The sequence below is a fragment of the Zalophus californianus genome, chromosome 8, assembly GCF_009762305.2.
Source record: "Zalophus californianus isolate mZalCal1 chromosome 8, mZalCal1.pri.v2, whole genome shotgun sequence".
NCBI classification, from domain to species: Eukaryota; Metazoa; Chordata; class Mammalia; order Carnivora; family Otariidae; genus Zalophus; species Zalophus californianus.
The window spans coordinates 128,870,162-129,011,999 of NC_045602.1; the positions used below are offsets into that span (position 1 = coordinate 128,870,162).

The 141,838-nt window shown below is 50.5% G+C and overlaps 3 protein-coding genes and 1 long non-coding RNA gene across 5 annotated transcripts; 2 read left to right on the plus strand and 2 right to left on the minus strand.

Annotated features, from left to right (window-relative positions):
- Nucleotides 1-4,187: 4,187 nt before the first annotated feature.
- UBE2V1 (ubiquitin conjugating enzyme E2 V1) lies at nucleotides 4,188-36,254 on the minus strand. Of its 2 annotated transcripts, XM_027621508.2 has the most exons (4): nucleotides 36,180-36,254; nucleotides 17,536-17,684; nucleotides 7,249-7,374; nucleotides 4,188-6,018 (listed from the first exon to the last, which is right to left on the minus strand). In XM_027621508.2, the coding sequence occupies exons 1-4, from the start codon at nucleotides 36,199-36,201 to the stop codon at nucleotides 5,872-5,874; spliced, it is 444 nt and encodes a 147-aa protein (XP_027477309.1). In that variant the 5' UTR covers nucleotides 36,202-36,254; the 3' UTR covers nucleotides 4,188-5,871. The 2 variants fall into 2 exon arrangements, with proteins under 2 accessions (XP_027477309.1, XP_027477310.1); XM_027621509.2 differs by lacking the exon at nucleotides 7,249-7,374.
- Nucleotides 36,255-45,187: 8,933 nt separating this feature from the next.
- On the minus strand, nucleotides 45,188-67,845 carry LOC113937342 (plasmanylethanolamine desaturase). Its single transcript, XM_027621507.1, has 6 exons — nucleotides 67,619-67,845; nucleotides 59,498-59,617; nucleotides 50,975-51,066; nucleotides 49,793-49,937; nucleotides 48,234-48,446; nucleotides 45,188-46,272 (listed from the first exon to the last, which is right to left on the minus strand). The coding sequence occupies exons 1-6, from the start codon at nucleotides 67,740-67,742 to the stop codon at nucleotides 46,151-46,153; spliced, it is 816 nt and encodes a 271-aa protein (XP_027477308.1). The 5' UTR covers nucleotides 67,743-67,845; the 3' UTR covers nucleotides 45,188-46,150.
- Nucleotides 67,846-68,440: 595 nt separating this feature from the next.
- Nucleotides 68,441-88,069, plus strand: LOC113937344. The gene is made up of 4 exons (XR_003524600.1): nucleotides 68,441-68,750; nucleotides 69,199-69,315; nucleotides 69,775-69,858; nucleotides 87,936-88,069. It is a non-coding gene; the product is annotated as an uncharacterized LOC113937344 (long non-coding RNA).
- Nucleotides 88,070-91,591: 3,522 nt separating this feature from the next.
- On the plus strand, nucleotides 91,592-93,595 carry CEBPB (CCAAT enhancer binding protein beta). Its single transcript, XM_027624060.2, has one exon. The coding sequence runs from the start codon at nucleotides 91,931-91,933 to the stop codon at nucleotides 92,969-92,971; it is 1,041 nt and encodes a 346-aa protein (XP_027479861.1). The 5' UTR covers nucleotides 91,592-91,930; the 3' UTR covers nucleotides 92,972-93,595.
- Nucleotides 93,596-141,838: the final 48,243 nt, after the last annotated feature.

Here is a 141,838-nt window from a genome sequence, read left to right on the forward strand (position 1 = left end):
GCTTTTCCAAGCACCGCTGGGGGCAGGGCACATCAGAACACACAGCCCGTCACGCAGCAAGCTCTGGGTGGGGTCAGGAAGCCACTCTGAGGACCACGTGCCTGTCCCCTATTCATTTACGGGACTCAGACAGGTCTTGAGCAGGGACCGAAAAGGTCCCCAGCCGACCACAACGGAAGGGGTTTCCAATTTGAGCTACTCGTACCACAGGGCCCTTGATGGCTGGTGAGGGTGGCCACCCATCAGCCAACCCTGCCAAGTACACCAGACCTATTTATGCTTCAGATGCCCGTCTCAGACAGTGAGAACTCCTTTACGTAAAGCACTCGCACAAATCAGTAGGAAAAAGGAACAAAAACAGGACTTTTCAACTTGAGAAGACACACCCTCACGCATGAGAACGTGCACATGAAACTATGGGACAGCCGCTCAGCTCAGACTGGGGCAGGCGGGTGAGAACAGGCCCATGTCATGTAGCAGCCGAAGGCCTCACAGTACGATGAGAGAGACAGGGAGGGGGGAACCTGTCCCCCATTGTTGATGGAAAGGGGTGAGTTGATGCGTCTTTAGTAGACAGCTTGAAAATGACAGAAGGTGCCTGTGTCCATAGATGGAGAAGCCCACTCCCAGGGCTTGACTCCACAGACGTGCACCTGCACACGCGTGTGCGCGCACACACCAATGCATGCAGAACATCAGAGACCACCTCCGTGTCCATGAGGGCCGGGTCACCTGGGTGGGGGCAAGTTGTGTGCTGGGTGCTCAGCAGCTGTTCAGAACCGCACGCTGTTCCCTCGGTGCTGCTCCACGGCGACCTTGAGAGCCCGTTTGGGAGGAAAACATCTAGGGCAAGAGCGAAGTGGAGACCACCTTCCCAGTTACGCGAAACACAACGGTGGGAAGGAGAGATGGGGAGAGGGCGAGGGAGCATGGAATGGACCTGCACCTGCGTACTGGATCTCAGAGGGACCCACAGCCCGGGTGCTAGTCTGGAGAGGATGGGGTCAGAAGCGGGAGAGGACCTCACCTTCCATTCTATTCCCTTTCTACCGTGTGAAGAACTTCCTAGGTCCACGTATTCTCTTTCGTCAAGACAGAAATGGGAGCCTCCAGCTCAGGTGTGCAGATGAGTGTCTTTTGCAGGGGATGTGATGTGCTGTCCATCCTTTGCCACCAGCGTGGCCATCTCCTCTGCCCTTATCACAACTGACAATACAGTCTGCTTCTCACCAACCGGACATGTTCACATCTTATTATTTCTGGATTGGGACATTCCTTATCATCAGTAGGGTCTCTCTTTTTTAAGATTTTATTTGACAGAGAGAGAGAGAGAGAGAGAGAGGGCGCATGTGCACGCACAAGCAAGGGGAGCAGCAGAGAGAGAGGGAGAAGCAGGCTCCCTGCTGAGCAAGGAGCCCGACGCAGGACTCGATCCCAGGACCCTGGGACTATGACCTGAGCCGAAGGCAGACGCTCAGCCGACTGAGCCACCCCGGCGCCCCAATCAGTAGGGTCTTACACTTATAACTGACAGCATTTTTTCTTGGTGGTACATAAAATAGTGGTACATCTCAGTGGACTGCATCTGACGCAGTGGAACCTGGGTCTGTCTCCCGTGGGTCCTGCAGTGACTCTGGTTTCTTAGAACCTTCCTCCGGAGTGCCACAGGTGGTGCTGCTCCTGCTCTGACCCATGGTATGTCCTGGGGGGCAAAGGCCACCATGATCACCATCTTGGGAGGGTCAAGGTGCAGCTGGTGACAGGGCCTTAGGGCCGAACAGCTCTCCCGTGGCCTGCCGGCTGTATCGGCACTTTGTTCTACGCACGGAATGAAAAGTTGGTCAGTTGACACACTAGTGTTGGGAGATCTCACATAAAAATCTGCATTGTCTGTCTTGCAATCAAAGAGCTGGCATTCACTGAGCCCACATCTCTAGCCCACATACCCATCCCGCGCCCCCCCCCACCCCACGCCTGCGCGGCATCAGGTACACGCCCAAACTCCGTGTTCCGGTTCACAGTGAGACCGTGAACACACTCTGTGCTGTCTCGCGGCAGCTAGACCTTAGGCTCTCGCACTAAGACCTCCCCTCCTCCAAGGTCACCTCCAGGCAACGTGAGGCGGCTTGGACCAAAAGCAAAAGCAGGTAAAACTTCATGTTATCCCAAGAAAGCCTCCAAGGTACATCCAGTCACCACGTGTACAGGTCAGAGCTACGCAGTCTGTACAGCCTCCAGCCTGGCAGAGGGTGACTCGCAAGCTGGAAAGACGACCTGCTTTCACAAGCTGCCCTTCCTTCGAATTTCCTCCTCTGCTGAGTAAGGAAGGGGAATTCCCTAATGCTGTGCCCCGAGGCGGGTTCTGATGATGGACTAATACGGAGTAGGCACAAGCAAGGAAGGGGAACGTGTCCACTAGCTCCCTGGGAGCAGGGAGGGAGCACAAAAAGGCAAGGGGCCGAGCAGGGCACCCGGACAGCCAGGGTGGGCAGGGCCGCGGCACGTAGAGTCTGTGCCATGGACTCAACACCATCACAAGGCACCAGTGCCAGTGCCGCCCCCACCCAGAAGGCTCTGGGAACCTTCCCAGCAGAGCTGAGACGAAGCTCAAGAGCCCTCATCTCGATATCAAAATCCAAGGTCATGGGGTAGTGGAGACCCAGCACGGTTTGCTGTTGGTGTATCAGAAGGGGTGCTTCCTCGCCCACTCAGATTACCCTGGAGACCTCCGTGCACCCCCACACCCTGCAGGTCTACACAGTGAGAAAGAACACAAGTATCTTCTCTCAAGAGCAAGGACCTGGCAGGCGCTGGGGACTGGAGGCGTGTGAGCTGAGGCTACCTGGTGAAGCAGTGCGCTTAGCCCCCGGATGAGCGCTTCTTCTGTACCCTAAATTGAGGCCCGACGACAGACATACCTGTAAACCCATCAGCGACAATGAGGGGCAAATCACATGACTGTGGGACATAAGCACAAATCAGACTCCATTATCACATGTCGCGCACTAAGAAGGTGAAAGGTGCACTCTAGCAGTTCAGATGGCTCTTCTCTCCGGAGGTCACGCAGCCCATGAGAGCTGCCACCTTTAGATTTAGCCCTGAATTTGCCTTGGGGTTTTCCAGGAGCATTTTGAAATAATTTTAGAACCTCCCCTGTCCCTTCCCTCCCTTGGGGGAGCTAAGGACTAAGGGCAAAGAACCCACAGCAGAAAGGCAGTAATTCACTCTGGAGGCCTCCTAGGGACCCATATGGCAGAAATTTGGGCAGTGCTTTCTGGAGGGTGGCCTGGTAGGAACAATCTGGCTCTACCCAGGCACCAGGTTCTGACATCTGAGCTGGCCCCAACAGCCACAAAAGAATGGGCCTGGCTCCTGCCACAGGACACCAAGGTCATGCCTGCTGGCGGTTGGGACCACAGCAGGAAGTTCAAATCCTGGATAAAAACAACCACAGACACGTTTCCACTCCATACACGGTAGGTAGCAAACTGTCAATTGTCAGGCAAAACTCTTGTCTCCAACACCAGAAATCCATGTGAAAGTCCTATATTTCCCTTCCCAACAGACTACTAAATCCAGCTGGTAAGCAGGTACTAGAGGGGACTTAATAGCTGGAGTCCCACAAAGCTACTTAAAGGAAAGACTCCCCCCCGCCCCTCGGACCTTTTCACCATAACCTTGTCAGACAGGGGTTGGCAAACTGTGGTCCATGGGCCAAATCTGGCCCACTGCCTGTTTGATGAAGAATGATTTCTACAGATGAACATTTACAACGGACTTGATAAATCATACAATGGATTTGATAAATCATACAACGGATTTGATAAATCAGGAATACTAACTTTAAATTCCAGTAAGCAAAATGTTATCCTCTAAAAAAAAAGAATTCCATTTCTCTCATTAGTTGACCTGTAACATTAGAAAAGAACTATACTCAATTACTAGATTTTGAATTCCATCAATAAACAATTTTGTGGACATCTGTTTTCTCTCACTATGTAAGTATTTACACAGTACCTTTAATTTTGCCTCTTGGCTCACAAAGCCCAAGTATTTATTGACTTAGGCCCTTGGTGGAAGGAGGTTTGCCGACCCCTGATTTAGGACATCAATTTGAATCCCAAAGCATCTAAAACATCAAATTCTGTTCCTAAATTACATGCCAAGAGGAAGAAGGGCACAGCTTCTTAAATATTAACGCACACTTTTTTTTTTTATTATATTAAAATCAGGCAATGGTCTGACAATAAAAAGGCTGCTTATGGAATACTGTTATGTTCAACTTTACTTACAGGATGTTAAATCCTTAGAACTAAGGTATCCCCCACAAAAAGATTAATGGAAACATCGATTGTTTTCAGACTTGATAGTTGCTGCTTCAAAAGGTGGTTTTATACAAACACTAAATTAAAAAAAAAAAAAAAACTTTAGAACACAATGAATCGCTTTTATTTCGGTATGCATCCACATCTCAGCATTTAGTGGTCCTGAACAGAAAAGTGGAAAAATGCAGCAATTTGCCAGGAAGTCAAGCCCGCCAATTTCGGGGATCTGCTGTGCACACCGAGTTCTTTCTTAATCCCTGCTGAGGACCGTGGGAAGCAGCAGCACCAAAACCAAAGTATGCACCGAATTCAAGGTTCTTTTTTGTTCCAGTTGTCAGATTCCAAACTAGACCCAAATGGATTAAGATGACCACATGAGAACCCTGTTTAAAACTTCTTCAATTTTTAAAAGCCAAAGCAATTATAGGAAAAGAAAACAATTCATTCAGAGGGATCATGTGTGCTTACAAGTGTCTTCTGTGGCCTTTCTCCAAGTTTAACCACCAAGCACTTTGAGAGCTGGCAGGTCTGAGTACCCCTGGTGACTGTTCTTTTCACTTATCAAAACCTGAGCTAAAAAACCGCTTCAGCTGACGATGACAGCAGAAGGTGGCAGGGCTGAGGACCCAATATTCATTCCCAGGCTGGTGGAGAGTGAGTAAATGTGGTTCCAAAACTAAATGAGGGAAGTCAGAGACTCTTTCCAACCTTACCTGATGGCTTCTGGCCAAAGCAAGGAAGTGTCGTGGACAGTGTTGGGTGGTAATGGTGCAAAAAGGGTCTTGAGGAGGAGGAAGGAAAAAGCAGCACCCCTCGATTAAGGTGGGGGAGAAGATATAGGAAAGCCCTGAATTCCTCACCAAAGGCCAATTTCAGAGGGGAGCAGAGGGGGTTACAATCTATGCTTCGGCCAAGGGTGGTCATGGGAAGTGGAGAAAGGATGATGGCTTGGAGTGGGGAGGGCATCATTTAAGACTTAAAAAAAAGAAACCAGGGGTGCAGCTGGAGCACCCCCGCACACCCAGCAGTAGTCCCACAGGCTGCGACCTGAAACCTTCACACTACTCTAGCAAGCCACCCCAAGCTGGAGGGCTGTTGCAGGGATAGAGGGAGGGAGGGAGCGGGCAGGGAATGAGGGGAGGAGGCAGGGAGGCAGGGGGAGGAGAAGGGGAGAAGGCAGAGACCCCAGGCCATGTAATCAGCAGCAAGGTGATTGTGTGATGTGTCTTTTCACAGTTGAGTTAGATGTGCCCCACCAGTTATGATGGGAATCAATTTAAATATACTTTCCTGATCCCAGAAGTTCAACTATGTGGACAGTGGTTACACTTGACAGGATGATTTGTTATAGCACAACTTATATATTTCAAATGGACAAAAAATTAGTATCGTTTACAGTATCTTAAGATAAATTGCCTTTGAATGGGAGCTTCCTTTCCAGTACTTTGAGGTCTACAAGACGTATCTAGAAAATGTACTACTGTGGAAAATGACTGCTTAAATCGAATGGGGGGGAGGGGGGAGGGCCTGTGGTTTCTCTTTTTGATTAATTGCTGTAACACTGTCCTTCAGGCGGCTGAGGGAGTTTCATGTTTTCTTTAGACATCATTAGGCGCCGGAGCTCTTGCAGGACAACTTTGATGCTATATGAATTCTGCCATTTTGCTAGCACTGATATGGCTCTTGGGTCCACCTACAAAAAGGCAAACAAAAAACTGTCAGGCTCTCAAACAAATGAATTGCTATGTGCTGGAGTAAAGCTGCAGATAGGAGTAAAATGCATTTTTCCAGTTGAACATGCCCATCACACAATGGTATCTGACATGCAGAAAATACCTGCGTGATCCCTCCCTCTGGTTAGTCTGTGTTTCCTGGTTTGTGTCCCAAACCCTCACCGTTTGGGAGAAGGAAACTATGGATAAGTAAAGCCACCCTTAGAGAAATGGTCCTGGCACTTGGCAAGAGTCCAGCTGGCTCTAGAACAGTGACCTGCTCTCCTGGACAGGCTGCTATGGCTCAGGGTCCTTTCTCGACGCCACACCCAGGTGGTGGATGCTAACGGCACCCAGGGCAGTAAGGAGCAAAGGCGAGCAGTGGCCCAGACCCACGCTCTCGTGACAAGGACTTGCCTCTGAGTCACACTCTCTCAAGTTTGTGCAGCAATTACCAAAAGAAATCTCCCAAAGTGTGGGTCGAGTTCTGGGTTCAGGACTTTTGGTGGAACTCAGATGCAACATGAAACACTGAACACACAGCAACAAGGCTCATCTCTTTTTCGCTTTTCTTTCAAGTCTTCTGAATATCTCAAAACAAAGGCTTAGCTCACATGATGCTTAACGTGTAAAACCCTTCAACGCTCGCTGATCTCCCCTTTGAACAAGAAAGCAGGTCTCAAAGGCTCAAAGCCTTTGGCAAGAAACCTATGGAGGAAGAATTTATTAACATCACTTTGATTTTGTAGTATTTATTACTGCCACTACTGCCTTCTTATGACAAGTGAGATTGGTTTTCCATTTATGGTAATAAAAATAAATTTAAAAAGCAAGGCCATTAAAGGGGAAAAAACAGCATGTATCATAAGTAAGGCTCGGGAAGTACGAGTATGACCCTGGACAGGACTTTGCACCTCTGTGCCGCAGGCTCCTCATCTCTGCCTCATGAGGGTGCATCATGAAGACAGAATGAGCTCCTATCTCAAGAGAGCCGCACAGTGTTGGCCCGGGGTGAGTGTGGCACGAACAATGATTTAAATATAGCTGGGGAACAGGCCCTCACCCCGAGTCTGCGTATGTTCATACTGTGGTATATTTCAGCATCAAGCAACCAAGAAATATATGGACTTAGGGCCACAGCGCCCCTGATGTTTAAGTACAAAGCATTTCTCAACCCAAAGGAACAAGTATGGGCAGGAAAAACAACTTACCACTCCATTAGAACTATTAACTCCATTCATATTAATTTTTGTTACAAATCTTACAAAGGGGGGTGCTTCTGGGTATTTAGGTCCACATTCTATTTTAAGGCTGTATATTCGGTTTTCATAAATTGTCTGGAAAAAAAGGTACAGAGATGTCAGGCAATTACAAACTATGAATTCAAAAAGGCAGATCTTTTGAAACCCCATTTATTCCTGCCTGCAGAACTGGTGCACGTGCTTCCTTTATACAGAGTCTACCTGTTACCTGTGAAGTCAGTAGTAACTAGTCCCCACACTAGTGTCTATGAACTCTTATCTCGGGGGAATACAAAGAAAATTTACAACAGTATCACTGAAGTTTCAAGTTAGTATTATTTAAGTCCAATCAGATGGGCTTGTTTGTACACTAATTTCTCTACTTTGCAGACCCCATCCTGTGCTCTGGGCAATGCTGCGTAAGAGGCATTCTTTACTCTGGGAAGCCACACTAAACGTTTACTCACACCAGGGTCATCAGCCAATGCATTCACTACCACCATGTGCAAAGCACAGAACAGGAGGCTCTTTGGAAGAACTTCAAAATGAAACACAAGTTAGGGGGTGCGGGTGCAGATGCGAGAGCCGCTTTCCCACTACCTCATTACTCTGTGGCTGTGTGCCGCACCCTCTCTCCCTGCAGGCTTTACATCGACCTGAGAGATTACAGGCATGTAGTGGGTGAGGTGGGCAGCCACGGATGCCAGGCCCGCAGAGGAAAAGACTGCCCTTCTTCAAACGTCAACCACGGCTCTGTAGAAAAAACTGGAAAGTCCAATTCCCCATGGCAGTGAACTTTTCCCTGTTAACTTCCACCCGATGAGCAGCAAAATGTGCTGTCAGTAGCAGGCTGTTCCATCTGCCTAGAGCGCCCTGCCTGCCCCCCCCCTCCCGAACTACCGCACATTCATCAAGACCCAGTTCAAACATCACCTGCTCAAACGTCACCCAGTTCAGTCATCATACAGGTTAGTCCATAGCTTTCTGTCCTACATGAAGTGGCAATGTTATCATTTACATGTCTAAAGACCACCCTGAAAGGTGACGTGTCCCCATTAGGTTGGCCCCCTCGAAGGCAGAGGCCACTCCCCCTCCAATGGGTCCCCGTCCAGGGCACCAGTGCTCCTGCCTTCCTCAGTGCTGCCTGCACAAGTAACCGCTCCTGTGTAAACAGCAACATCTAGCTGTCTTTGGGGGGAATCAATTACAGAAGATGTGATTTAAATCCTAGAAAACATTCCGTCTAAACGGTGGTCTAGCCCTAAGAAAAAAACTGGAACATATTTTAAGATTCAGAAGGCATTCATAATATACCCATAGAAACCTTTCACATCCACTTAACAGGTACTCCAAACTGTGACAAACCTAAACTCAGTTCTGGATTTCCACCCGCCCTCAAGCCGCTCTTCCTCTCTTCCTTTATAAATGGCACCGCCACCTGGCAGTTAGTTAAAGCAAAACCTAGCAGCCAGCCACAATTCCCTTTTCTCTCACCCCCTCCCTTCTAATCAAAAGGTCTTAGCTTCCACCTCCAAGAGCGATCCCACACCCACCCACTTCCCTCTACCACACCCTTCGTCTCAATCACCTGTCTCTGCTCTTTCTTGCTTCCCCTGCAATCTGTTCTCCAAACAGCAGCCTGGCTGCTCTTTCAAAACCAAGAACTTGACCCCTCCAATGGCAGCTAGTGACCCGAGAAGGAAGCCCGTGTTCTTGGATCGGACCCTGCGCACCCCCGCCTTCCTCTTTTTCTTCTTCCTCTCCATCTAGCCCCAACTTCTCTCTACCTTGGGGCCCCGACACCAGCTGCTGTTCTGGGTACATCCTGCAGCTCTTTGGCTCAACAGCACCTTCTTCTCAGAAGTCCTCCTGACTCCCCATCTGAAGTCTTCTGTCAGACCTCCCTTGATAAACTAAGAACAAGGAGGGTGAGGGCCTCAACAGAACTGGTACTCAAATGTTCCTTGACTCGAATATTGCTCTTTGTAAGTTTATAAAATGAATAGCTTGCTGCAACTAAGGTGCTCCCTCAGAAGACAAAAATTCACTGCGTCAACATGACAAGAAGGAAGCAAACAGGGATTTATGGAAAATAGGATAAAAGGTCTACACTCAGCGCCTAGCACAGTTTCCATCAGCAACTATGCACTCGGCAGTATCTGTTGACTGCCTGGATCCCAAGTTCATCTCTGGATGTCTGTCCTACATTCATACTCAATGGTTTTGTCACACAATTCAGATAGAGTTTCTTATATAAAATAGTCCCTGGGGGCATGGGCTTGTGGTATCAAAATCAGTTAGGTCTTTTAAAAAATATTCGATATCACATTTTGGAGGTTCTGATGCACCAATGTATTCACCTGCCAGTATGTTTTGTGGCTTATCAGTCTCGAAAAAATTTCACTAATCATTCTATCTATTAACAACAGCATCAAAATGGCTAAGAAGGTGAGCAGCTTGGTAACAGGATTCTGATTATTACATATTTTAAATCTTATTACTTTCGACACTATGAAGTCTAATTTAAAAATGTGCATCCTATGACTAACTTCTTAGAAGGCAAAAAATACCAAACTTCTGACCATTGATGTTCAACTGGCAACTTCACTGGAACACAGTAAAAAATGCCTCAAGTCAAGTGAACATAGAGACACCTGAAGGATCATTAAAAAGTATAAAGCAAGACTTCTGTAGAAAACAGGTTCTGGTTTTCTTTTGTTTTGTTTACTAGTGTTCCAAGACCTGCTTTGTAAAAAGGTTTCACTGAAGAAAGGAATTATGCCTGGAGAAGAACTGTTAGAACATTCTGTCTATGAGGAACACTTCTCAAGATTCATTATCTGATCATGAAACACTTTCCACTTTATCGACATGGCTTGAGCTTCATGGGGCAATTTGGCAGTGCCTATCAAAATGTGGAACAGGCATGCTTAAACCAGCAAGACTATTTCTAGGAACTTCCTACAGGCAGACTTGTACTTATACACAAAAATGTGAAGCATTAAAAAAAAAAAGTGAAGCATCGTCTGCAATAGCAAAAATAACTATGAACAATCTAAATGTCCACCTGCAAGGGACTGGCTGAACAAATACAGCATATTCCTAAAATTGGATACTTTGTAGCCTTTTCAAAGGCTGAGGCCCAGACACACACATGGAAAGACTGCCAAGACATGCATGGGTCTTGGTACAGCCAGCCAGTTGGAGAATATGTGTAAGATATAAAAGCAGACAGACACCCCCCTCCAACTGAGGCTATGTTAATGTGCACACACGTTTCATCCACTAGACACTACAGGCCCGCAGCGTAAAGATGACAAACTTTTCCTGGGCCTAAAATATATATATGAGAATCCCAGCCGAATCATGATGAAAAATGTCAGATAAATTCCAATACAGACATTCTACAAAATACCTAACCAGTATGCCTCAAAATTGTCAAGGGCAACAAAACCAAGAAAAACCTGAAACTGTCACAGCCACGAGAAGCCCAGGATATGATAATAAAAATATAATGTAGTATCTCGGATAGGATTCTGGAATAGAAAATAGACACAAGGTAAAAACTAAGAACACCTGAATAAGACATGGACTTTAGTTAATAGTAATGCATCAGTATGGGGCCACTGGTGGTAACAAATGTACTATCCCAATATAAGATGCTAACAACAGGGGAAACTGGGGGAGGGGTACACATGGAACTTTCCATACTATCCTTTTACTTTTTCTGTTAAGTCTAAAAGTATTGTGAAATAAATGATTCTTTAAAATGTAGGAGATATGAGAAAAGGAAAAGGTACTGGTTGCAAAAATGAGAAAATCACAAACTGTCAGTATATAAAAAGTTGACTCGGGTCAACCAGATGACCACTACTCAAGTGAAATCTTGAGCAGGCGTACTCAACTTATGTGCGCTGTCCAGGGTGGGCTTGTGCTGTGTGAGAACAAGGTGTGGGCCCTTCAAAGTGAGAAAGTCTACATGGCTCTGGATGAAGACAGGGAGGAAAATGCACAGGAAGAGGTGTGGAAGGAGATGGACTGGATGCTGCTCACAGTTCACCTGGAGAGCAGGGATATGGCAGTTAGGGATAAGCCAGGAAACAAGACACAGCACTAGGCATTTTAACACAGAATTTAACATAGGGAATTGGTTAAACAGGTGTCACTGGACTGAAAACACAAAAAGGGAACCTGAGCTAACACAGAGGTAACCTGCAGAAAACAGGTGGCACCCCTTGAGGCTGGGGGAACCAAGGGAATTAAGCCAGTTTTTCAGACCTAGAGGCTCAGGGCCAGAGGTCTCTAGAGTTGAACTCAGACCTCTGAGGAGGGGGCGCCACAGGCCAGTTCTGGGAGTGCCCCCAAGAGCTGGAGGCTGCTACCCACTACTGATGCCGGGATGAAGGGCCATTACCAGAGTGGCGCAGAAAGAACAGGCAAACAAGCAGAAGCAAGTCCCTTCTCCTTGCCTCTCAGGCGCTCTCCTGTGTCTCTGACTGGAGGAACCTAACAGGGTGCCAGCTGGCAAAGGAAACCTGTAGTTTGCAGAGTCCCAGCCCTAGTATCCAAAAGCAGAGCTGAGGAAGTTGGGCTTGGAGCTTAAGTGGGCATCTGTGCACCCCTCCAGACAGTGACAAGACACAATTTTCCTCTGTACAGAGCCTCTCCCTCTTGCCACCACTCAGGGTATCCTGCTGAGTGAGCCATCAGACCAGTCTTCAGGCAACATTAACTATTCATTTCTCCAAGTCAATGCTAGTGCCACTTAGCATTCTAGGTTCTAGAATATTCTAGAACCTAAAGACTAAATTGTCCAGCTAACCACACAAACCCAATATAAAATATGCAGGAGAAAGGAAGCACTTATTCCTTCCTTCCCATTCGCTTTCTGTTCCTGTCACGTCAGCCTGCAAGTGCCCCTCATCTAGGCCATGAGAGCTGCTCTGGTTTCCAGCGTCTTTCAGTGTCCCCAACATTGTCACTGCCTCCTGGGACCACTCCTCCCGGTGCTCGGTTCTGATGGCTGTGCCCCCCAAGTCCTCCCAGCCCCAGGGCTAAGCTGTTGTTCCCTGCAGTGTTATCTCTGTGGTCCCACAGTGTGCCTTCTCTACTTTTTCAGGCCAACACTAATTTGATCAACTTCCTGTATTAAATTCTCTCTGTTGAAATACCTAGCATGGTTTCTCTTTTCCTGACTAACACAAAGAGTTAAGGGGAACAAAGTGAACTTCTTACTTTACATACTCTGTATTGTTTGAGAATTTTTATGAGGATATATTCATGTATCAGACATGCCACATAAAGCTGTTTAAAAAGAGATCAATATGCACTGATATGGAAAGACATCCACCATCTGTTAACCATCTGTTAAGTGAAAAAAATGAAGTTGCAAAACATTATGCATAGCAAGGTCTCATTTTTATTAAAAAGGATATGTACTTATGTTTGTGTACCCAAAGCAAAAGCCGGTAGAAACACACTCATTCTGTGGGGAGTATAATGAAATGGGAGAAGGATTACCTTCCTTTTACCTCACACATTCCTGTAACTATGTTCTGTTCTTAAGCATGCATACAGTATTTTTAGATAAGTACGTGTATAAACACACACCCACGTTCTAACCCGCACCTAAAAACATTATCTTGGACAACCCCAGAGACACAGTGTTTCTCAACCACAGCAATTTCTGCCCACCCCCCTCTGGGTGGGGTGGGAATTAGGCAACATCTGGAGACATTAATGGCTGTCACAACTGGGGGAGGGAGGTGCTACTGGTATCTGGTGAGCAGAGACCAGGGATGCTGCTAATCCCACAATGCACAGCACAGCCCCACAACAAAGAATGATCCAGCTCGAGCTGTCCATAGCGCTGAAGCTGAGAAAATGCTCTGTAACCTGGCTATTCTTAGCGCCTCTGGGGTCAGAGTAGAAATAATCCACATCTAATGCTGTGGACAACTGGACATTTGCCAGAATTCTGCAAAGGGCACTTGGATGAGAAACTTCCTTTCAGGTTTGGAGAACTTGCTTTCTTAAAAAAAAAAAAAAATCAAATAGCTAACACACATATAATTAAAGCAACTCAGAGTACAAAAAGGTATGTGGTAAAAAAAATCAATCTCCTTTCCACCCTGGTCCCAGCTAGCTAGATCCCTTTTTAAGAAGGCAACCACTGTCACCAACTTCTTTCATGTTCCCCACAAAGTACTGTAAACACAAAGAAGCACAAGTATATGTATGACTTCTTCCGCTGCCCCCCACTCCTCCCCACCCCAGTGGCAGCATATCCTATACTGCTTTGTACCTTTTTTCACTTAAATATCATGGAAATCATTCCATTTCAGGACACATTATATCTGTCTCTCTTTTCAACAGCTAAACAGTACATACTATGGTCTACTGGAAGACTCTGCGGTGGTTTCCAATATTCTGCGACTACTGAAAACACTGCATTCAGTAACTGTACATACAGGCCTTTGGGTAACACATTAAAAAAAGCTGAGTAAATTCCTAGAATTGCTGGATCACTTTTTTTATTAATAATTTTTTATTGTTATGTTAATCACCATACATTACATCATTAGTTTTTGATGTAGTGTTCCATGATTCATTGTTTGTGCATAACACCCAGTGCTCCACGCAGAACGTGCCCTCTTTAATACCCATCACCAGGCTAACCCATCCCCCCACCCCCCTCCCCTCTAGAACCCTCAGTTTGTTTTTCAGAGTCCATCGTCTCTCATGGTTCGTCTCCCCCTCCGACTTACTCCCCTTCATTCTTCCCCTCCTGCTATCTTCTTCTTTTTTTTTCTTAACATATGTTGCATTATTTGTTTCAGAAGTACAGATCCGTGATTCATCAGTCTTGTACAATTCACAGTGCTCACCATAGCACATACCCTCCCCAATGTCTATCACCCAGCCACCCCATCCCTCCCACCCCCCACCACTCCAGCAACCCTCAGTTTGTTTCCTGAGATTAAGAATTCCTCATATCAGTGGGGTCATATGATACATGTCTTTCTCTGACTGACTTATTTCACTCAGCATAACACCCTCCAGTTCCATCCACGTCGTTGCAAATGGCAAGATCTCATCCCTTTTGATGGCTGCATAATATTCCATTGTGATATATACCACATCTTCTTTACCAATTCATCTGCCGATGGACATCTTGGCTCTTTCCAGTTTGGCTATTGTGGACACTGCTGCTATAAACATTGGGGTGCACATACCCCTTCAGATCCCTACATTTGTATCTTTGTGGTAAATACCCAGTAGCGCAATTGCTGGATCGTACGGTAGCTCTATTTTCAACTGTTTGAGGAACCTCCATACTGTTTTCCAGAGTGGTTGCACCAGCTTGCATTCCCACCAACAGTGTAGGAGGGTTCCCCTTTCTCCAAATCCCCGCCAACATCTGTCGTTTCCTGACTTGTTAATTTTAGCCATTCTGACGGGTGTGAGGTGGTATCTCATTGAGGTTTTGATTTGGATTTCCCTGGCTGGATCACTTTTGATGGAGGATTTTGAGTTATACAGTCACAAAGATACAACAGGCAGATGGGTTACTTAAGTGCTCTATTTAGATACTTTAATAATTACACTGATATTCCAGAGGCCCAGCATATGCCTTGTATGTTAGTCATAAAGCAGACTGGTCACAGGAAGCACCTAGAAGCAGACAGTTTTCTTCTTTGCTTTTAACCTTGGGGAGCCAGGGCAAGCATAACTATAGGGGTAAAAAAAAACAGTCAGTGACAAGCATTGGCGAGGGTGTGGAGAAGCAGAAACCCTCATGTACTGCTGGTGGAAACATAAACTGGTGTAGCCGCTTGGGAAAACAGTCTGACTGTTATTTAAAATGTTAAACATAAAGTTACCATATGATCCAGACGGTTCAACTCCTAGGTATACACCTAAGAGAAATGAAAACTTATGTCCATACAAAAACCTGTACACAAATATTCATAGCAGCATTATTCATAATAGGCAAAAAAAATGGAAAAAATCCAAATGTCTATCAGCTAGTTAATGGATAAAGAAAATATGGTCTATCTACACAACGGAGTATTATTCAGCCATAAAAAGGAATGAACTACTGGTAAGTGCTAGAACATGTATGAACCTTGAAAACAGTAAAAGCCACTACAAAAGACCGCATGCTGTGTGATTCCATTTATATGAAATGTCCAGAACAGACAAATTCATAGGGACAGAGTAAATGAGTGGTTGTCAAAGGTGAGGGAGGGAGGTGGGGAACAGATTGGGAGCGAATGCCAATGGGGAAGAAAGTTTCTCTCTGGGGTAATGAAAATGTTCTGAAATTGGTGACAGTTGCACAATTCTGAATATAAAAACCACCGAACGGTACACTTTACAAGTGTATTCTACAGTAAGTGGATTCTACAATATGTGAATTACATCTCAGTAGAGCTACCATATTCATATATATATATATATATATATATGAATGTGTGGAAAGCACCTTGCATACGGTAGCCACTCATTATAAGGGAGGCCCCTGTGGAAAGAGTTAAAATGAAACCCAAGATAATCCAAGGTGTTGTAGGTAGAACAAAATATTTCCAATGGAATTTGGTGGTTCACTTTGTTTGTTCATTTGTTGAAGTGTATAATTCAGTGGTATTTAGTGTATTTGCAATGTTGTACACTAGTTCATTCTTAATTTGTTAGAACCTGAAAATCAGTCTGCTAATGAACAAATCTATTGAACAACTACCCCATGCTGAGTCATTTCCAGGTGCTCTGGTGAGTTAGGAGGAGGGAAGAATGGTTCTCATCCTCAAGAAACTGGAACCATTCTTAGGCAGAGAAGAAATGCAGTGAAGGAAGTCATCACCACACAGTGGACTTCCAGAGATGGCAAGAAATGATCTCCATGAAGAAACAAGCTTTCTAGATCAAGTTTTCCCCAGCATTTAGTAGATCCAGAAATCCTGGTTTTCAGAGTTTTTTTTTTTTAAAAGATAAATGAATAAAAACAGTAAACTGAGTATTTTTCTTTAACCCAAAAAACAAAACCATGGGATCAAAGATGACTCAAGAGGTAATGTTAAATGGCAAAGCCAGTCATTCACCAGAGTGTTTACGACGGTCCAAGATGAACAGCAGATTTTCCTAACACTTAATGAGCATGACCTTCTTCCTTGTTTCAGTCGGGGCCACATCCCACATGTCTTTCTACTTCCCACAGAGCGGGTGCAGAGCCTGTGCACGCAGTGAAAAGAATGCATGGCCACCATCATCTTCGAGCACAAGCGCACACAGGAAAGGTCCTGCTACATTCAGGCAGAATCTTCCATTGCCTGAAACAAGTGTCACATCACGGGAATCTATTTCCTTACTCCTACCTCATATTACTACTAACACTCCGGCTAATTCTGTAACGGGAACAAATGAAATCTCAAAATCTAAACAGAAGGGAGATAATGTAGCACAGGGTTAGGAGCACAGGTTCTGGAGTCAGAACCCCCTTGGGAATTATCAGCTCTGTGACTTTGGGCAAGTAACTTTACTTCTCTGAATCTGTTTCCTCACCTGTAAAATGGGATGGGACGACACAGTAGTAGCCCCTAACAACAGGTTCTTGTGAGAATTCAATGACATTTCTTGGGGGTTTTACTATGTACATATGTACTGGCATTATGAAGCCTGGGAACTCTCACAAATCACAAAGCTCTAAAAGAGAGGTCAATTTTCTCATCCCCATTGTCCTCTGTCTTCTATGCAAAAGCCTCTGGGTCTCACAGTGCCTGCAAGAGACCAGGGCCAACCAGACAGGCAATCGCCTTTGCTGAACAGCCCGATTAATTAGGATATGGGTGCATGGCAGACCCAGGAAACCGTGAATGAAAACCACAACCATGAAGGCTTTCCAAAGTTCATTTGGACGCTGTCTTCAGAACATTGCCTGTATCTGGAGACTTATTATTTGATAAGCCCAAGAGTTTGTTCTAAAGTACACATGGGGGTGCAATGACCTCACACCTCCCTGTCTACACTGCCATGTAAATTCACACTATGAGTCTAAACAGGTTTTTGCTTACCATGTAGAGGGATTAAACAGCATCAGAGGAGGTTCAAATATATAAACTGAAACTGGTCAAAAAAGAATAGCCACATTTCAGAAAATATACCATTGGTGAGTTTTTTCCGTGATAAGGCTAATATTTCTTAAAAGGAGGCACAGTGAATTTAAGACATTGACATTTATAGCCGTAGCTCGACGCTTACTCTTGGAGGCCCAATTATCATCCCTGTCCATCTTGTAAGTGTCATGTCTTCGTCATCTTCTAGACCCCAGCTAACTGTGCCATCTCCTACTCCTTTCTGGCCTTCTTCCAGTTCTTCCAACAGTCGAAAATTGCGAGGGACTTTTACTCCTAAAATAAATGGAAAGAAATTCAAGATACTAGCAACTCCAGGGGAACCTGTAAGGCTAGATCTGGCTGCTTGTTATTACTATGTGGAAATAAAGATGCTAACATGCAAAAAAATGGCTGAAAGTCGTCGTCCCTCAAACTTGCTTACAGAGCTTCCAGTACCGACCAGTGCGCCCACAAGGAAGGGCCATGTGGTTTTATTTCCGGTGAAGTGACCACTGAATCAAGTCTAGAAAGACTACTCCCCCCACCCTGGCCCCACAGCTTTGATAAACTTCATCAAGAGTTTACGTGTCAAAATGCTGATCAGTTTGGGTCCATAACAGATGAAAACCACCAATATCGGTATCATGAGTAGTAAGTGCCTTGGAAGAGAAGAGGCTACTGCTTTTGTTTCATTCTTATTACATATTTCTGAGGCTAAGGGTGCGTGCATTTGTTGGAATGACACTCAAACTGCCTCAGGAGGAGAGCCAGCCGCCATGCCACATGAAATAAAAATGGTATCCTCTTGATCAGCTAAGAGTCAACTGAAGGCGCCAAGGATAAAATTTTCAATTAGTCAAGCCACAGTTTCTCTCTTATGAAAAAGCCGAAAGAGGGCGCTCATTCTCTGATTTACTTGTTTCCAAAAAATCCCAAAGCCTGGCAAGTAGCTCATGGAAGAAATCACACAAACACATCTCACAGGTTCAAGCTACTATACCTGAGTTCAGACTGAGGCCTGAGCCATTTCTGGGTGTTTTCCAGAACAGAACCGAAGCATTGGGGCCAGGTGGGGGATGAGGCTGTGGGAGGGCAGGGAGAGCAATTTCGTCCTGTGCTTGGGCACCAAGCAACTCTCCCAGGGGTGCGCGCCCAACCAATCCCACCTGCGTCTCCCCTCCTCCACCTCCCTGCCTGGCATTTGAACAATTACCTCTGGGAAAAAAACCTCAAGTTCAGACAAATTATAAGCACTTTTTTGTCTTGAATGCTGAGCCTCCCACTGGCCAGACTCCCTGAGGCGAGCAGCACTTACCACGTAGCCGTGGAGAAAAACCCACTGGAGGGACTCCAGACTCGGAGGTGCTCCCAGTTTATCTCACTGTTTCCCAAGGTGGGACTCCTGCTACTGTATATTCAACTGGAGTAAATACCTGAGCATCTGCTATAGGTCGGGCACTTTTCTAGGCAATGAGGAATAAGCAGTGAACAAAACAAAAATGCCTGCCCTCGTAGAGCTTACATTCTAATGGGAAACATATAATCACAAAACAAAAATACAAATTATATAGGATGACAGCTGGTGGAGTTTTGGAGCAGGAGTAGGGGGAGGAGCTACATTTTTAAATGGGGGTGATCAAGGAAAGCCTTACTGCGAGTAGGTGTCATGAAGTAAAGACCTGACATGAAGGAACATGACCTATGCACAGCTGAGGGGAGAGTCTTCCAACGAAGAAACAGCAAGTGCTAAGACCCCCTAAGACTTTGCCAGGAATGTCAAAGAACAGCAAGATCCCAATTCAGCTAGAAGCGGGTCAGTGAGATGGAAGAGCAGTGGATGGTTAAGGACTCCAACTATTACTGACCTGAGAAGACACTGGAGTTGTGAACAGAGGAGTGACGGGATCTGACTTGCTTTTTTAAATAGATCCCTCTGACGGCTGTGTACAGACTCCAGTGAAGGGAGCTACGGCCTACTGTAATAACCCTGGCAAAAGAAAACATGGCTTGGACCAGTGAAGGTGGTGAAAAATAGTACAATTTCAGATATCTGGGAGGTATACACTGGTAAGATTTGCTGCCAGACTGCCTGAGAAGCACAAAAGAGTAGTAGTTAACTACTCTGGCTTCCAGGCTTTGGTCTGAGCAAGTGGAAGGGTGGAGCTGCTAGTGGTACATTAGAGAATTTTAGGTGGCAATAAGTGAACACTTCACTTTATAGTTCTGTATTCATTTTTAAGAATAATTTAAGGCAAGTAATACTATACTAACTTCCCATGTACAGTGATGGTAAAAAATTTCCTTTTACCATAAACGTAAGCAAAAGAGTCGGTTGATTGAAGATAAGAGTAAACGACAAAGACAGTACTTTAAAGGAAACAGAATAAACTGGAAAGCATACTTGAATGGCTCATTTGTAAAACACTGGCATTTTTTACAAGATTTTATTTATCTATTTGAGAGAGAGAGATCACGAGCAGGGGGAAAGGCAGAAGGAGAAGCAGACTCCCCATTGAGCAGGGAGCCCGACACGGGACTTGATCCCAGGACCCTGGGGTCATGACCTGAGCGGAAGGCAGACACTTAACCAACTGAGCCCCCCAGGCGCCCAAAGACTGGCATTTTTAATCTAAATAGTCAACTGGATTATTCAGCTATCCTGGATTGTGTTCTCTAGCAAACACAAAACTAAAGGATGTTTGTGATGTTATAAGCAAAATGCCAGACAATACAATGTCTTTTGTCCAGAGAGTTAAATCTGAATCTTAGTAATCCTAACTAATTTGCCTGGGCAGCAGAGCAGGGAGGGGGCTCACTGTGTAGAACTACTGCTGTTACTACTGCTTAATGTGTAAGCCTGCACGAACGAAAATGAATACCAAAGGAACACAGAATCATACGGAGAGGAAGACTGATAAATATCACAGATGGTGTAATACGCTGAATTGTGTCCTTGTAAATTCATATGTTGACGCCCTAACTGCTAGCACCTCAGAACACGACAGTATTTGGAAATAAGGCCTTTAAAGGCGTGATTAAATTAAAATGAGTTCATCAGGGCACCTGGCTGGCCCATAACGTAGGGCATGTGACTCTTGATCTTGGGGTTGTGATTTCAAGCTCCATGTTGGAGGTGGTTTACTTAAACACACACACACACAAATAAAATCTTTTAAAAAATATAAATAAAAGGGGCTCCTGAGTGGCTCAGTCAGTTGAGTGTCTGACTCTTGATTTTGGCTGAGGTCATGATCTTGGGAGTCGTGGGATCGAGCTCTATGTGGGGCTCCTCGCTGGGCGGGGAGCTTGCTTGGGATTCTCCCTCTACCCTCCTCCCCACCCCGCCCGTGTGCATGCTTTCTAAAAAAAACCCAACAATACACACACACACATATATAAGTGAAAAATAAAATGAGTCCATTAGGATGAGCCCTAATCCAATTTGACTGGTGTCCTTATAAGAGGAAATTTAGACACACAAAGAAACAACAGGGATGCACGAGTGCATGGAGAAAGACTGCGTAAGGACACAGGGGGAGGGCAGTCCTCTGCAAGCCAAGGAGAGAGGCTTCAGAAGAAATAAACCTGTTGACACCTTGAGCTTGGACTTCTAGCCTCCAGAGCCGTAAGCAAATAAATTCCTGTGTGTGTGTGGTACTGTTACAGCAGCCCTAGGAAACTAACACAGATGCTAGGTGACATTTTAAAAGAAGCTTAACAAAGTTGAAAAGGTTAGAGACCAAGACAGTAACAGCAGTTATCTCCAGGTGCAAGGATTATGGGTGATTCCAACCCCTTTCCTGTATTTTCTTTTTTAAATCATTTTATTTTTTTCATCATGGTAAGTGTACTCTAATCCCCATCCCCTACCTTTTCTGTATTTTTCTGATTTCTTTTACATGATCTCAGTATTTGCAAAACAGAACACTTAGGAACTATGCCAACTATACTCTAGACAAGGTCCTACGTCTGGGCTTTCACATTTGCTGTTCCCTTTGCCTGGGACACTCTTCCCCCAGATACCCATCAAGCTCCCTTACCTTCTCAGGGCCTCACTCATATGAGTAGGAATCTCACTTAATGGTTTTCCCTAAGTGACTAATTTTAAGTAAGTGATCCATGTTTTTTAATATTGTTAAAACTTGTTCAAGACAAATGCACAATGGCAAAGTACAACGGTTGCCACAGCTAAGCCCTTCATTACTGAAGGGAAGCTATGTGTGTGACCTCTATTTGAAGTTGCTCTTTTTGGAAAGATGAAAAATGTGCCTTCTTGTGTCAGGTATTTAAATCAGGCTGGATTAACTATTTCTGATATGACTATTTCTCTTGTAAATTTTAGCAAAACTTTGTGGCTGGAAATACTACCTCTTCATTAACAACCAGATCTGATTAGGGAATCCTAATCCAAAGATCACAAGCTCATTGTATTAGTTTCAAATAGTGAATTCAAGTTTTATATATGTATATATATATTTTTTAAGATTTTGTATTTATTTGACAGAGAGAGAGAGACAGCGAGAGCAGGAATACAAGCAGAGGGGGTGGGAGAGGGAGAAGCAGGCTTCCCACTGAGCAGGGAGCCCGACACAGGGCTCGATCCCAGGACCCTGGGATCATGACCTGAGCCGAAGGTAGATGCTTAACAACTGAGCCACCAAGGTGCCCCTCAAGTTATATTTTTCTGATGTTTGATTTCTACTTGTGAAATGGGGAAAAATATCCTATTATTTAATCCTATACTTCCAACAGACATTTCTATTGGATTAGACATTCAGTTAAAGCCCATGTACACAAGTGAACCCCCAAGAAATAAAGAATCAGTTCAACTTATTTTAGGTTAGCATTTGGAACAGTCAAAGAGCATCACACAGGACAAAGCAGTGTACAGTTCTTGCAGTACTGACATTATAGGATCATTCAATTTGATTCAAGTTATAAAACAGGATTCAGAAACAGTTTAAGGCGCGCCTGGGTGGCTCAGTTGGTTAAGCATCCAACTCTTGATCTCAGCTCAGGTCTTGATCTCAGGGTCGTGAGTTCAAGCCCTGTGTTGGGCCCCACGCTGGGCGTGGAGCCTGTTTAAAAAAATAAAAAACTTAGGATTGGCTAATGTCTATTAGGTAGTCAAAAAATATTCTAAGTGGGAGTTGGAACATATATATAAATATCAGAATAACTATACCATATATTGATGAATTACAATAAGCATTCATTCCATTTGAACAGCAGTTCTCAAGTTTTTTGGTCTTAAGACCCCTTTATACTCTCTTAAAAATTACTGAAGACTTCAAAGAGACTTTGTCTACGTGGGTTACAGCTATTGATATCTGCCAAATCAGAAATCAAAACTGAGAAATTTAAAAATATTTAATTCATTTAAAACTAACTACAACAAATCATCACCTGTTGAGATAAATAACATATCTTATGAGGTAACTAGTTTCCAAAGAACAAAAGAAAATTAGTGAGAAGAGTAGGATGGCTTTACAAATTTTCTTTAATGTCTGGCTTAAAATAGGGAGTGTTAAGAACTGAGGTGAGCTGGAGAAATACATGTCCTTTTCAAAGGGGACAGTCACTCCTTTGGTCTAACCAAGTATCTGTGGGTCAAGTTCTGCTTATGGACCACCACTGTACATGTGGGGACAACTAACTGTTCTCAAGAATCTCTTTGATCCCTAACATCCTAGATTCACCTCAGAAAGTATTTAAAACCCTTTGTTCTGTCAAAAGGGTAAGTAAAGACTGATAAACACTGTGCTAATCTGGCATTGGGTGGTTAAGTACTCTGTTAACCTTTATTTAGCTAAACATTGAAGAGTTTAAGTCCACAAACTCAATAGCTTTAAAAGGGAACCGTCACTTGGAATTCATATTTACTAAGACATAAACTTTTATTTTTACTCAAAAACTGACTAAAAGCAGAGTCTGGAGAATAATAACAGCTAGCAGAGGTCAGGGAATTATAAAATTATAGCGTGATTCATTTAGTTTTTTTTCTGATATTTACACAAAAGTGGCTAGTTAGCACCTAGTTAACTGGTTTACTGAACTCTCTTTGGTAAGGCACCATTCTGGGGTACACCATGTTTAATGTGTGTAAAACTCTCACTCCACACTTCCAAGCAAAAAATCCACATATTTCAGGACTGCAATTTAAAAAAGTTTGCTAGGAGGGATGCCTGGGTAGTGAGTCGGTTAAGCGTCTGCCTTTGGCTCAGGTTGTAATCCCAGGATCCTGGGATTGAGTCCCCGCTTCCTTCCTTCCGGCGCCCTGCTCAGCGGGGAGCCTGCTTCTCTCTCTCCCTCTGCTTGTTCTCTCTTTGAAATAAATAAGTAAAATCTTTGAAAGAAAAAAAAAGTTTGCTAGGCTTTTTACCTGCTTGTCAAAATTTCCCTACACATAAATTTGTCAGTAACATATACGTACACAACTTCTTTCTGTGCAATAATACCCAACACTTATCCAATACCATGCTAGACCTTTGAGGGGCTGTGAAAGAAAAACAGGAGTCTCCCAACTGGAGTATAAAGTCTCACTATGAAAACAAGATACAGGGGCGCCTGGGGGGCTTAGGAGTTAAGCATCTGCCTTCGGCTCAGGTCATGATCCTAGGGTCCTGGGATCGAGCCCCGCATCGGGCTCCCTGCTCGGCGGGAAGCCTGCTTCTCCCTCTCCCACTCCCCCTGCTTGTGTTCCCTCTCTTGCTGTGTCTCTGTCAAATAAATAAATAAGATCTTAAAAAAAAAAAAAAAAAAAGAAAAGAAAAGATACACACACACAACGCTCAAGAGAACAGAACAGTATCAAAACTGGATGAGAGAAACATAACCTATCACAGGACAATGTTTCTTAACCTTTGTGAGGGTCCTAGACCCCTCTGAATTTGATGAAAGCTAAAGAGGTGGAGCCATGCTACCAAGAGGAACAGGACTTTATCCCCAGGGTCAGTAGGCAGGAGCCGCAGAAGGCTCCAAGTAGGATGAGAGATAAGGTGACTCTCCTGAATAATGTTCAGGGTGGGCTGGGAAGGATGAGAGGCCAGGTTAGGGATATGCAACCATCAATGTCTCAGGATGCAAAGCCAGAAGCATTTGCTTAGAGCAAGTATTGTGGCAGAACATCTTATCAAGGGGCCAAGGGATGGGAAACCGAAGGAATGTTAAGAGGGGCGCCTGGGTGGCTCAGTCAGTTAAGCGTCTGCCTTCAGCTCAGGTCATGATCCCAGGGCCCTGGATCGAGCCCCACATAAGGCTCCCTGCTCTGCGGGGAGCCTGCTTCTCCCTCTTCCTCTGCCTGACCTTCCCCTGCTTGTGTGTGCTTGTGCTCTGTCAAATTAAAAAAAAAATCTTAAATGGGAATGTTAAGAGATTTAAGGCAGCACATATTAATTTGCATGACTGCGGCAGTGGTTCCCATTCTTACAATGTGACATAAAAACAACTGGCCTGTACACAGCAGACTTTACATAAGTATTTGTTGAAAAATCCAAAACTGGAGGTGGGGGAAGAGGATAAAAAGGCATGCAAACCCCATTTTATAAAGATAAGCACACAGGTGCCTGGGTAGCTCAATCAGTTAAGCGCCTGATTCTTGATTTCAGCTCAGGTCATGATCTCAGGGTCTTGAGATCTAGCCCTGTGTCTGGCTCTGCATTGTGCACGTGAAGCCTGCTTAAGATTCTCTCTCTCTCTCTCTCTCTCTCTCTCTCTCTCTCTCTCTCCTGTGTGCTCACTCTGCCCCTCCCAGCCCAAAGAAAAGCACAAGGCCACCCATGCTTCCTTGTATGGTATAATGATCCTTAGATGTCACAAACATACAATCATGAGGATACCTGGTCTACCATTCTGTTATTTATTTTTTTAGGATTCTAGTTTTATTTATTTATTTTTAAAAAATTTTATTTATTTGACAGAAAGAGACACAGCGTGAGAGGGAACACAAGCAGGGGGAGTGGGAGAGGGAGAAGCAGGCTTCCCGCGGAGCAGGGAGCCCGACGTGGGGCTCGATCCCAGGACCCTGGGACCATGGCCTGACCCGAAGGCAGACGCTTAACGACTAAGCCACCCAGGCGCCCCAAGATTCTATTTTTAAATAATCTCTACACCCAACGTAGGGCTTGAACTTGCAACTGTAAGATCAAGAGTTGCATGCTGTACCTGAGCCAGCCAGGCGCCCCATTCCATTTATTTTTTTTTAAAGATTTTATTTATTTTTTTATTTGAGAGAGAGAGAGAGAGAGAGAGAGGGAGAGAGAGAGAGAGAGAGAAACAGCATGAGAGGGGAGAGGGTCAGAGGGAGAAGCAGGGTCCCCTCTGAGCCGGGAGCCTGATGTGGGACTCGATCCCAGGACTCCGGGATCATGACCTGAGCGGAAGGCAGTCGCTTAACCAACTGAGCCACCCAGGCGCCCCCATTCCATTTTTTAAATGCTCATCAGAGCAGTGGCTAAGTTATCTCCCACAAAAAAGAATCAGAGTGCACTCTAGAGAAAATTCTATAATCTCTCCACAGAGGATTAAGAGCAAGATCTGGGATCAAGTCCTGGCTCCGCAGTCTCCTAGCAATCTAGCTGTGTGACTGTACCAGCTACCTTGAGCCTTGAGACAGAGATACCATCACTCCCTGACACTATGGAGGGCAAAGAAGAATCGATGAGATAAAACCTGTAAAGCACTGTGTGTAATACCTGGCAGAGTAATGTTTCTATCGAATCACTTTCATTAGCACATTGTATCACCCACCATAAAATAAAAACCCAAACCCCTCACCTGATCCCATACCCCTTCCAGCTACCATCTCATTTCTTTGTTCCTTCTTAGCAAAAAACCCTCCGAGGGGTCGTCTAGACTCCTTGTCTGTCATTCCCCACCTTACCTGCACCTATCCTCATCAGCCTTTCTGTCTAGTCACTCACCAGAACAGCTCTGGCCAGGGGCACCAGGGGCACCCTCTAGCCAAATCCTGAGGCAGATTTCAGCCCCCACCCCAGGGCTCCAGTGGCAACTCCAGGGGCTTCCCTGAGCCTCAGGTTCTCTTCGTACCTCACTGGCTCCTTGGCCTCCCCTCCCTGACCTCCAAATATCGACTGCCTGGCCTCAGGGCAGTCCCCACACCTTCCCTTTTCTGTCTATTCTACTCCCCATCCCCAAGCGATTTTACCGAGACCTAGGAGGCTGGTAGTGACTTTACAATTTACATTTCCAATTAACTGTCTCCGTGACATCTCAGTTTAGAGGCTTATGAGGCCTCTCCAACTTAAAACACTTCCAAACAGAACTCCTTTGTATTCCTAAAAAAAAAAAAAAAAAAAAAAAAAAAACAAACAACCAAAAACACCCACACCCCAATCTAAGTATATGGCACAAACATTTACCAGATTGCTCTGGCCAAATATCTTGGAGTCAAGATGAGAAATCTTTCCCTTACACCCCATACTCAGTCCATTTCCAAACATATTCCAAATATGGTCATTTTTGCCATGTCCACTGTGATCCCTGTCGTCCATGCTCCCTCAGCATCCCCACAGGTTGCTCAGCCTACTGGCCTACACCTACAGTCTAGTCTCCAGGGTGAGCTTTTTAAAGTAAGTTCGCTCCTGTCACTCTCTCAGCCCTCTCCTGGCCCAGCACACACCTGACTCAGGAGGCTCAGCGTGCCTCCTGAGCACCATCTGTGTCTCCAGCATTCCCTGCCACCCACTCCTTTGCTCCCTGTCCTCCCTCAGCCATACCCACCTTCTTTCAGTTCCTGAAGGAACTGGCAACTTCACTTTCTGCCTCACCCTGGGATTCTCTGAATGGCTGGTAGGCTGACTCTCTTATTCCTCACTAAGGTTGAACTTCCCATTCCCTTATCTTGCTTTGTTTTTCTTCACGGCATTGGTTACCACTTGACATTTTAAATATATTCATTTCTAATTCATTAGCTGTTTACTGTCTCTCCCATCTGACCATAAATAAGCTCTGTGAGAGTAAAACTTCATCTCTTTTGTTCACTGCTAAATCTTCAACCCCTCAAGGAGTGCTTTGCCAGAGTATGTGCTCAAATGCTTGTTGACTGAATGGGTGCCTGGGTGTTAGCGAGGGATCTTATTTCAGAACGAATAATGCTCCATGTCACAAAATTCTAACTCTGGTTTATTTCTGAAAATAAAGCATGGAAACATTCATAGCACTATTAAGAGAAAGCCTTAATATTAAAAAGATTATCAAAGTATGGATTTTAAGTAGCTGAAGGAAAGTTATACACTGAATTCGGAATGATCTTGAGAAGAAGTAGAAATCTTAATTTAGAAGCCACGCAGTCTACAGAGGTCTTCTCAGAGCGCTCCTTCCCGACATCCCTTTACCCTTACCCAGTGTCTGTGCTGGACCTTTTCTTTCTCTTTACATTTTATTTTCTTTCCTTTTTATCGTCTGACTCACTCTCGGAGCTTCTCGAGCTAGAGCTGTGACTCATTCAATCCTGCCTCCCCAGAATCTGGTGTGTTACCTGGCATACAATGGTGCTCAATAAATGTTTCCTGACAGGAGACACAGCACTAGCTCTTCCTTTCCTACTATAAACTCTAACATGGTCTACTGTGGCCAAAACACTGAACACTGATACCATGTAACTGAGAAACCTAATGTCTTTTATTTTGAGATCATTAAAAACTGGTAACTAGTTTTATCTTTTTAATCAAGTACGATAGAGACTTTCAGGGAAATCTACATTTTTTTAAATGATGGAAAACTGGTTTTTTACTCAAATCACACAAGCCAAAGGATTCTTCACTACAAGATGACCTTTGTTTTACGAAATATATATGAAAGCATGTTACTGATATTCTACACCATTTAGAAACTGTATACAAAGTTAATACATCAGTATTTTCTACAAAGCAAGCGCATTTAACTCCAAATAGCCTGACTACATCCTAGTGCTAGAACTTCAGGGTCTATATAGGGACACAAATCCAAATATTGGTGGAGTTCAGGGGCGCCTGGCTGGCTCAGTAGGTGGAGTGTGTGAGACTCTTGATCTCGGGGTTGTAAATTTGAGCCCCACATTGGGTGTAGAGATTACTTAAAAATAAAATCTTTAAAAAATATGTATTAGTGGAGTTCAGAGATTCTACAGACCTTGTATCAGTCACAAGTTAGGACATCATCCCACCTGAATGGAAAGCATAAGCTTAAAATCATGATACATTAATTTTAACAAAAGATTTCAGTGAATATATTTAAAACTTAAATCCACACATGCCAAAGAACAGAAACACAACAGGTCAGAAAAACTTAAGAATACTCCAATGTATGTTTAATCCCTATGGCACTTTAATCCACTGAATCAACCTCAATTTTAAGATTCCTAATATTTGTGTGTGAATCTGACACCAAAAGGCAACTGGAGAAGCAGCTTCAAGGGACAATACAGAGGATGTAAAAATGAACTCTTGCTCATCTTAATAAACTACTGAAAAGTTAACTATGAAAATGTTAAGATAACTTCACCAAGGTGCTAAAATATCACAGTAGTCCAAGATTTTTTAAAAGAAAATATTTGTCCTGTTACTTCAGAATTCTTTCCAGAAAGATTTTTCCTGGATCTGTGTTAGTATCAAAAGTCAGCCAGTTTTTCTTCTGGCTAAATATAACCTGAAAAGTCAGCAGCTGCAGGATATTACAAAAAAAAATATGGCAACCAGGTTGAAAAAGCATGAATATCTGACAGGGTCTTACACCATGTCATAGTAAAACATTCAATGCAGTAATCTGAAACACAGCAACATATTAAAGTATCTGTGGTACAAAATGGATTTGAAGCCCTTTAAAACACCTTTTGGGAAAGTCCTGGCCACAAAGCAGCAGCTACTATAGCACGCCAATCCTGGAAAACCCTGGCATGGCTGAGCCTCACAGGTTTTCTCCTGAAAAGAAAGTTGCCAATTAAAACTGGTTTGGTTGCCCATTTAAGGAAGACAGTGAACTAAATAAACTAGGAGTCTGGTGCTACTCCCGTTCTGGAAAATAAGGAGACCTGGATGGTGATGCACCAGCTTCAATGTTCCTGAAAAGCAGATATAAAGTCAGGGGCAAGTAACTTTTATTCCTGAGCAACTGGCAAGCGCAGTCTGGCTGTGTAGTTAGTGCCTGCCCAGAGGAGCAGAACTGTTCTCTCCTCTACAGCAATCATCCTCCAAGGATGGTCCCCAGATCTACAGCCTACACATCACCTGGAAACTTACTAGAAATGTAAATTCACAGGCCCCATCCCAGAATACCCCAACACACTACAGAACTACTAACTCTGGAACTCTAAGGGTGGAGACCAGCAATTGAACAAGCAATCCTGGAATTTGGACACTAGTTTAAGAGCTGCTGATCTTGGGGAAGAAACAGTGGCAATCCGTCTTTACAGCCCAGACGATGGGACAACAAGAGCTGATGACAAAATGCGAGATGTTGGGTTTCTCTGACACTAGAGTGACCAAGGACAAGGACCAGATTTACTCTGACAGGTGGAGACAAAGAATAAGATGTGGGAAGTGTATCAGGACAGTTAGGGAAGGAGAGGACAGAGTTAAGTCTAGCTAAAGTCCCTCTAGAAATACCAACCAATCAGGACAAGAGCTTTCCTTTTTGAAAAGCTGAAGAGTCACTTTTGCTTCTGCCTTATCAGACACACTGTTTCTCCAAATGTGTCAAATTTATATATTTGGCTACATCAAAAAAAAAAAAAAAGGCGAGAAAGTCAACAAATATTTACTGAGCACCTACTACGTTAGGAATTGTGCAGGGTGCTACGACATAACAGTGGAGAACGTGAAAGAATCCTGCTTTTGTGGAAAAGCACAGAAAACATGCAAGAAAGCAAGTAAGAAAACTTCAGATAAGGTGAGTGCTTTAGAAGAGAACAGAAAAGAGATGTAATAATGACAGAAGACTATACTGAATGGGGTGGTCAGGGATGTCCTTTCTGCAGAGCAGAGACCTTAAGAATGGGAGGCAGATCATTCCCAAGGGGGTTAGGGCAGGAGCAGAGGTGTGTGTGATACCATGTGAGGTTAGGGGGTGGGCAGGACCAAGACCACAGAGGGCCTTCTGGGCCCCAGAAAAGAGAATGATTTGATTCAAAGTGCAAGGAGATTTCATTCTAAGGGCTTTCTGCAGTGGAGTGGTAGTTTCTGTTTTCAGTCTGCAAAAGATCATTGTGCAAAAGATCATTGTGCTTCCTCTAGAGAACAAACTGGAAAAGGGTAAAACTGGAAGCTGGCTTCTGCAGTCTTTCAGACGAGAGATGGTTCTGGTTCGGCAGGAATGACAACAGTGGAGATGGAGAGGAGGATTTAGCATCTTTTGTTGGGTTATACCTACTGGACTTGTGATGGGTGGATGTGAGGATGAGGAAAGGACCCTACCCAAGGGCCCTGACTATCCACCTGTGAAAGAACTAATTGGCCAAGTCAGAAATGTCAACAGACCTGCCAGAGGCTGAAGAAATGTGAGATGCCTAGCTGGAGAGAAGGCAATGGGGGCTAGAAGAATGATAATGGGGCCAAGAGCACATGCCCTGGAGCAGAACTGTTCTGCACCCTAGCTCCACAAGTCACTGGACCTGCACCTCAGTTTCTCACCTTCACGACAGATGCCTGTCTTGAAGGACTGCTGTGAGGAGTGAGATCATTTAATATGACTGAATCTAATACACTGACTAGCACATAGTAGGCCCTAGAAGTGCACTTTAAAAAGAAGTCTGGGTGGCTCAGTCGGTTAAGCGGCTGCCTTCGGCTCAGGTCATGATCCCAGGGTCCTGGGATCGAGCCCCATGTCCGGCTCCCTGCTCCGTGGAGGGCCTGCTTCTCCCTCTCCCTCTGCCTGCCACTCTGCCTGCTTGTGCTGTCTGTCGAATAAATAAATAAAATCTTTAAAAAAAAAAAAAAGTCTGGGGGTGCCTGGGTGGCTCAGTCAGCTGGGTATCTGACTCTTGATTTCAGCTCATGTCATGATCTCCAGGTTGTGCGATCAAGCCCACGTCAGGCTCTGTGCTGGGTGTGGAGCCTGCTTAGGATTCTTTCTCTCCCTCTGCCCTTCCCCACCCTCTTAAAAAAAAAAAAAAAGTCTGAAGGGCTTGCATGTAAATGAAGACAAGGCCCTACTTTGTAAATGACACGAAGAGCCCCAAGCCCAGCGAATACTGAGCTTCCTTAAAAATGGACTTCACTGGGTGCCTGGGTGGCTCAGTCGTTAAGCGTCTGCCTTTGGCTCAGGTCATGATTCCAGGGTCCTGGGATCGAGCCCCGCATCAGGCTCCCTGCTCCGCAGAAGCCTGCTTCTCCCTCTCCCATTCCCCCTGCTTGTGTACCCTCTCTGTCAAATAAATAAAATCTTAAAAAAAAAAAAAAATGGACTTCACTATCACTGGACAGCAGGTTACCCAGAATGAGACAAAGAGTGGCCCAGGCTGCTATAAAAACGGTCCCTGCTACAGCTGGCAGATCCCTCTCATTAAAGCCCTTTCTCTCACCATGATTAAACACTCCAACACCTAGGAGAGCATATGCCAAAAATCCATGCCTTTCCATTTCTTTCCTAAGATACTGGAGCAGGCTGGAGAGGGAGGTGGAGTCAATCCCCCTGGGCTCTAGTCTGAGTGCCACCACTCAGCCACCCTTCTCCCTCAGTAAAACTTCCTCTGGTTAGCTCACTGGGCTGTGGAGAGTTGGAGGAGACGACATAACAGGTAAGTTAAATTAAGTCAAATTACCTGGAAAACTCCAAAGCGTTTTAGAGTGTTAAATGTTTACTTCACCAAATATACTGCTCTGTACTTCACTGGGCCTTTTGGAATTTAATAGAGGATTCCTGACTTCACATGATGTATTCCACTTTTATCAAAGTACTGTAGCTACAATTCAGGTGAGAGTGAAGGGGAGGGAGAAAGAGAATGTGGTGAAGTGAAAAGCATGGTTTGCAAGTTACCACGAAGGGGAAAATCATAATCATCAAAATTAACCTTGGGAATCCCTGAAGAGGCCAATAGGTGGTAGTGGACCAACCTCCATCACTGGAGCAGACTGCTCCCGCTGAGCACTAAGTACATGAGGCAGTTCTCTGGAACGGAGGGCCCACGTTGTACAAAAGGTAGCTGGCTACAATCAGCACAAGACACTCACACGGTTAGACACACAGGAACAAGACCAACTTCACAGACTACGGGTTCTCATCTCCCATCTCCAGCTCTCTGGGAACACCCTTGAATGGAATGGAAGACTACTTAACCTCCACTGCCCATATGGTTAAATGTGCATGTGCCGAATGTGTACAGGAGGCCACTCCAGTGAACGCAAATTTAAAATCAGGCCCAGCCAGGGCTTATGCTTCTGGCACTCAGGTCTCTGGTTAGTTGTCAGGGAAGCCTGTGGGAGGCTGGGTGAGAGGTAGGACCTGGCAACCAAGGGCTTGAGGTCCTGCAATCCCGGCCAAGACAGGAGGAAGTCACCTGTCACAGCAGCGCACCCTGAGGGATTCTCGTGGGCTTCTCACAGTCCACCCTCTAGGATCTATGCAGAATTCACGCACTGCAGAACCAAGGGAGGTAGCAAGGTGTTGCACCCAAGTGTTGAAAGCAGTGACCATTAAACAAACAAACAAAACAACAACGAAGGCCAGCCCTTTACAGGAACTCAAAGACTTCAGAGCTGTTTCCCGGCAACTAGAGGCACATGTTAATCAAGTGGCGTGTTCTAAACCTGACTAAGGAAGGCTTCAGGGCCCCTGACCAACCAAAGACTTCTCAGGGTTAGAAAGCAGGGGCTTGAACATTCATTTCGATTTAACCCATTTAAGGCCCTTCCGCTTCGACTCTCAGCAATCTGCACTCCTTCACTACATAGGGGCACAGGTCAGATCTTGTCATTCCCCTCTTTTTCTTTCTTTGTTTTTTTAAGCAGGCTCCATGCCGAACGTGGGGCTTGCACTTACAACCCTGAGTTTGAGAGCTGCATGCTCTACCAACTGAGCTAGCCAGGCACCCTGTCATTCCCGTTATTTTCAGACTCATTCATTCAATATTTACCAAATGCCTACTTCACACCAGCCACTTTGATGGCTTCCCTCCACACTGAATAAAATTCAAAGCCGTATCTCCCCAACTCATCTCCTTAACAAGCCTCTCGTGCACAGTAAGGACTTTAATCTGTTCTTTCAACATACCACGCTTGGTCCTGCCACAAGGCCTTTGCACTCACTGTCCCTACCCGCCCTGCCCATGATACACACTGCAGGCTTGGCTCCTTCCATCGTTGATATCAGTTCAAATACCACCATCTTCTCAGAGAAGCCTTCCCTGATCACCACTGCACACACTCTAACTCACATCACACAATTTCCTTCGTAGCACTAACTGCTGTCGGAAATTGGCTTAATTATTTATTCCTTTAATGGCTTTCCTCCTGACTAGAATGGAAGCTCCTCAAGGATAGGGGCTGTGTCCATCTTGTCCACTATTCACCATGGGACATAACAGGACTTCAATAAATATCTGTTGAATAAACAGACAAAGGACTTTAGGAAGCCCACTATTTGGAGCAACTTAAAGCCCGTTCTATGTTATCTGAACCATGCCAAGTGCTCTTGACACTGGACAGCAGCTGATGACGTTTTATCTGACCGCATTAGCATTTATGAAGCACTCATCAATTGGCAGGGCTTCAAGAAGTTAGAATTAAGTAGCTGTTACAACAGATTGTAGGCAGCCAATCTCAAGTGACTGCAAACAGGGTTGAGTTGCAATATGACCATAATGCTGGCTGCCACAGGCACACTGTACCCCCACTTCAAAGCAACCTGACAGGGGTGCTATTATGGGGAGAAGTTTCCCACAGCAGTCTGCCCTGACTCAGCCTCTCTCTTCTGTGGCAGTATCTTAAAAAATGAATTGACTCAGCACTATTCCAGCTAAGACCAAAACCTAGGAAAAGGATGTGTGGTCTCTTCTATCCCTCATGGGGGACCCCACTGCTTTAAGTATAAAAGGCAGCTTGTGAGAGGTCACTTTAGTCTGACCCCCGACAGCCAATTCTATTGCCACTGTAGCAGATAAGGCTGGCTTCTTGGGATATTGCAGGAGCAACATCCTGGAAAGATGGACTCCCCTCACCCTGTTCCCTTTAGTTCACCAAGCCTCTCCTAACAGTGCTGATGCTATGGCTTTAACTAGCCAGAGGATTTCAGTCCCCAGGCTGGTGGCCCTGTTTGCTTCCTTCATCAGAGGTCACCCATCATCACCCTATCCATGAGGACTTCCTTGGCCAACATCACTGCAAGGTACCTCAGGGTACAGCCTCCTCACCGTAAGGGGGACACTCAGTCTTCCCCCAAAACTTGCAGTTCCAGAATCTCTTTTGCCTTATCAACCCCTCTGGGGGACCTCCCCCAGCCAACCTTTACCCCACCCCCTCAAGAAGGCCATCTAAGTCCATCTCCTGATGCCCGTTTGTGGAATGTTAACTCTGAAACAGACCCTTCAGGATTTGATCCTCTGGCCCATCTTAGCAGTGCAGAACAAGGAATCAAGTCTCAAAATAAATGCTGCTTCCTTAACCTACAAGGGCCTGAAAGAACTCCCCTCCCGCAAAGTATAGCTCCCTTATTCCCTCTTCTGAATCCTGGAGAATGGGGGTTTGCTCAGCTTTCCTGCCCCACAGTCGTCCAGAGTTCTATTTCATTTGTTCCTCTCCCCATGCTCATCCGCGCAATGGGGAACTTCCGAGCTGAACCCACATATCTTTTACCAACATCCAAAGGAATGTTAGGGAGTGACAAGCTCCTTAAAACAGACACTTCTAGGTTATGCTTCCCTCACCCAACAGAGGAGATTTTTCTTCTCTAAAAGAAACATCTCTGAAACAGGACTTTTTCCCACTCTCACCCACTGCATGAAGCTTCCATCAGTTGACCCTCCCGCCCCAGACAGACACCTCCAGGGCTCCCAATTTACCTGTTCTTCACCTAATATCGAAAGCTTCCACCACTACCCCACTCAGAGCTTGCCTCCTAAAACCTAACATGTCTCTTCAAATAAAGCCTGATAATGACGGGCTCATTTCCCTTTGGAATACAAGAGATCGTTTTTCCCTTCTCACTTATCCCCTTCCCCCAAAAACCTGCCACCCCAAGATGCCCCCTTTCCAATCAGCGTAGAGATTTCTTCAGCTAACCCCATCCCCCAAACTAACGCTGGAACCGTCCCCTTAACCAATGGAGGATCCTCGGTCACCCCTTGAGATCCCGTTTTCTTCTCCCATCCATCCTAAGGGATTCTCTGAAGTCCCCGCCAAACGGACATCCCGAGGCTCCCCCTTGGCTCGGACTTCTAGCACTCAGTAAAGAACTCTCAACCGTTTTGGGGAGCCTTCTCATCCCCTAAAAGACCTCTTGAATTCCCCCAAGCCCCCAGCCTCGGTCTCCTCAGGAATGCCTCTAGGCTCGCCCCTCGCTAGCTCCGGCCCCTCATCAATGCCTTGAGGCCCAGTCCTTCCTCTCAGCGGGGCCCTCACACCGCCCAGGGGAGCCTGTGGGCCCCGCCGCGCCGCCCACAGGCCCCTCCGGCCCCCGCCCGTGCTTCCGGCCACCGCCTGCTCCTCCTCCCCACTCAGGCGGCCCGGGTCGCCACCGCGGAGCCAAGTGAACAGATGCAGCGCAGAGGCCCTGGTCCCGCTGCAAGGACCTTTGCGGGTCCTCGGTCCCCGGCCCAAGCCCGCGCCCCCTTGGCCGGCCGGGCCCGGCGCCCCAGCTCACCCGAGCCCGTGGTGGCTGCCATCTTGCGTCGCTGTCGCTGGAAGACCGGCCCCTTCTTCACCCCCCCAGCCGGCCCCTGGCCCTTCTGCGCAGGCGCACACGCGTGCGCAGACCCCGCCGCTGACGCCCGCTCCGCCGACCGCGCGACCCGTTGCCGGGAAGATTTTTTTCCTGCCTTTTCAGAGGAAGGAAACATGATTTGCGTGCGGGAGGGCCCAGCAACCTGCATGTCCCTCCCCAAGGTTGATGAGGCTTGGGAGGACGCGATTGTGAAGGATACAGAAGAAAAGAAAGCTTAAAAGAATCTGTTTTGCTTCGGCCATTTTCCTCTCTAGTTGGATCCTCACAATATCTCTAGCAGGTCGGGATTAATGCGAAAAATGAAACTTGGGGGGGGGGGTGTTCAGCGATTTATCTAAACTTAGCTGTTAAGTGGCTGAGTCAGAATTTGAACCCACGCCAGATGCTCCTGAGCCAGAGAAGGTTTGTTTTGGGGCATTAAGGTGTCAGGGAAAGCATTCACTCATTCATTCATTCACTCATAATCCATTTATACCTCCAAAGAAATACTAAGACCTACTCTGTGCCAGACGCTGTGCTAGGTCCTGGGAATGGATATACATCCCTGAAGTCTGCCCTTACGGGCTTACATTCCAGTTGGAGATAGAGAGCTAGTTAACAAAGAAATAGGAAAGAATATAACTATGATAGGATAGAGAGTAAAACGAGGGAAGGGGCAGCAGGGGGTGGTAAGGGAGGGCCTCCTAAAGTGGTCACATTTCAAGAGAGACTGCATGATTAGGAGGTAGAGGGAACAGCATGTGCAAAGGTCCTACAGACACATATTTACAAATATATGTTAATCCAAGAAGGAACTGATCCTTTATCATAAATGGTCGAAGAAGCCCTGATAGGGATGTAGAAACAGGCTGAGAGAGGTGAAGGGATTGCCTCAAGGTCACACAGCTAAACACCGTCAGAGGAAAGATGGGGATTTTCAGTACAGAGGAACAAGGAAATGGGAAGTCCTCATCCAGCACAACCAATGCATCACCTTGTTCTGACAGCAGTGCCTCCTAAGCATTTCTCAGCTCGATCTATTTTTCCCACTTAGGGTAGACTGCCCTTGTCTCCCACTTGGGTGATCCCAGCAGCCTTTATTCTTGCCCCCATGGTCCATTCTCTGTATGGCAGCCAAAATTTGCTCAAAACACCCTTCAGTTAAATCTTTCAGTGGCTCCCCATTTCCTTTTGATAAAATACAGACTCTACAAGTTGCATGGCCATAGAATTAACATCCAACAAAAACAATCATCAAATTGAAAGGAGACCTAGTATAATCTTGCCGGAACAACGGGACTCTTCAGGGCAAACCACGGTGGATAGCCACCCTAACCAAAGGCCATGGACCTAGGGCCATGACCAGCGAAGCCACTGAAGTGTCTAGGGCTTTCACTTAAGTCTCATTTAAGGAGGCTTTTATTCTTAGGTCTCAGCTCTGCACTTGCACAATCCTGCAAGTGAATACTTTCCTAAAATTTGCACCCTGGGTGCCTCTTTCCCCCGTCCTTGGCACAGGCTGTACCTCTGGGACTTGCCTGTACCTCTCCTGCTATACTGACCCTTTTCAAGGGTCTGCCTCCTCAGGGCTTTTGCCTGTGCTATTCCCACTCTTCAGTTCTCAGATCCAGCCTCCCCCCTCGGGGAAGCTTTCCCTGATTTCTCCAGGTCCAATTCAGCTATAATTGACTCTCCAAGTGCCACATGTCTCTCCTTCCCAGCACTGGCAACAGGGAATCATCTTGAAATCCTGTGTATCACGTGATTCAAGTTTATCTTGAAAAACACAAAATATTTGCCCTGGACTTTGGGTCATTGTAAAGCGTAGGGTGGCAAGTGGGAAGCATTTGGGCTCCTAAAGTGGACTCACCTCTGGAGCGAAATTTTCTGGATTCCAGTGCTCTTTCACCACTCCCTTTGCTGTGTGACTTCAGGCAAGAGATTTGAATCTCTCTTGGCATCAGTAACCCCCTCCTGAAAAGAGGAGTTAAGTATCAACCTCATGGGGTTGCTGGAGAGATAAAATGCTTTGATAAATCCCTTTAGTACAGAGGGAGGAGGGGACACTAGAACAGCTGATATTGACCAAGCCGTCATACCCAGTTTTTAATCCTCACAACAACTGGATGCAGCAAATTCTAGGGATATCCCCATTGTAGAGATGAGAAAACAGACTCAGAGCTAACAGGAGGAGCGGTGAGGATGAAAACACGAGCCACTTATCCATGATGCTCCTAAGCGTTTACTCGCATAGATTCCTTGGTTCTCGTAGGGAATTTCTGGCAAGCAAAATTGACAGGAGAGCAAATTCCCGTGCAGAAGACCTCACAGGAGGAGTAGGTTAAGCCTGACGGCCAGGGACATGCTGGGTATTATAGTTCAGCGGCGTCGCGGAGCCTATCGGGAGTTGTGGTCCTCCGCGCCAAAGCTCCCTCGGAGAGGCTCCGCCCCCCTCTCTCGGAAGTCTACAGCCAGTCCCCAGAGCCGGATTCCTCTGGTGCCTGCGCTTCATCTTCGCCTTGCGTTGGAGCTGGTAGCTTCAGCTGATGTGGCTAAGTTCTGTTTATTGGATTGTTGGGAAGATTAAAATGGTTAATGGAACTAAAGAATTTACAAAAGGCCTTGACACAGAGCAAGTGCTATATAAGTATTAACTACTCTTTTTCTTATTATTTCTTATTATTTAATCCTCGGTGACCCCTGCAAAGTAGCTTTTATCATCTGCTTGTCATATGAGGAGACTGAGGCTCGGAAGCGTTAGAATGCTTTCCCAAGGGCGCCTGGGTGGCTCAGTTGGTTAAGCGACTGCCTTCGGCTCAGGTCATGATCCTGGAGTCCCGGGATCGAGTCCCACATCGGGCTCCCTGCTCAGCAGGGAGTCTGCTTCTCCCTCTGACCCTCTCCCCTCTCATGCTCTCTCTCTATCTCATTCTCTCTCTCAAATAAATAAATAAATAAATAAATCTTAAAAAAAAAAAAAAAAAGAATGCTTTCCCAGGGTCACACAACCAGGAAGGAGTAGGAAGGAGTAAAATCAGGTTTGGAATTCAGTTCTCTTAACCCTGGGGCAACTTCCGTTGCCTCTAGTGGAACCTGGGAGGTTTTAAGCAAAGCGTGGAGCTGCTGAAGGAATCCTGGGGCTGTTTACCTATAGGTTTCTTTCTTTCTTTTCTTTCTGGATTTTATTATTTTTAAGTACTATCAATGCCCAACATGGGGCTCGAACGCACAACAGCAAGATCAAAAGTCGCATGCTCTTCTGCCGACCCAGCCAGACGCCCCTACTTACAGGTTTCTTAAGACCTGAGATAGTAAGTCTTTATTGCTTTAGCTGCCCTTAAAGGTGGGTTTTTGTTACCTACAGTCAAAAGCATCCCTAATAGGTACAGGAAGCTGGCACAGTGCCCCAGCGAAGAGACACAGATGTGGACTGTTCCACAGTGTTCATTCAGAGACTATTCTCAACAAGGTGGGAAAACATCTGGGCAGTTTGGGAATCTCTGTGATGTGAAAGGCATAAGTAGTATATTCAAAATGTAAAAAAATGCAATATACTTTTTATAAAACTGGTAGTATTATTTTTTAGAGCAACACTCCTCAAACTAGACTGTGCACACAAATCACTAGGAATCTTGTTAAAATGCAGATTCTGATTGTGTGTGTGTTTGGGGGGACGGGGGTTATGCTGAGATTCTGCATTTCTAACAAGTGCCTAGGGGATGCACAGACCACACTTTGAGTAGCAAGCTTGTGGATAACATTGTATAATTTTATGTTTATATTTCCAATTTATAGTTAAGAAAAAACCCCAACCTCCTGCTATAACTTTTATAATACAAACTACAGAAAGTAAAGCTGACAAATTGTTGACAGAGGCAGGGTCATGGGCACCCGGAAGACAGAGTCAAATGCCTGGGGAGGGGGTCTGTGGTTGATGGGGTGTGGGAGACACATTTGTTAATGGCATTTCATGGCACATACATGGAATTATATCCTTTTGGGGGGGGATATGCTATGTCTGAAGTTTAGCATTAATATGTTTTATCTAACATTTGATGAACTTGCTGAAGTCTGCAACCCAAAAGGGATGGGAGTGCGTGGAGTAGGGGGTAATGGTACAACATATTTACTCATTCTCCTCTTGATGGACATCTGAATTGTTTCCATTGGCTTCTTCCTATACAATTTATTTCTGTACTGTCTGAATTTTGTATCATCTGTTACTTTTATGGTCAGGGAAAAATAAATAAGAACCAGAAGTCTGGAGTGGCCGGGGTGGGGGAAACCAAAGGATGAGTTTCCCTAAATTACAAAGAATCCTTGCAACTCATCGTGAAAAAAAGATAAACACTCCAAAAGAAAGATGTTAATCATAGCAAACATTTGTGCAGGATTTACCATGTTCCAGGAGCATAGGGTTTTGCATATATATATATATATATATATATATATTTAAAGATTTTATTTGTTTATTTATTTGAGAGAGAGAATGAGAGAGAGAGAGAGAGAGAGCATGAGAGGGAGGAGGGTCAGAGGGAGAAGCAGACTCCCTGCCGAGCAGGGAGCCCGATGTGGGACTCGATCCCGGGACTCCGGGATCATGACCTGAGCCAAAGGCAGTCGCTTAACCAACTGAGCCACCCAGGTGCCCGGGTTTTGCATATATTAATTAATCTTCACAACTACCCTATACATTCAGTACCATTATTATCCCTTCTTACAGACGAGGAAACAAACACAGAGAGGTTTAGTAACTTGGCCAAAACACAATTTTGTAAGTGGCAGAGCCAGGATTTGAACCCCAAGCTCTTAACCACCACTACCCTGCTTCCCAAGAAAAATAAGAAAAGGACATGTACAGAGTAAGGAAATGAGGTAAGATACCCGATCTCACTCAACATTTTGCATTTTAGTGATTCTAAGATGCACATTTTTACATTCAAACATCTCTGGAATCAGGATGCATCTTACAATCAATGATCGCTTAGATTCAATGAAATAGAGTAAGAGAAATGTAAATTAAAACCAACTATCAGATTGGCAAAGGACAAAACACTTGATAACACACTGTGTTGGCAAGGGTGTGGGGAACCTGGCACTCTCCAAAGTTGTGAATTTAGATGGGCAGTTGGAAGGCAATTTGGTGTGAGCTATCCGAATGGAACACAGACATCCTGGGCCCAACAATTTGGTTCCTAGGACCTGACCCATCAGGTCTACTGACCCTCATGAGTGAAGACATAAGTTCTCCCATGCACACAAACAGCAGTTCGTATTACCCAAGATTGAAATGTCCAAAAAAGACGAGTTAAAACATGAAAGTCCATTCTGAAGTTGGAATGCTACACAGCTGTCAAAAAGAGGAAAGGAAGGAGTTGATGGAACACTGTCTCCATAATACACTAAGTGAAAAAAGGCAAGTGCAGAACTGTTTATGTAATATTCTACCTATCACGTGAAAAGGGGGCAGGCATGCCTCTCTGCCTGTCAGAGGGACTTGCAAGGGTCTTGTTGCAATAATGGCATCTGGGGAGGGAAACTGAGGGCTTGGAGAAACTCGAGTAGGAGCAATTTACTCTTCACTCTAGATCAGGAGTTGGTAGACTTTTTATTTTTATTTTATTTTTTAAAAGATCTTATTTATTTATTTGGCAGAGAGAGAGACACAGCGAGAGAGGGAACACAAGCGGGGGGTGGGTGGGAGAGGGAGAAGCAGGCTTCCCGCCGAGCAGGGAGCCAGATTCAGGGCTTGATCCCAGGACCCTGGGATCATGACCTAAGCCAAAGGCAGACGCTTAACAGCTGAGCCACCCAGGCACCCCCTAGGAGTTGGTAGACTTTTAAAAAATTTATTATTATTATTTTATTTTATTTTTTTGTAAAGGGCCAGATAGTATTTTAGGCTTTGAGGACCGTTTGGCTCTCAACTTTGCCTCTGTATTGGACAAAATGCAAACGAATGTGTGTGGCTATGTGCCAGTAAAACTTTACCAACACACTGAAATTTGAACTATGTGTTAGGGGATACTCTTTTTTTTAACCCCCCCCCAACCACTTAAAAAAAAATGCTCATGGGGCCATGATTTGGCTCCCTGGCGGTATCAGCTGACCCCTGATCTAGATCTTTTTGTATTGATTCTTTTATTCTTTACCTTATGCATGCATTACCTATTAAAAAAATGTTTGGGGCGCCTGGGTGGCTCAGTTGGTTAAGTGTCCAACTCTTGATTTTGGCTCAGATCACGATCTCAGGGTCATGACATCGAGCCCCGTGTTGGGCTCCACGCTCAGTATGGTCTGTTTGAGGTTCTCTCTCTCCCTCTGCTCCTCCCCCTGCTCACGCTCTCTCTCTCCCTCTCTCTTTCAAATAAATAAACAAAATAAAATAAAATAAAGAAGTGTTTAAATGGCAGCTTGAAATTTTTAGGTTTATCAAAGGGGGTGGGGTTAAAGTTCGGGATAGTTGCCCCGCCCAGACCCCTCTAGAAGAAGCCAGCACAGAGGGGAGTGCATGACATTCCCAGCCAAGTGGGGAAGGCGTCTGCCCTGCGTTGCTTGCTACCTGCCCCACTCCACCACCAGATAGCAGCACAAATCCACTGAAAAGCGGGCCATCCCCACAGAGCTGGGAAGCTGAGGGCAGAAGTCAGCCGGCACACCTGTTTTATTTTGCCTACCATCTGTTTAAAAAATGGAGCCGGCATTTAAAAAAAATCTGGATTTCTGGTTCCTCTTTAATCAGCTGAAGTGAGCAGCCGCTGCCTCTGGGCCTGAGGTCCCCAGGGCATCCCAGTCCTCAGTGTCAGCGGCTCTTTCCCATCCTGCTGTGTAGCTGTTTTTTCGCAGGGGACACAATTCTCACTTGCCACCTGCCTCCTCACCTCCATCCCTCCACTGGGGCTACAGGCTGGTGTTAAAGCATAAGGGCTTTGGGGCAGATTAGGGCTCAGGTCCCAGGCCTGCCATCTATCAGCTGTGTGACCTTGGGCCCGTTCCATGACCCCAGTGCCTCAGGGTCCTTGTGTGCAAATGGGGCTGAAAGTACTCACCTCTCAGATTCAATGCATGGAGCTCCGTGCAGTCTGGCGGGTGGTCAGTGCGCGTGGATAGGAGCGTTTTCCCCTGCCTGCCCCTCACAAGCCCTTGTTTGCAACACCCCGCCCAATCTCACAAATGACCCCAACACAGACACAAAACATAACTGAAGGTTCTGAAGGTGTTTTTCCAGCCCCTGGGATTCAGGAGCAGCGAGACAAGTCTGCATGTGAGGCCTGGCACTGATCTTACGAGTTGGGATATCTTGCGCACGTCAGTTCACCTGTGGACGCAGGCTGGTTTTTTGTTGCTGTTGTTGTTGTTTGCTCTGGGCAATTAAGACAGGTTGGTAGGCCTGGAAAATCTCTCCACTGGGGCTTGTGAACTAGAAACCAACCTCTGCGGCCCCAAGTGTGCTTATCTGACCCTTCTGAAGTTTCACTGTCTGTCCCACCCACTGTGGACTTGATAACACCTTACTTTTCCTTTTGGGAACAAATCACCTCTCCCTCCTCTCATCCTGTGGCTTGTTCTCACCCCTGTAACCCCAGGTGACATGTTTCAAACCTGGCCAACCAGAACCATTCACCACCACAAGACCCAGTCTGTCCCACTGAGAGCCTTCCCTGGGCTTTTGCTGCAACCACTGGAAAGGGAAACTTTTCCTGCTGAGATTGCTGAGCTGGTCTGATACCAAGTCTCAACCCAGAGAAAAACAGGACCAGACTGACCAAGGTCTGGTGAATCATGTGAGCCCCTCAGTCCTGCCAAACCTTAAGTCACAACCACCCCCTCTCCACTTTTCAGTTATAGTAGTTATTCAAATTATTCTAGCTATTTTTACTTAAGCTATTATCTTCTGCCATTTATGAATTGAACTCTTAATTCCCCTTCCATTTGTGGTCCCCTCGGACAGTCACAAATCATCTAGTCGTGGGCAAACTTTAAGGAAAATTAAGTTATGGGTCACATTTTTTTTTTTTAAAGATTTTATTTATTTATTTGAGAGAATGAGAGAGAGAGAGAGCACATGAGAGGGGGGAGGGTCAGAGGGAGAAGCAGACTCCCTGCTGAGCAGGGAGCCCGATGTGGGACTCGATCTTGGGACTCCAGGATCATGACCTGAGCCGAAGGCAGTCGCTTAACCAACTGAACCACCCAGGCGCCCCTGTGGGTCACATTTTTTTTAAAGAGCTTTATCTGTGACCACTCTAAACAGTATTTTATCATCTCTGTCCCCCCCTTTTTGGGGGGCTAGTATTGCAGAAACTATCTAGCCCAGATTAGATATTGATTGTAATGTCTGTATGTTCACTACCGAATCTCAGTGCCTAGCACATGGGAGGTGACTTGTAACGTCTTGCTCAGCGGATAAATGAACAAGATACTCGTTTGTCTAAAATGTCCCTCCTTGGAGAGACCCTCCTTGACCGCCCTGCAAAACTGCCCCACCTTGCTTTTCCGATGTGATACATTATTTTTGATTTTCTTCATAAATCACCATCTGAATGTACATGTGCATTTATTTATGTTTATTGTCTCTCTCCTCAGGAGGTCAACTCCACCCGGGTTTTGTTCACTGCTGTGTGCCCCGGTGTCCAGGTCAGAGCCCGGCACACACCAGGGGTCAGTAACATTTGCTGAAGGAATTCACTAATAGGGATCTGCCTTCATTGCCTTATCATCATGATCTCCTGCAGGAAGACCATTCCTCATCCAGTGGTGGGTCCCCTCCGAAAGTGTTTGGAGCAGATGGCAACATTAATTCACTGTGTCAGGTGGCGAAGCTCCCATTTTGAAGCCCAAGGGACGAGGAGGGGAGCTAGGAATGAGATAGGAGTGGGGCCTCACCCTCCAGGATCCTTAACCACCCCCCACCCACCAGCCGACCCAGAAACACGAGGCAGCCGAGGTTAAGTAGGACTCTTGCTGCTTTGTTATAAATATATTATGTACATCCAAAACATGACATTAAAATATTACTCCGTGTTACAGAAAAGATATTAAGGCTTTCTATTATTTACATTAAACAAGCAAGCACCTTTAAAAAAAAAAACAAAACAAACCAAAACAAAAAAGCCCCATTCTTCCTTCTTGGACATCCCCCTAGCCAGAGGGGACTCTGTGTCCCCTTCCAGATGGCCAAGACCCATTGCAGGGGCTGCACTCTGTGAAGACATCCTCTGATTAGAAATATCAGCTCTGGCTGGAATCCCATGGGCAGATGGGGAGGGGCGGGGGGAAGGGGGTCCAGGCTTGGGCAGGGGAATCCTGCCTCTTCTCACACCCTCGCTGCACCTGGCCAGCCTTGGGTGAACAGGCTAGGCTGAAGGTGGTGCCTGGGGCTGTCCACCCACCCAGGCTTTCAGGGTCAGTTCGAAGGGCCATGGCAGGGCAATGCTCCAGGCACAGATAGGTGTGCCTGGGGGGCTCACAGACCACTGGGGGCAAACAAAGAGAGACAGAGAAGACGACTCAGTGGCCCCCAACGCCAGCCACGCTGAAGGGCTGCCCAGTGAGGCGGGGGGTGGGTTGGGGTGGGGGGGGCTGGGGTTGTGCAGGGAGTGGGTGAGCTTCTCCTCTACCCAAGGAATGGCTAGCAGGGCAGGACTCCTTTTTCTGCAGAGTCAGGCTTGGAGACAGCGCAGCTCAGGTGGCTGGGGAGGGGCCGAGGAAAGAAAATGAAAAAAAGGAAATGAAAAATCAGTGGCTCAAGTATTCTGTGTCACGAGGGGTGGGCTGGGGGGTGCCCGGGCCCAGCCCAGGAGGCGTCCTCCCCATCTGGAGGGGCCAGCACGAGGAGGCTGGAATTTGGCAGATGGCTTCGGTTTGGGGGGCTGGGGAAGGTTGGCAATAAGGTGGCAGGCTCCGAGGAGTTATTTGATCTTCTGGGCCCATTTCATGTCGTCTGCCCGAGGCTTCTCACCGGTCAGGCCCTGGATGAGGTCCTCTAGGCGTCGCCAGAAGCCTATCTTCTCTAGAGGGTAGTTGAGCCAGCCTGCAGTGGAAACAGGGCAGGGGGGTTTGAACGGGAGAGTGGCAGTTGAGGAGATGGAAGAAAAGTGCTGGCTTTGCCTGGGGCAGGGGCACCGAGGAGTCAGTCTGGACAGGGCAGGGGACAAGGGCTGACCAAAGAATCTGGGGGTGGGGACCTCCCACCAATGGGCTTAGGGGCTGCTCACACATGCCTTCGTCCCCTCACTCATTCACTTTCTTACCCAGTGCTTATTATGTGCCAGGTACGGTGGCAGCATTTCTTATCACCAGGCTCCCCTGCCACCTCTTCCAGGGAGCCTTCCTTGACCACATCACCCTCTTTTGTTTCGTTACAGCTTTTATGATGACCTGGAACCATTCTCATTAATTCACCCCCTTCCTGTTTTGTGTTGGTTTTTCTCCGCAACTCCCAACACAGCAGAACCCCGTGTTTTTCCACTGGTGATCCCCGGGGCACATAGTAGATGCTCAATAAATATTGCTCAAGATCTTACTTCCTTTCTTTTACAGCCTCCCACCCAAATCACGAGGTAGGTACTATCTGTGCCATTTTCCGGATGCAAAGACAGGCTTGGAGGGGAGTCTCCCAGTTAGTGGGTGGCCAAACCAGGATGGATCCTAGGCCTGGCTGAGCAGTTACCTGATCTCAACAGCCTAAATTCTAACCCCTCCCCCTGCCCAAGAACATGACTTTCAGACATACAAAAACTACTTTTTGTGGTTCTCAGTTCTGCCTCCAGAAAGACAACGCACCCCGCCCCCCGCGAAAACCAGGAGCTGTAACTTATCCAGGAGCTATCACATGACAAGCACCTGGCCTCTGCCATAGTGCCATTCACAGCCTGGCCTGGGAAGGCCGTATGTAAGGAGGGCACTGCAGCCCCATTCCGGGGTGGGGGGCAAGGAGCTGATATAGTTGAGCCGAAGCCGGCCTGACTTACTGCCAGGATGCCGAGAGCACCTCAGTCCCACTGAAGTTTGATGCCAGGGGGCCCCAGCAAACCTGCTCCATTCACCTTTGGTACGGGCCCATGAACCCCCAACGGCATGTGGGTCTCCTTACTGTTCCTCAGCCACACCAGGCATGCTCCTGCCTCAGGGCCTTTGTACTTGCTATTCCCTTTGCCTGAACTGGTCTGTCCTGACTTGGCTGCAGGGGTCCCTCTCACGTTGGTTTCCGATTTCTCACCTCCTTCTATGAACAGCTACTCCTGCCTCCTCACTCCACGTGTCTCTGCCCTTTACCCTGCTCTGTCCCCCATAGCATTTCTCACATCTAGACTGGGTCATCTCCCCTCTACTCTGCCCCTAATGCCCTTCGCTCCAGCCATACTAACTACCTTGCAGTTCCTCAAACCAACCAGGCACATGTGTCCTCCTTCAGGCACTTTGCACCTGCTGTTCCTGTAGCCTGGACTGCTCTTCCTCCAGATCTGCATCATTCTCTCCATCAGTTCAAATGTCCCCTTCTCAGTGAGGCCTTCACCGACCGCCTTCTCTCAAGGGTAAGGTCCCCCAGTTCCTTCTCCTACCCTCTGCTTTGTTTTGCTCCACAGCAGTCGGCATGGTTAAATGTACTGCTTCTGTACTGTCTGGCATGTCCCCTAGGAGAACAGGAATGCCACAAAGGCAGGGATCTGTGCCTGTTCCTTTGGTGCTGTGTCCTAAGCCCAGGAGAGTGCGTGGCACACGGTAGGTGCTCAACAAGTATGAGCTGGCTGGCTGGGATCACAGCTCCATGAGGTGGGAGGTGGGAGTGGGGAAGGTCGTCCCCCTCATACTGCCGTGTCCTCCAAACCTAGGATGCTTGGCACATAGTAGGTGGGTGTGTGTTGTAAAAGCATGCTCCTGCAGGGCAAGGATTCCAGGACCTCCTCCTGTGACCCCTGCCCTACCGACCCTGAGGATGGAGCTACAGCTGGAGGTGGGGACAACCTATTCCATGCCACCCTGTAGCCGCACCTGTGGTGATGCAGAAGTAGGTCTCGTGGGGAGAGACGTGGTGGATGCGGTGGTGTTTGCGTGGCAGGATGACATGCCAGTCCTGCAGGAGGGTGACCCAGCATGGCAGCCCAAAGTACGTGTGTGACCACTTGTGGATTTGGTTGGTGAAGGTGCCGAAGAGGATCAGGCAGAAGATGAAGCACTCCCAGGGGTACAGCTGCTCCAGGGCTTCTGCAAGGCGGGGAGAGAGTGGTGCCCACAGGGCCACACAGTTGTCACCGGGCGGGGCCACCACCAGCCTGGCCCTCACCACTTGCCCCTGGGCAGCTCCCAGGCCTCCTTCCACCCTCCCCCATGGTCTCAGGCAAGTTCACACTCCCCTCTGGGCCTCAGTCCTCTCTTCTGTTCAGTGGGCAAATAACGGAGTCAGCATTAAGGAATTGTTACAGATGTAGGCTCTGGAGTCAGGCAGAGCTGGGTTCAGGTCCGTGCTCTGAGATTTCTTGGCTATATGAGTTTGGGTCATGCCTCTGCCTCTTTGAGTCTCAACTTCGTCATCAGTAAAATGGGACTAAGTCTTTGTCCAGGTTCCCTAGAAGCAGAGCTTGAGACAAGGGTTCATGTGCTCATAATTTATATGAGGAGGAATGGGGGGGGGCATCCTCTGTCCTCTGTTCAGAAAAACACCTGAGCGGGTGAGGGAAGCAGGGGGAGGGCTAAGCAATGATGGGGTTGGGGGGGGGTCTCGTCAGCCTGATCCTGGGGGCAGCTTGGGAGGGTTAATGGCTCCACAGAGTTGGTCCCACCCAGAGGTGAGAGGGCTGGTCTTCTGTAGGCTTTTCCTGTCACTTCAGGCTTAGGTTTCAGGCTTATCCCAAGGGGAGAGGTGGAACCTACTCTGGCAGTTCTCAGAAGGGACAGCTGGGAGTTGTTAGCTGCCACCTCTCAGGGCAGCCGGGGGATGGGCGCAGGCCTGTGGAAGAGCATACGGGCGGGCACTGCAGCACCCACCGCACCACAGCAACTCCTCTCATCTACCCCCAGAGGGAGCGGCTGCTCTAAGGATCCATGAGGTGTCAAGTTGTTAGAACAAGACCTGGAACAGAGGAAGTACTTATCCCCCCCGCCCCCCGCCACCTTCTGCCCACCTGGCAGATAAGGTAACTGAGGCTCACAGAGGTGAGAATGACTTGCTTGCTTCCCCAAAACAGGCAGAGCAGAGATCAGAGCTCAGAACTTCCTGAGTTCACAGCCTATATTCTTCCGACTAAGCCCGGGCAGCGAAGCCAGCAGCCCTCAGGGCCAGGCAGGTCATGCAGATGAGCAAGGTGGGCCGGGTGTAGGACAGCAGGGGGGAATGGGGCCTGTCTAAAGATGGCGACCGCAGCTCAGCTCCCACCAGTGGGAACGAGGACCCAGGATGGCCAGAGCGGATCGTCCAAGAGAAGCTGGGAACACAGATTTTTATGTCAAATATCCAATTTTATAGGACGAGAACTAAAAATCTTTTCTACGGTTGTGAGGGGACTCTGTCCCCGCAGCCCCTTGCAGCCCACCGCCAGCTGTGGCGCGCTCACCGGGGCTCTGGGTGTGGAACTTGTAGGCCATGTTCAGCAGAGGCAGCAGTGTCAGCAGGCAGTTGTCCCCGTTGGTCTCGATGAAGTCGTGTCGGGTGATGGCTGTGGGGTCGATGTGATGCTCCCGGAAGGGTCGAATGAAAGCCTGGGGTGGGGGTGCCGGTGGGAGAAGGGTTACATGGGACCAGTCAGCCTGTGGTGGCCAGCCTCTCTCCACCACCTCCTGTGCACACTGGACTCGGGCTCGTCTGCCGGCCTCCGGGATGCCAGAACATTCCACCATGCTACTGATAACAGAGCCCACATGGCCTTCAGGGTCCCGGTCTAAACAGCTCTGGCAGAAGGCAGTCGCAATGACTTGGCGGCGACCGCGGGATGGTACTGCCCCACTTGGGGCCTCAGTCTCCCCATCAGCGGTGTGCGGGGAGTTGGAGACAATCTCCACCCCTCTTCCCCACTCTAATACAGCTGAGGACGCCCCTCACAGTGGCAGGCAGGCCCCCTCTATTTCTCCCCTGCGGCCATGCCCCTCCTAGTAACAGTCTCCCCCTCTTCCTCTTGTGTTGGTACAAGCTGTTCCGATGGGGCTGACCCCTCCATCCCCTAGGTAAAAGTGAGCACGTGACCCTGGCCCGGCCAGAGCATCTCTCTGCCATAGTGACTGACAGGGATGCAGAGAGATGGAGTCATGAGAACACGGTATGACCGTCTGTCCTACTGGATCCGGCAACGCTTTACCCTGGTTCTACTCTTGAAATGTTCGGTTACATGAATCAGTCCCTTTATTTGGTTAAGCCAGCTTGTACTGGATGTTGTGTCACAAGCAAAGAAGTCTGAGAGAAGGCAAAGTTCAATTAAAATGAACAGTGAGATGCAGCAGGGCTGGCAAAGGCGAGTAAGACGTGGCCCCCAAATTCATGGGATAGTCAGAAAGAGACGTGGCCCCCAAATTCAGGGGGTTCAAAGCTTTCTGACTATCCCATGCTCATGCTTTCGCTTCCAGAAAATCCCAGGGGGATTTCTAGTCTCTTCTGGTCCCAGAGGAGGGGCATGGGGTCAGGCTGGAATGATGGTTTCCGTCTTTCAAACAGGGAAACAGAAGGCTCAGAGAAGAAGGGGGCTCACCCAAGGTCAGACAGCCCAACCCCATGCTAGGCGGCAGGGCTGGGTCAATATACGCACCTTCCCCACGATGGGCAGCTCCACGGAGCCCCAAGTGTCAGCTCCCCAGTGCACCAGGCCAGACAAGAAGTCAGCAATGAGAGCACCTGCAACTGTGGGCAAGAGGAGGGTGAGGTGGGGGGTGGGGGACCCCCAGGGGGGCAGTCCTGCCCACCCTCCACCCCACAGTAGGGAGCCCCTCGTTCATTCACTTGCCTGCTTGCTCACTCACTCATTATGGGGGGGGTGGTGTCCCTTCTCTACTTGGGATGCTTTTCTCCCTGTGAATGGAGCCTTTGGGGTAACACTCCCGTCCCTTTACTTGCTCTGCCCAGGGCATATGTGGGGACTCATATGCCTGGTGAGTCTGGAGGAAATCAACTGGGCATGCTCAGATCAACTCAATTTTCCCTATTAGGAGCTGCCGGTGCCCTTCTCTGACCCTGATCCCTCCACAGAGGGAAGCCCGCTCTACTTCGGTGTTGCCAGTGACTAGATGGAAATGTCCTCCTGGGCTCTGGTGTCGGAGACACCTGAGGTGCGGACAGGAGCCACGCCTTCCTCCCCAGCCTAGCTTTTGTCACAATAAATGTCATGATTTGGCCTCCGGAAGCCTTTTCCTTGACTTTGTTCTCCATGTGTTCGGAACTGGACCGGGGTTCCCTCAAAGAGCCCAACACCATTCACTTACTTGAGGGTTCAGGATAATACAGAGGTTAAGAGCTGTTAGATCTGGACTTAAATCCTAGCTGTCTCTCACTAGCCGTGTGATGTTGGGCATGACACTAAGCTCTCTGTGCCCCCGTTTCCTCTAGATGGATGGGCATGGTCATTATAAAAAACACAGCGGCTACCATATATTGAGCACTTTCAGGGCCTGACACAAGTGCTTTACGTGCTTGATCTCAGTGGATTCTCAGTCTGGTCCAAGCTGGTACCACCCTCATGCTCCCCTTACAGAGGTGGGTAACGGGAGGCCTAGGGAACAGAAGTGACTAGGCAGAGGCCACAAAGATGGCAAGCGGCACAGCTGGGCTCTTAACCTGCCTTGAGGTCCAAATCTATCACAGCAGGATGCACCACCACCCCTGCACATGGGGGGAAACTGAGGCAGAGTGGCCCGCTACCTGTGCAAGGGAACACCCCAGTGCTGTCCCCATCACTCTCCCTGCTCACTGCCATCTCAGCCCTCCTAGCTCATTCCCTTTCCCCATGCACACCCTTCACACACCTCTGCATCTCTCTCTCTCTCTCTCTCTCTCTCTCTGCATTTGCTGTTCCCTCTGCCTGGAATATTCCTTCCCCAGGTGTAGCAGAGCATACTCCTTCACTTCCTCCAGGTCTTTGCTCAAACATCTGCTGGGGACACCTGATCTAAAATTATAACCACCCCCATCTTCCAGCATTTCCTGTCTCCTGTCCTTCTTTCTCTCCAAGCACCTATCCTTGTGGACTTCACTCCTGTTTGCTCATGGTCTCAAGAATGTCAACTCCACAAAGGCAGGGGTTTTAGTCTTTTGTTTATGTCTTCATCCCAGTTCCTGGCACTTAGTAGGGGGTTCAGTAAATATTCCCGGAATTAATGCAGACTACTAAAGTACAGTGCTTGGCACAGAGCAAAAAGATCAATTGTTGTTGTTCTTCGGTCATTTTGCCTATCCAGCAACATTCGGTGAGGACCTACTGTGTGCCAGGCTCTCGAGCCAGAGATGTAGCAGACACCAAGCTCACTGTCCCCTGGGGCAGAGCGATGGGGTGGGGGGCGGTGGCAAGCTGTAAACCATGCAGGCCACGAATGCAGTTTCGAGTGGCAGTACGTGTAGTCCGTTGGGTCACAGGACTTCAGGCAAACCCTTTCCCTCCTCCTCTCCACGCTGGTTCTCCCTGTGAAATCTTCTGAGGCCTAGCTGGGCCATTTAAGGGTTCTTTGAGTTTTGCTAGGGTCCTCAGCTCCTTGGTGATAGGGGACCGGGGCCTTGGGACACTGTGGAGGCTGCAGAAAAACCCCTAGATGCCATCCAGGCTGGGCAGTCCTGCTCCTCAGTGACAGTGCTAGGATGGTGGACCTGGGCTAGGGGAGTGGGGAGGCTGGAGAGACAAAAGCCAACAATGGCTTCTTCTTCTTCTTCTTTTTTTTTAAGATTTTATTTAGGGGCACCTGGGTGGCTCAGGTGGTTAAGTGACTGCCTTCAACTCAGGTCCTAATCCCAGGATCTTGGTCCTTGCTCAGCGGGGAGTCTGCCTCTCCCTCCCCATCTGCCCCTGATCCCCCGCTTGTGCTCTCTTGTTCGCTCTCTCTCTCTCTCTCAAATAAATAAAATCTTTATTTATTTATTTTTTTAATTTCACCCATTTATTTGAGAGAGCAAGGTGTGGGAGTTATATTCCCCAATAATGCATTTTTAACATCATTGACACAGGGCCTGGCACACAGGAAGCACTCCGTGATGTTAACCACTATCATAAATACTGTTTTTCTAATATTTTATTATTATTTATTATTATTCTTGTCATCTGTAAGGATTAAATGCTTAGGACGATTAAGGAGATAAGATATGTAACTGGCTTAGGACAAGCCTTGGTACAGTTTAGGGATTAAGAGAGATAAAACAGTTAAGGTGCTGGTACAGGGCGTGGTACCTATAAGTGATCAATAAATAGTGAGAACAAATAAACAGCTGGCAACCTGGCCCAAAGTAGCAATGCAGGCATATGTCTGCCTACAGGCTTGTGCGTGAATGTTAAGCTTGACTCCTAGCAGCTGCACCTGGAAAGCACCCAGACATCCAACAGCTAAATTGATAAATGCACCATGGTACATCCAGACAATGGAATACTGCTCAGCAGTAAAAAGGATGTGCCATGAGAGAGATAAAGCAGGGAGATGCGACCAAGAGCACCTGCAGTTGGTTAAGCATCTGATTCTTGATTTCGGCTCAGGTCGTCTCATGGGTAGTGAGACTGAGCCCTGTGTTGTCAGGCTCCACACTCAGCGGGGAGTCTGCTTCTCTCCCTCTCCCCTCCCCTTCTCAAGTAAATAAATAAATAAAAAGAAAAACTCCAGGGGCACCTGGGTGGCTCAGTGGGTGAAGCGTCTGCCTTCGGCTCAGGTCATGATCTCAGAGTCCTGGAACGGAGCCCGGTTTCCAGCTCCCTGCTCAGCGGGGAGTCTGCTTCTCCCTCTCCCTCTGCTCCTCCCCCCTGCTTGTGCTCTCTCCCAAATAAATAAAAAAATCTTAAAAAGAAAAGAAAAACACCAGACAAATTCCCATAGAGGGGTGTCCATGAGATACCACGGCTCCTCAAAACTGTCAAGGTCACCAAAAACAAGGAAAGTCTGAGAAACTGTCACAGCCAAGAGAAGCCTAAAGGAACATGATAAATAAATGTGAGTGGGATTCCTAGATGGGAGCCTGGAACAGAAAAAGGACACGTTAGGTAGAAACTAAGGAACTCTGAATAAATTATGGACTTTAATTCATAATAATGTATCCATATTATATGGTATCTTGATTGTAACAAATGTACAGACACTAATGTAAAATGTAAGATGTTAACAATAAAGGCACCTGGGAGCAGGCGGTGTATGGGAACTCTCCGTACTACCTGCTCGTTTTCTGTAAATCTAAAACTTTTAGTAAATAAAATCTATTTTTGAAAAATTGCATCATCTTATTTCACGTCCATAGTGATGGGCCCCAACACATCCCGACTTTCCAGGGGAGAAAGGACACTCGGAGGGTAAGCGCAGTCGGGGCTGCGGGTGAATGGCCGGGGCCCATAGTGAGGGCGGTTCACAATGATGCTGAGCCTTCATGTCCGGGTCTGAGAAATGGGGACTTTAATAGCACTTACTTTCCTTAAGTACAGTAGGTTAATAAACTGGGCTAATGCACGGAAAGTCAGTCCCTGGAACATGGTAAGCGCTCCCAAGGTAGCTCCAGGGGTTACCCACCTCTCCAGGTCTCAGTCTTGTCATCTGTCGAATGACCAGCACCTGACCTTTGCAGGCTGCCAAGCAGGGAGGGATGTGTGCTTTGGACAGATGTCAGGAATTATTTTTGGAGAGAAGGAGCCCCCCCCCCCCGCCCCCGCCCCGGGCTCTCTGAGCCCCAGGCCTCTGCAAGCGGCTGTTTCTAGAGCAGTGACTCCAGGAGTCATCGGCCTGCTGCCTGAGGAGGCTGTAATGGGGGGCAGGGGTGGCCAGGGCAAACACACAGGGCATCTTTGTCCCAGTGCAGGTGGCAGCGGCTGGAGTTGGCTCATCCTGGGTGCAGCTTGGGCCTGGTCAGCACCCCATGTGCAGGACACTGGAATAGGGTACAGGATGGTGAATAACTCACTCGGGGCCATCCTGACCCACTGGGTGGGGCCTTCATCTGGCCACAGGTCACCCAGCTGTGCCTTGTTAGCCCCCTCCCATTTCAAGGCCTGAAGTGGAGACCGTGAGAGCAGCTAAGACTGATGCGATCATGCCTGGGGGGCTCAGCCGGTTGAGTGCCTGCCTTCGGCTCAGGTATGATCCCAGGGTCCTGGGATGAAGCCCTGCATCGGGCTCCTTGCTCAGCAGGGAGCCTGCTTCTCCCTCCACCTGCCGCTCCCCTGCTTGTGCTCATATGCTCTCTCTCTCTGACAAATAAATAAAATCTTAAAAAAAAAAAAAAGAAGAAAAGAAGCAATCGGCTGAAGGCAGGCTGCTCCACAGGGGCTGGGCCAAAACCTGGCTTTTTTTTTTTTTTTTTTTACCCTCTTTCAGCTTGACTCCTCACCTGACCCGAGGCCAGGTGACCTCTGACTTCACCACCAGTCTTTGCATTCACTGTGTTCCCTTGCCTGGAACACGCCTCCTCTACCCGGACACCAGAAACTTCTACTCACTCCTCAAGGGCGAACTCACAAGCGCCCAAGCTCTTCCTCCACTTTTCCCAGGCACAGCCAATAGCTCAAGGCTCCCAGGGACATTCACTTGTTCACACTTTCACTGATGACAACACTGTCCTTGTCAAGGTCACTGATGGCCTCCGCATGGCCAAATCCGGTGGTCCCCTTGCTGCCCCATCCTGCTGGTCTGCTCCACGGCCATTCCTAGTTGACCCCCAAGTCTTCTGGAAACACATTCTCCTTCTGCCCTCTGCAACCCCTCCTGCCCCCTCAGCTGGCTCTTCCTCCTTCCCCCACAGCCTGGAGGCACGGGGGCCTTGGGCCTCTTCTCTGCCTGCACTCAGCCCCTGGGGGCACTCTGCCAGCAGCTGAGCTTCAAATACCTCTTCTACTGAGAGGACTCCCAGATTTCTATCTCCGGCTGCCTTCCCGGACACCACACTTGGATTTGCAATTTCCTGCTTGGCACCTCGCCCTGGCTCTCAGGCAGGCAGCTCAAGCATCTCCCCCCAAGCTGCCTCTTCCCACCCCTGTTAATGGCCACCTCATCCCTTCCATCAAAGCCTGAGAGTTGCCACTGACAGGCCCTCTCTCACCTCCACAGCCAAGCTGACAGGACACGTTGGCCGCTCGCCTCGCACTGCTCACCAAAAATCTCACGATTTTTCGCTGCCTCCACTGCCCTACCTGGTCTGGGCCACCATGCTCGCCTCCTCTCCGGGCCTCCCTGCCCCCATCCATCTTCCCTGTAGCTCACCAATGGCCCCTCGTGGCCTGTAGAACAAAACCGTGAGTCCAGACCACGGCCCTGCCGTCTACACCCCCCCTCCTCCCACCTCTGAGCTGCCACCAACTACTTTTCCTCGGATCAACCTTCTCCAGCCACGCTGGCTTCCCGTCTGTTCTCTGGGCACACACCAAGCCTCTGGGCCTTTGTACCTGCTGTTCCCTGCTGCCCCTCCCCCAGATACCTACCTGGCCTCTTCCCTCGCCTCCTTCAGGTCTCCCTGCAAATACCACTTTTCCAGAAGGGCCTTCCCTGCCTGTTCTCTTATCTTGGTTTTGCTTCCCAGCATTGCATCATTGGTCCATGTTTATTAACTGGGCACCTTTTCATGCTTCCGCCTCCCCTGGTTTCCAGGGCCTGTCAGAGGTGCCAGAACCTCTGGGGAGCTAGTGCTGGGCTAGAGGCAGGCTCTGCAGACTGGCACGGTGCCTGGCCTCCTGCGTGTTAACACACAAATCAGGGTGGATACTTAAATCGATTAGGGACTTTGCAAGCACCACTATCAGGAGATTGTCTGCTCTTATCAGCCCAGAGGCAAAGGTGTGGGATGCGGGAGCTGGTGTCACACACTGTGACTGGACCGCCCGAGTTCCTGAGCCAGGGATCGGAAGGAAGTTCTGATCCCAACCAGGGAAGGGAGGTGGTGACCTGCCTGGGACACCCAGGCTCCTGGCTCACACAGCACACACCTGGGCTCTCCCACATGTTCTCCTCCCAGTGCTAACTGGAGGCTGTCCAGCCCCTGCTGGGAGAGGCTGTGGCTTAAGAGCTGGGCAGGTCTGGACGTATGATCCCAGACTCAGCTGCTGCCCCGGGCACGGCCAACTGGCAAGTCACCTGGCCTCTCAGAGGCTGGTGATCAGAGCCTCCTCGCTAGGTTGACACCAGGAGTTAAAAAGTGCCCAACGTGCAGCTTGGTGCACAGCAGGCACTTGGGAAATACCCGCTGCTAAACAGAGCTCTATGTCGGAGGGCCTCCTCCCCACCTCTGCTCAGTCACCGGTACCTCGGCAGCTACACACACCTGCATTTTGCCCATACAACAGCCCAAGGACGCAGGTACTGCAAGCAGCCCCAATGTACAGATGTGGAAAACAAGGCTCAGAGATGCAACAGCACCTGCCCAAGGTACCCCACAGCCACAAGGTAGGAGAGCTGGGCCAGGGCCTGCTCGTCACCACCCCAAGATGGGGTACCAGGGCTCATGCTGGCTACATTCCTGCCCTTGAATGTAGTGCCTGGAGGCCGAGAGGCTGCAGGTGAGGTCCCTCTCACCCCTGGGCAAAGGGGGCATGTGTGGCTCCTGAGGTGGGGCCCAGGCTCCCCAGCACCGGATGGGTTAACTCCTTGTCCTCCAGCTGGCCCAGCCCCCAGCACAGGCCCACCCCACCGCAGACCCAGATGGCTCAATTAGCCAGCCTGAGCACTATTGGCTTAGGCGACCAGAGTGCTTTTAATGAGATTGTGGGAGCCGAACACTTAGGGAGGACCAGGAGGGCGGACCAAGGGCACAGATGCCCCCTCTGCCTGGGAGCCTGGGGCAGGGGAGGGGATGAGTGCCTGAGTCTGAGGGCAGAGGGGAGGCTGGTGTGCGGACAGGAGGGAAAGGAGTCACCCCAGGACCTGGGAGTGGAGATGGTGAATGAAGAACTGTGTTGTGCTTCTGGCTTGAGGTGTGACGCTGGCCTGCCCTTCTCTAAGCCTCAGTTTGCTCATCTGGAAAATGATGACAAGTGTAGCATCCAACTCCCTGGCTGTGGACGGGGGAGGCCCGACCAATGGGAAACACGAGCAGGTACTGTAAGTTGCAGCTTGCTCATTCATTCATTCCCTGATTCGATAAATATTTATCAAGTACCTACTGTGTGCCAGGCCTCATGCTTGGGGCTGGGCTGCAGCAGTGAACACACAAGAATGTCTGCTCGCAGGGATCTGAGATTTGAGTGGAGGGAGACAGATACTGAGCAAATAAATACATTGTATAACAGTATGCTGAAGTGATGGTGTATGGTAGGGCTGCTATTTTTGAGGGGTAATCAGGGAGAGCCTCCCTGAGGAGGTGACCTCTGCGTAGAGACCCAGATGAGGAAGTGAATCAGGTAGGTGTCTGTGGGAAGAGAGTTCCAGGCACAGGAACAGCATGTGCAAAGGCCCTGAGATATGAGTGTGTCCAACAGTGCATGGCGGAGACACAATGAGGAGGCCCGTGTGGAGGGAGCATGCTGTCCCAGAGAAGAGTGGAGGGAGATGGTGTCTGAGGAGGAACTGAGGAGTCGGTGTTTTATTCTACGTATACAGAGAATGGGGGTGTGGCATGACCTCACTGGGGATCTAACGCGATGCTTCTGGCTACCAGTGAAGAACGGACAGTGGGGGCAAAGGGGAAGGTTGGGAACCAGGGAAGAGGCTCCCACAAAAGTCCGGGCAGGAGAGGCCAGTGGCCGGACCAGAGTGAGAACAGCGGAGGTGGAGAATAATGTTTGGATTCTGGGGCTTCTCCCTCTCCCTGCCTCCCACTCGTGCTCTCCTTCAAATAAACAAATAAAATCATTAAAAAAAAAAAAAGTAGAGCCAAGGGCATTTGCCGAGGGCTGGATATGGAACGGAAGACAAAGAGAGGAACTGAGGATGATGCCCAGGGTCTTGGCCCAAGTAAGAGGAGGAACGGAGGTGTCACTGAGACAGAGGTGGGGTTCCCACGGCACGTCCTTGATTCACATGTGCACACAGGCACGCGCGCGCACACACGTGGGCACGCACAGCCACACACCGTGACACATGTGTGCAAGTTGCCATCAGAGTGGTGCAGACAGTGGGCAGGTCCCTGACCCCTGGGGAACCCGAGGGAGGCAGAGAGCGGGGCCCCAGGCACTCACCGACACCCAGCATGACGAGGGGTGTGTGCTCCCAGCGGGCCACCAGCAGGAGGTGGACCAAGTTGTGGGCGATGAGGCTGAGGCACAGGACCACGCAGCACCACTCCTGGAAGCGCTTGCCTGCAGGGACAGGAGGCCAGAGGTGAGCGGGGGGCAGGTGGTGAAGGCTGCGGGGCTGGGACTAAAGCCAGGCAGGGCCGGACCTGTACAAGCTCTTCCACGTGTTCAGAGTCTAACGTGCGCGGCACAGGCTGAACATAGGGGCCGCCATGAAGAAAAGGCCTCAGCCTCCCCATTTCACAGATGATGTCACTGAGGCCCAGAGAAGGGAAAGAGTCGGCCCAAGGCACCGGCCCATGAAGCTGGCCTTGCACAGGCCAATTCTTTGGCAGACAGGACCAGAACTTGTCTCCTGGGCCCTTTGGGCTCTTTGGAGAAGCTCCAGGGAACTTTAATGAGCTTTTTTTTAACTGACCTCATGGCATCACTTGTCCCCTTTTGTACATAATTATTTGGAGGTGGAGGCTACTGACACCTTTTAACTCTAGAGGATCAGATCCTGTCCAACATCCATCAAGCAGGGCTCCAATGAGTCAGGGATTTAGGAGAAATGGGCCTTGGTTACCACTTCTAGGGCTCCTGCCAGGAGCAGGGGGTCTGGTAGCACGACACAGGAGATGAGGGGCCGCAAACCCCCAAAGCCTCCAGGGGCCAGGCAGGAGATGTGGAGTAAGGTGGGCTGCGTGGGGGCTGTGGGTCGCGGCACCCGTGCCCTTTGTGAAGGAGGGTCACTAACGTGCAAACTCCTGCCAGGTGGGAGGGCAGGCCCAGGGTGCCCGAGCTTCTAATTCCCAAGAGAAGCCAGAAATCAAGACATGGGTGTGAAATCTTTTTAAATCTCCTGCCACATATTTTTAAAAGGCATGTGAGCTCAGACAAGCTGATTCACTCACTGCTGCAGCTCTGTCTGAGGTGTCTTTTGGGAGGGTCTCAACACTGGAAACAATGGAAGTGTCCAGCGCCTGGGGGATCAGCCAAATTAATTTGGTCCATGGCATCCTTGCAGCCAGAAAAAAATGCCTGGGTGGCTGTTTATACGTGGACATGGAGGTGTCCAGGACAAGAACGCAAAGTGCTAACCAGCAGCCATTTATGCAAGAAAAGAAAAAGCTACCTGGTCAAGACTGGCTTTCACTTAACCCCCTTGGAATTTAGTATTTGTGAATGTACTCCTCTACCAAAAATCTTTTGTAATTTGTAAATTAAAATTTAAAAATATAAAAGGGAGGGGCGCCCGGGTGGCTCAGTTGGTTGGGCGACTGCCTTCGGCTCAGGTCATGATCCCGGGGTCCTGGGATTGAGCCCCGCACTGGGCTCCCTGCTTGGCGGGAGGCCTGCTTCTCCCTCTCCCACTCCCCCTGCTTGTGTTCCCTCTCTCGCTGTCTCTCTCTCTGTCAAATAAATAAAATCTTTAATAAAAAAAATAAAAATAAAAATACAAAAATATAAAAGGGAGGAAAAACATTGCGTGGGGGGTGCAGATTGCGCCACAGGAACCCTGGGGTACTGTTTTCCCAGGCAGCTGGTCCCAAGGGCATGGAAGACCCTTAAAGATAATAATTTTCTTATCATTAGTGTTTAACATCTACTGAGCAGTTGCTATGGGCCAGGTGCCTACTGAGGTGATGCCAATTTGCAGATCAGAGATCAGAGGGTCAGAGTGGTCCCGAGGAAGTAACCTGAGGGTGCACAGCTAGTTGGCTACAGACTAGGATCCTATGGCTGGGCAGGTCCTTGTGAGTGATGAACACCTGAAGGGGACATGGCAGAGAGAGGGGTCCTCCTGTGTCTGTCCTCTCTTAGTGCTTGCTATTCCCTTCACTCGCTTCTGACCTGGAGTGACTCTGGCAATGCCCTTGCAGACTTCCACCTCCAGGAGGCCATCCATGATGCTCCCTCTGACTCTTGGACTCCCCCCGGCATACGGCTGCCCCTATGACATCCATCTTCCCTGACCCAAATGTGAACTCAGGAGGCCCAGGACCATGGCCGGCTTGCTCACCAGGGCCCTGGCACACAGCTGGTACTCAATAAATGCCCATGGAATGAACAAATTCATGAACAGAATCTTAGAGGACAACTGCCAGGCTTTGTCTGTGGGGGCACCTCACCAGAGCACCTTCAAAGGAAGTATCAGGCATTGCACTGCTCCTGCTAGGGAAATAGGTCCAGAGAGAGAGAGAGAGAGAGAGAGAGAGAGAGAGAGAGAGAGAGAGAGAGAGAGAGAGAGAGAGAGAAGGGCCTTGGCCAGGACCTACAACAGCATGCTGAGCCCTGGGCCAGAATCAGAACAGCTGCCCTCCCTTTGCCCGTAAAAAGACCAAGGGTCAGAGGGGGAAAGGGCCACGCCCAGGGTGGCATCCCGTCAGCCCCATCTTGGACAGATGAGGACCCTGCGGTCCAGCAAGGGCGAGGACCCCGACAAGAGCCCCACAGCAGCAGATGTGGGCCTAGAACCTCTCGCATCCCACTTCTTAGTGGCTGTTTCCCTTGGGCCATGTGACCCTGTTGCTCCAGCAGCCCCTACCTGGGGTCACTGTAATCCAGCCCAGCATGGCCTTCCCCTTTCTGGTTCCTGCTTGTGGCCCAGGCCTGGACTTAGAAGCAGAAGTCTGCAGGGGGCAGGTGGAAGGGGTAAGGAAAAGGTGATTCTTCAATGCCAGCCAGCCTGCCTGCCTGGCCTGGTAACATGATGGAGTAACAGTAACAATGGCCGACGCACACTGAGGCCTATCACAGCTGGGGTGCCAGGTGCAGCCCACATTAGAAATGCCGCAGACGAGCTCCCTACAGCACATTTTGCTCTCGGCTTAAAAAAAAAAAAAAAAAAGCTACATTAAAAAAAAAAATCACCTACAATTCCTAATTTCCTGCTTCCCTTGAGAACGCAAGGCTCTGGGCACCCCAGGCCTGAGCAGCAGTAGCTGCCCGTCCCTATCAGATGGGGCAAGAGCTCCTGGTTCAGCCCAGTCTCCTCCCTTTCCTGCGGCCTCCTATTGGGTGGCTTCCTTAGGGGGCAGCAATCACCAGCATTTTGAGCTGGATACACGGTCCCTCATTCAAGTCTCAATGCTTCCAGGGATGAGCTACGTGATCTCACTTCCCAGGTGAGGAAACTGAGGCTCAGTGGGTAAAAATGAAGAGCTGGGTTTGGGTCCCGGGCTTGTCAATGGGACACGTTAGCCTGGATGCTGGGAGCTGTCCTGGTTCTAAAGAGCGCCCAGCTCTTTCGGCTTGCCTTGGAGAATGTCCCTGAAATCTGAATAGTTTCCCAACTAAACGCCATCTATCTTTGGCCTCTGGAATCTGGATCCTTTCGAGACCAAGTGCTCGAACTTTGAACCATAAAGAATACATCTATAATACTAAGTGGCCCTCACTGAGCACCTACTATATGCCAGTTACGGTGCCAGGGATGAGCTCAGCCAGCCCTTGCCATACACTGTGGGCTGGGGACCATTTGCCTTTTCCTTCAGAGGGAGAAACGAGGCCTGAGAGATGAAATGACTGGTCCAAAGTCACAGCATGGACAGTCAGCCTGGCTGGGCCTGCGAGGTCAGGCGGTCTAAGTAGTGTCACTATACAGGTGGACAGACTGAGGTCCAGGGGGGAGAGAAGGGCTTTGCTTAGGGCACGAGCGCTCAGGCCATCTCTGGCAGAGTGCTGGGCCTTGTTTTCCTGAGCCAGCCCCTGGCCTGGCCAAGGTCCATGATCTGGCCTCTGAGTTATGGCAGTAAATGCCTGTTGGCCTGGGGAGGAGATCGGGCTTGTGTGTGGTGGTTATGGAGGGCTGGGAGGAGCAGGGGAGGCCAGGTGTCAGGCCTCGGCCATCTTTGCTTTCCTGGGGGCAGGCCACGGCGGCCAAGGGCTTGGCATCAGGCCCGACTCTTCTTGTTTCAGTCAGACAAGCCCTGAATAACCTGCACTTCTGATGGCCCCTGGCGTCGGGGAGGTGAGGGCTGGAGGCTGAGACAGGAGGCTGAGAAAAGGCAGGAACCAGAGACAGACAGAGGAACAGAGAGAGGCAAACAGATGACAGAGAACAGGAAGTAGAGACACAGAGAAATGAGAAATGGAGAGACAGGAAGAGAGGAAACACAGAGACACGAAGAGATTATAGGGAGACAGAGAAAAAAAGACAAAGAGCGCCGCCAGAGAGGAGAGACAAAGAAATGGAAAAAGAACAAGACTGAGGGAGACAGAGAGAAAACTCAGCCCAGAGTGGCAGGGACCAGGCCTGGCCTGGAAAGGGGCCCCAGGTCTCTGGGTTCAGTCAGACCCATTTTGGGGGACCGAATCCTTGCCCTGACCCCAAGCTAAGAGATCCTTGTACCCCCCAGGGCCAGAGGTACCTGTAGTTAGCCAGGGTGGTTTGAACAGCTGACTCCAGTGACCCCTGAGGGTCCACCCCTGGAGCCCGGGGCACCTGAGATGTGGCGCGCACACACACACGCACACAGCCAGGTTTCAGTGGGTACCTGCTGGGAAGCCATGGGAAGCCTTACCTCCGGGCTTGCCCACGAGGCCTGCCAAGCCCACCAGGTCCTTCACAAATCCTGGCACAGGGCAGGCTGCTGCTGTGAACCCCGAACCCCGAGCGCAGCGGGCTAGGGGACCCTCCATGACTCCCAGGATCCGCAGGACCAGGCCCCAACTTCCTAGCCAGACACTAGGAGCCCACAGGAAAGGGCCGAGGCTGCCTCGCTCCTTGGCCCTTGCTGTTCCCACCACCCAGTGCTGCCCCGATCAGACTACTCACAGCTCCCTGCAGACACTAGGCCCACTTGCTCTGTCCCCGGCCCTGCACGCACGCTGCTCCACTGACCTGGAACACTGGGCCCCTCCTGCACACCCACCCCGGGCTGGCTCCCTTCCACAGTGAAGATTAAGAACATGGAACCTAGAACATTCCCCTCCTTCCACCAGTGTTCTGGCTCTGGCCCTGGTGCTAACTGTATGATTGTGGGCAAGTCCCTACTCCTTGCTAAGCCTCAAGAAATGTCTTCAAGATGGATAGGGGGACCATGAAGTGCCAGGCAAATCAAACACAAGCAGTCCCTGGCCTTGCTGACCCTGCTCTCTGGAAGGGGCGGATGCAGGCTTGATCCTAAACAGGACAAGCATTAGGAAGAACACATGTAGGGGCTGGGCTATGAGGAGGCTACAGGAGGAGGTGGTGGTGGTGGTGGTGGTGGTGGTGGTGGTGGTGGTGGTGGTGGTGGTGGTGGTGGTGGTGGTGGTGGTGGTGGGGGAAGCCTCAGTTTCCTGCCCTGAAAAATACAGTTGGTACTGAGGGGACACCTCAGACAGTTGTAGGGAGGATGAAATGAGATCATGTGAAGAAAATGTCCAGCACAAGCAGTGCTAAATAAATGTCAACTATGTTAACTGCCTTATTATTGCTGCCAACTGTCAGGGTGCCAATCCACCTCTGGCCCCAAGAATATCAAGAATTCAGTCCTGGAACCCAGAAGCTTCTCCTACTCTCTCCTTGCTCATTTTTCTCCAGTCCATGGGACTCCTCGGTGTTCCACAAACATTCTGGGCATGCTCCCACCTCAGGGCCTTTGCATTTGCTGGGTCCTTGGTCTGGACCAATCCTTCCTCAATTATCTTCAGGTCTCCCTCCCTTCATGTCTCTGATCAAATATTACTCACTCCGTGAAGCCTTAACTGCCCCCTCCCTAAATGTTACTGCCCCCAACAACATTTCACTTCCCCCTTTTCTGCTATATATTTGCTCCATAATGCTTGCCACCACTGGGCAAGGGAGCTACTTTCCTTATTTACTGGGCTTAGTAAAATACCAGCTCTATTTTTCCTGTCTTATTCACTGCTTTGCCCTCAGGGCCTAGAATGGAGACTGGGACAAAGATGCTCCATATGTATTGAGCCTGGTCCCTCATTTTATAAGTCAGGTCCAGAGAAGGTCGAAGTACTTCTACAAGGCCACACAGGAAAGGAACAGAGACAGAGGGAGAGAGACCTACGAAATTTGGAGAAACCAGTCTGTCCAGTCTCCTGCTTCTCCACTCCTCACTCATCACCTTGCCTCCTCACAGCTCCGAGTCAAGAGGAGATAAAGCCTTTACCGAAGGTTTGGGGCATCTGGAGGCTGTCTGCAGCCTCAGATCCCTGCATGGCTGTTCTTCAGAGGGTGAAGGGCATTTGGGGAAATCAGAACCAGACAAAGATGCAATCATGGGGGAATGGAGAAATGGCAGTCTCTTGGGGGAGCTCAGAATGCCTGAGTATGATTTGGTTGAAAGTGGGCAGGGTTTACCCAGGTGGGCAGAGCTGGACACCAAAGGAAGAGGCCTTTGAATCCTTACCCTCGAGTTTCAGGTGGTGAGTCTGACGACAAGAGAGGTAAAACACCTTACTCCAAGACTCACAGGAAATACCAGACTAATGGGGTAGCAATAGGGAGCGCCTACTGTATGCCAGGCACTGCATCAAAGTGGATGATCTCATTTCCTCTTCCCTCAAACACTAAGGAGCAGGTAAACTTTATGTCCATTTTAGAGGTGAGGAAACTGAGGCTCAGGGAGGGAAAGTGGCTTGGCCCAGGTCATACAGCAAGAAGCAGTGGGGATGCCAAACCCAGCCTATCCCAGGAAGTGCAGGAGGTTTTAGGTCTATAGGCTGGGTGCTTTGGGAACAAGCTAAAGAAACCATGGCATCATGCACCAGGTACCCAAGTCATAAAAAAAAAAAAAAAAAATCACACCCAGAGCATGGAATTGCAAGTCCAGAAAGGGCTTCTGGTGACCCAGGACTCAACAAGAAAGCAAATGGCCCAAGGTCACACAGCCAGTGATGGCAGAGATGGTAATGCAAACCCAGGCCAGTCGGAGTAGAAAGCCAAACGTGGTAGTGGATCCATGCCCACCCCAGGCAAGGGCTGCGCATGGTGGCTGTCCCCTGGCAAAAGGAAAGATGTCAGAATGTTTGACAAACAAAGCTTGGTGTGATGGTGACATCCAGGCGGAGAGGCCTCCTGCAGCTCCCAGTCACCTGACTCTGGAGTTCTCCATGGCATTTCCTTAACCCCTGGGGACAGAGCGCCCAGGCAATGAGATTCCTTGGGCTCTACTGGAAGTCAGAGAAGAGTGGGAGAGCCGGTGCTTGCTGGAGCATAAATAGTAGGCACAGCAGGAAGGAGCCAGAGACCACTATCTAAGGGCAGAACAGGGGGTAAGGGTCTCTAAACTGTGGTCTGGTTTGGAGAATGAAGGGGGCTGATAATACATGCAATGGGAATGGGGCAAGGGCTGGGCTTGGGATTTGCATACGGGAGGAGCTTAAACTGGAAGATTTACAGTGCCCTCACCACTCGGGATACCGGAATAGAGGAACAGAGTAAGAGCTGAGGCTCCTCTTTGCTGGGGGAGTGGGTGGTCTGTGGCCACTGAAGCTGTAACTAGAATGGGGCTTGGGGGAAGGGCGGCGCCTGGGGCACTAGGTAGCTGGGGGTCCCTGAGTTGCGGTTCCTAGAGCAGGGAGGCTGACGTGCCCAGATTTTGGGGGTGAAGTCACTGTTTGCTGCCCGGGGCCCCGGCTGGGGCACAGATGGGGCCCTCGGGTGTGAATTCCGGATCTGGGGAACCTGGGATGGGATGTGACTTTTAAGAAGCGGGGGGGGGGGGGGGGGGTGGTGGTGGTGGTGGCGGGTGGGGGGAAGTGGCAGTGCATGCAGCTGACGGGTTGCCTGGGATGGGGGTCCCTAAGTCTAGGGCGCTCTTTGCAGCCGCGGATGCTTTGAGGCTAGGATCCGGATCTGGAGGTGCGATGGAAGCTCTCTATGGGGCCCGGGGAGCTGATAGGGCAGTTCCTTGATATAGGGATTGTGCATCTAGAAAGCCCCATGGCTGGAGCTCTGGCTTGAGCTTGGAAGGGGCCCTGGGGTGGGGTCCCCGGACTTGGGGCGCTATTTGCAAGTTCAGAAGCCGAGGCTGGAGTTCTGCATCGGGGCCTGAGGCTGAGGTTCCGATCTGGGGAACCCGGGGTCGCTGTCCACAGCCCTGCTGCAGGCCCAGAGGGGGGGCCCGGAGATCTTACCTGGAGAATAGAGCGCGGCCAGTTCGCGGGCCCCGGCGTGCTGCGCGCCCCAGCGCCGGCAATACGCCGCCTCATCCTCGTCGAGTTCCGGCTGCTGACCCGGCCCATCCTCGGCGCCCGCCATGGCCACTCACCCGACCCGCCCGGTGCGCTCCGCTGGCGGCGGCAGGGCCGCGGAATCGCGGCGAGATCACGCCGCCCAATGACCGCTCAGCCCCCGGCACGGCGGAGGCGCAAGCGGGGGCCTCGCCCGGCCGCGCGTCACAGCCAATCGGGAACCGCGCCGCGGCCGCGCTGGCCAATCAGCGGCCGCCGAGCCGCAGCCAACCGCGGCGCCGGGGGGCAGGAACGCCCCTGGTTGCAGCTGGGCACGGAAGGGTGGGGCGGCGGCACGTCCCTCCCCGCAGCGATCCGCCCCCGACCCGGGCCCCCCGCCGGCCCCCCAGGAATAGCCGGCGCGGCACCGCCCACCTCGCGCTCGGTTTACCGGCCTGTGCAATGGGCCGAGGTCGTGCGCCGCCGGACCCAGAAACGCGTTTCTTCAGCACGCACTGTCAAGCGCCTCCTGTGTGCGAGGAGCGCGAGTGGAGGGCGCCGGGCCGGGGCCAGGGAGCCAGCGCTTGGTGGATACTTCGAACAGTGCTCCCTGGCTGGGGGCCCCCCCTGCCTGGGCTAGCCTCTCGAGCCCTACCGCGTGCAGAGGTTACGAGGACCGTGCGTCCGCCTACTGTGTGCCAGCTGGTGTTGAGCGCCCGCGAGCCTGAGCCCCAGGACCTCCTGTTCTCTAGAGGGAGAGGACAGTAAACTGATGAGAATGACCTTAAGCGTCACTGTAAGATTTGGTGAGCGCTTAGTATCCGTCAGACCCCGGGCCAAGAGCGAGTCAACAGCCTTTCATTGACTCCTAATAACCGGTGATGTTGCCTCCTCAAGAGTCCCCTCCTGACTTCTCTGCTCAGAGTTGCTCCCTCCTCCAGTCACTGTGACATCATCATGTTTGGTGTTCACAGCACTTGTCATGGGCAATGAACTTGCAGTTCATGTGTCACCCAGCAGAAAACCAGTTCCTGAGGGCCGGGACGTGCTTTGTTCGCAGCTGAATCCCCATGTCTGGATCAGCATAGGGCACATGGTAGAAACTCAGTAAACGCTTGCTGAAGTGAATTAAGGCTCAGCCCGATGCTTTCATTCAAATCCTTTGCGCATTTAATAATTGGATTGTTTGTCTTTTATTGTTGAATTGTAAGAGTTCTTTACGTGTTCTGGACACTGGACTCTTATCAGATATATGATTTGCAAATATTGTTTCTCATTTTGTTTTCACTTTTTGCATAATGTCCTTTGATGCACAAAAATGTTTTTTTAAAGAAATGTTTTTACTTTCGATGAAGTCCAGTTTTTGTGTTTTTTTCTTTCTTTGTGCCCTAGGTGTCATATTTCCTTGTTTTTTCTTTTCTTTTTTTTTTACAACTTCATGGTATTCCATTGTGTGTCACAGTGTTGGGGGATGGAGCCCCTGCTGGCTTTGCCTCAAGTCAGTATCATGTTGATCTGGATTGCTCCATTCATTTATTCATCAGATCTTTACTGAGAATTGCTGTGGGCCAGATACTGTGTGAAATGCTGATGGTACAGCAGCAAACAAGACATGTGAGGGCCCTGTCCTCAGAGTTGCAAGAGGGACAGACAAGAAACAGGTAAAAATAATTCATTTAGTTGCCTATTGGTTGTTTCCTGTCTTTAGATGTTGTAAACTTTTTATGTGATGTCAGTGTGGCCTGTGAAGGTAGATCAAGAGGACACACTCTTGAAGTGGGATCGCTGTGATAAAGGTTAAATGCCTTTGTCAGTTTGGTAGATATAGACAAACCATCATCAGGTAGGTGGATACCGGGATTAGAATCACATGCTAATATAGACTCCCACAGCTGTGTTCAAGAGTGCTTGCTCCCCACAGCCTTGCCAACAGAGTGTGGCTGTTTAAGTAGGATTAAAAATTCAGCCCTTCAGTTACACTAGCACATTTCAAGTCACCTGTGGCAGGGGGCAAGCGAACTGGACAGTACAGATGTAGAACATGTCCATCATCACAGAAAGTTCTGTGGGGCAGTTCTGGTAAAGAGTTGTGCAGTGACCTTGACTTTACATTTTAATAGGGTCTCTCTGGCTGTCCGCAAGGAATGAACTCAGGGGACCGTGCCGAGGCAGGACACCAGGAGGAGGTGACAGTGATGGCTCAGGTAGGAGCGGATGGAGGGTTAGACCGGGGTGATCGTGGATGTGGGGGAAGTGCTTGATTCTGGATGTGCTTTTGAAGGCAGAGTGGCGAGGCTTTGCTGGTCAATGAGATGGGGGGGTGAGGGAAATGGAAGTCGAGGATGACTTCCAGGTTCCTGGCCTGAGCCACTGGGAGGATGGGGGTGCTGTTGACTGAGCTGGGGGAGAACACAGTGGGAGCACGTTTGGGGAAGGGGGGAGACCAGCAGTTCTGTTTTGGGCATATTGCGTGTGAGATGCATGCTGGATGTTCCGAGCAGAGATGTCAAGTGGGTGTCGAGTTGTTTTTCTGGCCTTGAGAATGACATGCGCTTTTGGTCACCAAGTTAGAGCAAATCCAGAAAGGAGGGAAGAGGCAGAATCACACACCTAAGATGGGGATGGGTGGGCGGGGCAGAGGTCAAAGTCGGGGATGGGCAACGGAAGGAGCCCAGCCTTCGAAACTTGGAGTCTCACACCTCTGTTTCTGAGCCTATGTAGGTCCATTTTCCTTCGTTAAATGGAAAAAGAATGCTTCATAGGCTTTAGTAAGATTCACAGTGAACAGGTAGGCTACCTGGCAGGCAGGAGACACTGCAGAAATGTTCGTCGCCTCTCCTGTGTGTTACACTTGACTATGAAGGTGTTGGGATGAGATCCACACCCTCATCTGACCTTGAAGACCCTGCTGATCTGGGCCCTGCTGACTCTCCAGCCTTGTCTCCTGACATCTCCCACTGTCATCCTGCCACAGGGCCTTTGCACTCGCTGTACCTGCTTCCTGGTGAACGGTCTCCCTGGAGAGGCATGTGCCTGGCTCCTTCTCCTCCTTTAGGTCTCTCTTCTCTGGTTCCTCCTGGCTCTGAGACTCAGGCTGCAAAGCTGCCCATGATGGACACCCCCAAGGTGTCACAGTGTTGGGGGATGGAGCCCCTGCTGGCTTGCCTCAAGTTACGATCATGTTGATCTGGATTGCTCCATTCATTTATTCATCAGATCTTTACTGAGAATTGCTGTAGGCCAGATACTGTGCGAAATGCTGATGGTACAGCAGCAAAAAGATAATCTAATTTCAGGTAAGGACCAATGATGTGGAGAAGTGAAGCAGGCTGCAGAGATGGGTGGAGAATGACAGGGAGTGCTTTATCAGATGAGGAGCAGAGGTGTCAGGAAGGCCTCTCTGAGGCGGTGGCAATTAAGCAGGGACCTGAAGGAAGTGAGGATACCCAGAGAAGATGTGCAGAGGCCCTGAGGCAGGACCATACTTGGTGTGTGCTCAACGGACAGCAAGGAGGCTTATGTAGCTGGAGCAGAGGGTGAGAGGGAAAAAGGGGGAAGGTGGGATCAGAGAGGTATGAAGGAGCCAGATCATTATGCATTACTTAGGCCAAATAAATGTTGAGTTAATGCGTGAATGAAAGAGGCAAACAGAGAGCTATGGGAATGCATACGTAATGGCTACCTACCTCAGGGTAAGAAATCAGGGATGGCTTCCTGGAGGAGGAGATACCTGAGCTGACAACTGAAGTAAAGTAAGAACTGGCTGGGGCAAGGGAGTCAGGTGAGGTATGAGGGTCTTCCAGACACAGGGAATAGCATGCGCACAGACCCAGGGGTGAGAGATTGTTTTACTCAATTGAAGAAAAAAAAAAAAAACAACAATTGGCGAGGCTGGAGTATAGCAGGAGAGGAGAGTTGTAGAGAAAAGTAAGATCCATGGGGGCTTGGGCCATGCTTGGTGCCCTACATAGGACTCTGGACCTTTCCAAGGGCAGCACCAGGGTGCCCCGCAGAGCTGAAGATCCAATTGGTGCTTTGAGAAGCTCCCCCTAGCCGCTGAGAGGGGGTGGATTAGAACGGGGTGAACCTAGTGGGAAGGGCGATGAGTAAGAAGCGTCCACAGGGGTGATGGGTGAGGGGGCTGGAGGTCACGGGAGGCTGCGACAGGGGCTTGCGCCAGCGGGTTTCTTTCTCCCACCTCTTTATGCATCCTCTTCATCCATCTGAGTGCGCTTGTGCTGGGTGCACGTTTTCAGCGTCTGCTCCGAGCTGGCCCCGTGCTGTGGGCTGAGGGACCTGTGGGGAACAGAGTCTCCTTCCTGAGAGATGTTCCTTAGTGACACACAGCGCCCTGTGTTGAGCAGAATGTTGAAGATCCTGCCTCAGGCATATTTACGTAGGCTCCGCACAACACAGATTGACTGCAAAAAGGAGCTCCACTCTAATTTTCATTTTTACAATTCATGTATTCGCCCAGCAAATATTTATTGAATTACAGGGCAGGGCCTGCTCTAGGTACTAGAAACGTCACAGGAAAGAAAGAAGACAAAAATCTCTGCCTCCTGGAGTTGACACCTGGGGGGTGGGAAGGGAGATGGACAATAATCACTAAGGACTAAACCATGCTGACATGCTAGGGGGTGACGGCTGCTTTGGAAAAACAACAACAACAACAAAGCCGGGTAAGGAGGATTGGAAGCTGGGAGGATGGAGGGCAGGTTGAGGAGTTAACGAGGGTAGCCAGGGAATGCCTCACTGAGAAGGTGATAAACTAAAGATAGAAGGTGAGCAGACTAAAGGAGGGGATGGAGGGAGCCCTACGAGACTGTAGGGGAATAGTGTTCCAGATGGAGCCAAAAGCCAGTGCAAAAGCCCTGAGGTGGGAAGGAGCCTTACTAGCTTTAATGATTGACTGAATGTATGGGCTGTTAGGAAAAAGTAGACTTGGGGCCCACAGGGACCTTAAAAGTTCCAGGTCATAGCCTGGCGGAAGGACCAAGGGCGTCAGAGTTTCCTGGCTGTGAGAAGAGTCTCAGAGACAAGGGGGGGCTGCAGTGCGGTCAGGATGCCAGCTATCCCGCTACCCCTGGAGGCTCTGTGTGCCCAGCCGGGCTGCTTGCTCCCTAAGTCAGTCTGTGGGAACATCTCCTTCCCATTTCCCCTGTTCCCAGCAGGGCCTCCTACCCAGAAGGAAATGCCCCATGCTGTGCTCTGGCCTGCTCCAGGCTGTTTGCCAACACCCTGAAGGTACCTGCCTCCTGACCCTGCCACCACCACAGGGCATGGCTATGGACAGGAAGCCCTCCTTCCCTGGAGGGTCATGGCCAGACTACACTGACCAGTGGTGCATGCCTGTGCTATGGCACAACCATCCCCTAACTAAGCCTTCCTTTTTTTCTACATTTTAAAATGTTTTATTGTATGCGTGAGTCATGGGGATGGAGACATCTGCTTCTGGATGCCCATGCCCATTCCCCCTCCTTCGTGGAAACAATGCTCCGAATTTTTGGAGGAAATCTCTCTTGCCTGCTTTCTCAGCTTGTGGTTTGTATGGGATGGACTCCATTTCTTTAACATAAGCCAAGCGACTTTGTCCAGCCACCTGGGACATGGTGATTGGTTCGGAGATGGGTGTGTGACTTCAGATGGCCCAATCAGAGTGAATTTCAGGATCCTGCCATGGAATTTCATGGATCCAGGAATCCAAGCATCTTGGGACACAGATGCTTTCCCCCCATTGGATGTGAATGAGAAAGCAAGTCTCATCAGACTCTGCTGGCAGCATGAAGGGGTCATCTTTAGGGTGCATTCCCTGGAGCAGGCAGAGAGGAAAGACCAAGAGAAACCAGGTCCTTGGTGAGATCTTTGAGTGGCTGGATCAAGCCTTACCTGAAAGTGGTCCTCCCTTTCCAGTCAGACAGACATAGGTTTATGTCTCAGCCCTACCACTTGTGTGCTGTGTGACCATGGGCAAATTATTTATTCTCGCAGGATGTCAGTTTCCTAATGTGGAAAGTGGGGATAATAAGATTATGCCTGCTTTGCGAGGTCATTGTGAAGATAAGCTAATAAATACATTGTGGTTAGAAGAGTGCCTGGCAATACATTTTAGCTATTGTTATTGGCATTAAGTAAATACCCAGAGCAAACCTTACCTGAACTGTGTGTGATCGTCTTCTGGACTTTACAGTTATAGGAAACCAATACATCCTCTGTTTTTATTTTACATCTTTCTTACTTGCAGAGTGTAGGGATCAAGATCAGGGTGCGATTGGGGAGAAACGGTGGGGGACTGGTGTTTGAAAGTGGCTATTTCTGTGTGCTGGATCTTTTAAGTACACTTGCTCTTTGGCCTCATTTTACAGGAAAAAAACCTGAGGCTCAGAAAAGTTAACTTGCCCCAAGATGAGTAAGATTTCATCAGGGAGAAAAGGTGAGGGACGGTATGTTTGGCAGCAGGTGTGGCAAGATCAAGGGCCATGAGGTGTGAATGTACTCGGTGTACTATTCAGGGAACAGGAGTAATTTGGAGTCCAGGGAATAAAAGATTAAAGCCATGTTTTAAAAACTAGAATAAAACATAGGTGAGTATGACAAGATCCTTTTAAAATCGTAATTTCTAAGATAACTTTAATTTTACAGAGAAGTTGCAAGGAGCAGTAAGCTTCCGTATCTCCTTCCCTCAGATCTCCCAATCATCAACATTTTGTAACACTTGATTTGTCATTTTCTCTCTGTGTGTATAAATTTTCTGAACCATTTTGAGAGTCAGTTATAGATGCGATGTCCTTTTACCCTTAAATACTTCAGTGTGTGTTTCCTAAGAAGAAGGACATTCTCATACGTGGCCACAGGTTTGAAACAGGTTTCAAAATGAGGAAATTTAACGTTCGCAGAAGGTTATAATTTCTATTGTCCATATCCAAATACCACTAATTGCACCCATAATGACCTGAAATCTTTAGTGACTACCAAGGTCATTGTACCCCTTCCAAAGGGAAAAAATGTGTGCCTGCCCAAAGAGAAGAAAATCGTGAACATCCATACATCTGCTTAAAGCATCTGTGCTTAGACTTCCTACTTGTAGGCTCTGTATATCTCAAGTAGTGGTTTTCAACTGGGGATGCTTTTGACCCCTATGGGACATTTGACAATGTCTTGAGACATTTGTGGTTGTCACAACTTGGGGGTGGTAATATGCTATTGTCATCTCATGGGTAGAGAAGCTAGGGATGCTGCTAAATGTCCTACCATGCACAGGACAGAGAATTCTCCGACCAAAATGTCAATAGTGCTGAGGTTGAGAAACTCTGATCTGCAAGTAAACTGGGGAGAGACACCTCCCTTTGCTGCCATCGGAGCACCCTGTGGGCTTCCAGTTCACCCCAGCAATTCTATTTCTCTCCAGCTATCCTGGAAAACCCCCACGCCTATAGGCGTAGGGAGGCCCAGCCAAGGCTGTTTACGATCGCTCCGAACTGGAACTAACCCACGTGTCCTATTAGGAGGAGACTGATAAAATAAAACTGTGGAGTCACGCTGTGGTCACAGCTCTTCCCTCAGCTCTGTTTGCATTTCTGTAAAACGGGGGTGGGGGTGTGGGATTGGAAGGATGCCAGTTATCTTGGGTCCGGCTGCTACTTTATGACTTGTGGGCATAACTGCTTCTGACTCATGCACAATTGACGCATTGGGATTATGTGCTCACCAGTCTCTGGGCTTTTATTTACAGGAGGCTGCTCGGGAATGTCTCTCCACTGGAATCAAGGGCAGGGCCTCTGCTGAGTCACCTCTGGCCCCTAGGACCCCAGCTCAGGGTCTAGTTCATTGGAAAAGCAGCTGCCGTTCCTTTGGTGCCAACTATATGCTGGGCCCAGTGCTCTCACATGGCATGAGCATACTTCTTCTCTTATCTGCATGTTATAAATGAGGACACTAAGGCTCAGAGAGGTCATGACACACAGCTGGGAAAGGCAGAATTGCGATTCAACCCAAGATGAATCAAATTCCAAAGTCTGGGCTATTTCTAGTCTGCTGCGACTTCTCTTACACGTGGTAGGTGCTCACAAAAATATGGGTGGCAGAGGGTGGACAATATATTCATTGGTTATAAACCCCGAGTTTAGCAGATAACACAGCTGCCCAGCTATATTAGCAACAGACTGCTGTTCCAGCCTCTCTTGCAGCAGTATAGGACATGTGACTAATTCTGGCGAATCGAATAAGAGCGGAAGCGGCACAAAACATTCTGGTTTGTGCCCTTAAAGAGACTGACTTCTGCTTCCTTTTCTCCACTTCCCACTGGCAGGAATGTAGATGTGATGGCAGTGTTAGAGTAGCCACATTGGGCCATGAGATGGAAGCTGCCAGTTGAAGATGGATGAGTTATAAGATAGAAAGAGTCTGGGTCCCGGGGCGCCTGGGTGGCTCAGTTGGTTGAGCATCTGACTCTTGATTTCGGCTCAGGTCATGATCTCAGGGTTGTGAGATGGAGCCCCACGTTGGGCTCTGTGCTCAGCGTGGAGTCTGCTTGAGACCCTCCCTCTCCCTCTGCCCTTCCCCCCACTTGTGCTCTCTAAACAAACAAACAAATAAATAAAATCTTTTTTTTTAAAGATTTTATTTTATTTATTTATTTGAGAGAGAGAATGAGAGACAGAGAGCACGAGAGGGAAGAGGGTCGGAGGGAGAAGCAGACTCCCTGCTGAGCGGGGAGCCCGATGTGGGACTCGATCTCGGGACTCCAGGATCATGACCTGAGCCGAAGGCAGTCGCTTAACCAACTGAGCCACCCAGGCGCCCATAAATAAAATCTTTAAAAAAAAAAAAGAAGAAAGAAAGAGTCTGGGTCCCTGATACCATAAAGCCACCATCCAACCCTGGACTGCTTTCCTTCAGATTAATGTAAGAGAGGAAGATAAATGATTTTCTTGTCTAGGAAACACTTGTTATTTGAGCCATTCTTGAACAGTGTGGATCTGGTATCTCACCAGTGTAGTTGTTAAGTGAGTGAACAGATGATTGAATGACAGAAGGAACGGTCAGACACAGGTCCGTACACGTATAAAAGTGTACAGACTGCCCTGTGCTGAGGTGGGAGCATCTGACCAAGTGTAGTGGAAAAATATGTGGCCAGAAGAGCCAGTTTCAGACCTGGCCCTTGTACTAACTTGCCGTAGGCTCCTGGGTAACCCATGTGCCCTCTGTGGGCCCCACCCTCCTCAGCTGTAAACGAGGCTGAGCAAGTTCATGGAGTCTGTGCAATTTAAAGATTTTCCCTGATCTTTGCAACTCCATTTCTAGAAATCCATTCCCAGAGAAATTCTCACCTCAGAGCTCATGACCACAGGTGCTAGGATATAGCTGCACCTTGGTCTGTGGAGGAGAAACTTGGAACTATCCTTAAAGGTAATGAGATAAACAATGGCACATTAATGCTCTGGGGCGCTGACAGCGGACTGTGTCCACCAAGGATTCTCTGGTGACACATCCTGGCACAAAATGAAACTGCAGCCCAGCTTGGCAAGGCACTGGGAATTTCCAGAACCAGAGAGATTCAGGGTGGCTGTGAGCGTAGTGTGGGAAGCCACAGAGCAAGGAGAGATTTGGAAGGAAGGCACCAAGGGGAGGAGGCGGCCTGGGTTCGAATTCCAGCTTCACTACTTACTAGCTAGGTGAGCGTGGGCCGAGTTGGGACTTTTTCTGAGCCTCAGTTTCTTCTATAACATATGGACCCATGGGTCTACCTTATGGATGTCTCATGAGGATTTGATGAGAGAATTCATTCATTAGATTAGTTTTTTTTTTAATATTTATTTATTTGGGACAGAGAGAGAGCACGTGAGCATGTGGGGGGAGGGGCAGAGGGAGAGAATCTCAAGCAGATGCCCCTCCGAGTGTATAGGGCTCAAATGACTGAGCCACCCAGGCACCCCCAAATCTCATTCCTTTTTTATGGCTGAGCAATATACCACCATGTGTCTATAACTTGACTAATTTCATGGTTTCTCCCTTTGTATTAAGACTTTAATCCATGTGAAGAGTCTGCCTTTGTTTGCAGTTTTGTTCGGGGCCAGTTTCCCAACAGCATCTCCTGGACCATCTCTCCTTTCCCGGGCAGGCTCTGGTTCCATGCACTGAGGTTCTTAGACAACTGTGGTCGGCTCCAGCCCCCCTGCGTTCCCTCGTTGGCTTGCGTCTCTGTGGGCCAGCACCCCACTGTTTTTATTATACTGGCATGTGCCTTTTTCGGCCTGTAGGGGAAGTCTCCTCTTTACTATTCTTTCTTAAGGTTGCGGCTGTCCGTGCCACCCTATCAAGTCCTCAGAACACCCTGTATCAATGAGTGCAATCCTTTCTCCCACAGGACAGGTGAGAAAATAGGCTTCAGGGAGGGGACGTGACTTGATGAAGTTTGCAGAGCTGACAAAATGCAGAGCTAGGACAAAAGCAGCCCTGATCCCCAGCCCCCAGCTGCCTCTCCTATCTAAGCCCACCCGGTTTTAGCTTCAAGAAGGGGGAAAGGGCTGCAAAAGCCTACCATGCTGCTTACCTTCCAGTTTGCTCTCAGATCCCTTCCTTGTGGCAGGAAAGGAAACCACTGTGCATTTAAACAGAGAGACTTTCCAACGGGGAACTGGTGACAGGGATGGTGGAGGAGCCCAAAAGTCAAAAAAGAGGGTGTGAAAAAGCTCAGAAATTTGCATCAGAAGTCCTTGCCCCCTCTAAGCTGGAGGGAGCAAGGGAGGAGGAAATGTTACAGTAGCCCAGGGCTTGTGCCACTCAGCAAAACTGGAAACATATCTCTGGGATAGAACAGTGAACCACCATTAGTTGAGCATTTACTATGTGTCAGGATCTTCCACTGCTATTTTACGTGCATTCTATATACACAGGATGCCGCTCCTTCTGGCCTCTGCTCAGACCTCCTCAGAGACACCCTCTAATAATGCTGCCACCCACACAGATCCAACTTCTGCTTTATTTTCCTTTATAGTATTATCAATACCTGAAATTATCCCATACGCATGTTTGTCTGTTGTGTCCCCCCCACCTGCCCGGCCACTAGAGTGTCAGCCCCGTGAGGGCAGGACTCAGGGCTTGGTGTATTTTGGTGCCTGGATGAGATTCTCAATCAACCACATCACAGGTACTCGATGTTCCTCCAATAACTAATCTGGGGGCGCCTGGGTGGCTCCTTTGGTTAGGCATCTGACTCTTGGATTCGGTTCAGGTTGTGATCTCATGGGTCGTGGGATTGAGCCCCGCGTCAGGCTCTGTGCTTAGTGCAGAGTCTGCTTGAAATTCTCCCTCTCTCCCTCTCTCGCTCCCCCTGCATGCATGTGCACGTGCTCTCTTTCTCTCTCTCTAAATAAAATCTTAAAAAAAAAAAAAAGGGAAAGAGATTTTGACACATGCTACAAGGTGGAGAGATCCTGAAAGTGTAATGCTAAGGGAAATAAACCAGACACGGAAGAACAATGATAGGCAGATTCATATGGACAGAAAGTAGCATGGTGACTGCTAGAAGCTGGGGAGGGGGAGGACTGGGAGTTATTGTTTAATAGGGACAGAGTTTATGTTGGGAACGATGGAAAATTTTGGGTATTGACAGTGGTGATGGGTACAAGATACTGTGAATGTAATTAATACCACTGCATTGTACACTTACAAATGGTTAAAATGATAAATATTATATATATTTTACTCCAAAAAAGCACTCTCCCATTAGTAAAAGAATAGTCAGAAGGTCACTCTATGCCTAGAGGTGAGAAAGGACTTTTTAAATTAAGTCAGTTTCAAAAGCACAAGCATAAAGAACCTGATTCAGAAATGGTCAAGGAACCTGAATAGACATCTTCCCCCCCCTAAAAAAAAAAAACAAAAACCCTTCAGATGGCCAGTGTACACATGAAATGATGCTCAGTGTCATTAGGGAGACACAAGGGGATACCACTTCGCACCGCATAGGATGGCTCTCATAAAAAAACAGAATGGAAAATAACCCGTTCCGGTGAGCATGTGGGGACACTGGAAACTTGCTCAGTGCTGGTGGGAATGCAAAACAGGGCAGCTTGTGTGGAAAGCAGTTTGGCGCTTCCTGGGAAAGTGAAAACATAGAATTACCATATGATCCGCAATTCCACTTCTAGGTTTATCCCTAAAAGAATTGAAAATGAACTCAGATTCTCATACACCTGTTCCCAGCAGCATCATTCACCACAACCAGAAGGCGAAAACAAAGCAGATATCCGTTGACAGGTGGATGGATGCACAAAATGTGGTTTATCTGAATGATAGGATATTATTTAGCCTTAAAAAGAAGTGGAATTCTGACACAGGCTACAACATGGATGAACCTTGAAGGCATTATCCAGGGGAAGCAAGCCAGACACAAAAGGACAAATATTGTACGGTTCCACTTATTTGAGGTACCCAGAGCATCACGTCCATAGAGACAGAAAGTGGAATAGAGGTTTCCAGAGGCTGGGGCAGGAGGACGACAGAGTTTCCATTTGGGGAGATGAGAAAGTTCCAGAGATGGATGGTGGTGATGGTTGCACAACTCTGTGATTATAGTTAATGTCACTGAATTGTACCCTTAAAAACCACTAAAATGGTAAATTTTATGTTATCTGTATTTTACCACAACAAAAAAACCCCACAAATGTATAAAAGGCAAAAAACATTTTTTTTTGCATTACCCTGATAATATCAAAATTAAGGAATTCTGGCCAAAGGATACCACGGACAGAGTAAATAGGCAGGTGTCAAGAGTGTGAAGACATTGCAGTGTCTAAAATTGCCATGCTTAGAATATACAGGAAACTTGCAAATAGACAACAGCGGAAAAGACAGCATCCCCCAAGGAAAAGGGACAATGGATGTGGAGAGCAATTGACAGAAGAGGAAAACTACCAGCAAATGAAGCAGGCTCAAACTCATTAGTAATAGGATATGCGAATGAAAACAACCAGGAAATATCCCTTTACGCCTGTGGGGTTGGTAAAAATCAAAAAGCTGGACAGCACCCAGATTCTGGTTTCAAAATACCATTCTCCTGTAAAAGGAACCAGGGCTGGGTTAAGACAAGTAGAAATGGAGCCTGGAACATCTTGTCCCAGAAATAAGGGAATGCCCAGAGAATGATGGGGACATGGTGGAAAGACCCAGGAGCCAGTAAAAGGTGACTTAGACTGGCCGAATCTGGGTCACTTTGAGCATCAAAATAAGTAACGGTAGTGATGGATTTATTACCCCTCGGATAACATAAAATCCACGGGTCTCTCCTGATATAAATGAATAAACAAATAAAGTGGGAGTATGGTGATTTTAAGATATGCCCACCAATTCTTTGACTTACTGTCTTATCTCCATTCTTGTCAAGAGGTGGACTCTCATTCACTTTCGCTTGCGTGGGGGCTGGACTCAGTGATCCCATTCGGATGGGTAGAATATGGCAGAATCTATGCTGTGTCAGAGAACAAGGTCAGTAAAAGGCAGGTATTTCCTTTCTCCTTGCCATTCTCTGCCGTAACTCTCTCTAGGGGAAGACAGCTTCCGTGTCATGGGGACACTCAGGCATCCGGACAAACAGGGCCACGTGTTGGGGGACCGAGGAATCCCTTAACAGCCCTGTGAGTGAGTCATCTTGGAAGCAGGTGCCTCTGTGCTGAGCTGTCCCACACAAGTCACTAGCCACCCATGGCTGTTTAGTGCTGGCTATGGCCAGTCCAAATCGGAACATGCTGTGAGAAATACACACTGAAAAAGAGATGTCAGATACATCAATAATTTTTCATATTGAGAACGTGTTGAAATGCGATTTGAGTTCCATTGAATTAAATACAGTATATTACAAAAATGAATTTTGCCCCTATCTCTTTCTACTTTTTAAACTGTGCCTGCTGGAGAACTAAAAGTTAAGCATGTGGTTCTCATGTACGGCTCACATTATATTCCTCCTGGCTGCCGATGCCCCAGCACCTTTGAGCTTTCAGATAATGGCAGCCCCAGCTGACATCTTGACCTCCTGAGACACCCCAAGCCAGAACCTTCCAGTCAAACTCCAGATGAAAAAATGATTATTGCCTTAATCTGCTATGTTTTGGGGTCATTTATTACGTAGCAATAGACTGAGGCAGACATCATATGTGATGTTAAAACGTGAAAATCAGTGAGACTGTGAAAAGTTAGTGAACTTTGGAGGATTAACAAAATAGTTAGGTGGTTTAAAAATATCTCCCCACAAGCTACTTCGCATTATAAAGAGAAAATACAGTAACTTCACAGCGGTGAGACCTGGCTGACATCATCTTGACCACGTGATCAATATTGACATCACTAGTAAGGGGTCAATGGCTCTTGGGTGTCTCCCGATGGCAAGCACTGAGGAGGACAAACATACCACCACTTGGGCGGTTCCTGACAAAGGTGCAGAGCCTGAGTCTAACCATGAGTAACTTCAGACAGAGCCATAGGAGGGACATTCTGCAAAATAACCAGTCTGTCCTCTTCAAAAGTGTCAAGGTCATGAATAAGAAAGACTGAGGAATCGTTCCCAATTAAGAAAGCCAGGACAACTAAATACTGTGAGTGCAGACCCCAGCACACCTCACCCCTAAACACTTCAGCGTGCCTATCATCAGCTAGAGTTCAATCTTTGTTTCTGTCTTGAAAACATATGCAGTGAAATGCACAAATCTTAGGTGTACTTTTGATTATTTTTGGTAAGTGCATCTACCTGTGTTGCCCAAACTCTTTCCAAGATAGAGAACATTAAGTGGGTTTGAATCGAGTCCCTCAGAGAGAAATGTTCAAGTCCTGACTCTTGGTAATTGTGAATGTGACCTGATTTGGAAATAGGGTCTTGCAGATGTAACCGAGTTAAGATAAGATCATCCAGGACTAGGGTGGACCCTAAATCTAATGACTGGCGTCTTTATGAGAGAAAGGAGAAGGAGATTTGGACACGGGCACACATAGGGGGAAGAAGGCCATGCAGAGACAGACACAGAGATTGGAGGGATGCAGCGTCAAGCCCAGGAATGCCAAGAATTGCTGGTAACCACCATTAGTTGGAAGAGGCAAGGAAGGATTCTTCCCCAGAGCCTTCAGAAGGAGCGTGGCCCTGATTTCAGACTTCAGACTTGGAACATGTTGTTTTAACCCACATAGTTCGTGGTGGCGTTTTATCATGGCAGCCCTAGGAAACTAATACAGAACATTACCATCACCCCAGAAAGTACCCTCGTGTTTCCCCATTCGAGCCTGCCCATCCCCCAGTTTGAGGCAGCCACTGTTCTGCTGTTTCCTGCCATAGATGAATTTTGCCTATTTTTCTAAAGCTTCATATACAAGGAAGCATGCAGGGCATATTCTTTTGTGTCTGGTGTCTTTCACTCCGTGCACAATTTCGTAGGTGGTTCCAGCTTGTTTGCATCTACCAGTAGCTGGTTTGCCTCTGATTAAAGTCAGTTTGCTTGAGGGGGAGGCAAATTTTGAAGTTGGGGAGGGGAATGGGCAACTTATCTTCAAAGCTGGCCTTGGGGCCCCCTGTCCTGGCCTCTGTGACCTCTCAGCTTTCCAACCTGTGGGGGCTTTCCCAGCTTAGACAGGCACTGGGGAGGTTGGAGGCCGGGCTCTCCTGCCACCTGGTGGCGATTTTGGATAGTGCACCCACAGATGCCTGGCAAAGGCCTAGTTGGGTGAGGAGATTGTGGGTCAGGCAAGTGGTTGGGCCCCCAAATCACTGAGCACCTACTCAGCACCTGCATCATTTCACTGTGTGTGTGTGTGTGTACGTGACCTAGATTAGGCTGACCTTAAGGGGCTGCTGGGAGAGGCCGATTACCCGAAACTAACTCCAGTAGGGGCAGAATGAGATTCTAGAGGCACAAACTGTGGGGAGTGCAGAGGAAACAGGGAGTCATTTGCCTTGGGCGCTCAGGGCAAGTTTCTCCAGGCATCGTCTCAGCTGCAGGTGGAAGGGAAGGGTGTTGAAGTAGAGGGAACAGCACAAGCAAAAGTGTGGAGACAGGACCAGGCAATGTATGACTTTCTAAACTCAAACAGATAATAAGGTAACACATATCCGTCGTGAACGTTTTAAAGTTAGAAAAAAAAAATGTAGGTCCTCCTCCCACTTCCCACGTCAGTCCCCAGCCCTCTTCCCGTGGAAGACTCACTTTAGTGGCTCCCGCCAGTAGGATGAATGGTGGTGTCGGTTTTGGACTTAAGCCTAAAGAAGGCCTCGCATTTTTCATGTTTGCGCTCCGGGGAAGCCAGCTGCCGTACGAGAGGTGTGGTTACTGCGCTGGGAGGACCACGTGGGGAGGGAGAGACTACATAGTGGGGAACCGCAGGACCGAGGACGAAGCGGGCAGACATATGCTCCAGCTGACCATCAACCCATCGGGCCATCTGGCTGAGACGTCACACACGGGGGTAAAGGAGCCAGCTCGGACGTTCCAGCCGGCAGCCAGCACCGGGCAGAGACAAGTTGCCCAGATTTCTGATCCACAGGATTGGGAGCAAACCAAATGGCAGTTGTATTAGGCCACTAAGTTCTGGGGTGGGTCATCACACAACATATTCAGAGCACCCCGGGCCCTAGGCTGCCCCTGGTCGCCGGTTTCTTGTGGCCCTTTCATTGGGAGAAACCTTCTGAAACACACACATGAGTGAAGTCCTGCATCTCCTCTCAGTTCTGTGGGGGTTTGCACACCACACATTCTGGCCTGCACTTGGCTTTTTCCTCTTAATGATAGATCTTGGCTCCAGATGTGTGTTGTTCAGTACGGTACCCACTAAGCACAGGAGGCTATTTACATTTAACTTAAATGGAATAAAATACAAAATTCATTTCCTCCATCACACTAGCCTCAATTGCTTACTGGCCATGGGTGGCTAGTAGGTCCCATATGACACAGCACAGATGTCGAACATCGCCATCATCCCAGAAAGTTCTATGGGACGGTGTGGGTCTAGATCCTCTCCCTCAGCCTCTTCTTCATCCCTCATTCTCAGCAGCGGCATAGTATTCCCCGGTGATGGTAGCCACTGATGCTGTCCACAGGCTCCTGCTATTGCCATGTCCATTTTTCTTTGTGCAGCTGTATCTTTGTAGTATAAATGCCCAGCATTTCTGGGCTCAATGATGTTTCTGGGCCAAACTACAACTAGAGGTTCTACCACTTCACACGGCCACTAGAAGTTTGTAAGAGTGTTTGCCTTCCCGCACCATGGGCACCTCTCCGTGTTGACATAATGAAGATCTGCCTTGTCCTTTTTTTTTTCTTTTAAAGATTTTATTTATTTATTTGACAAAGAGAGAGAGAGAGAGAGAGCACAAGCAGGGGGAGTGGCAGGCAGAGGCAGAGGGAGAAACAGACTCCCCGAAGAGCAGGGGGAGCCCGATGTGGGACTTGATCCCAGGACCCTGGGATCATGACCTGAGCTGAAGGCAGTTGCTTAACCACTGAGCCACCCAGGCGCCCCCCCCCCTTTTTTAAATTGTAAAATTCAGATAACATGAAATTTACCATCTTATTTGTAAATGTACAGTTCATTACGTATATTCATACTGTACTACAGCCATCACCACCATCCGTCTCCAGAAGCTTCTCATCATCCCAGATGGAAACTCTGTCCCCATTAAACAGCTCCCCACTCCCTTCTCCCCTGGCCCCTGGCATCCACCATGTTACTTTCTGTCTTTGTGAATTTGACTGCTCTTGGGACCTCATCTAAGTGGAATCATATGGTATTTGTCCTTTTGTGCGTGGTTTATTTCACTTAGTATCGCATCCTCAAGGCTCATCCATGTTGTGGTATATCTGAATTTCCTTCCCTTTAAAGGCTGAATAATTGTCGTATGTATAGACCATATTTTGTTTATCCATTTATACATCGATGGACACTTGGGTTGCTTCCACATTTTTGGCCCTTGTGAATAATGCTGCTGTGAGCATGGGTGTGAATGTGTAACGTCAAAACCCTGCTTTCAGTTCTTTTGGGTATACAGCTAGAAGTGGAATTACCGGATCATATGGTAGTTCATATTTTTAATTTTTTGAGGAACTGCCATACTGTTTCCCAACAGTGGCTGCACCAGTTTGCATTCCCACCAACATTTTCTCTGTATCTTCACCAACACTTATTTCCTATTTTTCTTGAGAGTAGCCATCCTAGTGGGTGTGGGGTGGTCTCTCATGGTGGTTTGGATTTGTATCTCCCTAACGATCAGTGACTGAGCATCTTTTCACGTGCTTATTAGCCATTCACATACCTTCTTTGGAGAAATGTCTATTCAAGTCCTTCCCCTATTTTTAATTGTGTTGTTTCTCTGTTGTTGAGTTGTGGGAGTTCCTTACATGTTCTGGATATTAACGTATCAGATACATGATTTACAAGTATTTTCTCCCATTCCTTAGGGCTGACTTTCCACTCTCTTGATTTTTCCCTTGGCTGCACAGAAGTTTTTAATTTTGACATCACCTGATTTATCTACTTCTTTCTTTTGGGGGCTGGTGCTTCTGGTAGTCACATACCTCATCCCTTTAAATGGCTACGGAGCGGTCCATATGAAGTGTGGCTGTCTTATAACTGGATCTATCAGCAAATCCTGAAAGTTCTACTTTCAAAACAGATTCAGAATCTGACCCCTTCTCTCACCACCTCCACGGCCACCCTGCTGCTGGAGTCTCCCATCAGCTGCTTGCATGGACTGCGGTTACCTTCTCCCTGGGCTCCTCGCTTCCCCTTGGCTGCTAGTAGCGTCCACCCTCCTCGACTTGCAGCCAGAGGGATTCCGTTCGAACCCAAGTCAGATCCTGTTCCTCTTCTGCTCAGAACTCTCCATGGCTCCCAGCTAACGTGGAGTAAAAGCCAAAGTCTATTCAGTGCCCCACAAAGCCCTGGGGGATATGGCCCCGACTATTTCTTGGTTTCTTTTTTTAAAAAAATATTTATTTATTTGAGAGATAGAGACCACAAGTAGGGGGAGGGGCAGAGGGAGAGGGACAAGCAGACTTCTGCTGAGCGGGGAGCCCAATGCATGGGCTCCAAGATCATGACCCGGGACCCAAGATCATGCCCTGAACCGAAGTCAGACGCTTAACTGACTGAGCCATCCAGGCACCCCTGGCCCTCATGATTTCTGAAATAATTTCCTCCTACTGTCCACCTACTCCACCCACAGCAACTGCACGGGCCAGGCATGCTCCTACGTGAGGACCTTTGCACCTACCGTTCCCCCTTCCTCTGACCACTCTAGTCTAAAGTCAAAAATCCACGCCAGCCCCCCACGCCCTCTCCCGCATTCCTCATTCCCCTCCTCTGCTGTATTTTTCTCCAGGGTGTTTACCGGGATCTAACACAATGTATACGTTACTCATTTATCTTGTTTCTTGTTTGTCTTCTCCAAGGAGAATGTCAACAGGCATCACTCTGTCTTGTTCGTGAATATGTTTCTATAGCATGAGCCACCATAGATGCCAAAAACTATTTGATGAATGACTAAGTGAAAATGAGCACCTTTTGTCTGTAGACATTGGTTCGTTGGACATTTTTATTTCTTTCAGTAGCCTCTCCTGTCCTGTGAATATCTCTCATAGCCATAGTGCCCACCTCTGTATCCCGAAGCAAGAGGATTCACTTAAATCACTCTTGCATTCCCAGAGCCCACCACATGGTGGCAGCATATGAACAGACAAGTTTCATGAGCCAGCCCTGAGCATCTCCCAGGACTCCAAAACCCTGGATCCCAGGATATTTGGCTTGGCAGCTCTCAGGGATCTAATTTCAGCCCCAGTTGGTAGATGGGGAAAGTGAAGCTTTAAAGAGGAGGCGTAGTGGGGAAAATCTTGGAATCAGGGACCTGGCTTTTCAGTCTGGCTCTTTTACTGGTTCCCTGTGATCTAGGGGAAGGTCCTAACCCTCTCTGGACCTGTTTCCCATTAGCCTACTTTGTGAGGCTTCCATGACTTACCAGGGTCAGGCCCTCTGGGGGGACTAAGGGGATGCATTCCCATGTGTCACAGTGGGCCAGTGGGAGGGGAACTGCTGGCTCAGAATGCCCCAAGACAGAGGGGTATTATTATCCCGTTCTGTAGACCAGGGCCTGAGGTCTAGAGGACACACTGGAGTGTCCCAGCCAGGAGGGTACAGAACAGGAACCAAAGCCCGCCCCCTGCAGGCCCCCCATTCCAGATCCACTAGAGACCGGCTCCATGGACCATCTCTGATGGTTCCTCTTTCAGCCTTTTGTTTCTACCTGCAGGCTGATTTCTACCTCCTGCGAACACTTTTGACCATTCTCCATCAAAGGAGCGACATTGGGGCCCCCTTTGGGCAAGTTGCCTCGGTTTTCTGCTCCTGAAAATGGGGCCAAGGAGAAGCTGCAGAGGCTGGGAGAAGGGATTTTTTGAAAGCAGTTTGGGGGCAGAGGACGGTGTGCATCCGGGTAGGAAAGAGCCTGTTCCTCCACAGCCCCCGCCTGGTTCCTGCCCACACTTACAGCCACAGAGGCCCAGCCCACGGATTCTGGTTTTAAAAGAGAAGCTGAAAATTGGAATTTTGATGTGAAGTCTCCTGATTTTTAAATGTTGGCAATAAGTTCATTAGGGAAAAAAACCACACACACAACAAAGCAAAATGCCAGGGGGTCACACTGAACACATCTGCGGGTTGGATTTGACTCCTGGCTGCCTTGTTTGAGACCCTTCCTCACCCCAGGCTCTGACAGACACCTAGGGGGGGACGGTAGCCGGTAGGGGGCATTGTGGGTGGTGTCAGGTGGAACCCGGCTTCTGGGCTCTCCCTGGTGCAGGACCACGGGGCGTGCTGGTAGCCTCTGAGCCCTAGTCGTTGCGGGCCCATCAGACCCTCGTTGGAGGGGAGGCTGAGCGTTCATGGTGCAGCAGTAGGCAGGGCCTGTTGAGCAATGAGGCTTGTAAACACAAGGGCTTACGTCACCCAAGCACGCAGCCTCTGGGGGCACCTGGGGTGGCGGCAGATTTCTCCGTCAGGCCAGCGTGGGGAATCTTGAGCAGGGAAGCAAAAGGCTCAGTGTCTGGTGGGTGAAGTCCATCCTGGGGCCAGCAGAACAAGACCCTGATGGGGTGAGTCTGGTCCTTGGGGGCTGGTCACCAGGATCGGGTTGCCCCTCGACTCACTGTGTGACCCCGGGGCACCGTCCTCTGGAACTCAGTTCTTCCGTTCAGAAAATGGGGTTCACATAACCCAGACCCGTTATGACTTATTACCAGCCCAAAGGGGGAAGGTGAGCCTGGAAAGACTAGTCCTTTCCACCCCTTAAATGTGACCTTGGCCTCAGTTTCCTCATTTGTAAAGTGGAGATAATGGGATCTGTTTCCTACAAGTTATCAAGAGGATTAAATGAGTTAATACACGTGGAGAGCTTAAAATGTGGTTCAGAGAGGGTGGAAGACGTGCTTGAGGACACACAGCAAATCCTCTAATTCGCTTCAGACCCCCCAGGTCTCACTGCAATCTCCTCAGAACCCTGATAGGTGTGTGTGTGTGTGCATGTGCATGCTTGCATGTGGGGGGGGGGCGTGCGCACGTGCATGCTTGCATGTGGGGGGGCGCGTGCACGTGCATGCTTGCATGTGGGGGGCGCACGCGCACGTGCATGCGTGCATGTGGGGGGGCGCGTGCACGTGCATGCTTGCATGTGGTTGGGGGGCGGGCTGCTGAGGCTCAGAGAGGGATGCCATCCTGCCTGGGGTGACCTCACTTTCTCCGCCTCCTCCATACATTGAGCATCTTCCCTGTGTCAGGCACTGTTCTAGGCACTGGGGCACAGCAATGAACAAAACAAGAATCCCTGCCCTGGTGGGGGTGACATGGGGAGGGGGCAGTGGGGACAGAAAACCACATGCATAGGGGAGGTAATTTTGATTGTAAAGAGAATACGGGAATGTGAAAGAAGCGACTGAGGATCTGGGACTTCCAACGGGGAGGTTAGGGAGGGCTTCTTGGAGGTCACCTTTGGGCTGAGCCCTGAGGAGTTGCCTTGGGCAGAGCTAGGGGACCAGTGTTCTTGGTGAGAGGGAACAGCAGATGCATTCACCACTGGTAACTTTTGATCATGCCCAGCCGAGGAGGCCCAGTATTTGTGGGCCAGCCCTCGTAGAACGGGCAGTTTTTTGGGGAGGGTGGGGGGAGACTGAGGTAGACTGGACAAGTAGGGTAATGGTAGCTGGTGACAGGCTGGTAAGGAAATTCACTCGCAGGTGGGGCCAGGAGGGCCTCTTGGAGGTGGTGTGAGTGTCCCACTTTGCTGAGCTCTGAGCGTCCTACTTTGCAGCTTGGAAGGCCTGGCTGAGTGGCCCTGGGGCCTCAGATCTCTCCATGGCCCAGCGGCTGCTGGGAAGGCCCGGAAAGCCAGCAGGCCGGGTCAGTGTTTCATCCTGTTCTTCCCTGCTCCCCTCCACCCCCAAGGGCGCTTGGAGATGTCATTTCTCCAGCTCTCTGGGGCGGAGGTCACCCCAGCTCAGCAGATAACACTGAAGGTTGAGCAATGCCTCCCTGCCCGCCAGGGCCAGGGCCGGGGTCAGTGGGCCGGGGGTTATCCCCAGGCAGGCTGGGAGCTCCTGCCTGGGCGGCCTGGACCAGGAGTGGCAGAGGGGTGGGCCCAAGGATCTGCCCAAATGGCCTGGGAATGGGGCTGGAGAGGGCAAGGGGCCCCTTGAGCCTACACAGCCCACTGTTCCAATCCAGGATGGGCCATGGCCTGTTTTCCCATCTGTGTACCAGGAGTAGCAGAAACATCCTCCTGCCGGGGTGGAAAAGGGAACCCTGGGTCCAGCCCCACCCTCAATACAAAGTGGGGACTTGGTAACAATGGGGGAAGTCCCTTCTCCTCCTGCATAGCTCTCAGTGTCATCCCCACCCCAGCCTCAGAAAAAGGGTTTTGGCCTCAGGTTGGCAAATAGGTCTTAGGGTGCCCTGACAAGAACTCTTCTTTTGAGACTACTGGGGGACATGAAGCCGTGTGACCTTGGGTGTCTTATGCCCGCCGCCCCTCCCCCCCCCCCCCGGGTTCTTTGTACCCTGTGTAGGGGATGGTTTCTTTCTGTTGTGCCTCCCAGAGTGGACTTAAAAATGAAGCCTTATGTTTGGGAGTCTGGTGGAGACAGTATTACAGTTAATGATAACTGTAACGGCACCTTCATGGCTGGAGCTTGGAGAAGTAAAGTGACTCGCCCAAGGTCGCATAATGTGGTAGAGTCTAGCACCCCCGCCCCCTTCCACCTCCCTGGGCCCAGGTCAGGGTCGGGTGGGGCCAGAGAAGACCCAGGTGTGGTCTAAGGGGGCGGGCAGGTCCGGTGGGCGGGGCTAGAGGAGGAGCGCAGTCGCCGCCCCAGAGGCCCGGGTGGAGTGCTCCCTTGAACTGACCTCCATCCCTCCCCCGCCGACTGGGGTCCTTGTATTGGACGTGGCTTTACGAGCGGAGTCTCCACCAGCGTGGAATCCCCTCCTTCCGAGAGCTGGGGATGGGGGCAAGTTTGGGGGCGGAGCCGCGCCCGGAGAAGGGCCGTGGAGACCGGTCACCTCTCCAGGAGCCAGAGCCGAGGACTGGGGTCTCCGGCACGGGGAGCGCCTACTCTGTGGGGCGTCCGGGCTGGGCGCCGCCGATCCTGAAGCCACCGCCTCCTCCAGCAGGGGGCGGGCGGCGGCCGTGTTTTGGGTGGGGGAAGGCGATCGCGTTGCCCCCTCCCCGGATTCCACCCCCTTCCAGTACAGCCTCCAGCCCAGAGGGGGCGGTCCGGGGGCGGGGTCGCGCCTCCCCTTCTCGCTCCCAATCCCGGGGCCGCCGGGTGGGGGTGGGCAGGGGGCGTAAGGCCGCCCCCCGCGACCCGCGGACCCCCGAGGGCGCACTCCTGGTCTCGGGTCTGGCCGCCGTGCCCCGCCGACGCCCTCCCGGGGGTCTCGGGCCGCCACACCGCGTCCCGGCGGCGGCGGGAGGGGCCGGGGCGGCTGCCAGCGTGACGCAGCCGTTGCCATGGGCCGCCTTTATAAATAACCGGGCTCAGGAGAAACTTTAGCGAGTCAGAGCCGCGCACGGGACCGGGAAGAGGACCCACGCGAGGGTCCAGCCGTCAGCCCCCGCACTAGTAGCGGCCACCCCGGCGGCAGCGGCAGCAGCAGCAGCGACACAGCGGCGACAGTCCGGAGCCAGGAGGCCGCGCCACCTGCGGGCCGGCCGGAGCGGGCAGCCCCAGGCCCCCTCCCCGGGCACCCGCGTTCATGCAACGCCTGGTGGCCTGGGACCCAGCATGTCTGCCCCTGCCGCCGCCGCCTGCCTTTAAATCCATGGAAGTGGCCAACTTCTACTACGAGGCGGACTGCTTGGCTGCTGCGTACGCCGGCAAGGCGGCCCCCGCGGCGCCCCCCGCGGCCAGACCCGGGCCGCGCCCCCCCGCCGGCGAGCTGGGTAGCATCGGCGACCACGAGCGCGCCATCGACTTCAGCCCGTACCTGGAGCCGCTGGGCGCGCCGCAGGCCCCGGCGCCGGCCACAGCCACGGACACCTTTGAAGCGGCTCCGCCCGCGCCCGCCCCCGCGCCCGCCTCCTCCGGGCAGCACCACGACTTCCTCTCCGACCTCTTCTCCGACGACTACGGGGGCAAGAACTGCAAGAAGGCGTCGGAGTACGGCTACGTGAGCCTGGGGCGCCTGGGGGCCGCTAAGGGCGCGCTGCACCCCGGCTGCTTCGCGCCCCTGCACCCGCCGCCCCCGCCGCCGCCGCCGCAGCCCGCCGAGCTGAAGGCGGAGCCGGGCTTCGAGCCCGCGGACTGCAAGCGGAAGGAGGAGGCCGGAGCGCCGGGCGGCGGTGCCGCAGGCATGGCGGCTGGCTTCCCGTACGCGCTGCGCGCCTACCTCGGCTACCAGGCGGTGCCGAGCGGCAGCAGCGGAAGCCTGTCCACGTCCTCGTCGTCCAGCCCGCCCGGCACGCCGAGCCCCGCCGACGCCAAGGCGCCCCCGGCCGCCTGCTATGCGGGGGCGGCGCCGGCGCCCTCGCAGGTCAAGAGCAAGGCCAAGAAGACGGTGGACAAGCACAGCGACGAGTACAAGATCCGGCGCGAGCGCAACAACATCGCGGTGCGCAAGAGCCGCGACAAGGCCAAGATGCGTAACCTGGAGACGCAGCACAAGGTCCTGGAGCTCACGGCCGAGAACGAGCGGCTCCAGAAGAAGGTGGAGCAGCTGTCGCGCGAGCTCAGCACCCTGCGGAACTTGTTCAAGCAGCTGCCCGAGCCCCTGCTCGCCTCCTCCGGCCACTGCTAGCGCGGCCCCCGCGCGCGTCCCCCTGCCGGCCGGCCTCCGCGCTGCTGGGCGCGCCGCGGCCGCGGAGACTCCGGGAAGCGCCCGCGCTCCCGCCCCCGCCCCTGGTGGCGCCGGCAAAACTTTGGCACTGGGGCACTTGGCAGCGCGGGGAGCTCGTCGGTAATTTTAATATTTTATTATATATATCTATATCTATATTTTTGTCCAAACCAACCGCACATGCAAATGGGGCGCCCGCCCGTGGTGTTATTTAAAGAAGAAATGTCTATGTGTACAGATGAATGATAAACTCTCTGCGTCTCCCTCTGCCTCCTGTGCAGGCGCCGGCGGGCGGGCCGGTTTCGAAGTTGATGCAATCGGTTTAAACATGGCTGAACGCGTGTGTACACGGGACTGACGCAACCCACGTGTAACTGTCAGCCGGGCCCTGAGTAATCGCTTAAAGATGTTCCTACGGGGTTGTTGCTGTTGCTGTTGTGTTGTTGTTGTTTTTTGGTCTTTTTTTTTTTGTATTATAAAAAATTATCTATTTCTATGAGAAAAGAGGCGTCTGTATATTTGGAAATCTTTTCCGTTTCAAGCATTAAGAACACTTTTAATAAACTTTTTTTTTTTTTGAGAATGGTTAAAAGCCTTTTGGGGGCAGTAGTTGGCTTTTGATTTTTTTTCTTTATTTTTGGTTTATATGATTTTATATTGCTTTCCTGGTGTGGGGGGGTTGTTGTGTGTTGGGGGGGTTCTATTATTTTTGGCTTTTTTGGTGGTTGGGTGGGGTGTTAACAGCTGTTTCTTTCTTTTTTCCCCCCCCCCTCCTCTGCTACTCCCTCCAGGGTCTGTGCTTGGAGATGGGGGTGCCAGGCTTGTAGGGGGCAGGCAGAGGTGTGCTGGGTCAGGCTCTCAGAGTGACTCAGCGCCCCTGGGTGCTGGGGAGGAGTGACTGGGAACCCTGCTTGGGGAGAGGTGTAGGGCGGCCTGAGTGCCAGGCTTGGCTTTAGAGGGGCCTGCAGTCTGGGACCTCTGTACAGTGTTTGGGGATCGGGCCAGCAGGCCAGATTATGTAGGAGGAGGGGGTATGGGTCTTGGTCCTGCTGAGCCCAAGTTGGGGCAGATTCTTTTTGGTAAGTGTAGTTGGGCGGGCTGTTTAAAAAATGCTTTGTGTGTGTATATATTTATTTTAAGAGGAGCCTGGGTGTGTGGGCGAGCTTGTGTTTGTGTGTCCCTGGCCTGCCAGAGGGGAGAAGCTGGGCCAGGTGGAGGGAGGTGGGGGAAGGGTTCCTGCATTTCCATTCCCTTTTCTTCGCGGGGGGGGGGGGGGGGGGGGGGGTGGAGGGGTGGAGGGGTGGGAGGTTTACCACTTGTAACTCCTTAGCCCAAGTGTGGACACCAAGGTGCAGCCTCACCTGCTTGTTCGTGATGGCAGGGCCTGGTTTGAACTTGGGACTGCTGTCTCTGATACCCTGGGACAGAAGGGACCCCTGGTGAGTCTTCTGCTTCCTTGCCTCCTGATACCCTCCCGCCCCCCTGCACTGCACCCCCACGGCCATTCCAGCCCTGGACAGCATTCCTGAGAGCTGAGGATGGACACGGAGGGGTTAGCGTGGATACACGTTCGGCGTCCCGCGGTGCCTGGCACACAGGAGGTATTATATAAGCGTTTGCTCTTGTTATTATTTTTTGCTGGGAGGTTCCTGGCATTTGGCAACCAGTCTTCAGTGCAGCGAGAGTGTGGCGGGTACCTGCCAGGGGTCGGGTGTCCAGTAAGTCCTGGACCTAACCCATCTCATGTAAGCCTCCCAACAACCTTTGCACAGGTGGGTACTATTATAAGGCTGGGTTTTAGAACTGTGGAGCAGCCTTTTGTCACATCCCTAAGGGTACGAAGGTGGTTTGGAATTCAGGGGTGGGGTCAGATGGGAGCTTCATAGATTGGTTTGCCAAGGCCCTGGGGCAGCCTGGGGTCTTGGGAGCAGCTGCTGGTGTGGTGGTTTTAGAAGAGGAAAGGCTCCCCCCCCCCCTTTTCCCTCTGGAGGCCTGGGTGTGCTTTCTCTGGGAGCCCCGGGTATCGGGGACAGAGACAAACAATTCCCACATCATGGAGCTAAGCGTCAAGGCAAACTACTTCCCCAGCGCCCCCCCGCCCCCAAACCCTAGCATCTTTTGTTTGTGGCACTGGGGCTGTCTTTCCGGGGGTGGGGTGGGGGGGGAGGTCATGATTTAGGAATGAATCTTCCCAATCCCCGCTCTCCTCTTTGTCACTCAGAGTTGGCCGGGTGGCTGCCGCTACACCCAGAGGAGGTGAGAGGGAAGCAGCCTAGCCACACAGTGACCCCCAAACCTCCTTTTCTTGAGCCCTGTCTTGCAAGCCAGCGTTGAGTACAGCCCTTTACACGCTCACATCCGGATTTAATCTACGGAAGCACTCCAGGGAAGGTGTTGTACCCATTTTATAAGAGTAAACTGCGGCCCCCAAAAGTGAGGTTAGCGTTCAAGGAATGGGGTGAAGCCAGTTCCAAAGTTAGGTCTGACCCCCAGGTCTCTGGGGAAAGCTTGGGGTCGAGAACCTGTTTTGTGATCCTAGCTCCTGCCCTCAATCCTGGGCCCTCCCTGGATGACTCCTTGCCTGGCCCCAAGTTCAGGTACCCCAAATGCCAGAGTTCAGTGACTTGCACACAGTTTCACAATTTGGACGCAAGAGAAAGGGGATTTGACCCTGAGCCCATCTGAAGAAAGCTGGGAAAAAGTTAACAGGTTGAGGGCTCTGCTGGTGGTCTGGGTGGCCTGGTGTGGGAGCACTGAGGACAGAGCTGTGCCCAAACGACTCTGGGAGATGTCATAGGTGGGGGAACAGCCACCCCATGATCACAAGGCTAGGAGGGCTAAAGGCTTGCAGGGAGGAGGGAGGAAGCCATTCACAAGTCAGGAAAAAAGAGAGTAGGCTGGGGGAAGGAGCACTGGGGTGGGGGTGGGGGGCAGGAGGCCAGAGAAGAGCCTTGAGGAATAGTAACAACAGCGTGTGTGAGTTCAGTGCTTACGATGGGCAAAGCGCCACTCCGAGGCCTTGGTTCAGATGGACTTGCTGGATCCTTCTGTCTGCCCAACAAGGCTGGTCACGTTAACCACAGACCCATTTAGTGGGGTTGACCACTGAGGCTAGCTGGGAACCCCAACCAGTGTTTGCGAGAGTTGACAAAACACATTCATACCTCCTAATCTTAGGCAGTTGTCCCATGGCCTGGTGATTTCTACCAAGGAGAAAAGTGGGCGTCCAGAGTGAAAGCTGGAAACACTGCTGGGTGCTTGCCAGTTGAATCAGCCCAGCCCCCTCTTGAAGGCTGTGGCTTTTGTTAGGGGCATTTTCCTGCCAAGCAGACAGGCTCAGAGAGGGGAAGGGACCTGTCCAAGGTGGCACAACTGGGGATGGTGGGAGCTGGGGTAGGAAAGAGAAGGGAGACTTCCCCGTGGAAACACTTAAAGGTGTCCTCCAACCCCCGGAGTGCCTGGGATGGTTTTGTCCTTGTTTCTGAGACATTTATTTGTCCAGTTACTTTTCCCATTTATTTGGCAAGCATTTGCTGAGCACCTGCTAGGTGCCAGGCCCGATGCTCTGTGCTGGGGACGTGCTGACCAAGACAGAGGGGACAATTTAGGGAGAGAGGCAGACACTAAGTGCCCAATAACCAGAATGAGGTAATGACAGGTGGGGACAAGGGCTCCAAAGGAAGGGAAGTGGGGCAGGGAGGGGCTGGGAGGTCCAGGAAGGCCTCCCCTAGGAGGTGGTGTTCGAGCAGACACCTGAGCCAGGGGAGGTGTGAGGGAGACAGGCCTTGGTTTATTGGGCATGCGCACGCTGTGCTGGGTGTTACCATGTTTTATGTGGCTTTTATTATTACAATAACCCAATGACTTGAGTGCTGTTTATCTTTCCACTTCCTCAGTTGGGGAAACTGAGGCACAGAGAGACGAAGTCACTGGCCCAACAGCTGATGAGTGACTTGTGTGAGAGTTGAATTCATGTCTTACCTTTGAACCTGAGAAGCCTTCTCTTCCTGTCTCTGCCCATGGCCCCAAATTTCTCATTTGCTCTGTTTTCCTGCCCTCCTCTCCCTGCCCCTTTCCTGGCCTGGCTGACCTGCTGGGTGACCCCTGAAGGAGTCCCAGCAGCTCCAGCTGTCCATTTGGCTGCCACTCCTTGGAGGTTTTCAGCCTTGTATTGGCTGTGGCCATGGGCAGGGGGGCAGTGAGGGAGGCTGGGGGCTGCTGGGGAGACTAGAGCTTCTGGGGCCCCCACCTGTCCGAGTTCGAGCCCCTCCTGGGTGTCCTCTGAGACCAAGAGTTAGTTAGGAGTCCTGTTGTACAGAGTGGGGACCTGAGGCTCTGAGAGGGGACATTACTTACCCAGAAAACAGAATAGATATTAGAAGCCATGCCTGTGTGAGCCCCAGACTTAGCTATCTCGTCTGCTTATCACTGCACTCTGGGGGGACAGATGGGCAAACCTCGATTTTACAGCGTTTGAGGGGTAAGATGCTCGGGCCAAAAAAAAAAAAAAAAAAAAAAGCTCTGTGCTTTGTCCCTTACTTGCTGGATGACTCTGGGCAAGATACTTGACTTCTCTGGGCCTGGGTGTATATTCACGTATTTAGTCAGGATCAAGCAAGCACCTACTGTGGGCCCAGGATGGGCTCTGGGCTCCTGGAGTTGACATTCTGGCATGGGAGAAAGAGGAAAATGAAGGGGGCTGTGTGTGTGGTAGAGGGTGACAAGGGGAGGGTGTTGAGAGAGCATTCCAGGCAGAAGGAGCAGCAAATGCAAAGGCCCTGGGACAGGACAGAGCTCAGTGTTTTAGGGAAAGAGCGAGGAGCTGGCGTGGCTAAGGTTGAGGCTGCCAGGGATGACATGGCGAGAGGAGAACAGAGGGATGGCAGGGTCCTTCATGCAGAACTGTGGAGGCCAGCGTGAGGCTGACGGAGGTGGTTTTGAGGAGGAATCAGGGGGTGTCCCTGGCAGGGCCTGGCACCTGGAAAGCCCTTGACGAGTTTGTTGATGGGACAGAACAGGCCGCTTGGCCTCAGGAGGAGGCAAAGTGCAGTGGGTGAAGGGCACAGGGAGGCTGCCTGCCAGGGCCCAGGAGATCTCGTGGGTGAGCAGCCTCTGACCCAGGGCCTGGAGCCGCAGCGAGCTGTTTGCCAGGCAGGAATGAGGGGAGGGCATGCCGGGAGGGGTACCAGAGGAGCAGAGGCGGGGAGCCAAGAGGAGGAGAGTTCCTTGGGAAGCTGTGACTGCGGAGGAGAGGGCACCAGGGGGGAGGAAGGCCAGGCTGGCGAAGGAAGTAGGGCCCAGCCTCCCTGAGGCCTCGGGGGTGGGTGTGTTGGGGAGTAGGCAGGAGGCTGGACCCCAGGAGAAGTGTTTTCTTTTTATCTGATTTCCCAAGCAATGCATGATCCTGGTGGGAGGATTGGAGAATGCAGAGCATCAATGAAGGAAGGAGACGGGAAACACCTATGATTCCACTGCCCGGAAATAAACCCCACTGACACTTGCTATGTGGCCTTGGACAAGTCACTTTACCTCTCTTCGCCTCAGTTTCTGTGTTCGTAAAACGGAATGATAGTACCTGCCTCATAAGGTCGTTGTGAGGATTACACGCGTGAGTCCGTGCAACATACCTAGAGCAGTGCCAGCACCAGTGAGTATTATTATTATTAACAATCTCATTACCGTTTTGGTTAAGAGCTCCAGCGCTGGAATTTGGCTGCCTGCATTCTAGTTCTGAATCCCCCATTTCCTGGCCGTGTGATTTGGGGCAAGTGACTGCATCTTGGTGTCCCTCAGTTCCCAGCTCTGTGGTGATAAAGTTCCTCGTGGTGTTTTGTAAAGATTTGACAGGTAAATTCATGCAGGGCAATGGTAGAGTTGTGTATGCCAGTTCTTTCTTTGCAGAATTTTCACTTCATGTGTATTTTTTTCTTCATTGTAGCTAACATTGTCTATTTGATAGTTGCTTCCTTCCTTCTTCCTTAGCAATGGGACCCTCTATTGTGGGGGGCAAGTGATAAAAGACTGCATTTCCCAGAATCTCTTGCAGCTAGGGATGACTAATGAATATAAAGAGAAGTTGTAGGTGAGGTTTCCAGGAAAGCTCTTTAGGGGGTGCTGATTCAGCTATGAGGTACGTTTCCTTTTGCCTCCTTCCTCTGCACCCTCTCCACCCGCCGCCCCCAACTTCTTCCTACTTTCTGCCTGGAACTCAGATAGGATGGCTGGAGCTTCAGGGGCCATCTTGAACCATGTGGCAAACACTGAAGCATGGAAGCCACCTACTGAGGGTTATGAAACCGGAAGATAAAAGGCACTTGGGTTCTTGATGGTAGTGCAACAGCCACGACAGTCTTTGCCTGCCTTACTCTGGACTTATTTATATGATATGAAAAATAGAAATAAAAAAATCTGACAGAGGTCTCTGTGCTTCTGGCTCCTTGCTACTGGCAGCTGAAGCTACTTCTAACTGATACATTTGCCCAGGTGGAATCAACCTGTATGGAATGGACGGAATCTCCTCTGCTGACCCCAGCAAGGACAAATCGTGACCCCGCACCCTCCATATGCAAACCACCGAGGAGGTCCTCAGTTTGGAAATGGAGAGGGTCAGTCCCCGCTGCAGAGCTCACAGAGTATGTGGCAGCTGTGCTGGGAGCCGACACCCCACACCACCCTGAATAACCCTTCCGCCTCATGCTGCCACCACCACCTGCTCCCCTGAGCCCTCAGCCTGCCAGGCCTGGGAGGCACCTTTGCTAGCCTGCCTGGGGCCAGCGCAGCTGGGATCTCTATGGGGTGAGTCTGTAGGCCAGGGAGCCAGGCTGGGGGGAGCTTTTATTTTTATAGCTGTCACCAGATCCCTGCCTCACAGGCCCTAGACCTGGAGCCCTGGTGAGGACGGAGGAGGTCAGGGAGGAGGAAAGCTCCTCAGGGAAACTGGTGGGTGGGGATCAGTAGGCCCTGGAAAAGAGAACCCTGGGGCAGGAGTTGGGACTTGCCTGGACTCTTTGACTCAAGCCAGGCCTCAGTCCTCATGCTAAACGGGGCTGGTCATCGAGCATGCCTTGCTGATGCTCCTGGGGGCTGGCGAGGGACATACAGATAATGGGGACCCTTTCTTTCCTTTCGTCTTGAAACTCAGGTGCAGAGCATTAGCTTAATCCCGCCTTTCCGTTCTGAAGATGCGGTGGCTACCAGTCCTTGCAAAGCATGCATTGCATTTCTGTTTTATTTCCCCTCTGCATCTCAGCTCCCCACATCCATTTCCTGTAGCCCCCACTCCACTGTGGTTGATATCTGTCCTTATGTACGTGCATCTTATTGTTTTATGTCTCTTCACTGAAATATGCACACACAGGAGAGTGCACACAATATAGGCAGATGGCTTGGTGGGTTTTCCCTGCATAGACCCATGGGCGGAACCAGCACCGAGATCAAGAAACAGACCATTCCACCAGAATGGTGGTCCCCAGAAACCCCTTGTGCCCCTTCTAGTTAGAGGACACTCCCATCACCACCTAAGTAGAGAAAGGAGGAATCATTATCTTGATTACCAACAGCAAACATTAGTTTTGCCTGTTTCTTTTTTATAGATGGAGAGAGAGGGGGGCAGAGAGAGAATCCTAAGCAGGCTCCACACCCAGCACAGAGCTGGACGCGAGGCTCGATCCCACAACCATGAGATTATGACCTGAGCCAAAATCAAAAGTCGGACGCTTAACTGACTGAGCTACCCAGGCAGCCCTAGGGTTGCCTGTTTCTGCACTTTATATAGATGGAATCACAGGATATACATTCATTTGTGTCTGATTTCTTTTACTCAGTGTTGTAACTGTAACATTCGTCCAAATTGCACGTATCAGGATTTGTTCCTTTTTGTCACTGACTAGAATCCTACTGCATGGATGTACTACAATATGTTTACCCATTTTATTACTGAGAGACACTTAGGTTGTTTCTAGCTTTTGGCTCTTTAGAATTGGGCTGTGATGAACATTCTAGAATACATGTCTTTTGGTGAACATAGGCGCACATTTCAGTTGGGCGTATACCTAGGAATGCTTGCTGAGTCATAGGGAATGCTGTGAGGACGTATTTTAATTCCTGTTAGTGCTATTTAACCCTAGGTTTTATTCTATTTCTTACTTTTTTTTTGATTTAAAATTTTTTTCTTAGTTAGTTTGGGCCACTGTAACACAGTGCATAAACTGGGTGGCTTATAACCAACAGAATTTTATCTCTCACAGTTCTGAAGGCTGAGAAATCCAAGATCAATCGGTAGCAGATTTGGTGTCTGGTGAGGACCTGCTTTCTGATTCATAGATGCTGTGTCCTCACGTGGTGAAGGGGTGAGGGAGCTCCCTGGGGTCCCTTTTATAAGGGCACAAATCTATTCATGAACTAACCCTCACATTAGGTTATTTCAACATATGAATTTGGAGGACACAAACATTCAGTCTCTAGCATTTTTGTTTTGAAAAAGATGTCACATGTATAGAAATGTTACAAAAACAGTGCAAAGAACACTTCCCCCCCTGAATTATTTAAGAATAGTGGTGCCTGGGTGGCTCAGTAGGTTAAGCATCCAACTCTCGATTTTGACTCAGGTCATGATCTCAGGGTTGTGAGATCATGCCCCGCTCTGGGCTCTGTGCTCAGCGGGGAGTCTGCTTGGAATTCTCTCTCCCCATCTCTCCCTCTCTAAAATTAAAAAAATAAAATAATTAAAAAAATAAATTGCTGACCTGTTGCCTTATCACTCCTTAATACTTTGACATATATATATTTCCTACAAACAGGGCCATTTTCTATATAACCACAATATAAATATCAAAATCAGGAAATTAACATGGCACATTACTGCCATCTCCTTGGACCCATTCAACTTTCACCAGCTGCCCTAACCATGTTCGGTAAAAGGGTCCAGTTTAAATCACACGTTACATTTAGTTGCCATGTCTCTTTAGTCTCCTTTGATCTAGAACAGCTCCTCAGTGTTTCCTTGACGTTCGTGACCTTGACATTTTTGAGAAAGGCCAGCTATTTTGTGGCATGTCCCTCAATTGGGGTCTGTTGTTTCCTCGTGGTTAGGCTCAGGTTATGCATCCTTGGCAGGTAAATCACAGACCTGATGCTGTGCTATTCTCTTTGTCACATCATCAGTGGTGTTCTCCCCCCTCCCCCCGGTTTTATCGAAATATAATTGACGTATAACATCATATAAGTTTAAGGAGTACAACATCATGACTTGATAGGTGTATATATTATGAAATGATCACCGCAGTAAGTTTAGTAAACATCCATCACCTCATGTGGTTATGGTTTTTCCCCCTTGTGATGACAATGATGGTGTTCACTTTGATTACTTGATTGAAGAGAGATCTGCCAGACTTCACATCTGTAAAGTTACTCCCACCCTTTGCAATAATAAGTGTTGGGGGTAGGTTGGGAGCCCCTTCTAGCTGGCGTCTGTGCCCTTCTGACATGTCCCCCTCATTCTTTGAGTACTTCCTTACTTTCTGGCATGCAGTGCTGCAGGTGCTCCACCTCATCTGGTGCCTTCCCTGCCCAGCCCTGGAATCAGCATTTCTCCAAGGAGCCCTGGCTCCTTCCAGTGGGGAATGGTCTCAGCACAGAGTGTCCTCATCACTGCCAGAGTGTCACTGCTCCCAAACCCTCTCTAAGACTGTGTGTCTGTATGTACATGGACATAAACTTCTATCTGTGTCATTTCTGTATCTGGTTATCTGTCTTCTGTGTATCAACTGTGTAGAACACTATGAGCTGACATGGATAATTCTGCTTCTAATCCAGCACCACAGAGTTTATTCTAATTTTCTCCCTTTCCATGTTTGGAACTATCTTTCCCAACAGTGAGAAGAATATTAGCTTTCATTTTTCTTAATTTTTATTTATTTATTTATTTTAGAGGGAAAGCGAGCGTGTGAGAGAGAGAGAGAGAGAGCACGAACATATGCGGGGTGGGGGGAGGGGCAGAGGGAGAAGCAGACTCCCCGCTGAGCAGGGAGCCCGATGCGGGGCTCGATCCCAGGACCCTGAGATCATGACCTGAGCCGAAGGCAGACTCTTAACCAACTGAGCCACCCAGACGCCCCAGCTTACATTATTCTTAATTTATGTACTTATCTCATCAATCCCCTTATGTAACCAATTTCCTTTTTCTGCACCTCACCCCCTGCCCTGCCCACTCCCTCCCACCCCAGTGGGATGCCCTCCTCACTCTGCTCTGGCCCCCAAACGGTGCCACGTTTCTTGTGTATGATCTGAGTTCAACTACCCCATGGAATTTACGCATTTTGATTTTAATTTTTTATTTAATTTGAATATATAATACCTACTCATTGTCTGAAATTCAAAAGGTATGAAAGTGTTTACAGTGAAAAGTCAGTCTTCCTCCCCCATGGCCCTCACATTCCCTTCCCTTCCCAAGGGCTTTTCTTGTCGCCGGTGGTCTGTGCGCGCATATGCAGGTACAGACCCGCACGTGATGGTCACTACATCACACATTGTAGCACTGTCCATACTGGTCTATACTTTGCTTTTTTCATTCAACAATGTATCTTGGAGGTTGCTCATATTGGTACTGTAGAGCTGCCTCATTCTTTTTTTTTTAAGATTTTATTTATTTATTTGAGAGAGACAGAATGAGAGAGAGGGAGCAAGAGAGGGAAGAAGGTCAGAGGGAGAAGCAGACGCCGAGCCCGATGCGGGACTCGATCCCGGGACTCCAGGATCATGACCTGACCTGAAGGCAGTCACTTAACCAACTGAGCCACCCAGGTGCCCCTCTTTTTTGTTATTTTATTTTTAATTTTTTTGCCTCACTTTTATTTTGTTCAAAGATTTATTTATTTGAGAGAGAGAGAGAGAGAGAGAGCAAGCAGGGGGGGATGGGGCACAGGAAGAGGGAGAGAGAAACTCAAGCAGACTCCCCACTGAGCGCAGAGCCTGACATGGGGCTCCATGACCTGAGCCAAAACCAAGAGTTAGACACTTAACTACTTGGTGTAAAGGAAGCCCTTGATAACAAAAGGGTCCCCTCACATCAGGGTCCCCAGGCTTTTGTGGCATAAGTTTCTACCTCAGGCTTAGGTTTAGGGACACAGTCTGCTAAGTGAGAGGGAGGGGGCTGGCCCGGACAGGACCAGGGGGTCTGGGGGCTTTGGCTGGGGTTCTTAGGTCCCAAGAAGAGTTGTGACCAGGCTTTTGATTCAGTAATATTTGAAGGAAAAATGCTAATGTAGATGGGAACTGGTGTTTGGTCCTTCATCACTCATTCATTCATTCATGTTCATCTTCACAGCTTGTGACTTTAGGCAAGTAACTTCACTTTTCTGTGCTCGTGTTCCCTCTTCTGCAACATGGGGATGGTGACAACAGAACCTGTCGCCCAGGGTGTGGTGAGATTGAATGATGATGCATGCACAATGCTCGAATACTGCCTGGCACATAGTACATGCATAATAATATCAATTATCCTCACAGTTCATTTTTTTTTCAACAAATCATTTATTGAGAATCTGCTACATCCCAGGCTTTGTTATCTCTACCTGGAATTGGAAGCATGTGGAACCTCAGATTCTGTAAAACCAGAACCCAGAAAAGATGATGGGCCCGCAGCGTGTAACCACCCTCACCCAGCAATCTGGCTGCAGGGGATGGTTTAAGATCCCCCACTCCCTGCACTTTTCAGGCCAGGGATCCTGACACCCCTGTAAGCCCTGTTGCTCAGCTCCCCAGAGGTTGGGACAGCCTCAGACCTTCTCCAGCAGTGCTGATGGGAACCCTTGCGGGCTCAGAACAAAAACAGACTTGTACTTTTTACAAGAAGGACTCTCCTTTTTAAGGTGCTGCTGAAGGTCCAAGCAGCCTTTTCTCTGCTGCCAATTGAGCTCTGGGATAAAGTTGGCTTTGGGGCACCTGGGTGGCTCCGTCAGTGAAGCACCTGCCTTTGGCTCAGGTCATGATCCCAGGGTCCTGGGATCGAGTCCCGCATCGGGCTCCTTGCTCAGCAGGGAGCCTGCTTCTCTGCCTGTCTCTGCCTCCTCACCCCTGCTCATGCTTGCTCTCTCTCTCTTGCTCTCTCTCTGATAAATAAATAAATAAAATCTACGATAGTTGGCCAGGGGCTCACCACTGCCTGCTATCATTAGTGTAGTGTGAACCAGGTCTTCTCCATCTCGACACCACTGGCATTTAGGACGGGATCATTCTTTGTTTTTTTAGGATGTCTTTATATGGGGGTTGGCAGTGGAGGAAGGAGAGAGAGTCTCAAGGAGACTCTGCACTCAGCGGGGCTCAATCTCATGACCTCAAGATTATGACCTGAGCTGAAACCAAGAGTCGGATGCCTGACCGACTGTACCACTCAGGCGCCCCGGGACAGGATCAGTCTTTGTCTCGGGACACTGTTGTGCATTGCAGGTTCCCTGCCTTTATGCACCCGGCGTCAGTAGCACCCCGCAGCCCCTAGATGTGACAACCAAATATGTCTCCAGACATTGTCAAGTGTCCCCTGGGGAGGCAAAGTCACCCTCAGTTGAAAATCCCTGGTGTGGAGCATCCAACAGCTGGGCAGAGCTGAGTGGCTTGCCCTGTGACATTGGGGAAGCCCTCTGCACTCTCAGGGCCTCAGGTCCCCATCACTTACTTAGGGGATCAGGCTGAGCTAGCATCAGGGGGCCTCCAGCCTGGTCTCCCTAGAGTTCTGGCTCCTATGCATTCCTGTCTCTCTTGGCACCCTGGTTGCAAGTTCTAGGAGGCAGAGCTCATGAGGATTGGGGCCCAGGGGACAGGTCTGGATGGGGCCAGCCCCCTGTTTGTTCTTTACCCCATGCCTGGCCCTCCCTCCAGATGCAGGAGAGATAGTAAGTACAAATCCAGGCTGTGTCTCATTGAATCCTTGTAATAACAGCTTGGTGAGGTGGGAGCTTTTATTTTCCCCATTTTCCAGCAGCGGGACAAATCACAACTGTGTGCCACCTGACTTGGCACACCAGAATACAGTATCACTTCTAGGAGGTCCATGCAAAGATGCATGACCTGAAGCTAGCGATGTGGAAGCATCAGGCAAATCCAGAGTGAAGGGCAAACTACAAAGAGGCTGGCCTGTCATCCTCAAAAGTGCCAAAGACAAGAAAGTCCATGAAAGACTGAGGAGCTGTTGAAAGAGCCTAATACAACCGAAGGCAGTGAGGTGTGGTCCTGGACCAGAAAGAAATTGTAAAGACCTTTTGGGGGACAATCGTGGAATGTGGAACGTGGCATGTGGGTTTGATGGTGGTGTCATATCGATGATAAGTGTCGTGAGTTTGTGTACTGTGTGTGTGTAGTGGGGGAGGGGGGGTTGGGAGATCCATGCTGGAGGGTTCAGGGATCAAAGGACATCACGTCTACAACTGACTCTCCATCATTCAGGACAAGAGAGAAACATAAATAGAGGGAGAAATGATGAAGTGGGACAGAATGTAAATAATCTGGGCAAAGGATATCCCGGAGTTCCTTATAACTCCTGTAATTTTTCTGTAAGTTCAGAAGTTGTGCGACAGTTGAAAAGCAAATCAAAACATCTGACCTCCAATAAACCCGAGAGAAATGAAAATATATGTCCACAAAAAAGACCTGCAAGCATATTCACGGCAGTTTTATTTATAATAGCCCCAAGCTGGAAATAGCCCAAATGTCTTTCAGCACATGAGAAGATCAACAAATTGTAGGACATCTATAAATGGAATACTACTCAGCAGGGCCGTGGAGCGAGCTATGGATTCCCGCACACGATGGGCGAATTGAGAGCATTACGCCGAGGGACAGAAGCCAGACACAAAAGACCACGTACGGTGTGACTGCTCTGATAGGAAGTTCCGGGCCAGCTCAGATGAATCTAGAAGTCACAACAGTGGTTCCTTCTGTGGGTAGAGGAGTTCCACTGCTCGGGAAGGGGCATGTGGAAGAACCTTTGCTGCATGTGGCTGCTGCAAAGGTTCTGTCTTGTCCTGGGTGGTGGTGATATGGATTTATATACATGTAAGTGAATATTCATTGAGATAAAAACTGACCAAGACAGATTCCCTTTCTGTACTTGACATATGTTAAACTCAAAATCAGAGTGAAAAAAGAAAAAAAAAATGGAAGATGCACATCCAACACAGGGGAATGAGGTGGACAGGGAGGGGAAATGGGGTTGAAAGGAATAAATAAAACTGGGGAGGGGGCTGGCATGGCAATGAGGACAGCGTGTTCGGAATTGAGGCGCTGGAGGGGCACCTCGGTGGCTCAGTGTGTTAAGCGTTTGCTTTCATCTCAGGTCATGATCCCCTGAGTCCTGGGATGGAGCCCCGAGTTCGGCTCCCTGCTCAACGGGGAGGCTGCTTCTCTCTCTCCCTCTGCCCCCCCGCCTCAAATAAATAAGTAAAATCCTAAAAAAAAAAAAAAAGGAAAGGAATTGAGGATAACTCGGGCCTTCATACCTGAGGTTCTAAAGGAAACACCACAAAGGACAAAAGGGCTAAGAAAGGGGGATTACCCTGCCTGGGGTCACACAGCTGGTGGGTCGCAGAGGCAGGATGTGAACTTGGGGCTGGGTGACCCTGGGGAGTGCTCCTTACCCAGTGCTCTGGCCTGGACTGACTGGGCTGGACAGCCCTGTTTGGCTCCCAGAGGCTTCCCCGGGGCCTGGTGGGGATGGCGAAACCACCACCTGATGAAGGCCCTTCCAGCCCAGAGCTCGAGATTCCAAGTGGGGTGATCAGGCAGTGGGACAGAGGACGGCCTGGGCAGCAGATCGCATCCCCAGAGCCTTGCTCCCCGGTCCGGGGCCGCCCTGCCAACCTTGCCTGCCTCCTGTTGTCCTTTGCCTTCCTTCCTGGCCGGTGTGTGGGCTCTGGGGCTCCACACCCTTGGGTGTGAATCTTGGTTCTTCCTTCATCTGCCTATGTGACCTGGGGTGAGTGGCTCCCCACTGTGGGCCTCAGTTTCCACTTCTAGAGCCTGCCCACAAGAGCATGTGCCTAATAGCATTGGTGGACAGTGTGCTCAAAACTTGACATGATGCCTTCACGTCTTAAGTACTCAAAAAGGGCAACTGCTCTTGTTGTTTATTATTGCTATGTGTGGGAAGGGGGGAGCCTCTGTTGCCCTCAGGCCTCGCAAACACCTACATGTTAAGACAGCTAAATTTTGATTTAAAACAATGCTAGCTAGCATGGGATGGAAACTTCTGGAGAAAGGAGCTTTCAGACTTCCTGGAGGTTACTTAGAAAACACTCTTAATTTCCATTCTGGGTTTTGAAAAAGTTCTTGGTGAGCTAAGGCAGGTCTGGGGCGGGTTTCCTGGATGGTGACACACACGGCACTCATGCTCAGAAGGGGCCCGCACGTGGTTTAATGCTCTGCTGCTGAGCCTTGAAATTCTTCACGATTTCAGGGCGAGGGTCTTGGCATTTCATGTGGCTGGTCCTGGGCAGGACTGTGGCATCTGGCGAGGTTGCTCAGTACTTTCACCTTGGTTGTGTTTGGATGTTCAGGAACATTCTTTAACCTTGCGGGCCTCAGTTCTTCCATCTGGGAAGTGGGAAGAAGTGCTCTGTGCCAGGCCATAGGGAGATGAGAAGAACCCAGATCTCCTGGTACCCAGCTACCATTGTTGGCTGAGCAAAGCTGAACCTTGGGGAAATAGGGACTTGGCAGGCCTTAGCGTGTGCCCCTGGAGCACACAGTAGTTGCTTCGTAGGTACCAGCTGCTCTTTGATCCCCAGGCTGGCCTGTCTTTTTGCCTTTTGCACCGTTAAATTTTGATTTTAAAACAATGCTGGTGGGGCACCTGGGCGGCTCAGTCGGTTAAGTGTCTGCCTTCCGCTCAGGTCATGATCCCAAGGTCCTGGGATCTCCCCGCTCAGTGGAGAGCCTGCTTCTCCCTCTCCCTCTGCGTGTGCCTGTCCCCCCCACCCTCCCCCCCAACTCGTGCTCTCTCTCTCTCTATCTCAAATAAATAAATAAAATATTAAAAAAAACAACACTAGTAATACACACCGCCGTTTTCTTAAAACATTTCCAATCAGGCTGGGTTGTCTTGGACAACCCACCCTGGGGACAGCCCCTTTATTCATGGTTTTATGATTTGAGGGTGCCAACTTGCAGTAGTCACCTATGCCTTAATGCTGTCCTTTTTATTTATTTATTTTTATTGTCCTTTTATTTATTTATTTATTTATTTATACTTTTTCTTTTTTATTATTTTATGATTATTTTAAAAGATTCCATTTTAATTTTTAAGTAATCTCTATGCCTGACATGGGGCTCGAACTCACAACCCTGAGATCAGGTGCCCCTCTGTTACACTTTTTAAAATGTAAACTTTCCGTGGAAGCATAACCTGGGTCCAGAGGAGCTGCTGTGTTTTCAGCCACCCAGCCCACCCCATGCGCCCTCATGGAGCACTTCTTCTTGTGGCCTTTCACTGCTGCCTGTTTTCCGGCCCATCTCTGGCTCCTCGTTTCTGAGTCTCTGCGCATCAGTCCCGTCTGCAAGCGGGCGCCCATGATACCCCAGGATGGCCACATGCTTGGTGCCCAGGAAGGAAATGGTTCGTAAAAGAACTGATGGAAACAAGAGGAAAAAATGGCAAAAACGATGACAACAGCGCCCAGGTCTGCATCATCGAGGGGTCTGTCAAGGGGGGTTGGGGTCGATGGGAGTTTCTTGTGAAACTTGTAAAAGCACAGAGTGTTTGGTATCGGCAGGGACTAAGCCCCACGTTTTCCGGGAAGAGAACGGTGATACTGTGGATGTCCCAGGGCCCTCGGGAGGGGCCGGTGGGATGGCACTGGGGGAGCGCCCGCTGAGAGAAGGTGATACTGAAGCAGAGACGTGGAAGAGGAAAGGGAGAGGGCCTTGGGGGTATCTGGGGAAAGAGGGACTGGCGAGTGTGAGACCCTGAGGTGGGACCACGCTTCTCTGTTCAGGGAGCGGCAGGGAGGCCAGGGCGCGTGAGGGGGCTGGAGGGTGGTGTGTGGATGTGGGTCGTGGGCAGGGGGCTTCTGAGCACAGGAGGGATATGATTTGACTGCCTCTGAGGGTTCGCAGGGGGTGACAGCCAGGGAGAAGAGGGAGCACAGAGACCGAACTGGTGGAAAGTGCTGAGCCCGGGGTCTGGTGCACAGGAGATACGCAATAAACATCCTGTTACGGGAGAGAGTATGCTGAGGCTGTGGATGGAGTGACCTGCTAAGCTTTAATGGGTGATGTCTGAGGGGTCCTGTCTGGTAGACCCCGCCTCCCACTGTGGAGAGCTTGGTGCCCCTGGACGAGCTGGGGGCAGGGAAGGAGCCCCCCCCCCCACACCTCGCAGTGGGACAGGATCGGCAGGTGAGTGGGAGGAGGAGGCCGGGCCAGGGCTGGCAGGGAGCCAGGGAGCCAGCGTGCAGACTGGGAGGACAGGCTGGGGCTGGTCGTCCTGGGGAGAGAGGCAGGAAGCAGGACCCGGCCCTGAGTGGAGCTTCCTTGCTTCCCAGCCCGTCTCCAGTGTGGACTTCGCGGAAATCCACGCCCTGCCTTGGTGGTTTCTGCCCTGGGGCTTCTATCTTGGCCCCTCTGCTCCTCTCACCGCCTCCCTACCCCTCCAGAGCTGGGGCTCCAGCCAGACGTCCTCACCATGTCCAGGGTGCCCCTGCTCACACCTACAGCCCAGCCTTCTTGCCTCCCACCTGTACCTTTTCTCGGTCTCCCCCATCCCTCCAACTTGCCAGTGCACCTTTGACTCTTTCCTTTCCCTTCTTACCAGGTTCATGCCTACCCACTCCTTAATTCTCAGATGAGAGGGTCCTCGGGGGGGCCTTCCCTGATCTCCCATCTCTCCCCTCCATTCCCGTGCACAGCCAGGACCCCCGTTTGGAGTCTATATGTGTGTGATTATCTGTCTAATGTCAGTCTCTCCCAGGGGCGCTGAGCTCCTGGGGCAGGAACAGGTCTGTCGTGTTGCTAGCACTTGGAACAGCACCTGGCACCTAGGATGGAGGATGGAGGATGGGTGGTTGGCGAAACAGAGAGAGATGGATGGACAAATGGGTGGATGGACTTGGACTGGTAGGCGTGGGCTGGGTGATGGCATGAGCAAGGAACAGGTGGAGGAGGGACGAGTGGGTGGGTGCATGGGTAAGCAATGGCTAGGTGACAGGAGACTGGACTAAGGTGGGTGGAATGCAACAGAAAACTCCTGGCCTAAGAGTCAAGAGACCTGGGCTCAAGTTCAGCCTTGCTGCCCTATTAACATCAAGGCCTGTGGAGTCGTAGGCGTGTCCTGTTGCCCCTCTTTGCATCTGTTTCCCTGTCTTTCGGTTTTTCTGCTTTGTTTTTATTTATAAAATAAATAAACATCCTGTATTTTTGTGGCTTTTATTTTATTTCTTTTTTATTTTTTTAAAGATTTTATTTATTCATTTGACAGAGAGAGAGCGGAGAGTCGGGGGAAGAGAGAGAGAGAGAGAAGCAGGCTCCCCGCTGAGCAGGGAGCCCGATGCGGGGCTCGATCCCAGGACCCTGGGATCATGACCTGAGCCGAAGGCAGACGTTGAACGACTGAGCCACCCAGGCATCCCTGTTGTGGCTTTTATTTCACTGCGTAGACCCTTTCCTACCCACCCCCCCACCAAGTTTTTCTAGAGCCACACCACATGAATAGAACATAAGGGAGCAGCTGAGAGGGGGGCAGGGCATCGCCCCAAGAGTCCAATGAGCCAGGAACAGAGCATGAAAACCCAGCCGGACAGTCACAGTCCCTGGATATGTGAGTCCCTCCGCTCCAGGAGTGTTTGCTAAAAATGCAGATTGCAGGGTCCCAGCACCTAAGCTTCCACTTAAGGTGCTTTGGAGCAGACCCAGAAATCTGCAGTTTTAACAAGCCCCTCTCCAGGATTTTGAGCTCATTTCTAGGTAAGCCTCACTGCACCTTCCAGGATGACTAGATCCTACAGGTCAGCAGCCTGGTGTATACATGTGCGTGCCTGTGTGTGTGCTGTGGGGGATGGGGGCTGCTGTGACAGTTTCTTTCGTGGGGGGGGGGGGGGGGAGGGAACCAGACTGGAAACAACCGGGATGTCCATTGGTGGAGCTGGTTAAGTACGTTGCTGCTGGCCCACTCCCTGGAGGACCCAGCAGGCATTAGAAATAAGGAAGAAGAAGATCCTGATAAGGCAAAGATCTCCAAGATATGGTTCGGTGAAAAAGCAGGTGCAGAATTGTGCTTGTTGTTTCAGCCCCTGTGTTAAAACATTCATAGAAGAAGAGGACTATGGATATGCATGGACAGTTCTGGAAGGACACACAAGAACTAGGCCAGGGGTGGCCTCTGGGAAAGGACTCGGGGGACCAGGAGCAGGAAGGATACCCTTGGTTATGTCTGAATCCCTCCCTGAGGCTGGGGTTGGAATTCGGACCCTAACTAGCTGTGTGACCTGAAGCCCCTCTCTGAGCCTCAGTTTCCCCTCGTGTAGATGGGCTGTAAAGCTTTTAGCCTGGGCCTAGCCAGCACGGAGGGCCCAGGCAACTTGATCCTGCTTCGGCTTCCATTTCCTGGGACACTCCTGGTTGGGCCTCACCTTCTAGCAACCCCACTGGGCCCAGGGAGGGTGGGTCCCCGGGGAGGGGGCGGCCCAGTCCAGGGTGGGGCTGAGCTGGAAAAACCGGCAGGGTTGGAGCCGTGTGTGCCTGCACCATCCTCACTCCTCTGCCTGGAGGCTGCCCAGGGACACTCACACCCACCTGGTGCCCCCAAGGGGCTGGGACCAGAAGAGCAGCCCCCCACCCCTCCACCAAGCTTCAAGCTGGAGACCAGGGGAAAGGGGAGAATGACTGGCCCCGGGCCAGGGTTGGGGGACAAGGAGACAGAGAAACAGGGAGACACAGAGAGAGAGAGGGAGGGAGACAGAGAGAGACAGCTAGGAAGTGAAAAAGACAGGAAAGAGAGAGAGAGAAAAGAAGGAAAGACGGGGAGACAGGAAGGGAGAGGGCAGGAGAGAGTGGAAGAGGAAGACGCGTATACGCACATGCACACGCACACACGCACGGAGCCAGATTCGGGCTGAGAGAAGCAAAGAAATCAGCGAGGAGGAAGGAGGCAGCGGAGCTCCCCAGGTCTGGATCTGGGCGGGGTGGGGGCTGGGCGCACTGGCCAGGTGCCTGGGGCCGGCCAAGGTGCGGAGTGCCAGGGAGGGGGGGTGTGGGCCAGGGGCCCAGGCTGCTGAAGCCACATCCCCAGCAGGGCATTTTCCACACCTCTGGGGTGTAGCTGCAGGCCTGACCAGTCCGAGGAAGCAGCTCAGGGCCCCTTACTTCTTGGCCCTCCCGTCCTCCCTTGGGACCTTGTACCTGGAGGCTGCCTCCCCAGGGGGCCCTCTCAGAGCAGCCCTGGGAAGGCCTGAGGTGAAACCGGGCTAATTAGTGCTCAGAACTGAGATAATCGCTGTCTGGAATGTTCCCTAGGAGGTCCAGGTGGGGGCAGACAGCCAGGGGCCACAGGGTACCTGGGATTGGCCCAGCCGGGCCTCTGCCTGCTGGCTATTAGAGCCCTGTGTATTGGAAGTAAGGAGACCCAGGAGGCCTGGATCCTCAGGTTTTAGGACCTGTAGTTGCTCAGGTCCCTCCATGCTATCCTGTACAGCAGATCCACCGGACTCCAGTCTGATCACATTTGCCACAGCTCCTGCCTAAAGCCTTTTATGGCTCCCATGGCATAAGCTATAATCTGAGCTCCTCACCTTGGCCTCATCTCCTCACCACCCACCTGCCCATCTGTTCATGCTCCTGCCTCGTCACTGTGGCCCTCCCTTTCCGCTCTCTTACCCTCAACATTCCATACTTGGCCCACCTCGGGACCTTTGCACATGCTGTATCCCCTTCTAGCCTCCTCTTCCTTCACCTCTTCTCAGAGCTCTCCCTACCCATCCTTCAGGCATTAGCTCTAAGTCACCTCATTGGGGAGGCCTCCCTGGTACACTCCCAAGCAGTGCCCCACATCTCTCCTTCCAATGCTCAGCACTACCCATTCTCTTAATGGTATTCCTTACTTGATACCTGCTTCCTCCGTGCAAGTGAGGCTCCCTGAGGACAGGTGCCAGGTCTGCTTGGTCACCACTGTGTCCCACAGGACCTGACACACAGCAGGTATTCCACAAGCAAGCCACTGACCACCAAGAAGCAGCCTGGACACTTTTTTTTTTTCTTCTTTTTTTGCTGTGTGGATTCCTCCTGGAAAGGGACCCCGCTGACCCCTGGGTCTCCCTTCTCCATTCCCCGTCCCTCTTCCAGCCCCAGCCCCAACCCCAGGAAATCCTGCCTCTGAGTCTTGAGACTCCACAGGGCGGCCCTGGCCATGGTGTTGTAATGAATCACTGGCCAGAATCTGGTCTTGATTATCTCTAGGCTGGGCATGGCCTGCCTGCCTCATGGGGGCTGGGACCACAGGCCACTGTATCAGGGGCCCCAGGTATCCTGCTGGGCCTCTTGCCTCTGGCTACAGATAACAGCACAGGGCCTGGTGGCCTCACCTCAGCTGCAGGCACCTGCACCAGGGACATGCTGAGTGGCCTCAGGGAAGTTCCTGCCTCTCTCTGGGTTGTGGGGGTCACACGGGGTGGTGTCTTGCCCCATAGGAAAGAGTGAGGAACTCAGTAGAAATGGGGTCTGTGACTCAGACAATTATTACATATGGATGTAATAATTACGCCGACTTCTCAAGGAGGCTGAAATGAGAAGTGATTGGTGACATATGGCTAGATTCTCACGTGTTCCCAACCGGGGGTTGTGGCGGGGGGGGGAGTCCTGCCCCAAGGTCCCCTGGATGCCTGAGATTTACAAGTGTCCTGGGCCCATCGAGGTGGGACAGAAAGTACTGGCACATGAGGGTGTGAGCCATTTTTAGGGCATTGATCCTACCATGTTTCAGTTTCCTCATTGTGAAGCAGGGGCAATAAGAGTTTCTACTTAAAAGGGATGTGCTTAAGTCAGATCCTCTCTGTGAAGGGCTTGGAATAGCGCCTTACTCGTAGGAAGTGAAAAATAACTACCATTACTCTCACCTCCTAGAGTCTTGCCTCACCCTGTCCCCACCTCTCTGTGCTTTCTACCCCCACCACCATTCAAGCTTGGGTGATTCACCTGAGTGATTACAATAGCCTCCAAATGATCTCTTGCTCCCAGTCTCAGCCCTAGGTCTATTCTTTGCGTGCTGCCAGATGGAGCCTTAAAAAACGTAAGCTGGATCACCATCCTCCCTTGCTCAACAGTCTCCCATGACTCCTGCTGCCCTCAGAATAAGGATTAGCCTCCTCATCACCACCTGCTGTTGCTGCATAATGGCCGACCCGTGTCTCCTAATCTGTTACTCTCACTCTCATTCACTCTGCTAGAGTTACCTTGGTTTCCTTTTAGTAAATCTGGCTCCTGCCTGCCTCAGGGCCTTTGCACATGCTGCGTCCCCTACTGAAATGCTTTCCTCACTGCTCCTGACCTAGGTAGTGCCCAGACCTCAGATCAGGGACCTCCTGAAGTGGGCACTGTGATGACCCACCCAGATACCCTTACACTGGACCCTGCAGTCATCTCTCAGCTGCCATGCAATGTTGGCAGCTATGGGTGCCTAGCTAGAGCTGCTTTCTGGAGCTCTCACTGAACAGGAGATGCCCCACCTATGTGGTCCTCTTACCCCCAGACAAACAGGTGGACAGAAACAACCAATGACTGATTAAACTAGAGAAACAAAGCCCAGCCCCCTTATTTCAAGGTGGGATCCTCTCTGTAGCACTCTTCATGCTCCAGAACTCCCCATGAGATTAGGCTAAAGCTAGACTTCGGTTGAGACCATATCCTAGCTTTGTGCTTACCACATGTCCTGTTTCACTCTCTCTTTTTCTCCCCAAAGCATTCCTTAGTGAATCACATGCATTCCAGTCTCTGTTTCGGGCTCTGCTTCTGGGCATCCCGACCTACGACACCTCCTCAGGGAAGCTTTTCTTGACCCCCCCTTTCTGGTCTCATCTTCATGGATCTTTCTTGGCAGCCCTCATTATGGCCATATTTCTACACTTTCTCAGATGTTTATTCGATTGGGGTCTGTCCCCTACCCCAGAATGCAAGGCAGAGATCATATTGGCTCTGTTCTCTGCTGCATCCCCAGTGCCTGTTAACCGGGCTTGCCACATAGTAGGTGCTCAATAAATACCTGCTGAATGACTGAATGAGGAATGCCTGGGTGAGCTGGAGGTTAGGGGGCGCTGGGCATCATCGAGGCCCCAGGTGCTTCCCATCTCCTCCCAGCCCAGCTCCTCACAGCTCCATGATGGTGCCAAAGCTCCTGCCATCTCTGTCACACAGCCATGGCCCAGGCAGGAAAAGGCCCTCATGTGCTCTCTTGAGAATGAAGCAACTATTCCCAGAAGTCCCTTGGCAGACTTCCCCATCTCACTGGCCACAGACGCATTCCAGATCTCGCCTCAGCCAATCACTGCAAGGGGAGAGAGAGGGCCATATTTGACTTGAGCCAATTAGCATTCACCCCCGGGGTGGTGGGCGGAGTTTGCCCTTGCCGGCGGGGGGCGGGGGAGGAGGGGGGGGGAAGCGGGAATCCATCTGGGGCCAGGTCTGGCCGTGAGCTGCAGACCCCTGAACGGGCGGCCTCTTTCATGTGGATCCCCTACCTGCCCTGCCTCCCTGGGGAGCCCTTGGGTGGTGGTGTGAGAAGGGAGGTGGGGTTGGGTGAGTGTTCAAGCAAATTAGGTGGCCAGACACCTTCCCTCAGTAAATGTTTATGGCCAGTGAGGGAGAGGAGGTGGGCGGGCCCAGAGGGTGAGCGTGTAGGGGAGAGACAGAGACTTGCTGGAGAGATGGAGAGACACTGAGGGAGAGACAGAGACACAGCAGAGAGACAAAGGGAGCCACACTTCGAGGGTTGGTCTGAGAGACACAGGGAAGAAGAGAGACAGGGAGGTAAAGAGGGGAGAAAGAGAGAGAGAGAGAGACTTGGCCAGGAAGGCTTTTGCCATCAGCACCTTGAGTGGTTGGAGGACTTGTCCTGGCGGAAGCAACATCCTTGTCCCCTTCTCATCGGCTTGATGTCCGGGGCAATCTTGTGTCCAGCCTGAGCCTTGTGTCCTCTGCTGGACAAGATAAATGACCCTCCTTCACAGGACTGTCCTGGGGTCCCCAACACACGGGGATTATCATTGGCCAGTGGTCTTCTTTGGCCTGTAAATGGCCTGGAGTGTTGGGAATTGTCACCCCAGTGATGGGCCCAGAGTCACAGCAGGAAGGCAGGAGGGATCCCGGCCACGGGTGTGATTCCAAAGCCCCTGTCCTGTCTGCGCCCCACATAGCTGGGTTGGGCCGTGAGGGGAGGGGGGGATTTCCTGGCTGTCAGGCACCCCTAGGGGTAGTGCTGACCAGTAACTACAATCTTGGGAATAATAATAATCATAATGGCTGCCGTGTTCTAAGGGCTTCCCAGGTGCCAAACACCAACCCCACGAGGGAAGCACTGTTTAATTCCATTTAGTTTGTAATGCCCATTTTACAGATGAGGAAACAGCCTCAGGGAGCCCCAGTGACTTCCTAATGACAGAACTGGGTTTTGAAGTCAGGCAGGCCAGGGTCTGAGTCCCTGCTCCACATCTGACAGGCTGGGTGACCTGGGGCAGTCACTCCCTCTCTCTGAGCCTCATTTTTCACATTGTAAAATAGGAAAGTAACAGTTTAAAGGTTGATATAAGGGTTTTTAAAAAAGATTTATTCATTTATTTGGGAGAGAGAGAGAGCACAATCAGGAGGAGGGGCAGAGGGAGAGGGAGAGAGGATCCTTGAGGCAGACGCCCTGCTGAGCACAGAGCCCGACATGAGGCAAGATCTCACAACCCCAAGATCATGACCTGAGCCGAAACCAAGAGTTGGATGCTCAACCCACTGAGCCACCCAGGTGCCCCAGTTGATATGAGGGTTAAATGGGACGATGTACAGAAAGTGCTCAGCACAGGGCCAGATACAGAGTAAGTGCTCAGTACTTGTTAAAAAGTATGTTGGATAATAGTATTAAAGTGATTTAAAAATAATTCCTTTAATTGCTCCCCTTTATTCAGAGGAAGAGCTGAGGTTCAGAAGGGGAAGTGACTTGCCCAGTGTCACCAGCTGAGTAGAGCAGCTAGATTTTAACCCAGTGGGTCTGAGGCCAGTGTTCACTCCCAGCCCTCTGTGCCACCATGATGCTCAGCCCTGGATGGCCTGTTTGGGACTCAATCCTTGTGGGTCAAGAAGAAGATGCCTGTGGCCTGGCCTGATATCCCTCTGGCCTGGCACCAGCCATGATCACCCACTGGGGCGATTGCAAAACCCCACTCCCTTCACTAGCCGATAAAGGGTGCCCATTGCAAAACTCAGCGGAGAAATTATTAAGTGTTGTGTCATCCTGCGGCCAGGCTCTGGGTGCCCCTTTCCTGCCCAGAGGCCTGGGTGGGGCCGACTCCTCACTCTCTCCCTTCACAACCCTGAGCCCGGGAGACGCTGGGGTGGGGGTCAGCATGGGGCTTTCGGGGAGTGGACAGAGAATAGACCCAGCCACCAGTCCACCCATAACCCCCCACTCTCAGGAAATGGGAGTTCTGTCCTTTCGGGTGCTCAGGCCCAAGCCTTGGGGTGACTTGTTCATGTCTTGCCCCACATCTAATGATTGGTCAGAAATCTTGTCAGTTCTACTTTTAAAATACACCCAGAAGCCAACCAGGTTCCCCCCTTCCACTTGCACACGGGATTCAAAGCACTTCCCCTCTGATCGTGCTGCTCCTACCTTAACTCAGTGCATTCTCCACATGTAGTCAAAGGGATCCTGTTCGAGCCAAATGGATCCTAAGTCAGATTTTGTCTCTGCTTAGAACCCTCCATGGCTCCCATCTCAGAGCACGTGCTGAAGTCCTTACAAGGGCCACATGACCCTGCCTCATCTGGCCCCATTGCCTTCCCGACCTCATCCCCACCATTCTTTCTCCCTTGCTCACTTTGCTCCAGCCACAGTGGCCTCCTTGCTATTCCTCTAACACACCCCAGGGCCTTTGCACTTGCTGCTCCGTCTGCCTGGAATGCTCTTCCCCATTTCCTTCATGCAGCTGGATCTCTCACTTTATTCAGGTCTCATCTCAGTGTCACCACCTAGGAGAGGCCTTCCATGGCTACCCTGTTAAAATGTCACCCTCCACCGTCACCTTCATCCCCTCAATCCTTCTTCCTGACTTGTCATTATTATACATTTGTTTATTTGTTTAACGTCTGTCTTCTTCCTTTGATTGTCCTCTTACTCGGGGCAGGGACAGTTGTCTGTTTTGTTCACCAGGCTCCACTGGCACTCAGCCTGGGCCTGGCACCTAGTAGGTGCTCCAAGAGAGTGGCTGAATCTGTGAATGGTGGGCAGGAGGGGCCACAGCAGCCCAGATCATGTCTCAGCAAACCTCACCAGCCCCCTTCCTCTGGCTGGTGGCTTGAGGATGGTGCCCGGAGCATGCAGGTTGCAGCTGGAGGGGGCTCCCTGCTGGCCCACCTCCCCCCCAAACCCTCTACCTAGCTCCATGATGGCACTCGCCATGAGTGCTGTTTTGCTTCCATAATTATCCACCTTCCTCTGCCCAGACTCGGAGCTCTCTGAGGACAGGAACTTGTCTGCCTCAGTGGCACTGCTGTCCCCAGGGCCTAGCACCGGGCCTGGCACCCTGCGGGGTGGGTCAGTGGCTGGCAGATCTGCGTTTGCCTCACATGCCCCATTTACAGGGCCAGTCACGGCCAGGAGGGGGTTAAGAGGAGACTCAGTGCCTGGACCTGCAAAGTCAGGGAGAGAAGGGGGCCCACTCAGGCCTTAATTATAACACATCCCATAATGACACGGTGTTATAATAGGCACACAAAATGTACTAATCTGATATTATATCTGGGCTTTTTACAATAGATACAATCAGCCGGCCACAGTTTGCTAACTCATTCTCGACCTATCTCCACACTCCACCTAAGATTATTATCAGCTTCCTTAATTAAGTGGAAGGCAAAGCTCTGCAGGCGATGCTCACAGCCCCAGCACCAACGAGTCCGGCCTGGCCCTCCCATAAGCTGGGATAATCGCTACTCCCACATGGGGTGAGGCTTGTGCCGCCTTCTCCATCCCAACCCCCTGTCCCAGGCTGGGGTGTGATGGGCCTGTTCAAGGCCTAGTGAGCCACAAACACGAATCGCCAAGGACTCAAACTGGTGGTCCGTGGACTGGGTCAGCCTTGAGGTGCATTGGGTTTGGCCTGTGCGGTGCTTTTGCTGAAAGTCAAATGAGTGGCCAACACTGAAAAATTGGGACATTGTATACAAACATCCAGATTTCTGGCTTCTCTTGAGAGATGGGAAGATCCGGGAACCCTGGGCTCACAAGAACTGTGTGCTGGAGTGGAAAGGCTGTCTCCACGGGAAGGAAATGGCCACATTTGCCCCCCACCTGCTTCACTTTTGTGTCCCTGCCTGGCTCCTGTAGGCAGCTGAGTTCGCAACCCCTGCTCTAGGGTTAGAGGTCAGTTACCTGTGTGTAAGATGGGAAACTGACTCTCAGAAAAGGCAAGTGACTTAACCGATATTGCACAGTGAGGCTGGAACTCCGGTCACCACTTGTTAAAAGACCTTTAACAAGTCTTTACTGAGCACCCACTGTATACCAGGCAGTGGGGACACAGAGAGACCACGATTGGCAGAGTCCTGCCCTCTGGGGGTGACGGTCTTCCATGTCAGCCGTATTGTCACCTTTATTGCTGGGAAACAGTGTCTGTTGGAGACGGGTCCTTTCTTATCCCCTTGGGGTAGCTGTTGGCCCCCATCCCAGGACAGGGACTAGAGGCAGCCATCTTGGAAGGAAGCCCTTGGCAAAGGCTCCCAAAACAGGCTGCCGCTACTCCGCATCCGGGAGGGGTGGGCAGGGGTGGGGGGAGGGAGTGAGGAGGGTGGGAGTGGAGATGAGGGCAGGGAGTGAGCAGAGAAGGCACGGTACAGCCAGATAGGGCATGAGAACTTTTCTGCCCTGCTTGAACCAAAGGTGAATCAACTGGGCTTCTCCCACTGCCCTTGTAAAGGCAAGAAGTGGCGGGACAAGGTCGCTGGAATACTCAAGTTCACCACTTGCTAGTCCAGAGAAAAGGCATTTGCTCAGCCAGCAGAGGACAAATTGCTCCCCACCCCCACAGCACCACCTCTGGTCAGGAGGAGAAACTGCAGCCTGGAACCCCTAGCCCTAGTCCCTCGGCATTGGAGGCAGGTAGGGTCCCACTGACCCCAGGGCCACAAGGGCTGTCACAGACCTGCTGGCCTTGCAGGATCCACATCTGAAGAGCATTAAGCAGCCCGCGCGGGCTCTGTGGCCGGCTCCCCACTGATGCGGGGCGGGGGGGGGGCGGGCGGGCGGGGGGGATGAATAACAGTCCCAGCCATCATGTGCGTTTGCTAAAAATAAACTTGACATACTTTTGCATTGGGAAACAATGTAGATTCCAAACATTCTCAAAGGGCAGAGAGGGGGAAAAAAAAGGAAGAATGGAAATCAGGTTTTCGAGCTTAGTAATTAATTAGCCTGTAAACAAATGACTCACCCTCCTTCTTGGCTATTTTTCTTTCCGTTTTGCGTGGATTTTTGCAGGGGCCAGGGGAAGGAGGCCAAGTGAGCCAGGCTGATAGGCAAGACTGGGCCCACATATGTGTACCTGGGGTGGAGGGTGTTGAGGACTTGGCCAGTTGGAGAGTGAGAGGAAGAGCCTCAGGTGAAGGGAATGGCATGCGCGGCAGCCCTGAGAACCAAAAGAGCTTGTCATGTTGGAGGAACAGTGAGGAGACCCATGTGGCTCAAGTAGAGTGGACAGAGTGCTGAGGCCAGAGGGGGCTGGCCACATCACACAGAGCCGGGTAGGCTGTATTAGGGCATCTAGACTTGATCCCGAAGACAGTGGGAGCCATGGAGGGGTTTTGAGCTAAGAAGGAACATTATCTGATTTATACAATGATGTCATTTTCAAAATGGATGAACAGAAAAATAAACTCTAAATGTTCTCTGTTGTTTGGATGCTTCTGGTATTTAGATTTTCCAAGTAAATGATTATTTAGTGGTTTATATTTCTTAGGGGATTATATGTTTAATGTCTGTCTCCTCTCTGTAGAGCATCAGCCCCATGATATCAGATACTTTGTTGGTCTTATTTACTTCTGTTGTCCCTAGTGCTGAGACCACTGCTTGGGAACACAATAAATGTCAAGTGACTGTACCCTCTCTGCAAGTTTGGTGGCCTCATTCCATTTCATAGAGGAGGAGCAGAAGGCAGGGAGTCCTCCATGGCCACCTTGGGATGATCCCAGGAAAAGGCAGGTTTTATTTAGTTCAAAATAAGGAGAAGTTTTATGGCTGAAAAATCTATTTTGTGAGGGACTGAGCTCCCCAGGAGTGGGGGCATTCAACTAGAGACCACACTAGCAGCCTTCCAGTACCCCTCTCTGATTTGAGACAAACTCTGTGCTGGCTCATAGATGCCACCTGACAATCCATGAGGTTGGCATGTTGTCATATCCATCGCGCATATGGGGAGAAATGGAGGCCCAGAGAGGAGTTGTAACATGCCCAAGGGCACATGGTTACAAGTGGGGAGGCCCAGGTGGAATCCAGGTCTGACTATAAAGACTGTACTCTTAACTCCTTTTCTGAGCCATAGACTTTGATTTAAAACCCTGCTCTACCACTTAGATGCTGTGTGACTTTGGGTGAGTCACTTTACTTTTCTGATCTTCAGTGTTTTGCTACACTAAATGGAGATGCGGATGGTGTAGGTATCCATATCCTACACTATCTGGGTCTGAGTGGATAACGGTTGGCACATGGATGCTCAAAACATGTGCACCCCTCCTCTCTCTGCTGGGGTCCTTCTGCCTTTGGTCCTCCTGGGCCATTGACCTCCTTTAGGCCAGCAACTCCGTGGAGCCCACTCCCCAGCCTCTACCCGCCCACTGGGTGTTGATTCACCCATGAGCTTCTTGCCCTCTGCCTGTGTTTTCTTCCTCCTTTTCTTGGTAAACCCACTGCCTTCTGTGATTGCCAAAGCTTCTCTCAGGGAGCAGGCAGGCAGTGGGGGGACCCCATCATCCCATAGAATGTCTCTGCTTCTTCTGCATTCCTCCTACCCTCACCACACCCAGCTGAGGTCACCAGGCACGAGGCCTGGCCCAGGGACACAGGTCACAGTTGGGGGCTTAATTAATCATCATGGAGCAGGTGGGGCTCTGGCTGGTCCAGGGTCCCCTGTGGGAGGGCCGTGCCGGTGGGGAGATGGGGGGGTGTCAAAGGTAAAAGTCTAGGGAAGATGGCACTCACAGCCCATGGTGGACAAATACGTGGAAGAACCCACCTGAGTGCTAAGGGGGCATGCACTTATGGGGGCAGGGGTGGCAGAGGTGGGCGGGAGTCTTGGAGAAGCCTTCATGGAGGAGGTGTGTCTGGAACCAGGTATGCAGAGGGGAGATGGAGGGCATGGGCTCTGGGGCCAGCTCACCTGGGCTTGAATCTCAGCTTTGCCCCTTTCCCGTTATGTGAATTGGTCAATTTCACCTCTCTCTCTGCGTCTCGGTTTCCTTGTTTGGAAAACGAGCTCATCATAGCAGCCCCCCCCCCCTCGTCCCCCCCCCCCCCCAGAGTGTGCTTAGGACTAAGTGAGATGATGCAGATAAAATGTCCAGTGCAGGGCGGGGAAAACAGCTAATGCTCAGTACATGACAGCTATCATTTTTATTCTTCCTATCAGCATAGTGGAAATACTAGAATTTCAGCCTCAGGCCTGGGTGAAAATCTCACTTTTCCCCACCTCCATATTTTGGAGGAGGCCTCCTCACCACAACCTTGGTTTCCTCACACAGAGATGGAGATGCTTTGACTTTGCAGGGTTTATCATGAGGCCGAAGCATATGAATCCATGCAAGTACTTAGCACAGTGGCTGGCAGAGAGTAGGCACTCAAAAAACAGTGATCAGCCTTCCATGGCCTTACGGATTCATGGTTAAAAGCAGGGTTGGAGTGTTGGCTGGGTCCGAGTCCTGGCTTTGCAGCCCCGGCTTGCTGTGGGGATTAGGACCAGAGGCCTAACGTACCCATTCTGGTGCCTGCACACAGTAGGTGTGGTTCTGCCACTTTCACAATAAGGAAACTGAGGCTCAGGGAGGTCAAACCACTGGCCCGTGGTGGGACCCCCCAGTCTGCTTGGCTCTAGAGACTGTCTTTTTTTGAGGGTGGGGGAGGGGTGGGGGAGGCCTTTGGGCGTATGCATTGCTGGGGAGATATCCCACTCAGGGCCCCTTAGGTCCACCATGGACACTGAGGTAACAGCTTTTTAATGACTAAAGCAAGCAGTGAAGGCAGTGACTCTTGGCACGAGCTTCTGGGATCCAGCAGTGTGTTCCCAGGGCCCCTGTCCTAGGCTGGGGACTTGGGGGGTGGCTTTGCTCTCGGGGCAGGGGGTAGCCTCTACCGGGCCCACCCTGGGCCTTTCTCTTTCCACCCAATCGGCTCTGTAGCACTCTGCCTATTTCTTTTTCTTTTCTTCTTCCTTTTTTTTTTTTGTTAATATTGGGTACTTTGGACCATTCTTTTCTGTGCCGAATCTGAATCTTCTTCTGATGTTTGGAGAATTCCCTGCCCTACGAGCAGTTTCCATCTCCCACAAAGGAGGGTGAGACGATGAGACTCGGTTTCCAGCCTCTCTTGACACGTGACTCGGCTCAGCCAATCAGAGGCGCTGTCCTGTGGGGCGTCCACTCTGGCTCGGTCCAGAGGCCTCGGTTCCACGCCGGTCGTGTGGCTTCCTGCTCAGAATCCTCCGTGTCTCCTCATTGCCCTCAGGATAAAACCCCAGCTCCCCCTCATGTCCCATGAGGACCTCACCTCCTCTGTCCTTCACCTCCTCACTCCTGCAGCCACATGCGCCTCCCTCAGCTAAACTCAACACGCTGAACTCATACCTGCTGCAGGGCCTATATGTTTGTTGTTCCTTCTGTTGTTCTATCTCCGTTGCACAGGTGAGGAAATGGGGCTGAAGGGACCTGTGCAGGGTGCAAGGGGAATTGGAACTCAGGGTGGCCTGGCCTCCGCCCAGGCAGAGGCCCCTTCCTCCAGGGAGACCCGACAGCTCACCTTGGGAGAGGCCCACCTCTGTTCGCCTCAGCTCAGCCTAACTGATGCATCTTCAGGGGCAGTGGAGTGGGTGTGGGGGGCCATATTGGAAATTGATTCTCGTGGAGGGGAAAACACTTGTTTATGTATAAAGCACACACACACACAAGCCATAAACACATATGCAGTGTATCTGTGGCATTAAAATTTCTTAGGGGGCCTAGTTAGGAAACAGGTGTCTAAGAATGCTCCTTGGGAGGGGGGTGAACAGCAGCAACAACAACCAGTTGAGAAACATTAGTTTAACTCAACTCAGCTTAAACCCACCTGAACTTGATTTGACTCAACTCCTCAAGTCAACTCAACTCAACCAAACTCAACTCGCTCAGTTCGGCGTACCTCAGCTCGGTGTAGCTCACTCAGTTTACAACAGCTCTGTGCCCCTCGGTTCAGTTTAGTGCAATCCAGTGAAGGATGCAAACTGAACTCGAGTCAACCTAACTCAACTTAACTCACCTTATCTCAACTAGTTGTTCACCTCTGTTCAGCTCAGCTTAATTCACCTCAACTCACCTCAGTCCCACCCACGTCAATTCAGCTCGAGTCAGTCCCACTCAGTGTCATGCTCACCCCAGCCTAGCTCACCTCCTGTCCTCAACCCACCCCATCTAAACTTGATTTAACTCCACTCAGCTCGACTTGACTCCACTTTGCCACCTCAACCCAACTTAAACATTCATCCTCTTTGTCACCTCCCCTCCCCAGACCTCCCCCAGGTCTTGCAGGAGAGGGATGCCTCAGACCTTGTTCCTGCCCCCAACATGCTCCCAGTCTAGCTGGGGACTCTGACACATCCATCTCTTCAACAGGTGCTGTCATGGAGGAAGCCCAGGGCGCTAAGTGAGCAGCCCTAGGGATCCCTGGATGACTTCCCATAGGAGGAGGATCCAGCTCAGGCAGAAGAGTGGGAGGAAGGACATTCTGGGCAAAAGAACAGCATGTGCAGAGGGCCTGAGGCAAGATGGACAGAACATTCAGAGGACTGGAAGTGGCTCCAGCTAGAGGGCAGAGTGGGGGATGAGGGTGGACAAGAGGTGGCTTGGGACAGTGCAGTCCCCTCGTGGCGATGCTGGCCTGGGGACAGTGGGCAGCCACCGCAGTGCTGAGCCGAGGAGAAATGTGGTTGAAAGGATCCCTCTGGTTGCTGGGAAGAAAGAGAGCCGAGAGGTGGGACGGGACGTATTGGGCAGTGCCCGAGCTGAGAAATTCAGCGTTGGGTGTTGGCGGGGGCGGCGGGGGGTGGGGGTGGGGGGCAAGCAGGTGGGGAGCTTAAAGAATTTAGGAAATGAATCATAAAAAAATGACCAGGAATCAAGCTTACTCTGGAGCAGGCCTTGTCTACTTGTCTTAAATATCTGGCTAATGTGGTGCCTGGGTGGCTCAGTTGGTTAATCGTCTACCTTCACCTCAGGTCACGATCCCGGAGTCCTGCGATCGAGCCCCGTGTCAGCCTCCCTGCTCCGCGGGGAGCCTGCTTCTCCCTCTTCCTCTGCTCCCCCGCTCATGCTTGCTCTCTCTCAAGTAAATAAATAAAATCTTTTAAAAAAGATATATGAACTAATTTAATCCTCACAACAATTCATGAGGTAGGTATTACTAATCACCCTATTTTACAGATGAGGAAACAGGCTCAAAGAGGCCAAGACATTTGCCCACGGCACACGGCTCCTAAGGGGCAGAACTCCGGCGATGATGCTCCAGAGACCTCAGGAGCAGCTGCGAGTTCCCTTCAGAATTCCCATGGCAGGTGCTGCCTACAGGTCTCCACTCCACATAACAGGTGCTCGGGAAAACCCTTGTTCCAGGAGTTTATGGGACTTATATCATCGCTGTCATTTGATTGGGAATGCCCCACCCCCTTTCAAAGGAAGACTGTGATCTTTGTCATTTCACAGGAGAGGAAATTGAGGCCCAGGGTCACAGAGGCAGGAAGTGGTGAGGCCAGGATTTGAACCTCAAGTAGGAAAGTGTTCTACAAATAGGCATGGTGATCCTCGTTAGGATCTTCAGCCATTTGAATTTTAATTCAACCTTCATGTATGCACTGAGCGGGCCCTGCATACCGCACCGGGGAGAGGATCTTACCCTTGTCCCCTCCCTGCTCAGAATACCCCCAAGGCTGCCCCCGGTCCTGAGGATGCAGTCCAGGCTCCTCACTCCCCGCAAGGCCACGCCTGATCTGCTCCCCACCCTGCGCGCTTCTCTGACCTCCCCTCCCACATTCTCCCTTTCTCGCTCTCTGCTCCGGTCTCCTCCAACACGTTTCCCACCTCAGGGCCCCCTTTGCACATGCCGCTCCCCTGCCTGGAACTCTCTTTCCACGGCGACTCCATCTTACCCCTTGGTTTTCAGCTCTCATGTCACCTCCTTAGAGCAGGGTTTCTTGATCATTTGAGCTCAATTCTCCCCCGTCATGTTACCCATCACATCACCTTTTCTTTTCCTTTCTTTTTTTTTCTTTTTTTTTTTCTCTTCTCTTCTTTTCCTTTTCTTTTCTTTTCGTATTTTGCTCCCTTGCTGGAGTTTTATTTATTTTTTTTATCATCTATCTACCTCCTCTAGTGGGCTGAGCTCTTGTGGGCAGGGACCATGTTTGTTTTGTTCACTGCTGTACTGCCTGGCATATAGTAGGTGCTCCATAAACATGTGTGGAATGAATGAATGAGTGAAGGATGGATGGAAACGGTTGGAAAAATCTGGGTGCTGAGAGGAGGAGTAGAAGGCTCAGGGCCCGGGCTGGGGTCTGAGACCTCTTTTCCCTGGGTCTCCCTGCCCTGGGTGGGAGGGTGGGCGTGGGGGCACCGGGCAGGGCCGGGCGAGGCCTCCTCGCTCCTTACTGTTTTCATCCCCTTGGTAATTATGGGCTCAGACACTCCTCGATGCCTTCTCGGAATAATAGCCGGGCCTGTTATCAGCAGCATCTCCCCGACCTTCTCACAAACAGTCATTAATCAAGTCTCGCTGCCACCCTGCCCTCCCTCCCGGTGGAAACCGAGGCACAGAGAGGTGAGGCCACTTTCCCAGCATCACACAGCCAATTTGAGGAGGATGGGCTGTTTTGCCCCTAACCCTCTGGTGTGGGATAGGGTCTCCTTCCCCTTTCCACTTGGGGGGAGCCTCTGAGCCTGCCCTGGATGGGGGGCCCTGCCCCCAGTTCCCAGCCCCCAGCCTTCCTTGAAGCCCTGGGGGCCTTCCAAGGTGGCCTCTTAATCACTGCCGGTTAATTAAGGAGGTTAAACAACTCTGTGGGGCCCATGTGGGCCTGCCCAGGGGGAAGGTGGCAGGGCTGTCTTGCAGCGAGGCCCCCACTCCCCAGGCCTGGCAGGGCACTGTGCCGCCTCTGCCCTCCCCAGGGCCTGGGGGTCTCTGGGGAAGGTTCTATAGGACTCCACTGTTGGCGTGCGCCCCCTCCCCTTCTTCGGGTGGTGTGTGGGAGGTGCTGGCCTCACTTAATGAGGCTTCCACGGCTGCCAAGGAGAGCTGGAGGAGTTGAAACAGGTTCTGGGTGAGGTGAGTTTCATGGGCTGGGCAGAATCTGTGGCTCTTTGCCATGTGGGCGCTCCCTGGGGCAGTGGGGGGCAGGCGTGGGACCCCTTCCTCCTCCCTGCCCTCCCTCTGCCCCTATGGGGTGGGAGCAGAGGAGGCTTGGGAAGGGACAGTGAAGATGACAGTGGACGGTGGTCAGGACTCCCCTGCTCCCCACCATAAGCCTGTGGGAACCACACCAAATAGGACCACAGGGGCCAGGGGTCCTGAGCCATCGCTCATCTGCACTCTGATACGGACTTGGGCCCTGGTCTTCCTGAGAGATCGGCGGGGGGGGGGGGGGGGGGGGGGGGCAAGTTTGGAGGTGACAGTCTCAGGCTCAAAGCTTTAGTTTAGGAATGGTCCATCCCAGACAGAGCTGTCTAACTTGCTGTGTGACTTTGGGCAACTTGCTTTCCTCCTCTGGGTCCTTGTATTTCTGGTTATACTGGTGGTGATGTGGTGGACAGAGTGATGACACATGGTCGTTCCTGCTGACTCTCTGGCTCTGGTGAGGCTGAGAACACCTCCTGAGGGGCACCCAGACCCACTTTCTCCAGGCCACACAAAGAGGTTTTTCAGTATGTCTCTGTTGGCCCTGGGGAACCTGAGACCCTGGACTCAGGCCAAGGAGGTTTGGGAGGAAGCTCTCAGGTGGTGCCTGGACACTCCCGGAGGCTGGGCTGTGGGTCCCAGGACCTGGAGGGCCGGCCCCCCTGCATTGCTGAACCCCCCACCCCGACCCCAGGGTCTACCGTGGGGCAGGCTCAGGCAAGGTTGGCTCAAGGCAGGACCCGCTGTGCTCCTGGATACCATGGGGGAGTGGGGCCCTACTGGCTCCTCGTGTCCCATAACTGTTATGGTTTGTTTTTTTTTTTTTTATCACCTTTTTGGAAGTATAATTTACGTACAGTAAAATTCACCCTTTTTTGGTGTACAGTTCTGTGAAGTTTTACAAACTTATACAGTTACATAACCACTACCAAGAACAAGATACAGAGTACTTCCCTCACTCCAGAAAGTTCCCTGTGCCCATTTGTAGTAAATCCCCTTCCCCACCACCAGCTGCTGACGACCACTGATCTCCCCCAACTTTTTATTTTAGAGATTTTCAAACTTACAGAAAAGTGCACAAACCGTACCACGAACCACGGTAGCTCTTCCACCCACCTTCTCCACCTGTCGGCCCTCGGCCCGGTGTGCGTTCTCGGCCTCCCTCCCTCTGCGTGATTTCTGCGGAACCGTTTGTAAGTTGCAGACGTCCTGACACTTTACCCTAAACACTTCAGGGAGCATCCCTGAAGAACAGGGCATTCTCTGGCACAGCGCACAGCCCCAATGCCGTTATCATACCTGAGAGATTTAGCTTTGACCCGTTCCTGTCACCCAATATCCAGCCCGTGTCCAAATTACTGAGATTGTTCCAAAGTGTCCCTAACGGTTGAGGCTTTTTTGCTCTTTGTTTTTTCCCGGTCCAGATTCCAATCACGGATCAGGCTCTGCCTTTGGTGGCAAGTCTTTTTAGTCTCCTCTTATCTGGAACATTCTCTCTGCCCTTGCTTGATATGTAATGCACTCTTTCTTAAAGCTGCCCTCATGGTTCTCCATACCTGGAGCTCAAGGGCAGGTACCGGGGGGATGGAACGCTGGGGAAGAGGGCTGCTGACTTGGGGACGTGAGGTATCCTAAGGGTCTTTTCTTTCTTTCTTTTTTTTTTTTTTTAAAGATTTTATTTATTTATTTGACAGAGAGCGAGACAGCGAGAGAGGGAACACAGCAGGGGGAGTGGGAGAGGGAGAAGCAGGCTTCCCCGCGGAGCAGGGAGCCCGATGCGGGGCTCGATCCCAGGACCCTGGCATCATGACCTGAGCCGAAGGCAGACGCTTAACGACTGAGCCACCCAGGCGCCCCAACCCAAGGGTCTTTTCTTAACAACTTTGTTTAGAAGGAGGGGGTTGGAGGGAGGGAGAGAGAAGGAGAGAGAGACAGACAGACTTGGGTTCATTGTTTCAACTTCCAATGATGCTGAAAAATTCAAAGAAAAAGTATAAATCGTCCAATTTGAATTGAGAGGGCTCTGTAGTCCCATGGCTGTGGCTCACATCCCAGCTCTCCTCCTGGAGCTGTGAGACCTTGGGCAGAAGACTTCCCCTCTTGGGCCTCAGTTTCTCTGTCCGTGAAATGAGGGTAGTATACCAGTCTGTCCACCTCCCTCCCACTGTCTTGAGAATTCAATGAATGAACTCATGTAGCATATAAATAAGAGCAACCCTGGTTGTTAACAATCTGATGACAGTCTTCCCAGACATTTCTCTCTATACCTATCTACCTGCATGGAAATATTATAGTATATAAGTTGGGTCACCTCCTTTTCCCCTTAATAGTTTATCAAAGCATTTTCCCACATTCAAAAATGTAGCACTCTTCCATCATTTAACAGATTTTAACTTTTATTAATGTTTGTCTACAGATAATACCTTCACAGGGCACCAAATGCACAGGTACCAGAAGCCTACAGTTAAAAGTCTGTCTTCCTCCTGCCCCCGTCCCCTCAGTCTCTCCTGGGACGTTTTGTTTGGCTTTCCAGAAAGGTTCTACGCGTATACAAACAAAAACATAGATTTTCTTTCTTTTTCTGTTCCTACAGATACATATTAGACGACAGTACCCATGTTTCTGGGCCTTGTTTTTTCACTTAACAGTAGATCTTGGAGATGGTCCACATCAGTGCGTAAGGAATGCCCTTCCTTTTTTAAAAAAGTAGTCCCTTGTGGAAACGACCAGGATTTAATGACCCAGTTCTTATTGATGGCCATTGAGGTACTTACAGGCTTTCGCCACTCGAAATTGCAACAGAGAGCCTTGTGCAAGCGTCTTTGTGTCCATGTGCAAGTCTGTAGCATATATTCCTAGAAGTCGAACTGCTGGGTCAGGGGTCATGTGTATTTTGAGCTTTGCTCTGCCATCATCAGTAATGGCTACACAGATCCCGGTGTGTGTAACTGTCCCTTCTTGGTGCACATTTAGGTGGCTCCAAGTTGTCTTTCCTATAAACAACGCCACAATGAACATCTTTGTGCAGCTGTCTTTGTGTGCGGGAGCAGCCAGCTTACGGGGAATTCCCAGGAATCAGGACGGATAGACAGGAAGTGCTGAGCAGAGAAAATTGAACCAAAGGGGCCTGTGGGTATGGCTGGTGGTGTGAGTGGCTGCCGGTGGGACCCTCATAGTAACATAGTAACAGGCTCCTCTAAACCCGGTTAAGACACTCTGCTTGGGGCCAGCCTGGGAGGCGGTTAGAAATGCAGAGTCTTGGGCCCCACCCCAGCTCTGTTGAGTCAGGACCTCCATTTGGCTGGCACAGACAATTTGGAGAAATGCCCTAAAACAAACCCAGAGACCCCAAGACCTGTTCCTGGACGAAATGGTCTAGCCTTGGCTCTGGGGCAGATCTGAGGCCAAACCTGGCTTCCCCACCCACTGGCTGTGTGACTGGGGCTGAGCTGGGTGACCTCCCTGCCTCAATTTCCTCATCTTTAAATAGGAACAAAAGTAGCCCTCACCTCCCTGGGGTGCTTGTGAGAATCAGATGTGCTCACTCACAGAGAAGTGTTTCGCATAGTAAGTGCTCACTAAATGCTGTCATTGTTCGGGAGATGCACATTAGGTAAGATGTGGGAGTTGGATCTCGCTGTCTCCGCCATCACCACTCTCTCTGTCTCTCTTGGTCCCCATCTGTCTCTCCTTCTGTTTTGGACTCTGTCTCCCTGTCTCTCGCTGTCTCTGACTCTCTGTTTTTCTCTCTCGTGAGGCCATATGAGCTTTATAAGCATCTGTGAAAATGCTAAAAGCCTGGAAAAATGAAGCTAGAATACAAAGAGGAAAATGCAGGCTGAAAAGGAGCAGTACCATGAGGGCAAAACCATACCATTACACAAGCTCAGAAATATTAATGGCAAAAAATGCACTTTTCCAGTGTGACGTGGGGCCCTTTCTGTCTGTGTGGTGGGCTGTGGTGGGGGCCTGCCAGGACCGACAGCCTGGCCCGTGGTTGCCTCTCTTTCCTATTTCTTTGGACCCAGTGCAGCCTTGGACCTGGGGAGAGCAGAATGATGAAGAGCAAAGATTCCAGCCCCAGATGGCCACGGAGGGCCTTCTTCCGTCATATCCTCGCTGCGGGACCCTGGGTAGGCAGAGTCAGTTTGTGATTTGTGTTCTTCCAACTCATTTACAGAGCACCTGCTACATCAGGCCCTGGGATGCAACAGCGTACGAGATAGACAAAAGCCCTGCTTCATGCCACTGAGATCACAGGGGTATGCATATGGCAGATAATGCAGACATGAGTGAACAAATATGCAGGACAATTTTAGAGAGTGCTAAGTTATCTGACTAAAATAAAATATGGTTATATAATAGAGAAAGATAGGGGTGGAGTTACTTTGCCCTGGGGGTAAGGGTCTGGGAAGGCTGCTCTGACCTTAATTCAGGGACCAGACTGATGAAAAGGATCTGGGCATAGAAAGTTCCGGGAGAAGGACACTCCAGAAGAGGGAATAGCAAGGGCAAAGGCCCTGAGGCAGGAACAAGCTTGGGGGCCAGGCAGATTGGAAGCTTTCAGAGGAGGAAAAGATCTCGGGAACAGGACAGTCTTTGCTGAGTGTTTCAAACAAGTCACTTGCCCTCTCTGATCCTCTCTTCCCCCTTTGTAAAATGCTAAAATCCAGTAGTGGGCCAGAATCTCTCTATATCAGGGAATGATTGGAGTTTGGGAGGATTTGTCTTGAAACTGGGCACAGCAGGACCACTCTTTGTACTTGGATTATTTGGGGTGGTCTTTGGGGGTGACAATGGAGGTTATTTGGGGCTGAAAGCCATGCCCCAGTCTCACCGTGGCTCAGCCCCTGATTTCAGGAGTTAATAGCCGGAAGCAGTCGGCATAATGCCTGGCACAGAGCAAGTAGGCAGGAATGGGGAGGGCATTCCAGGTGGGAGGAAAGGCGTGGAGACGGGAATGTTTAAGGCGTGTTAGGGAAGAGTGAGGAGACCAGCTTGGCTGGTGGGGAGGGGTGAGGGAGGAGGCTGGAAAGACAGGTTGAGGCCCAGGATGAGACCTTGAATGGCATGCAGAAGGAGGGTGGGCCTTAGCTTGTAGGCAGTGGGGAGCCATTGTACGTTCTAGAGCAGGAGAAGCCACAGAAATGGTTTTTGTTTTTGGTTTGGTTTTCAATGAAATATTTTAGACAATCAAAAAAGTAAGAAGGGTAATAAAATAAGCTTCTGCGCAGCCGTCACTCAGCTTACAAAGAAAACACCCCAGTGTCGTTGGCAACCTCAGAAACCCCTCCCCAGTCGTCTCTCTCCTAAAAGTTGCTGCAACCCCGGATTTGGTGTTCAGGATCCCATGCGTGTCTTGGTTCTTCTGTTGTTTGTTCGCTGGAGGTATTCAGTACACACTGTCAAACGCAAAAAAAATCTTACTTATACACTCTGATAGCTCATGGGATCACCACCTGCATCCAGTTATAGACCGATTCTAGTATTTGGTCTTGCTGTTCTTGAACTTCAGATGCGTGGAATCCTTCCGTATGTATTGTTTGGTATCTGGCACTTTCACTCAATATTAGGCCCATGAGTTCTCTCAATGTTTTGCGTCCATGGTTCATTTCCTTTTCCCTGCTATGTTGTAGTCCACTGTTTAAACAGACCACAGTTCCCTTAATCACCTGTCTACGGAGATGGACATTCCTTCCAGTTTCCGGTATTTTGAGTAGTGCTGCTGAGAATGTTCTTGTGCATATCTTTTGGTGGGCATAAGAACACACTTCTTTTAGTCTCTGTTCTAGAAGAGAATTGCAAGATGATGCGGTATTTGCGTATTTAGTTTTTATAGCTGTGGCCAGTTTCCCAAAGTCGTTGTGCCACTACTTTATACTTTTACACACACACGTGCACACACACACACACACACACACACACATCCCTGAGGGTTCGGGGGCCCTGATTCTGTTGTGGGTGTGATGGTACAGATGGTGTCTCTTGTACATTTGCTTCTGCAACTTGCTTTTTTTTTTTCCATTCCAAGTCCTGTTCCAGAGCTCCATGCCTGGTGGTGTAGCAGCTTGGATGCATCTATTTGTTCCCAGTGTAGGATCTGTCATGTAAACAAACTGCAGTGATCTCCCAGCTCCTGTGCATGCGTATGTAGCTTGTTCCTCTGGGATTCTTTTTCTGGATTTTCATGATCATCTCCTATGTGTTGGGTCAGGCCAGCGAGGATGGGCGTTGGGGAGCTATTGCATCCATCCTGGTGGGAGATGAGGTCGAGCGGCCGCTGGTACAGATGGATTTGAGGGACATTTAGGGAACCTGATTGTGGGGGGAGGAGGAAGGAAATAAGACCCAGGACCGGGACGCTGGGGGCCAGAAGCCCATGGTTGAATCCCTCGTCCCACTTTCTGGCTGGGTGACCTTGGGCACTTGATTTTGTTGTCACAGCCTCGGTTTTCCGATCTGTACTTTGGGATCATTCACCCGGTATGGCAGGGTGGTTGTGAGGGTTGGGCGAGTAGGGACATTCGTGGACTAGGCAGGGTTTGAATCCGTTTATTAGCTGGCTGACTTTAGGCAGCCTCATCCTTTCCTCTCCTCATCTGTAAAATGGGGATAACTATACTACCTGCCTCCTGGTGGATTTGTGACAATGAAATGAGATCCCATACATAAAGCATTTATTACACGATCCAGAACAGAGAGCTACGCATTATCATTGCTGTCGTTACCGCCTTCTCTTTTCTTCCCTCAGAAGGTGGGTGCCGGGAGGGCATGGCCTGGCCTTTAGCCCCCCTCTTCCTCCCGGGGGTCATCAGAAATCTGTGGAGTCTCACTACACACCACGGCTGCGTCCCGGGTGGGTGAGCTGGGTGAGCCCAGCTCCTGCCAGAGCCTCGGTCTTCTCCTATAATATGGTGCTCATGGCAGGGCCTGCCTGACCAGGAGGTTCCTGCTGGGCTTATGATCTAGAAAAGGGAAAGAGCTCTAGAGTGGGTAGGTGGGGCCTTGTGAGGGGGCGATGTTTTCCTAACAAAGCTGTGGATGCAATCTTGGGGGGCCTCCTGGAGATGGGGTGGGTGGGGGCGCTTCTGACTGAGCCCCTTTGGAAAGGGGGCATGGGGGTGGTGAGAAGAGAGAGGAAGGGCACTATGGCTCTGCTGACCCCCCAAGGGAAGGTTTTAGCAGCAGGGATGTCCAAGCTCCTTGCTGCGGGGTGGGGACCACAGGCCACAGTGAGAGGGAAGCTGGCGTCCTGGTTCCCGACCTGTCTCTGATGTCCATGTGCTGTGTGGCCCTGGGTGCCGGGTGTACCTTCTCTGTGCCTCGGTTTCCTTTGCCGTGAGTGTCTCAGGTAGGCCTCACTCCCTCATCCGCTGGATTTCCCGGCCCCCGCAGACCCCCTGGCCCGGGCCCTTGCCCGCGTGAAGGCTGAGGCCAGGGCTCAGGGCCAGGGCCGCGCACCTTGACAACCCGCCCACGTCAGGCACAAAGGCCCATTGTTTGGGCCCACGTTGGCGGGGAAGCGGGCGGGGAGCAGCCGTCTTTCACCCAACCCGCTTGTGGTCGGCGGGGACTGAGGAGCGATTCACAGAGGCCCCCGCCCCCTGACCGGGCACCGGGCCAGGCCGCCTCCCGGGCAGGCACCCTTGCCAAGCGGGCAGCTCCTACGCTGAGCTGGGCCTCAGTTTCCCCAGCTGAGAAGAGGGCAGCAGAGTGGCTCTGGTGGGGCGGGCAGAGCTTGCTCTTCGGCCTCGCTGCCCTGAGATCCCTATCCGTGGGGCTGTGGCTTCGCCTGGCACAGAGAGGCGGCCCCAGCTACCCCTGAGGAGGCCAGAGGCACTGGAGCTTCGGGGCCTGACAGGCCTGGGTCCAAATTCTGGGTGATTTGGGGTGAGTCTGTTCACCTCCATGAACCTTAGTTTCTTCCTCTGTAAAAGGAGACTTGGAGTCCATGGCCCGCGGGGTAAAATGAGAAAAGCTGCCACAGGTGACATTTATTTGGTCGTTCATTCAAAAATACATCCTCGGTGTCAACCATGTACAGGAGTGACTGTAGAATTTGGGTGCAAAATGAAATATAGCGCCCCTTGTTCAAAATAAGAGCTTTAAGATTAAACCAAACATGGCAGCTTCTAAGCGTGGGACTCTTGTGGGATGGCGCGGGTTGCGTACCCGTGAAGCCCACCCTGACTGTGCTGGGCACTGTTCCAGGCTTGGGGACACAGCTCATTAACAGAGGAAAGCTGTGTCCTCGTGGGGCTGACAATCTGTCAGGGCCTTCCTTGGGGGCTGCCTGGTAGATCTTTCTGAAACCAGGTGCCCCTGGAGACCTGCTCCTCCGGGGCCTGCTGGCCAGGCCATGCAGGGTGAGCTGGGGCACCCAAGCTTCCCGCTGAGGCTTTGGTGTCAGTGACCCCACATCAGGCTGGGCCCCCACAGGAGTAATGGCTGACATTTACTGAGTGCAGACTCCATGCTGGGGTTGATCCAGATGCTTTTCCCAGTTAACGCAGATCATCTTTGTAACAGCCCTATGAGGAGGCAGGGCAGTGTGGTTCCCCTCTATACAGATGGGGAAACTGAGGCTCAAGTCAGTGAATGGCAGAGGCAGGATTTAAACCCAGGCTGTCTGGTGCCAGAGCCTTAATCTCCTCATCCTACTGTCTGCCAAGGGGGGCAGCGGTGAGCCAGGTGGTGTGTGCCTGGGACAGAGGCCCTGCTGGGATTCGAGGCTGGGAAGGGCGCGGGTGTGCTGGTGGCCCGCCAACTGCCACCTGGGTTGGCCCTGCTGTGGCCCTGAGTCACAGCCCTGTGTCCTGGGAAGCTGGCTGTGCCTCGGGCGCCCGTGGGGCCTGAGTCACAACAGAGCACACCCTGCCACCCTGCCCACCTCCCGCCTGGGCCTGGGGACAGGTAGGCCCTAGAAGCAGATCCCTAGGCAGGAACTCACATTTGTGCCCACTGTCAGGGGCAAGAGAGGGGCACCTGCTTGCAGCCCCAGAAGCACATTTCTGCCTTGTCTCTTTGAGCCCAACCTCACCCTTCCAAGTTATCCCAAGATGGATTAGCTGTCTGGTGAGTTACTGAGCTCCCCGTCCCTAGGAGCATTCAAGGAGGCATCACCTGTCAGGGTGCCGAGGAGGGTTGCTGTATCAGATTGGGTCTGGCGTTGGAGTATGTGACTTCCAAAGCCCTATACTTTGTTTATGTACTTATTTTTGAGTAGCTACTGTGAGCAAATGGTCTAAAATCCAAAAAGTACAAAAGGATAGGGAGTGAAAAGTGTCCGCCCTCCCTGACTCCCAGCCTCCAACTTTTCCTCCCCAGAAGCAGCCACCATTAACTGATTTCCAGCCCCAGAGCTAATATACGTACATACAAACAAATACATACATTGTCCTTTCCCCCGTCCTTCCTTCACACACAAATGATAGCCTACTGGTCTATACTCCATTCTGCTCCTCATTTTATTTCTGTTTTACTTGACAACTTATCTTGAAGGCTGTTCCAGATAGCACACACTGTGTGCTGCCCCACATGTCTTACCCTGCCACATGGCATTCCTACCCCACCCCCCGCAAATAATCTGTATAACACATTTAATGGAAGGGTTTTCAATCCTGAATTCTGCATTTTGGGGTTGGTGCCATCCTTCACTCTGGTGATGGCCTGAGGAAATTTTCAAAGTTTGACTGGAAACTGCAGGGATGTTTCTGGGGTTGGGGGGGGTGTCTGTCTTGGGTTGAAATTATACAAGAGGGAAAAGAGAGAGAGCAAGAGCGAGAGAGAACCTTTTACCCACACACCTCCATGCCAGGCACTGATGATCTAACGGTGAACCCCACAGGCACCAGCTCATCTGCCTGCAGTGTGGTCAGGTTGTGGGAGGAGGTGCCCATGTGCGGTGTCAGGGAGCCCAGAGGAGAGGACTTCCCGTGTGTGTGTGTGTGTGTGTGTGCACGTGCGTGCGCACATGTGAGGGGTCAGTGATGAGACCAGTTATGTGGGACTTTAAGGGATGCATAGGAGTTCAGATGAAAAGTGTGGAGATGGGCCTACCAGGCAGAGGGGACAGCAGGAAGAGCGAAACACCTTGGTGGATGCAGAACCGACTATCACTTCAATTTATTGAGTACCTACTATGTGCCAAGTACTGTGTTCAGTGCTTTAAAGTCATTGCTGCATTTAAACTCCCCAGAATTCTAGGCTATTATCACCCCCATTTTACAGATGCAAACTGAGGTGCAGAAAAGCATAGTCACGTGCTCATGGCCCCACAGCTGTAGGGATTGGAGCCTGGATTTGAACCAGGCAGCTTGAGCTCTTGGCCGTTCTAATATTTCACAAAGGCCAAGGGATAGCTGGCAAGGCTCTGAACGTTAGACTTCAACCTCTGACCTTCCCAGCTCAGGTCCTGCCCCTGCTCAGAGGCCTTCAGTGGTTCCCCATGGCCCTAGGACCCCCTGGTCTGAGCTACCCTCTGCCCCTGCAGCCAGCATGGGTGCCTCGGGCAGCACAGGACCTTTCTGGTGAGCTGGGTGCTGCAGGCACACTCCCTAACTGCCAGGGAGTACTCGGGGCATACAGATCCTGGCCTGTCCCCCCCAGCGGGTTTCAGACACGGCTGGAGACTGGACTGGATTCCAAGGTCTTGGTGCTTCAAGGCCCCTCTGGGCTGTCGCAGGTAGAGCTCTGGTTAGCACTGTGGCCCAGCCCCTCTGGGCTCCGAGGGCAGAGTGTGACCAGGTCCTGGCCCCCTAGACCTGTTTCCCATGTGTTTTGGTGGGTATGGGTCTGAGGCTTTTGAAATCTCACTGACCCTGCAGTGTGAGAATTCATCACCCCGTTTTGCAGGTGAGACAATGGAGGTTCAGAGAGGTGAGGTGACTTGTTTAAGGCCACACAGTGAGGAAAGGGCAGAGCCAGGACATGAGTCCAGACCCCGAGTTTGACTCTTAACCATCTCCCACTGCTGCCTCTGTTCAGGAGGGTTTTCCAGTCTGCCCCTGGGCAGGGGCTTCATCTCTCTCTCTCACCTGGTGTTCTGGAAAGGAGCAATGAACCTATTGTCCTGGGGAGCTTGACTGCTGTGCCCAGGAACTCAGCATCAAGGGGGGAACCTGGAGATGGCCCATGCGGCTCCCCCCACCCCTCTGCCAGCATTAAGACGCAGACCTCCTTGCTTCTCTCAGCAGTGAGAGAATAATAGTTGGTTCAAATGTCAGGCCTGCTCTGTTGCCTGTGGGGAGACTGGTTGAGCCGGTCTGGGGGAGGGATGGAGGGAGGAAATTATTAATAATTGCAAAGCAGCCGACCTTGCTGCAGGCCCTTGAGATGAGGTGCAGGATTGGGGGCACTAATCCTAGGGACCCTGCCCTGGAGGGGGGGGCAGCCTGCAGCTTCCCAGGGGCCTGTGTATGTGGAGAAGGCGATTGGCGGCACAGAGTCAGCCTCTCTGATTTGAGGCCCATCTTGGCCTCCCTGCCTCCCTGCCTCCCATCAGCTCCTATCAGGAAGGCTCTGCCAATGTCAAGAGGAGGCAGGAAAGAGCCTACACTGTGCCCTCAAGAAGGTGTCTCACTATAGCCAGGTAAGGCTGGCATTGTTATTGTCTTCGGTTGACAGTCAGGGAAACTGAGGCACAGAGGGGTTCAGTTGGGATTTGAACTCAGGATGTTTGATTGCAGCTAGACTGCCTTTGCTGGTGTCTCCACACTCTACTTAGGGTGGAGGGAAAGCCCCCCCACCCCCCGCCCCCAGCATCAGCACAATCGCCAGTGCCATACCCCGGAGGATGGGAGTTGGTCCCGGGCTTCTCTGAAGCCCCTCAGTCTCTTCATCTGTAGAATGGGGAACCAGAGTTCTTTCGTCCTGGGTCAAGGGTGGCTGACAAGGGGAGGAAGTACAGAGGTAAAGGGCAGGTTTACCACCTGCCTACCATCTCCTCCCCTCCAGCGCCAGTCCCTGGCGCCCATCGCTCTACCGACGTCCCTTCTTTCCTCCTTCCTCTAGCACCCACTGCAAGCTCTCCCGGTTAGACGACACACAGCTCTCCACTGGATCTTCCTTGGCCCCTCGGGGACCTACAGAGTGGGTTCCCTAGCCGCGTTTGAAACGTCTTGTGAGTGATCAGTGCACACTCTAGCAGCAAAATGGCTTGAATGGTGCAAGCCGAGGCCATTCAGAGAAAGAATGGTGGGGGTTCTGGGAACTGAAAGCCAACCTCTGGGCTTGTGGCTAGCTGCCACTGATGGCAGAAGCATGCCCAGATCGCGTGCCACTGAGCTCCAGGACCGCCGCGTCTGTGGGGGACCTCCGGGCGTCCCCCTCCTTGGCCTGCCCCGATGGACCGATAAGGCCCAGCTCGGGGGAGGCGGCGGCCATAATTACAGGCCTCAGTGGTGGCGGGAGGCGAGTCATGAGGTGGGGGTGACTCAGAGGATTGCTCCACGAGTAGAGCGGGGGTGGGGCCGCCCGCCCGTCTGCCCCTCACCCCGCTGGCCTGAGGAAGGCCTGGGCACCCAAAAGGCCCTTCGGGGCCACTGGATGCGGCCAGGCCAGGGGTCACCCCTGGGCCTGTGACTAGGGCCCTGTGCCTCTTGGCATCCTTGGGGCTTGGCTCTGTGTCGGGATTTGGGCGGCTGGGTTTTCCCCTTGCTCCCTGTTGGGCATCACTTCTGGGAAGTGGGAATCAGGGCTCAGAGGCGCCAGACAGTGGGATCTAACTGAGAGCAGTAAGGCTTGTGGCCTTGCAGATTTACTGAACCATGGGGGCAGGGCGCCGGAAATCCCAGATTAGCGACACGTGGGGACTCCAAAAACCAGCAGGTGCTGGTTTCTAGAACCAATATTTCCAGGTTCAAGGATTCATGGATTAGCAGATTTATAGAATTGTAGATTTATAAAATCAGGGAATCAGTTACAATCGGTTCCAGAGAATTCATACATCCACTGGGGGAGAGATTTTTTAAAAAAATCAC

What these genes read in the sequence shown, in the direction of transcription:
- UBE2V1 (XM_027621508.2), bottom strand. Translation starts at nt 36,201, where the DNA reads ATGGCAGCCACCACGGGCTCGG. An exon ending in GGCAGCCACCACGGGCTCGG is followed by an intron (nt 17,685 to 36,179) that starts GTGAGCTGGGGC and finishes CATTTATTTTAG; the next exon opens with GAGTAAAAGTCCCTCGCAAT. An exon ending in TGATAATTGGGCCTCCAAGA is followed by an intron (nt 7,375 to 17,535) that starts GTAAGCGTCGAG and finishes CTTTTTTTCCAG; the next exon opens with ACAATTTATGAAAACCGAAT.
- LOC113937342 (XM_027621507.1), bottom strand. Translation starts at nt 67,742, where the DNA reads ATGGCGGGCGCCGAGGATGGGCCGGGTCAGCAGCCGGAACTCGACGAG. An exon ending in AGCTGCCCATCGTGGGGAAG is followed by an intron (nt 49,938 to 50,974) that starts GTGCGTATATTG and finishes CCCCCACCCCAG; the next exon opens with GCTTTCATTCGACCCTTCCG. An exon ending in GTTCCACACCCAGAGCCCCG is followed by an intron (nt 48,447 to 49,792) that starts GTGAGCGCGCCA and finishes CCCGCCTTGCAG; the next exon opens with AAGCCCTGGAGCAGCTGTAC.
- CEBPB (XM_027624060.2), top strand. Translation starts at nt 91,931, where the DNA reads ATGCAACGCCTGGTGGCCTGGGACCCAGCATGTCTGCCCCTGCCGCCG.